This window comes from Mastigoproctus giganteus, chromosome 3, assembly GCF_048544385.1.
Source record: "Mastigoproctus giganteus isolate SK-2022 chromosome 3, ASM4854438v1, whole genome shotgun sequence".
Taxonomy (NCBI): domain Eukaryota; kingdom Metazoa; phylum Arthropoda; class Arachnida; order Uropygi; family Thelyphonidae; genus Mastigoproctus; species Mastigoproctus giganteus.
In genome coordinates, this window is record NC_143577.1 from 187,704,351 (window position 1) to 187,848,529 (window position 144,179).

The 144,179-nt window shown below is 37.3% G+C and overlaps 2 protein-coding genes across 3 annotated transcripts; both read left to right on the top strand.

The window, feature by feature from the left end:
• Positions 1-56,478: 56,478 nt before the first annotated feature.
• Positions 56,479-99,282, top strand: Dtd (D-aminoacyl-tRNA deacylase). Of its 2 annotated transcripts, XM_090370786.1 has the most exons (6): positions 56,479-56,663; positions 58,772-58,862; positions 68,393-68,495; positions 72,934-73,066; positions 83,369-83,457; positions 99,192-99,282. In XM_090370786.1, the coding sequence occupies exons 1-6, from the start codon at positions 56,621-56,623 to the stop codon at positions 99,249-99,251; spliced, it is 519 nt and encodes a 172-aa protein (XP_090226912.1). In that variant the 5' UTR covers positions 56,479-56,620; the 3' UTR covers positions 99,252-99,282. The 2 variants fall into 2 exon arrangements, with proteins under 2 accessions (XP_090226912.1, XP_090226913.1); XM_090370787.1 differs by lacking the exons at positions 68,393-68,495; positions 72,934-73,066; positions 83,369-83,457; positions 99,192-99,282 and having other exon boundaries at positions 58,772-58,866.
• A 29,171-nt stretch (positions 99,283-128,453) lies between these two features.
• Positions 128,454-128,942, top strand: LOC150088473 (protein ZBED11-like). Its single transcript, XM_090370170.1, has one exon. The coding sequence runs from the start codon at positions 128,454-128,456 to the stop codon at positions 128,940-128,942; it is 489 nt and encodes a 162-aa protein (XP_090226296.1).
• The last annotated feature ends 15,237 nt before the right edge of the window (positions 128,943-144,179 follow it).

Genomic DNA, 144,179 nt, shown 5'->3' on the forward strand with positions numbered 1-144,179 from the left:
TCCTGCGAGATGGATACAGTGCGAATCCTCTTTATGAATTCCAGAAGATGTAGCCAACACAATCCGCTTGAAGACTGCAGCAGTTCTACACCGTGCTCGCCCCGTCTCTTCTAACCTCAACCGTACACAGTTTTCTGCCCTCAAGGCATTGAAACAGGATTCGTCCATCGTCATTCTACCGGCAGACAAAGGCCGCCGTACGGTTGTAATGGATCACACTGATTACATGGCGAAAGCGCTACTACTTTTACGAGATACTACCGTATACAAACCCCTGACCATCAACCCCAACAGAGTTTTAGAACGATGGGAATCAGAGGTGAATATCCTCATCAACAGTTGGCTGAAACAAGGGAAGATCACACAGTCAACCCGTAATCACCTCCGTGCCTCCGGATGTCAGATCCCACGGTTTTACGGCCTACCGAAAGTGCACAAAGAAGACACACCACTGAGACCAATTGTATCCTGCTGTGGATCACCGACTTACGAGCTGTCTAAATTTGTCTCGAGACTTCTTTCTCCTCTAGTTGGCAAGACCACCCACACCGTCTCCAACAGTGTTGAATTCATAAAGAGGATTCGCACTGTATCCATCTCGCAGGATCAAGTTATGGCATCGTTCGACGTCATATCGCTCTTTACCTCCATCCCTGTGGAACTTGCCATTTCTTGTGCAAAACAACTCTTGGACAATGATAGAACCCTCAACGAAAGAACTGGTCTCACACCCGATGACATTTCCGCCGCCCTCAGACTGTGCTTAACAGGGGGTGCGATCATATTTAATGACTCAGTCTACCAGCAGATACATGGCACGGCCATGGGTTCCCCTGTCAGCTCAGTCACAGCAAACATCGTGATGGAGGAGTTAGAGGGACGTGCGTTTGCACACGCACCAGATCACATCGCCTTTTGGTGTCGCTATGTTGACGATGTGTTCGTGGTCATCCCTAGAGACTCAGGTCAGCGACTTCTATCATACCTCAACTCACTATCGCCCTTCATAAAATTCACGATTGAGCTGGAGTCGAACAACTCCTTACCATACTTAGACACACTTGTCCGACGTGAAGGCACATACCTGAGGACTACAGTTTATCGTAAGCCCATGTGTGCTGGCCAGTTCACCAACTTCCGGTCAGCACACGCGTGAGGCCACCTCCTCTCCACTGCCCGAACCTTGCTTACTCGCGCCTGGACACACTCCAGCTCCGCTGATGAAAGACGCAAAGAGGTTACTAGGGTCAAAGTAGACCTTACGAGGTGTGGCTACCCCATTGACGTCCTCGACAGGTGTGATCTACAGACACGTGACATCGTGACGACCAGCTACAACACCAACAGTGACGAGCCATCCACGAGGGCATTCATCCCATACTACCCCAACCTGTCACAACAGATCGGTAGAATCCTGAAAACGCACGGAATAAAGTGCATCCAACTCCCAGGCAAGAAACTGCGTTCTTTCATTTCCAACGTGAAAACACCTGTCCCCACCCTTCTGCAGAGCGGTTTGGTCTACCGCATCTCTTGCCGTGACTGCACTAGCTGCTACTTTGGAGAGACTGGACGTCGACTCGAGAAACGTCTCTCGGAGCACAAAAGAGCGATCCGTTTAGCGGATATAGAACACTCAGCTATCGCCGAACATGTCTGGACAACCCACCACGACATCGACCCACACCGCGATGTCGTGGTGGTAGACAGATCCCACCATTACCTAAAACGTACCTGGTTGGAATCGTTAAATATAAAATCTTCGGATAAATCCTTGAACAGGAACAGTGGTTGCCAAGTCAACCCGATCACAGAGTCAGTAGTTCTATCATTGGACAAGCGCTGGCCACGTCATCATGCGTCACAGCCACAGACGTCAACAAACAATTAAACCTCGCGTCTCACGCACCTGGCAGTGCACATCTTCATTCCAACTGCCATTCATGTATTTTTAATTCTGATGAAGGCTACCATATAGCCGAAAGCTCATATATTTCTTCTTTATTTGTACGCTCTGTGTGTAACTATAATAAATTTCTTATATTTAATTGTAGCCTATCGAGGCATCAATTATAAACAAGGCATCAATTACTTCAAATATTTTATATATATATGTGTTCCCTTCCAAAATTATATATCTATTAACTTGCCCTGGCTAATGTCCTTCAGCACATATCCTAAAATAACTGAGTAATTCTTATACACAGTATCTTTTAAACGTCCAGCTAATCAAATTTCGAGGTTCCTAGAGTTCTTGGTGTGTATGAGAATACTTATGTGACTAGCCACTTACTTAGTTATCTTGAGGGCTCTGCGGCATGTCCTTTATCTTTCTCGCAGTGAACAGCAGGTCAACTCCATCTGGAACGCATCTGACAAACCTTGGAGAGTTCGACAGGAGTTTTCGGGTTTGCTTCTTGGGTTTCGAGTACCTTTGCTCCTTAAAAACGATTCATTTCATCGGGTCAGCACGTTTGTTCTCCCTTCTGTCCGGCTCCGTATTCTATCGGCTTCAGTTCCATTATCTCCTGGGCATCAGACATCTTGTTTATCCTACAATGAGCTAACTTCGCCGTATTCTGCTTTCTCAACTATTTTAGCTGCCTTCCTCTCTTTACTGAACTCACTCTGAAAACTCTTTACTGAAAAAAACTCTATCTGCTACTGGCTGACGGATTGACTAACTGACTACTGCTACATCTTATCTTGATCCCCTTCTCTCCAACACTAACTTATACTTCAACTACTCAACTTACTGACACTGACTGACTATACCATCTTAAACTTTGTCAAAAACTTGCTCAACTCTGACAGAATTACTCATTTCACTAACACTAACTAAAATCTCCACTTTCTCTCTTACTAACTCATATTTCTTTAACACGACAAAAACCTCAACTTAGTGTGTTTGACTAACTCATCTTCAGAAACACCGACAAAAAACCTCAACTCTGTCTGAGTCTGCCACCCTTTCACTCCCTTTTTCCTTCATCTTACTCCCGATTTCGCCACGCCTATTCTCAGCGACTCCTTCCAATCCTCTGCTTATTTACGGATTTTTCTTGTCTCATTTGTTAGAAAACCCTATTCAGCCTGCCCAGTAGCACGTGTTCAATACACCCCTTTTTACAATTTTACTAGATCTGCTGCCATACGGTGTGCCCTTTGATGTTTGCCGATTATCCAAAAAACAACTCTCTCCTCTCATATAACGCCTTTGTCCCGGTAGCGTTCTAAAACCACGAAAATCACATCTCCTGACCACAGCACCTATATTTGGAAACTTATGTTCTGGTCAAGAAACCACTTCCTGTTTACGACCTGACTGTCCCTACTAATTCGACCCTGCATAAAGCTTAATTTGTCTGTTGTTGTTTGGACCCATGTTGCCTTACAGTAGTTTTCTACGTTTATTCCCCGCTTATAACGGAAGTTAGTCGCTAATGGCTCTGCTTTTATCTCTTACTACCCATTAAATTTATATTCAATGCTGAAAAATTCTTATTACTAAAATCAGATGATATTACTATCTTATTCACTAGCAGCAAGAATTCCTGTTTCTTAATTAATAAAAGCCAACTTATTATTATTTTTATTCTGTAAGATTTTTAATCTTACACATTAAGATAAAAGTATTTAGACAACAGACTGGCAACTGAAACATGGAAAAAGATAAATGTGTCTTCACCTGCTCAATGAGGACACATGAATGTAATGGTATATATACAATACGCATAAAGCTCATATATTGTACAAGGGGGGCTCTAATTAAAGTGGGCCGCTTTCGCTACCGATTCATGATATAGCATGAATCGCCCATAGATGAAACTTGGAATACAGTATTTAGACAGCAGATGAACCTTTTTTGCACCTCGAGTGCCAAAAATAAGCTGAAACAAAAAACTTGCCAATCAAATTTGTAGGTTAGGATAAAAAATGTAGGTTTTAATTGAGCATAAATGGGTCAGAGAATGCTTTTGAATAAAAACTTTGTTGTTGAATAATTCTGCACCCCAATAATCGGGCGAAGAATTATACAATGTCTACAAAATCAAAAAAAGGTTAAGACTACTGTATTTATGAGCGGTCGCATTGCAGAGGGGCTAATTAAAGTTCGTTGCTTTTCCATCTATAAAGTAGCATCAAACTTTAATTAAATTGGATGAAAAACCCGTTTTGAACTCAACATGAGAGTTCAAAAAAAGGCTGCCATTCCACCAATTATCTTCTACCCCAAAATGAGCTACAGCAGCTACTCGCTGCTGTAGCTCATCTTGGGGTAGAAGATATTTTCCTTATTCAAAGCGATCCTTCCAGCAGCAGTAGCAGTGATTGCAAAGATGAATCAATGTTTATTGGGAACATTCCGGTAAACAAAGTTGGAATGGATTGTTTCGATTAGTGCGAAGGCAACTGAAGCCATGGGCCAGTGTATTATCGAGTTCAAGGAGGTTTTCTGTTTACAGAATTAAAAGAAAAACTTCTCCACTTTCGCCTGACCGTAGCTAAATCAGACAACACCGAAAAAGCGTCAAATAAGTTTTCTCTGCTCCGGTGCAGAAAGGTCCAGGATTCTGGTTCAAGGAAAATATGCTTTCTTACCAAATTAAATTTTAAAAAGAAGCGGTTTTGCTTTGTTCTGTAATATGTATAATTTGGTAAGAAAGCATTTTTTTTTACATTCGGAGAAACACGTGCTCGGGGGTTATACTAATTTTGTTAATGCACAACCACACAAGCAATTCCTGGAAATTAGCGAATGGGGATAAAAGAAATTCAATGTCCGCAGGGCTTAAACATCTTGCTGCAAACTCAAAGGAGAACTTGCCACGTGTCTGGATGTCATTTTCCAGGAAAACAATTTCTGAGAGAATAAGGAATGAGGAAAAAAATCGCTGTAAAGAATGTGATGGACATGTATATTGCGATAGACGACATCTACTGTATACAAAACTCCTTCCAATATCCCGGCGAATTGCAAACGAACCGATAAACAAAACACTAATATTCGTCCAAATGGAATAGGGTTGAACCAAATGTCAATTACCTACGACCCCCCAAACAGAATAAAAAAGCTAGCAGCAGAGTAAGTTGGACATGAAATAATAAATAAATTTTCTGTTTATACTCCGGGACGACCAAACGGTCAGAGGAGTTTACAAGATACACAGAATACAAGAAACAGTACCGTATTCAGCAGTCACGGGCTTGAACCCCGGTCACTCAAGGCACGTGTACTTATGCACCCGCGCGCCTGACCACTAGGCTACGGCATTAAGATTCTTTCTTCCTATGCTATTTTAAATTCTCCCTATACTATGTTGGACATTGAGATCTTTAAGAATCATTCTGCCTATGCTATTTTATATATAAATCGCGCTATTCTTACAAAATACCTAATTTGAAACATGTTTACTATTGGTCTGAATGGTACAGATTGAAAGATAATGGTTATCTTTGCTGTATGCATTCACTAGACTGTTGGATGGAAAACCAAAAACTGCGAAAACTAATGTGAAAATAATTTTTTTGTCATTCAAAGTCAGTCTGTTCTTCCCATCGTTTTTCTTGAGACAGAAAAGGCCTCAAGCCCTTGATCTCACTCCTCGTGCACAGCGGGAAGTACAGAAAGCAAGTTCAAGAGCTTGAGGTAAAAAAGCATTTTATTTTAGATTCCGATGGCGTGTACTTCGGAGTCTAGATTCAACGGGAATTTTTTTTTTTTTTATTACGTAAAAAAAATTACCCTTTCGAGTGCCCTGAGATGAATACATTTCAGTTCTTGGAATTTTTTTTTTTTAAATGGACTGCAGGAAGGCCATCGCAGGCGATTTGTTCGAAATTACGCAGGATCCGAGCTTCCTAAGAACAGTGGTCATTGTGGATGAGTTGGGTGTTTTGCCTATGACCCCGAGACCAAGGTGGAATCATTCGAATGGCATACAAAAATGTCCCCACGGCACAAGAAGTCTCGTGGAAAAAAATCCAACGTCGAAGCCATAGTGATCGTTTTATAAGACGATAAGGGCATAGTTCACCTCGAATTTTTGGCTAGGAGGAGAAGCATTACTGCTGCTTATGTTGAGGTTTTGACACGTTTATGTGCAAATATGAGGCGAAAACTATCTCGGATGGTTGGATCCTACATCCTGACATTGCACCCAGTTACACCGTGTTGGCAGTTCTTGGCTGCGAAAAATATCACATTTACGAAGCAGCCTTCCTACTTCCGCGACCTTGCATAGCTTCAGGCTGTTTCCTAAACTAGTCTGGGAGCCATCACAGACAGAATAAATGTTACCTAAACCAAAAATGGGAGCTTTGTGGTCATCGTTTCGCTACAGTAGATGACATTAAAGAAAACCCCGAAGCAGCCTTATGTGCACTAAAAAAACACGATTTTAAAGAATGTAAGTGTACACACCATAGTGTATGTTAGTGCCTGTACTATATGTGATATATTATTTATCAGGTGGGCCAAGAACCGAATTTATTTTTAAAATAAAACATATCGGCAAATTAGTGTTTTGTACATTTTTATTTGATATTTTTTCCTGGGTCACCTCTATAGGGAGCCCACGTGCGGATATTTGGACTAGGCTTTGCAAATTTTTAAATCTGCTCCTGAGCAGCGAGAAATTTCTTGACCTTTGGATAGGATACGTGTTATTGCAAAAGCTGAAAGAGTGCTGCCATCTTCCTCTATAAACGTTACAGATTAGTACCGTTAGATGGCGGCATGTGCAAATTTCAAACGATCTGAAAAATGTTATTTAAATCAATACTGTTAAACTTCGTGTGCTTATGGACTTATATTTGAAAAGAACCGTACGCGTTCAATATAGTTAGGGAAGGACGGTACGTGGTTGTTTTCCATTAAGGTTATTATTTTAAAACCACTTTTATTCCAGGTGAAAATTAACAATATAGTTTATTAGGCTGTTCACCTACATTACTATACATTAATATGACGTTTCGGGTATCTTACCGATACCTATCATCAGACCAAGCTGTTGGGGAACAGAAAAAGTTACAAATTTGGATATTTTAGAGTATTACAATTACCAATAATCACAGATTAAATTCTTACCTGCTGACAGAGTCCTCTTGCCGATGCTCCCAGAAACCGGATGCGCAAGAATTTAATCTCTTTGTAATTATCTTAGTTTTCCTGTTTTATATTGTAACGGTAATTTAAAAAACAAAATTTAATACTTTACAACCATAATTAGTAATTGTAACTCTTTCCATTTTTCTGTTTCCCCAACAGCTTGGTCTGATGATGGGTATCGGTAAGATACCGGAAACGTCATATTAATGTATAGTAATGTAGGCGAATAGCCTAATAAAATACAGTATATTGTTTGTTGATTTTCACGTGGTATAAGAGCGACTTTAAAATAATAATAACCTTAACTGTATGTATTGTAATATTTCTATTATTTATTTTAGCGATTAGGTTAGTATTATTTTGGTTGCCATTTTATCAACTTATTTCATTTCGTTTATCAGAAAGTTTCATAATCAAAAATCAAATTGAAACTTTCTATTACGCAACTTTTGTAAGCAACGCTACGTAGCTGGGAATTAGGGATGTGGTTAAAATTACAAAACCAGTTATGTCTTTTCCTTCCCCTGTCGCCACATACACCAAATGTCAGCCGGTTCCAACTTCCCAGCTCAAATTTTTCAATTCAGGATGGAATATTTCATAGTCGCAAGCCTTTTTAAGTGAAGTTTTATGGTGGAATCCAATAAAATATCTTTCTTCAGCTTTACTGGATCTCCCATTAATTGGAGAAGTGCAGGTTAAAGTTATTCACTGTTATAGAACATCCAATATATTATGATTATAATTAAAGTGGGCCACTTTGCCATCTGTATGTGGGGAACCATGAACGTCCATAGATAAGATTTAGAATAGACAGTATCCAAACTGGGTGTCCCAGCAATTTGGCGTGCTGGGGCACCCAACACAAGTGTGTCGAAAAATTATTAAAAGCTCCACTGAATACAAAAGTTTTGGAACAACTGATGCACACGTCATAGAGGAAATGAATACAAATACAATTATAGTAACCAGGAGCTTTCGCCAGGTGGACCCTACCATCACAAATCCATCACTTCTCTTAACGGTCCCCCCGTGGAGGATGGGCTCCTTTCACAGGAGTATCCTTCTATTCCTTTAACTTCCTATTTTAAGGAGAGCGATAGGAAGGAAGTTCATCTAGAAATAGGTGTTGCCTCACAGAGTATACCTCACTGTTTTCAGGGGTAATCCCCAGTGCCGCTGGACAATAAACACTATACAATATATTATCCAGCAAAAGTGGACATGGTACTATAAATGAAAAATCCACATCGTTTGCAATGCTCTTTTACTGTCACACCACAGAACATCTTAGCTAAGTATTGGGAATGCCACTGTTTAAAAGGTTTCTTTTCTCAAAACGTAATGTGCCAAATGATGAGGATCAATGAAAACATGTGCTTAGCCTGTAACTCCCGGCAGAGGACGCCGCCCAATTGAGCCAGCTGTTGTTGACAGACCCCTGTTGCTATCCGATGGTGCTACATAAAATGCAAAGTGCTTATAGATTCCTCCAGCAGTGGTTTCCTTACAACATCAACGTCTGCACCAAATGATTCCACGTGATCCTCAACGACACACTGACTTCCCTCTACAGTTTCTGGCTAAAATGGAATGGATGACATGTGGCCTTGGAACAGGTGCTACGCTACAAACCCGTATTTGTGTCTGAAAATTGCGTGTGTTCTCTAGTCGATTTGCCTGTTTTGCTGGACGAAAAAAACTTCAGTTTCTGGGGAAAAAAACCTTGCTATCTACGCCTGAGACTGACTAACTCAGCCACGGAGTGAAAAAAGCCCATTTAAAGTTCTGGCGTCATCGACGGGCCTTTTCCAGCCGATGTGAGGAGGACGGTGACGATACCACTGTGCTACCCACGCAGACACAAATAGAGGAACATTCTTCGGATGTCTCTCTCTATACTGCTCGACAAAATTAACAGAACAAAGTGTTTTTCATATTTTATTGTAAACAGTCTCGCCGAAGGCAAATATTTAATATAATAGGCATCCTCGCATGCAAATTTCGAGTATCTAATAGAAATCGATCTACAACCTTACAGAGTTGCACATTATGCAAATTATTCATGCCTATAAAAACACAAGTTGCGACCAATTAATCATTCCCTTTTTTTCTTTTGGCTTGCTCAGTGTGATATTCACATCTCCAGAACTGAGGATGGCAAGTCATCGTCGTTTAGATGATTCTTTGAGATGGCGGGCCGTTGAAGCTGGGCAGTCGTAGGCGGAGTGGCACGTTGGCTATAGTGGGTGTGGGACTATAGTGCATGTTGCACTGACAGAACTAATAGACCCAGGCCCGGTTCCACATGCCAAGGACGAGCACAAGGTAGCATTTGCCCATGGGGTGACTGCTCCCTAGTGGCAGAGTGCCTGACATAACAACACACTAAACTTCAATAACGTACATACACCTATACATTCAGGCCGATATATTGAGATTTCTTTTTTCCCTACAGAGTACACAGGTGGAGATAGAAGAAAGTCTGGGAGCCACCCAACGACACGAATATACATACATACATGGAAACACTTTCAGGAGACAGGAACCATTAAAAGAAGAGCTGGCCAAAGTCGCCCGAGGATCAACCAGAACATACCGCTATCCGGCTCTAACAGCAAGCCGGAATCCTTTGATATTCTCTCATTAACTGTCTCTTGAGGTTGTTAGGGTTACAGATGAAAACATTTCCAATCGAACTGTGTTAAGAAGGCTCAATTCAAGTGGATTGTACACAAAGAAGCCAGTAGTTTGTATCCCATTAACCCCAAACTACCGCAGAGCTCGTCGAAACTGGTATCATGAATATGTGACTTGGAGCCCTGACAAATGGTGTACAGTTCTGTTCTCTGATGAATCCCGATTTAGCCTACAAACAGATTCTAGATGTTATTTCATCTGGAGACAACGAAGAATGCAATACTGTCCCTCCAACATCAGAAAAGGGACACTTACAGTGGAGGCGGTGTTCTCGTGTGGGGCAAAATGATGATCAAGAGCCGCAATCTTCTTTCTGTTTTTGATAGGGACACCGTAACTGCGCAGAGGTACCGAGAACAGATCCTTGAACTCTATGTGCGACTTTTTGGGGGTGCGGTTAGCACAGATTTTCTTTTCATGCACGACAACGCCACTGTACATAGAACACAAGTGGTGGAGGAACATCTTGAAACTGAAAATATTCAAAGACTGCCGTGTGGCCAGCACGATCACTAGACTTAATTCAAATCGAACAGGTGTGAGACGCCCTTGGGCATCACATTGCACGCCAACAACCAACTCCTCGGTCACTTGGTGAACTAAGTTCTACGCTGGTGGAATGATGAGATTTGTTGCTAAAGTACCTTATAGGCACCCTTATATCGATTGTGGTTCATTGCTGTCAGGCCTGTTTGAGGGGTTCATATCCGTACTGATATCATGTGACCATATTTTCGAGCATCTTGTATCGACTTCTGTAATGTGACCTTTTTGGTAATTCATATTCAACTCCTATAAATGCCACCTATACCTGTCCGAATTTTCTCGCTGTCTCTCCATTTTATCATTATTCTATTCTATGGTACACCACCATACCAAATTTTGTCCTGTTTCATCGCAAGCTGCACGCGTTACACCATGCTTTCTACGTGTTCTGTTAATTTTGTCGAGCAGTGCAGACGAGGACACCTCAAGATTTGGACTGTAGACTGACTCTGGACTTATATTTCACATCAAAATTTTACCATTGCTCTTGGATCCAGTTGGGATGTTCAAGACACACAAGATGAAATGGGCTCTCCTCTGCTCTGCAAGTTGGTGAGAAGGACATACTTGTACATCCTTTGTCGTCTTGCATACAGTACTCTTTTCTTCAGTCTATGGGATATACAAATCCACAGGAGGTATTCCATTCTAAGGCAACTGCATACTCCGAAGAGAACTGCTGTGCTGTTATCTCCTTATATCATCTACTTGTATCGGCCATTTGCTGTTGTGACCTTTGATTAATATCACACAACTATTCAGGATACTTCTACTGCCTTTTGTCAACAATTATGATATCACATTTGACTAGGCACTCAGAATCCTTGCTTCTTACGCCTGTGATTGGGCGGTTCCATTCTTCCGATCGCTCTCCACCCAAGTGAATCACTCATACGGTATCTTTATATCGTTGGACTAAACTTGGACTTGGTATCCAAGAAGAGTCTAAATGAGTAACGCATGGTCAGACTGCTCTTATTTAAATCCAGCGATAGTTACATATAATTCGATGTGCACATGCGCTGATTTACATCAGTTATTTGATCCACGTATAAAATTTCGGTTAGATTTACTATTGGTTAGTGCACAAACTCGAATATATTTTAAATGTTATGAAAACTAATAAAACTAAACGTATATATTGAATGCCGTGCCACAACTCTACCACTTGGTCCCACTGAGTCCAGCATTGTTTGGTGGGATCAGAAAAGAAGCGTAGCACTTCAATATTACGCTGATAAACCAGATAAAATTCCCCAAACAAAACAGCAGTAAAACATTATTATTAGTAATGCTTTTCATAGTGTAGCGTAAAAGATGTTCTGTGCAAAGTTTTATTTTGTACAATCCCAGAATTTTCATATCCAATGTCCTTACAAGTCCATATTATTTGCGGCATTCAACGTGATACTTATTTTTGCTAGTTTTGGATGCATTTGGATGCAGAGCAGTTCCCGCTGATTTTATATTAAACCTGATTTAGTAACTCTTTTTCACTCACCGATTTTCAATCGCAATGGTCCTTATTACTTTGGACCATGTTCTCAGTCAACATAAGAGAAACAAAACCAGAGATAATTTCCAAACAATTATCATCCATTCTTAATTCAGGCCCATTCTTTAACTATCGTAAATGAATACAGACGAACGTTGATTATACTTACGTGAATTATCTTAAAACGTCAGGTTTCTTGATCCAAGCCAATCAAAGACGCTAAATATCCGCAGTCATTGATTTCAATGACAATCTCCTAAAGTGGGATTGTCATTGAAATCAATGGAGCATTTTTCAAATTTCGACGCATAGCTGAAGTATGTCTAGTAGTAATTTTCCCCAATAAATAACAGATACAGTACACATTTTTCAGATCACTTTGCAATGAATTTTCATTGCAAAGTGATCTGAAAAATCTAATAGGTCAACTGTTGCCGTTTCCAATATATCCCAGACATTCTCAATTTTATTCAGATTTGGAGAACTAGGTGGCCAGCGTAGATGCTGGAACTCTAGGGAATGTTCCTATAACAATTCAGATACGATATTTGCCCGGTGGATGGTTGCAATTTTGTATCGAAAGGACCCATTGCGTCTGGAAAAATTAAGCATTGCAGGTCGAAGTTGGTCAGTACGATAGAAAGATATTCATTGGAGTTAGCACGACCTTCTGACGGTATGGGCGTACCCAGATCGTGCCAACATAAAACACCCCATATTATGATACAACGTCAGCCGCTTGAAAGGATACTTGACAGTCTGGATGCATTGCTTCACACCACAATTTCATTCTACCGTTGATACAAAAACGTGTAAATTGAGACTCGTCAGATCACAACCCTTTTTTCCATTATCCCACAGTTAGATCTTGGCGGTATCGTCCAAGTCGAATCTTTCAATAATTTACAGAAAGAGATGGTTTTATGATAGACACACACATCCACCAATACCCAGATTCTTCAGCTTCTGCCGCATAGTTCGGTTAGAAATGGGTCCTTCTTTGCCTAAATTAAAATTTTCAGTCTTTTGCTTCACACTGAAACTCAGTGTGAAGCAAAATCCATAATAAAGACAAACATCCCACTGTATCTTTGTCTTTATTATGGAAGGGTCCCTTAGTATTTAATTTAAACAGCTGAAGATTTTGTAATGGGCATTTGTGTACTGAAAATTCCCAACTAAGACTCTATCAATTTTCCTGCTTTAAAAAAAATAAATAAATAAAATAAAATGTGAATTAGAAGAAGCAGTATTTGTTATCCCACAGAGGTTCATAAATTATTTACTGAAGTTTTATAAATCCTCAAAAGGAGAAGAAACTAAATCCAACACTTGTAATAACATGAAATTCAATATTTTGGATACATGAGATCATTTAAGAATTTATGAAGCATAATTATTGATCTAAAATAATCTATGTAGTAAATACTGTAATGCTAAATGTTGTTTTACATACTACTGGTATACGTAGTTTTAATCTTCAATTTCGACTTGCTGTTTCCGGGACTGGATCTTCAAAACTTGTTAAGTGGTTTAGACACAGGTTTTCCTTAGATCTTACGCAATAAAGTGGAAAGTCAATGTGCAAGAGTTCTGGTCTATGACGTCAGGAGAGCAATCGCAGCTCTAAAGATGAACGGGGTCATTGGCTCAACGAAAACAAAACTTGTAGCAACATAAACAAAAACAGTGCAATCATTCTCAGGTCGTGTGACAAAGAAACATCAACCTTATACTCTGAAACTGTTTAGGATTAATAATCAATAAACCTTTAAGAATATCGATAATTTCCTACTCAACAGAAACAGAATATTACGGGAAATAAAAGCTGATGTTGAGATCTTTTAGCTCAACATCAGTAAGTAGCAATGAGTTATCACTGATAACTTCTTAAAGATGGGATCGAATTTGTTCCTCGTTCTCTCCAGATCAGAATATGTCGAGAATCAATTTCATGACTGAATCTCAGACAAATGTTTTTTATGAACTCCGTTTATGGGTGTATTATATGTGTTAAAGCACCTATTGTCTTCACCGACTCCCAGTGATGATTTTTAATAAAATTTATGTCTGGCTCTTGTAGATAGATTTATCGAGTTATTACATGTGGACGGACAGACAAAGAAATAATAATCTTGCAATTATTACTTCGTTGTCTCCTTCTGCATGTAATAATTCGACTCTCAGTGGATAGATTTTCATGAAATTTTATATTTGCCTCTTTTAGAACAATTTGTCGAGCTTTTCGAAATTTCATTAAAATTGGATCAATAAAAATCCGACAATTATTATTATTTTATACATATCACATAGGCTATCAACATACCATACATTATTAAAATACTGAATATTATGTTTGCTGCTTTGCACTGATTGAAGGAGTGAGTAAGCGGTGTGGCGGATGAGCAAAAATATATTCTCGGTTGGCACATATTACATTTCACTTGCTAGTTTTTGTTATCAGTTTACTAAATACATAAATCATGAATTATTATTATTTTCATTATATTAATCATAAGCAGAAACGTGAAATGCGTGTTATCTTTCAACTGCTATTAAATCCGGAGAGAATAAGTAAAGTATACTACGATTTGAGGTACGTGCTGCAGGTTATTTATTTAAATTACAGAAAATACGTCTTACATTCCAATTTTATTAAAAATTTAGGGAAAATAAGAGAAGTATTATAAAATGTTAAGTAAATATTAGGTTTAAATGCACCATGTAGTAGACTGAATATACTGTAACTTGTTTTAAAACGTTGTAGACTTAATATAAAGTTGGATACAGATTTACAGCTTAATTTTTAAATGCAGAATTATTCTGAAACTAATCAATGCAGTTGAACGCGCTTTATTAATAGTTATTGATGTCCTTTTACAACATTTAACAAAATGCCTGAAATTTTTAAAATAAACTCGAATGTAGCTAAACTCGTGATCAATACATGGTCTGTAAACTGTGTACAGACTATGGGATGAAGACATCGAGTTCATTAAAACTTCGTGCCATTAAAAAGAGTGACGCCAATTGGTACTTCCGCACTGTTGCAATGTCCACTTAAAAACAGCAATACTTCTTTTACGAGCACTTATAACAAATCATCACCATCTGATTCGCTACTAACAAAGCTGAGAAGAAATTTTCCTTTTTTGCATGCAAGTGGAATCATAATCAGAATACATAATTACTTGAGATAAATAAAACAGAGATTCTTGGTGATGTGTAGCTGCCATCAGAAACGAAACCAGTTTTCGGGACTTTTCCGGTTACAGGGGAAAAAAAACTAATACAGATCACGTGCTCATTACAACAGAATTAATGGTTTTAATTAATAAACTGCGCTCCAAAAACTATTTAAATACATACTTTAATTGAAATATGTAAATACATAACCATGTTTCATCCCTACATCTTTTTATTACTAGAACAAATTAGAAACAAAGCATTGTGACTTATAATTTAAAATTAATGACTTATATTTGGTTTACTAGCAGGCTCTGTCCATAAACACAGATGATTCTTGTATTGCAAACATTTACAAACAGTAAATGCACATGAATACAGCCTGTCTTGTTTTACTTTTACGGTCAATGTAGAAAGTTCAACACTAAGATACTTTTCCAAATAAAGCACTTTTCTGTTACTAGAGACATGCTTGCTTCTTGCAAAGATTTTTAACCATGACTCGCCTAATCTGCTAGCTTACCTTCGATTGCCTTTCCAACTAACAAAAGGTTTATAAAAATTTCGATTTTCCAAAAAAACAAAACTCTGCATCGGAGTTGAAATAAGCTTGATACACCACATTCCTCTTTCCCAAAATGAGAGCACAGAATTCACAACAAAGGTCTGTTTAATTTCAATCATTTCTCGTCTCGAATTTCGTTGTACGAGTCCAGCAGCTTATCACTTCTGGGCACACATCCGCATCTCGTGTGGTTTACGAACACCAACTTTTCAATTGTCTGCTCCATGGGTAAGCCGTCATCGACCACCTTGACGCTGTAGAAGTTCAAAGTCACTCGTTCCTCTTCAGCTACGACGCATCGTAGACGCTCGGTGCCACAACAGCCCGAACTGTCCCCACAACGATATAACACGGTACAATGGGGAAGATAATATTTTGTAGAATCGGGATACATCTTATGGACGTGGATGACACTCGGCTTCGGCAAACGACACGAACCCAACTCGGCGAACGCCACGCTGTGTTCAAAAGCCTTCTGGATGTCACTCTTGTCAACGTGGTCGTAAATATCGTCCGGCACTTTAAATCTGTGTCCGCGGTGCTGATCCAAGTGGCGGACGATCGATCGAGGTTCTAGGACATCGGGTAGCAGACACGACAAAATGAAGGTGATGATGGAACAGGTGCAGAATGAAGGCGTTGGGGCCATTGGTGCGGGTTGCAGCGAGTTGCAGATACACCAGTCGCACTCTGGTCAAAGGTCGTTCTTGAGATAACTCTAAAAACTTTGGACGATAACAGTATGATCGTTTCGGTTATCATTCGCCAGCGTCTAGAGCACGAGACGGACCATCCTCTTACTTGCTAGCCCCTCCACTGATTTCAAATCACGAGGTGCCCAGCATGCCTTTGAGCTGTTAAAGTGACGTTGCGCAGCGTGGAGCAAACACGATCGTTATTTCTTGGAAATCGCCGTACGTAATATTTTCGTTCCACCCCTCTTTCCCCCTTTCTCTGGAGAAAGCCCGTTGCTTGGGGAAGCTATTAATTTTGCGCTACAGCTGGAAACTAAAATGAACGGCACATTAAAGCGGAATTGCGTCAATCGAGGAGTAACAGGATATTCAAAGCTTAAGGCATGTCGTGACTGGCATAGCAATACAGAAAGAAACTGAATGGAAATTAGGGCATACAAAGAAACTGGCAAACGGACGCGTGACCAAAGCAATAGAGATCAATTGACAACGTTACTTCCTAGGTCTCGTATTTAGTCTAAAATGAGTCAACAAACGAGTTATTAAATTTTTTCGTCGCCTTGTTTAAGACGTTTTCTCTCATTGTCTTAACTTTGAACGCACAGCATAACATACATGTTCCGATGTAATCTGCCAATAAGAAATGGGGAATTCTTAAAGTGAAAAGTCCCAATCTCACCACGATTTTTGCCGACCGGGCTAGCCGAGTGGGTAAAGTACCTGCCCGGCAACCCAAAGGTCGCGGGTTCGATTCCCGCCTCGGGCTTGGATCAAAGTACTGCAAAAACCTTGGGAGGTGCAATATGGCCACAGAAGCCGATGCGCCAACAACTACCAAATCAAAAAAAAAAAAAAAAAAAAAATCACCACGATTTTTACCCAAAGATTCTCCTGACGTCAGTGGGCAAAATGAGTCATTAACTCAGCTAATAGCTGTATAATGCTGTTGCTCTTTCCTTGTGCTATGAAATTAACCTTTTTTTTTCCCACTAATTGAAAAATCTCACCACTATTCAGGATCTCGGAGATCAATCGAGAAATTAAATACACTGTCTCAAAAAAATTCATGGACATCCCTCTGATTGCAGGTAATTGCGTATTACTACAAATTATGCAAATAGTTTTGCGTATAAAGTGCTCAGAAATAATTTCAAACATGCCCGTTGAATGATGAAAACACGAAAAGAATTAATAGAGTTTCAGAAAGGAATATTTGGATGCCTTGGAGAAAATCTTAGTTCGTACTGGTGTTCAGTAATTAAATATTTCCACGTTGATAAATGAAAACATGCTAAATAAATGTGGGATCATGCTTCTTATCAAAACCAGCATGAACACGAAAAAGAGCTTTTCTGAGTCTCGAGTTACTGCCATCATAGAATCTGTGTGGTGTCAGTTAGTTGGAAGTAAAGGAATAATGAGAGTGGAAGTAATCTTGAGACCGGAAGATTGTGAAGAGTATGACGAGATTCTCTACGTGCAGATGGAATGGGCAAGCACGCAAGAATATCTTATACAGATGACTTTAATCTGCCCCAGATTTATTGGAAAAGGTGGTGAAACTCGTACAGCTTGCGATGAAGTGAAACAAACAGAACAGACCGCTATTTGGCTCTAATAGCAAGACAGAACCCTACTGTATTCTGTCATCAACTCTCTCTTGAGGTTGCTACAGCCACAAACGAAAACATTTTCAACCGGACTGTGTTAAGAAGATTCAATTCAAGCGGACTCCTGCGCAAGGAGAACTGTAGTTTGTATCCCATTAACTCCAAACCACCGTAGAACTCGTCAAAATTGGCGCCATGAACATGTGAATTGGAGCTCTGGCAAATTGGGTACTGTGGCGTTGTCGTGCACGAAAAGAAAATCTAGGCTTAAAAAGTGGCACATAGGGTTCGAGGATCTGTTCTCGGTGACTCTGCGCGTTCCAGTACCCTTATCAATGACGTGAAGAGGGACGCAGCCGTTGATCATTATTTCGCCCCACTCGAGTACCCGTTTTAGCCTACAAACAGATTCTAGATGTGGTTTTCGTCTGGGGAGAACGAGGAATGTAGTACAATCCCTCCAACATCAATGAAAGGGACACTTATATAAAGGGGTGGTGTTCTCGAGTGGGGCGGAATAATGATCAACGGTTGCCACACTTCATGTCTTTGATAAGGATACCATAACTGCACAGAGTTACCGAGACGAGATCCTTGAATCCTATGTGAGACTTTTTAGGCCCAGATTTTCTTTTCATGCACGACAACTGTACATACAGCCGAAGTGGTGGAGGAATATCTTGACACTGAAGATATCCACGACTGCCGTAGCCAGTACGATCAGCAGACTGAAATCCGATCGAACGTGTTTGCAACGCCTTTGGGTGTCACACTGAACGCCGACAGCCAACTCCTCGGTCACTTGGTGAACTAAGGTCTGTACTGGTAGAAGAGATTTGTTGCCACAGAATCTTATAGACACACTTATATCGAGCATGGTTCGCCGCTATCAGGTTACGCCGTACTGAAATCATGTAACCATATTTTCAAGCACCTTGTATCGATTTCTGTAATATCGACCTTTTGGTAATTCTTGTACAACCCCTATAAATGTCCCTTATACCTGTCCAAAGTTTCTCGCTGTCTCCTCATTTCATCGTTATTCTATGGTACTCTAGCATACCAAGTTTTGTCCTGCTTCATTACAAGTTGCGCCACGTTTTTTACGTGTTCTGTTAATTTTGTCGACCACTGTATTACTATTATTAAATAAAAGTGCAGCTGTGACACCAAGTCCAAGAAACGACCAGATAGGCATAAAATACTGACTCAGGAGCTGACACAACTTGAAACGTCTGGTTAACATAACTTCGCCATAGTCTGCGCGGTAACACAATGGAATCGACACCGTCCTTCCCACACCGGATGGAAAAGGCATTGGTTGGAATCCTGTGAATGACGCGAGGAATTTTCAGGGGCTTTTTTTCACTTCGTGGCTGAGTTAGTTGATCTCAGGCATAAATATGGTGGTCCCCTCTCCCCAGAAATTAGCGTTTTTCGTCCAGCAAAACAGGAAAATCAACCAGAAAAACACATGCAATTCATCAACACAAGCAATTTATGTTAGGCCAGCCCTAGAATTTGCCTCACTGGTCTGGTCCCCACACGCAGCTTACCAAAATTTGTAAATTGAAAATATTCAAAAAAGAGGAATACAGTACGTTTGCTTTAAAAGTAGCCTTAAATACAATGAGAAATCTTACCAAGAGTGGTGTGTATTCTTTGGACTTGAAACGCCTGGAAGAAGAGATAAAGCCGACTTACTCCTTTTTAACCAGCTGTTAAATTGTACCCTGAAATGCCCTCATCTCGTCTCACAAATAAACTTCAACGCACCGACAAGAGCTTTAAGAAACCACCCACTGCTAAAACCATCCTATGCAAGAACAAATTATGGATACTACAACTTCTATCACAGGACTGCAAGCTCAATCAACAAAGCAAATCTGGAAATATTTGACACCCCTGGACGCTTCAAGAGGCAACTGAAATTGCTAACCTCATCCGTTACCTGAACCTTAAAATCGACTCGCCTTGCAAGTTCTAAGACTGATTCTGTAATTGTGTGTGAAGAAATACAAGTGCTCAACCTTTCTCCTACCTGTTCACTTAAATCTGATTGATCCAACCTCTTTCTATTTATTTACTTTTATTTTTTATCTGTATATTTCAAGTTATGTTTTGTGTTCTCTTTATGTGCATTTCCTTTTCTCTTTACTTTACTTTGGAAATTGTGAAAGGGTGGTTTGAAGCAAATAACATCGGATCCATTGCCGTGGCCAGCAGGCAGCTCCTACTGAACACGAATGACCATCTTTGAGATGAACTGGAATACAGCATTAGGCAAGGCCAAGACCGCCGTATTCGTTAGTGGATTCAATTCACGATGTTTTGAAAGAGGAATGGAGCACAGTACCATCCACTTTCTACCAGAAATCAGTAGAAAGTTTTCCATGACTCTTTGCAGTGGTTATTACAACCAAAGGTGATAAGACAGTGTAAGCTATATCCAATACAGAGACGACCTCTGTGTCAATCTTCGCTCTTTTACAGTGGTCTGGAATTGAATTCCGTCAAATCGAAGGATCGAATCGGTGCCTGAACGCAAACTTGTAGAGAAATAACACACGATAAATCCTATAAAAAAGGAGAGCAAAAGAACTGGCGCAATATGGCCTGACAAGCAGATGCGCCATGATGATCAAGTTTCTAACAAGAACAACAATACAGAAACTTACAAACATTATCGGGCAGAGGTACACTGAGTTTTCTTTGCATTAGCAACATCTACTATCTACTCAATACCTCGTGAGGCCACCTGTTGCCCGTAATACAGCCCGCACACGTCTTGGCTTGAACTTCACAAGGTGTTTCAAAGGTGTCCCGTAGTAGCGCTAGTCATGCGTTGCAAAATGTATCCTGTAATGCCCGCACACTGTCACGTTTTGAAAAAAGCCCATAAAAATTCCTTGCACCATTGACCGGATTCGAACACAGGTCTTTTCAACCCGGTGGGGGAAGGATGATGATTATACAAACTGTGCTACCCACGAGGGCCACATTGTCAGGTGGACGGTCGTGCCTTCGAATGTCCTCTTCCAGTAGGACCCAAACATGCTTAATTGGGTTGAGATCGGTTAAGTTGGATGGCCATGAGAGGTCGGAGAATTCATTATCCTGTTTCTGAAACCAGGTAGCAACCTGCTGGGCCTTGTGGCATGACGCGTTGTATTGTTGATAGACCCTGGAGTTGCTCGGATATCCTGTCATCATGAAGAGGTGTACCTGCTCGGTGACTATAGAAAGCCGGGAGTTCCCATTGAGCCGTTGATTAACGATGTTCAGAGGATCCAGGGTATACCACGAAAACAGTCCCCAAATCATAAAACCACGCCACCCGCCTGCCGAACACCAACAGTACATCCAGGTGCCGTGGCCAGATTTTGCTTTCCCAAATGCAGATACACTCATCAGCATGATAGAGTTGGAAATGAGATTCATCTGACCAAGTGACATATTTCCGCATGTAAGCGGTCCAGCGTTGATGCTGACGTCCCCATGCAAGGCGCAGTTTCTTGGGTTTCAAAGTGAGCATGAGTACCCATGACGGCTGTCAACTAGCATAGCCTATACGAGCTAATATACGACGCTCCGTCCATGTGGATATTGGTCTTTTTATTCCTGGGTGGTTAGCTGGGCCACTCTACTGCTGTGTTATGATACGAGACACACGACGCTCACCACTGGCGCGACACACGTGACTGTGCCACGTCTGAGTTCTCCTTGGTTGATAGACCGCAGTTGAGCCAACCACGGTAGACTCGTGACACCAAGGAACGGAAGCACAACAACATCTGGCTGTTGGGGAGATAATGACACCAGGATGGCTTGTTTCCGCAATCATTCCACGTCCGACGTCGGAAAGATCTTGACAACTATCCAATCTTCCTCGCAGATACTCAAAAACAAACTGATCGCCATGTGTGCCAACTACAGTCTTACATCCGCCATTTTCAACTTTGAGCCTTCATCAGCATCAAAGACCAGTCCATTCTTGCACAAGGAAGGGGGAGGTGTTGCTAATGCAAAGACAACTCAGTATATTGTACCTTTCAAACTATTCGGGCTATAAGTCTTCTTGTCTTGAAGTGCAACTATATTTTAAAAAAATCAATAAAGAGCAGAAAAGGAAATCAACAAAAAGCAACCCACTTCAGAAATTTTCTTGGTGAAACTGTAGCTGCGTTATTTCCTTCCTGTTTAGAAAGGTCTAAGTTTGAATTCTGTCAATTACGTGAGTAACTTATACTGCAGTTAAAGATTTTATATATATGACTTAAAGTCTTTTCAAATTAGTCACAGGTAGGAGATGCAAAATGTTTCTCGAGTTTTTCATCCCGAAAATAAATGATCTTGAAATAAATGCAATTTACAAACGCAAAACAATGACTCCTAATGTCCTATATTGGCTTGGCACAAATTCAGAAATGAAAACCTACCTCGGTGAAGATCGATACTTCTGGAAATATTTTCAATGGTCATGAAGGCCATGTTACATCTACCATTCCTCCCGAATTTGTTCAGAACTCTGTACCTATTAGACTAATTGTGCAACTTCACTGTCTCTTTGAAATCGGATACCCACAAGCCTGACCTTGTGTTTAGGAAGGTTATGACGCTGGTAGATTTACATGCAGGATCTATTTCTACAGAATTGCCAAAATGAAGATGCAGAACCTCAAACCTTTAACTTCAACGAACAGGAGCAGTCACACATTATGCTATCTCCGCTACCAGATCTCATTACAGGTAATTCCTTCGGATAAATAGCGTTCTTCGGGCATTTTCCAGTTCAGAAATCCAGAATTCTTCACACCCTACCAATCTTTTTTTCAGCAATGTCCTTTGGCTTAGAATTCGATCTTCAAGTCGCAAGAGAGGATCAGAATATTCTGCAAAAGCTGAAAATGGATTCGCATACAGTCTTATGTCCTGTTAGCGCTTTCTTGTACCAGCAAATCAAAGTGAAAAACTCAAAGAAGGAATTTTTTTAAAGGACAACGATTTTTTTCTAGTTTAGCGAAATTTAAAAATGAATCAGATTATGCAAACTAGCTTATCTTCTTTAGTAATTCTTGGAAGAAATCTCTTTCAGGATGTCCAGAAGGCCATATAAAAACTATTCGCGGATCGGCCCAGCCCAGGGCGGACATTCCTCTCCTAAAAAAAAAAAAGTGTATATCGAATATACCCAAATGAATGAATTATTTCCTTCTAGCGCACTCGGATATATATAAATGCGAGGTAAACGGTTTGGTTTTATTTTTTGATTTAGTAGTAATACGTGTATTCCATCATGAGTAGATCAAGGCTGTCATACTCTATAATTTACATCTACTTGCTTATGCAACGAGAGCTTTCTTTTTAATGAAATGTCAAAACGCCCCTTGCTTTTTCGATCTCCCCGCAAGCACTAAATTACCTCGCATGAGAACCCAATGGAAAGGTTTGGAGAATGTTTTCCAACTGGTGTAGCGGAAGATAAATTCGTGGTATTTGTAGTAACCGACAGAAACGTACGTTAAAAAATGAATTCGTGGTATTTTTCGATTAACCTTGTAAGCGAAGATGTACTGGTAGGTCCTGAACACTCTATGCGGACACTGATATGTGGAAATCGATTTCTTTCCTGGTATGACAAGGTCGACAGGACAATGGTTTTAATGAAAAGATACTTCGAAACATTCAGTAATACCATAAGTCAAAGTACAGATTTTTCCTTTATTTCAAAAAGCCATAAATGCTAAAATTAAGGAAAATCCTTAATGAAAAGTATAATATACGAGCCTTCAATGTTTGCAAACATTATTAGCGGCCTGGCACTTTCAAGGTGAAGGTCAAACCAACCGCCTCCTCAACAAAACAGATAAAAGGTGCGCGCAATCGTAATAAAAGCTTAAATGGATACTGTTTTTGGTTTGTGTTTAAATTACCTGAATTTTAGTTTTAAAAACATATTTATTCACACATTATATTTATTTATTTATTTATATATTTAAAATAAATAAATAAAAACTCAGAAGTTTACAAGACAGTGATTACAATAACTGACGTATTCGTGCAATCACGTGAATTCGAACACGCGGCGTGCGTAACTGTGTTTAACATTACATGCGCCCCATTTTTCTTGCGATATTTCTCTCCACACCCAAATTTCTGTCCCCTTACTTTCCAACAGCCCTTGAAAATCGAAAAGTAATGCAGTAGTGTGCCTTAATTTATGTATTGTTTCATCGTTTTGTGACTGAATGTCTTTTCCCAAGAACATCTATTACCTTACTTTTCAAACAGCCCTCCCTCCCCCCTCTCTCTCTCTCTTTAAAATTCAAAAAAAATTTATGGCATCCATAAATGATCTCGGAACACATCTCATAAAGGATAAGAACGGAAATACAGTACATTAGATAATCTCTGAACATCCAAAAGAAACATACAAAGAGGGTAATACGCATGCAGTTCGCAGACATGTTTTATGACTGTCAGTGAAAGTCCGACCCTTCATTGCATAACAGATAAGATAACCACTTGCATCCAAATAATGCCGACCTCCTCCGATAAAAAATAAAAGAGAAAAGAATATAAGAACCCGGATCCGTTTTGGAGTTTTAGAATTTAATCCCCTAAAATATCCTCCTTATCTTGATAATCATTATAATAATTAAGTAAACCAACTACTATTTCATAAATATTAAAACCTTAGTTTTCTATCAAAGAGATGCGAGAAGTTTTATGCTTATTCTGCTTATATATCTGTTCCAAATTGACAGTCTCTATCGTATTTCATTCCTAATGCTAAATTAATGTTTTCTTGCGTCTCCAAAACTATGAATAGATTGAAAAGATTTCGAATTATATCTTGACAATTTAAAAAATGCTTCATTTACTGGTTCTAATATATTATAACCTGTAAATGGAGTCTGCACGGTGTTTAACTTAGTAATAAACAGTACTGTTTTCACTGTTGTGCCCTTTTTTCGACCCCCCCTTTTCCCCTTTATGGGCCGGCTCCTATTCGAATGTATGGTCCAAATATCATTCGTTCAAACTTTCAGCGCTGTCCGATTATCGATTAAACTACCCTCCCAAGAAGGGTGGTTTAATTATACAGTAATTATTAATTTTATTGATTGAAAGGAAAGAATAATCAAGTGCAGAATATTCAGACTAGATCACCAGTCGAAGGTGATCTAGTTTTATTGGGAGACTATTGTCAGGGAAACGGGTAACATTTTTTTAATAAAGATAGATGGTCCAGAACCAGTGGGTTTGCCAGGAGCAATAACTGATGTTACCAAGGGATTGTCAGATTTTAAGGGAGGTAAAGAGAGCATTATTATTCATGTAGAGACTAAAGAGGTTAAACGTACACGACTTGACCATCTGTTGGATAAATACAGAACTATGCTGAAAAAATGCCTGCAATCCTCCCCAGACACGATAGGAGGAATTGTATTTTGAAAGCCTTGTGGATTAACTCAAGATTTGAGGGAATTTGCAAGGCTCTAGGGGGAAATTTTTATCAGCGTGGCCCACATTCGCATGTAGAAGGAATCTATTTTGTAGCGATGGTATTCACTTAAGCAAAGGTGGTGCAAGGATTTTTGTCAGTACCATTGCTCCGCACTGCAATACACTACCTCCCCAAGAACTTGGAATCACATCTATTGGACTCACTAGAGGAATACAGGGAGCTAAAGGAATATGCCCAAAAACTATTTGGTAGGCGTAAAACACTGATAGCCATCTACAGAAGATAAAAATAAAAAAAAAATAATAAAATAAAATAAATAAATAAATAAAAAGAGACACAGAACACGCGTGGAGAGGACTCAAGGAGAACCTCCCTCAGGAACCTGCTCACTACTAATCATCTAAAACCAGCGATCGCGAGAATAACCCCATGGAGTTGCGGATCTTCCCATGATGAAGAGAACCACAGCCATTGACAACAGACTAACAACGGACCTGACCAGTGTTCATAGCTGAGGACAAATCTGGATACCAAATGCTACCAATGACAGAGAAGACCGACGAAGATAGAGAAACTCCAAGTTGCTGCCTCAACGGAGCCATATTGGCTCAAGGCTCTGCACTCTCTTGTGCAGTGCAATTCTTTTACTCCCAAACCCGGCAGGGAGGGAGGTGACGGCTTGCTGTCTCCTCTCTTCCCTGCCACACCATTCCTTCTCTCTGGTGGGGCATGGGCATGCCTCACTGAATAATTGGGGGTCACATACCCTATCGACCCTCTTCTTCCTATTTCACCCCCCAGCCTTCACTCTCCCCTCCCAGCACTTTCTCTTGCACAGTGTATAGCCCTACACGTCCAAATTTAAAATACACCAAAAAAAATTTCGCCCAACCTTTTAGCCACTTCAGAAACAGGCCTTTAGCGTCAAACCCAATATTAGCGCTTTAATGTAAGTGAACTAAAATCAACCGCGGTCGTTCCAATTTTATTTTAGGTCCTAGTCACTAAAATCCCAGGAAAGTAAGTGGCAGGACCTGCCAGAGTACAATTGACTCAATGGTAACATCCGGCTAGCCTCCACGTGGCGAGGTATGGGCAACGTCGGGTCCCATTAGGGGCCTGGCGGCCAATAAGCCGGATAAACAATGGGCACAACATATAACACTACTCATGACCCACACACTTCTAAATCTCTGGCTTTGACAGGGTACTGTCACCGATACATAGAACATTCGCGGAGATGGGAGAAATCCCAGGAGCCGCTAGACCCTAAATATACCTCATACCTCATACCATTGCTCCGCAGTTACTACTCCAATTATACAATAGATGTCTGAATGCCAGTACCTTTCCCACCTCTTGTGAGGTTGCTGGAGTTAAACTAATATTGAAAAATCCCACAAAGCCACCTATACTACCAAGTTCTTACAGACCCATCGCTCTCCTACCAGTTGCTAGTAAACTCTTCGAGAGGTTGCTGCACTCAAGAATAAGCCACCACTATCAAACAGCAAACTTGACCGCCCAAATGCAATATGGATTTAAGCCAGGATCGTCCACTACCGAAGCCCTGCGTCATCTCATCAGTTCTGCTACTGAATGCCAAGAAAAATATTTCTTAGCGATCTCTGTGGACTTTGCCGGGGCGTTTGACACCATATAGTGGCAGAGCGTCCTGGCGGGGCTCAGAAGGGCTCAGCTGCCTGGGAACTTCTTTGGTACTATTAAATCATGCCTTGGCAACAGAAGAATCCAGGTTACTGCACCATATGGTAAAATTCACCGACCTGTCCGCAGGGGATTTCCCCAGGGTTCTGTCCTGGGGCCTCTCCTGTGGATCATCCTTGGTGAATTCCTCACCCTTGTTTTGGTGAATTCCTCACCCTTGAGTTGGAGGGCGTGCCTTCCCAGGCCTTTGCGGATGACTTGATCCTGATGGTTGCTGCGAATAACAAGGCCCAGCTCAAGGTAAAAGCAAACCACGCCATGACTAAACTCCAAAACTGGGCTAGGATTCATGACTTAAAAGTATCGTCGGAAAAGACTACATCCATTCTGCTTAAGGGCAGACTTGACATCCGCAGGCCACCCCAAATTAAGATTGACACCAAGACCATTGGCTTAACCGAAGAAATGAAATACCTTGGCGTTGTTCTTGATAACAATCTTTCCTTCAAGCATCACCTATCCTACATTCGACAAAAATAAAAAGATACACTGGCCTACTAGCAAGAATCGCACGACGGGACTGGGGGTTATCAAAACATACCCTCAACCTATATTATAAAACAGTCTTCCTCCCAGCCATCATGTACGCAGCTCCAGCTTGGTACACCAAAACAGCAATAGTTGTAAATCGGAGGACCCTGGATGTAATCCAAAGAACTGTGTTGCTCACTATCACGCGAGCCTGTAGCACCATAAGAACTAACGCCTTGCAGGTTCTAGCGGGGTCCTACCCCTAGACTTGGAAATTGCAAACAGTGGAATCAAATACCATATAGTGAAGGGACTCCCCTGCACCTTCCTAGATTTCACGGTTAACAACAGCACACCATGCAAAGAGTAAAAGAATAGGCTTCAGAACCACCTCACCCGGATCTGGCAACGTCGTGGGACAGAAACCACTAAAGGCTGTATCACAAAAAAATCATCCCGGACATGTGGAAAATATTCCCGCAAACCCCTACTTGGTTGAAAACCAGGACTTCACACATCATATGTACTCACAGGCCATGGCGCCTTCAAAGAAAAGCTGGCCCAGGTGGGATTGGAAGAAGACCCGAGATGCGTGTGTGGTGAAGCGGAGAGTTGGACACACGTCATGTATAACTGCCCAAACTATGAAGACCTGCGATGTAGGTTAATGACTACAATAAAGTACTTCCCAAAAAATATGGAATCTCACTTGCTGAACTCGAGTGAATAATATGGAGCGCTAACAAACTTTGCTCAGCAGCTCTTCACCAGGCGAAGAACCCTCATCGCCTTACACAGTGTGACATAAAAATGGTGATATAGAACAACGCAACAAAATGCCTACGTTCTCACCAACCCTCCCAAGGTGAAATCAGACAGACAACAACCAGAATACTGGACTAGACAAAACGAGAAAACCACAATGACTAAATGGAAACGACAAACTGTCTCTTTCCCCGTGCACCACTTGGTGCTCCGTAGTGTGGTGATCCTGAAAGGACTACCTAAATACAAGGACTGGAACGGACATCCTCTGAACCTTGGACGGTTGCCCTGAAAGCCGAGGAAGGCCATCTATTCCAGCCTGTTTTTTCCCCTTTCCCAGACGAAGGGGGGGGGGCGACGCTTTCACTGTCTACTCCTCCTCCCACCACCCCACTTTCCCTTCTGGTGCGGCATGGGCATGCCCTACTGAAAAACGAGGGACTGCCTTCCCTATCAGTCCCTTTCTTCTACTTCTACCCCCTAGTCTTCTGCATCCCCCCAGAACTTTTCCTACACAGCGTATTACCCCACAGGTCCAAATCTAATACATCAAAATTACTGCCCGAACTATTAGACCTCTAGAAAAACTCATTCCGCGAAAACCTCACTCTATGTTTAAACAAATCGTATTATTAAGCAAAAGGCGAATAAATTTTTTTTAAGGTCCTAGCCACTGAAATCTCAGGAAAATAGGTGGCAGGACCTGTCAGAGTACAATTAGTCTTATTGGTACACCCAGCCGGCGTCCCCGTCGCTGGGTATGGTAACGTCGGGTCCCACTATGGGCCCGGCGGCTGACAGGCCGGATTAACAATGAGCACAACATACTACATGACCCACACACTGTCAAACTTCTGGCATTGACAGGGCACTGTCACTCGATACAGAGAACGTACGCGGAGATGGGAGAAATCCCAAGAGCCGTTAAACCCTCAACATACCCAATACCATTGAGGATTCCCTAAGGGTTCAAGGAAACTGCTAGTTAGGGGATGAAGGGTAATTTAGATCCGCGTTTATCAGATGATATGGGTCAAAATATTGCTTGCAGTCACCTCAAGTATCCTTGTTTGTTGCCACAAAAGCCGATGTTGATAAGACGTTCTGAGGGTAGCAACGTTCCAAATGGGGGGGGGGGGGAAGATAAAGCTTGGGATACAAACTTAAATAACTTCAAGAGGTGTGTGGTAGTAAACTATAAAAGATTACTTAGTCTTAACTGTGTCTACATTAATGTCAAGAGTGTTGTCAATAAAATGCTGAATTTGAACTCCTGGTTAAGACAACTAATGCTGATATAATAGGGCTAACAGACACGCGGTGCCACTCGGAAGCTGGAGATGACGAGTTCCACTACAGTATGTGGAATGTATTTAAGAAAGATAGGGAAGACAGAAAGGGTGGATGGGTCATACTTCTAATCAAAAGGAACCTGAGCGTGAAAAGAGCTTTTGCTGAGTCTGAAGTTACATCTGCCAGCATAGAATCAGTGTGGTGTGTTAGTTGGAAGCAACGGTATAATGAGTGAGAGTAATCTACAGACCAGAAGATTGTGAAGATATGGCGAGAGTCTTGACATGCAGAAGAAATGGGCAAGAAAGCGTGAATGTCTTATTATGGGTGACTTTAATCTGCCCCAGAGTGATTGGAATGAGTGGGAGGGAAATTCACCATGGGGAAATTTTTTTTTTAATTTCCCCATGGTGAATTTTAAACTCGACGATTATTATTTGTACCAGCATGTTAGAGAAACTGCTAGGGATGAGAATATTCTTGACCTAACCATTACTAACGAATCAGATGACATCACGGGGCTTAAAGTACAGGTACCACTGTCAGAAAGTGATCATTCAATCGTCAGTTGGAAGATGAAGAAAGACGTTACAGTAGTTAAAGGTAAAGCCACGGGTTCTAACTGCAAAAGAGTGGACTTTGACAGTTTAAGTCTATAAATAGTATCTGTGAATTGGGTGGGCTGCCGAGTGAGGGCAAATACGTCTGAATTATGGAATACTTTTAAAGCAAACATCACAGAAGCCATGGATGCGTATATACCATTAAGAAAATATTGCAGGATGAGGGTGTTGAAATGGATGACTGCGGAGCTGGCCGGTAAAATAGAGCTGAAAAAGATAGCATGGGACAGTTACAGGGCAATGAAAAGTACTGAAGTCTATAATAGATACAAGTTGATCTGTAATAGTACCACAGATAAAGTTACGAAAGGCAAAACTGCGTACGAGAAAGCATTGGCTAAAAGATCAAAGAATGGGGAGAGCGAAGTTTTCACTTATGCCAATACAACGAAGAAGAAAGCTAATCAGATCGGACTCTTGTGCACTGGGTGTGGGAAAGTGGTAGATAACCAAGCTGATGTTGCCGATGAATTGAATAGGTACTTTGCATCGGTCTTTACTGATGAGAAAGACCCTTCATGCTGAGAAGAGGCTGTGCGAGTGGAGCTGAGCCATATGCGATTAATGATTTCACAATCACAGAGACGATTCTATTATAAAAACTTTTGAGCAAGTAAGGCTCCCGGAGTTGATGGCACATATCGGGTAGTTTTAAGGGAGAGCTAGCGGTCTCCCACTACTAAAACATCGAGATTAATTATGAGGGTATCTTTGGACTCGGGGAAGATTCCTTTGAATTGGAAAAATGCCAACTTATCGCCAATACATAAAGGCAGTTCGAAGGAATCATTCGAATGTTACGAGTAAAATCGAAAGAATTATTCGAATGATATGAGTATAATCGAAAGAATCGATTATGACCTCTTGATTATGCCCATCACTGGATAGATGCACAAGACCTGAAGGGGATCAGGAAAATGAGGGTGATAATTTTCCCTAGAAGAAGAGAGCAGAACCAAGGGGTACAAATATAAATTTTCGGAGGTGTAACAGAAAGATAAATTTCATAAAGTTTAATTTCGGACAGCGTGTTGTAGGTTATTGAAATGCAACACTGATTGAGGTTGATAGTTTGGCAACGCTCAAAGAGGAATTGGATAGGCACTTTTTGACAACAGGGAAAGTACAATGGGGATTTTGGTATATTCTCTTTTATCAACTTATTAAGAGTTGTTTACAACTGCATTTTCGCTTCTTTATTTTTTAGTTTGTTTGACGTTATTACAAATGTGTTTTAAGGAAGAATCGAATAATTTATGCAGAGAGCTATGCTTTTAAATATAAAAATCCCGAGAAGTACTTTAGTTTTAGTGTTCATAGAGCTTCCGTTTCAAAAATGGATTTGAACTTTATAAAATGGTCTAAGAATAGAATTTCCTTACTCAGAGGGAGATAGCAGAACAGTGTAAAGTGATTTTGGGAGCTGTCAACAAAATAATCAAGCTGAAACATGAGACAGGTTCAATTTCACCTCAAAAGAAAGGCCGATGTGGACGGAAAAGAAAAAGCTGATGCCTATACAATCAGACAAAACAAAATGGACTCTTATTGACTCAATTCGCATTTACAAAAGGATTTGGCTGGAACTGATGTGGAAATGTATGATTCAACAGTCTGTCGCAGACACTTGGAAGTTGGTTGGAGAAGTTGTAAGCAAATCGAAAAGACTTTTGACTCAAGATGTGAAAAAAAAAAAGCGTAACCTGGGTCAACAATCAAAAGCTGGACTAAAAATGATTGGAGTGATGTTCTCTTTTCTGATGAAAGCCCAATTTGAAGTGTAGGGAATGAAACTTACACATGTAAGGAGGTCAGATGGAGAAAGAGCATTTGCTCTGCTATGCATATGCATAGCAGAGCAAATGCTATGCATATGCACCCTCTTAAATATGTTAAATACTAAACACCCTCTTAAATATGTTTTGCGGTTATTTTTAGTATCAAGGTAATGAATCACTTGTACCTATAAATTGGATGGGGAACAGTGAAAAATACTAGGAATTCCATCTTTCAACAGAATCTTGCTCTCTGCTGTTCATCCAAAAAAAGTCATGCAATTTTTTTAGAGCAAATAATATAAAGCGCTTGGACAGGAAACTCTCCTGACCTCAATCCCATTAAAAATCTAATCTATCTACTTCATTCTAACTTGCAGACCAATTGCAAATAGCACTTTTCATATCACAATTTCAGTATTAGCCACCATTTTTCTCCTTTTATGTCTATCCTACTGACCGTAAAATTCGTCAAAAATATCAAACGCCCTTCAACTGTTCCCTTCGATATAAACATTTACATCTACGCTCTCAAAATGCCTTTTTTCCTATCCTGACATCCTTCTCGTGGATTTTTCTGAAATGGACTGAATGCATCCATGCCTTCGATTTTGAATGCCTTGAAAGTTCCCAAATAATTCAAACGTAAATTGAAGACTCGAAGAATTATACATTCAAATAAGTAAAATTCGCCAATCCTTTATAAGGTAACGTATCCAGAAAATGCAATAACAGTTCAATTGAAGGCTATTGTAATACCTACAGTGAAACAAACTTTACTTTTTTTTAACTCAAACTATTCCTAATGGCACGATACAAAATTTCTGAATGTTTCTCGTTTTTTTTTTAAATTTAAGTCGTTTGCCCCGCATTGCACACTGTCCCGGATTGGATATGTAGCCTTCATACTTAATGGCAAACATAATGCAAATCATTTGCAAATGATTTGCATTATGCGAAGAATTTTATGAAAAAAAAGCAAATAATGAAGAATTATTGAGAAAAATTCACTCCGTGAAATAATATGTTTAACTATGTTATTTAATTTCTATTGTTTTTATTGTTAAAGGAAGTATGTATTTTTATTAGTCTTATTTCACAGAAATATCTATGTAATATAGGCATTTCTGTGAAATAAAACAAATATAGGTATATTTGTTTTTTTTTATTTTTGGTTTAATGAAGTGTGATATTTTATATTATAAGTTTAGTTCAAAGAAGTATATGTATTTTATTGATATTTTGTATGTGAATATTTTTTTATAAATAAAATATTTTAAAAAATATGTGTATATTGTTTTTAGAGGGGGGGATTGTAAAATCGATGTCCCGTTGGAATACTAAGTGGTCACTTTATCTAAAACCCAATAACAACATTCTAAAAATATTCTCTACCAGCCTACATAAAAAATAAATAAATAAAATAAAAAACCATTGACTCAGGTCGCTGACATACATGAATTTCATCTGGCCCATACCTTCTTTTCTATTTCAAAATGGCATTATATACGTAATTTTCGATTAGTCTGTATTCTTGATCATTTGGAGAAAAACTTGGAAGTTAAAAATCGTTTGTCATTAGTCTTATGATCTAGCTAATATGAGAATAAGGGGAAGAATGAGATTTCTCTCTGAAGATTACATGCCCGGTCTCTTAGTATTTAGTAAACGGCACTGATGACAGCTCACGTGAGCAATTTCTGTACCATCTTCATTGGTCTCCACTTTTAATAATAATAAAAAAAATAAAGTATTAACCTAATGAAAGTGTACAGTTTCACTCCACATCAGTTTGATGGAACATCTGTCCTGTTACGAGATGACCAAATAATACCTTAAAAGCACATTCTCTCCTAAAAACTTTGTCTTTGCTTTGTGAGGGTTATCTAGTCGTCCTCTCTTCAGATATAAACGATAATATTCAATAAATTTGGTATGAAACCAAAAGTATAATGAACTGAAAAACATAACGAAAACAGAAATATCTGATAAAAATTGGGAAAATGCTTAGTCGTTTTATTTATTTTTATTTTTATTTTTTTGTCGGCTGCTGTTTCTTTTTCTGCTTTTAACTGGATTCCGCAAGATCTCTAGGATACTTAACGTTCCTTCATATTTTGTGGTCTGCTAGTTCTGTTCCCAGAAATGCCAAGGCAAGGTTCAGCCCCCAATTTCATAATTAAAAAAAAAAAAAAAAAAAAAATATGAGGTAGAACACTGTGGATACAATAATTACTGTTCATGGGGAATCCAACATTATTAAATATCACCTAGAAAGTCTTGTAGTACTCCTATTAATCCGCGCGCGCGCTCACACACCTTCGTAGTTCTTGGAAACCTTCAGCAACGTCTGACAAAAAGAATGATCATACAGGCCTTAAATAATGTTCTTAACGGCACATTATCTAATTTGACTTGTTCGTAAGACAGGGAAGAGTCCTTTGCTTAATCTAATTGACATCTAGTGGTTGCATAAAAAAAAATTGGGGGGGGGGGAAAGGGAACCGGTTTGTTGTACGAAAAACAAGCTTACGGCGCTAACGTCCGTTTCCCGTTCCGACTCTTGATTCTGTCTGCGGTTATTAGTAATAATCACTGAAAAACTTTAGAAACATTTCTGCTGAAATAAGGGGTAACGAACTCTGACGGCATTTCCTCTGCACCCTTCAAATTCCTAAAGTGCCAATTGGCTCTCCTGATAGAAATGGTCATTCTCTGTTTCGCAATACTATTTTTAATCGATCTGTCACGCTATGCGATGCAGGCAGAATTTTTAATTAACCCAAAGTAACTTTAACTGTTTCTTCGCACTCAAACGATAATTAATTCCAGAAATTCTTTTGAAAGTATTTGCTATTTTAGACTCAGTGAAATGCACGTTGTCTGAAATAATATTTTAATATTAAATGATTTATTTAACAGAAGTAGTGAGATGGCGCTGTTCTGCGTGATACGGCTGCTTTCTTATAGAGAATTGAGATTTACGTACAATCCTAACATGAAACCAAAAAAAAATTAATTGTAGTCGAATTGTTAAATTTCAAGAAAAATAAAATAATTTTAATAAATGGAATACGTTGTTCTATAAATGTATTTAGTATAGAATATTAGTTTTGGAAATAATTACGATAACCACAGTGAGATAACTAGGTGCAATAAAAATTCATTATGATGATGGTGGGTATTTTACCAGAAGGCAAGTCCGTGATCCTGGGGATTTTATACAGGATAAAGTCAGGATTTCCCATTACTTTCCGTGCCTGCGAGTTCGGATCTCTTTGCCAATTTGTGAGAGGGAAGGAATCTTGCGATAACTCCCGAGGAAAAAACCCAGCATCTACTGTTATAGCGTTAATTCCGCCTTCCCTTTTTTTTCTAATTACAGTTAAGTAATGACTGAAATTACCATACCCTTGCAACCCTAGATACCTTTCAAAATTTCAATTTGCCAATAACCTAGAGTTTCACCTAAGGAGTAAAAACGGATTAAATGTCATTGAGAAAAGGGCGTGTGTTTTTGTAAAGAAGATGGCGAAATTATTCGCTATAACTGTGCAATACAGATGTGTTTTAAAAGCCTACAGTTGTTAGCCAGCCACAGTTATTTCGGCTCGGCACTTACAGGTTCAAAGGGTTAGATTCTATAAACACCGGAAGGATCCACTCAGTATGAAAGTGTCTGTAAGCATGATGATGAAATAGTTTCTTTCTAGTTCATAGAACTTATATTTTAAGTGTAAAACACATAGGTTTGTCTATAGATTACTTGAATATTTTGGCAAGCATGAAGTGTCATATTGTGTCTATATTAATGGAAAGAGTGAAGTGTGTATGTTCTTTCTTGTAATAAATCATATTATGTTTTGTGTTATAAATGTTTCTCTTTTCTCTGCCAAAACTTCTCACTCAACCAGAGAGCAATAGAGTTAAGTGTTAAAGTATGATTAAAAGTTTATTGCGGCGTCGAGTAAATTATTTGCATAATTGCTGGATGTTAATCACCAGACTAAAATCCAAACTGCGAGATGAAGAAGGGAAGGGGACTCTCCTTCTCTATTCTGAGGGTATACGAGATTTTGTCCTATAATACCACTAGACGCAAACAGAAGAATGGAAGTTGGCACCAGACAATACCATTAGGCGAACATGTTAAGTTAAAATAAGATAGTCAAAAACGTCTTAACTACACTAAGAACAAAAAAGTATTAGTTACGCCTAGTCCGGCTATAGCTATGTGGCCAAACCCTAGAGCCCACACGAACGGTAGAGGAGAACGTGGCGGGCACTACCCTTGAGAACGGCTAATTCAACCCATGTGAAAAGGCAATAAAAATTTTTTCTAGCTGCTTTTTGAAACAGACAACGAGTCATTTTTAATTTTAAAAAAGGGGGGAAGGGAGTCTTTTTAAAATTATGGTAACAAACAGGTGTAAAGTTTGTTGGAATTAAATTTTAATTCCAACAAAGTGGTTGAAGTTGGAAATCTGTACTTACTAATCTATGAAATTGACTATTTTAAAATAAGTCCTGTGGTTTATTTAGACATTTTTTATCTTAAAAGTAGGTTGGGGGTTGTAGATGTTATTTAAATAAAGAACAAATAAATTTTCTGTTTATATTCCGGGAAAACTACATAAGGTTACAGTAGTTTACAAGAAAGAAAACATTGCCGTGTTTGGTAGTAACGCGGGACTGAACCATGGTTACTCTCTCTCTCTCTCTCTCTATCTATCTATCTATCTCTCAGGGTAATTCAGGTTTTTTTTTTTTTTTTTTTTCATTGGTGCAGCATAAGCCCCAGGCTTTCTTGACCATATATCTAATAATAATAACTAGGGGCCTTTGCCCACCACCACGCACACGTTTTTACATAAAATGTAGAGATATACATAGTAAGTAAAATCTTTTCTACATAAAAGCACCTGTCAGTACGCACTGATCGATGTCTAATCAGGAAATGACCTATGTAATTTTTTACCTGTGCATTTGTAGTGCTCGGCATTCTCAAGGTCGAATAAATACCATTATGTAATTATCCACCTGCGTTTACATAGGTCACTTAGGAAAAGGCCTTTTGATTCGGGTTCCAGTATTTACAAATACTGTATACATTATTCATTAATATACAAAAAGCTTTACAATGGAATATCAAATGTAAACAGGTTGTTGTTGTTGTTATTTGGTTTTTAGGAGCATTAGCAACTAAGACCATTCCGGGTATATGAAGTGGTCATTCCCTGACCTTTCGCATCCTCCGTACTTGGTGGTCACGGGCTCGAATCCCGGTCTAATCAAGAAGCGTGTGCTACGCACTGCTGCTCCTGGCTACGGAGGCGCCTATGTAAACAGGGAAGCACGAGGTTGGTAAACGTTATAGAGGCAGTTGTCAATAATTAATTGCATTGTAGTGACGTAATTGTCTAGCCCTCTTCTCCCATTGGCTCTGATAAATATCACTAGGAGGAAAACTTTTTTAATGTATAGAGAGATAATAATTGTTGTTGGGTTTTAGGAGCATCGACAACTAAGGCCATGTTGCTCCGTGTACGTTGTTTATAAATGGCGCATGTTCTGAGGTAGATTTTCTGTTTGCTGGACGAAAAACTGTTTCCGGGGGAAAAAAAACCACCCTACTTCGCCTGAGACCGACTAACTCAGCCACGTTGTGAAAAATCCCCCTAAAAATTCCCCCCGTCATCGACCGGACTCGAAATCAGGTCTTTTCCACCAGGTTTAGGGATGATGACGAGCCTACCAACTGTGCCACCCACAAGGGAATTCTAGAGTTATGCACTATAGTGGAATATCCAACAGGCAAATATTGGATATATTCATATTTACACTTTTTGCCACTTCGTGTTAATGTTAGGTGTATACGCCTAAATACAATGCTCAAAAAGCAATTCGTAAATACAGACTGGCCACAAGATTTGATAAAACGGCATTCAAATCAAAATGAACAAAAGTTTATTAGAAAAGCCGAGACCACATGACTCACTAAAATAGGTTTTATGATGAAAACTAGCTGCACTCATGTAAACAATGGCTGATTTTCATATGTCTGAACATCTTCCTCAATGTTATCATATGGATTATATTTCCTCCTATACTGTGCCTAAAAAAAAAAAAAAAAAAAAAGCGCTGCTGCTGATGGTGTACCAGTGAATGCGTTGTTGCCAGAACATTTTAACCGATTATACTAAAGGTGGGAAGTTTCTTTTCATACTGGATCAAGTTTTTTATATTTATTTATTTATTTTTAATCTTCACAGTAAAGATGGAAATGGAATATACCCGAGTTTACAAATACATATATAGTTATAGTTATTACCCAGTTTATTAACAAAAACAAATTATAATAAAATATAATAAGATAAAAACCAGTAGCTTTCGGGACGCGTGTCCCTTTGTCAACTGACAAGTTAATACAAATTTTGAATACAATACAACGAGCAAAGTGACACGTTAATCATGCGTCATTGTTGTTGCACGGACGTGTGCTGCTTCTACGCCACTGATCATCCAGCAATAAAACGGTAGTTTCCAGGATGGGATGTAGACGCATGCCTTTCTGGCGATTTAATGCCTTAGGATTGCTTATTATGTTGAGTGACTCTAGCCATAGGCGTTGGCGAAAGTGTCGTGAGTGGTCCACTATCTCGAAGTCGCGTTTGGGGTCAAGATCGTGGTTGGTGGCCCAAAAATGTTCTGCGACTGCGGACTGGTCAGTTTCGGCAAGCCGGATTGCTCTGTCGTGTTCCGTGAGGCGATCTTGGAGACGTCTTGATGTCTCCCCTATGTAGCAACTGTTACAGTCTCTGCAGGTGATACGATACACCCCATTGCTGCGTAAGACAGGTGTGACAAGGGTCTTCACGTTGGAGACAAGTGACCGTAGGTTCCTGCAGGGTAATTGCACACATTTGATGTTGTAGCTTCTAAGGACCTTCGAGATGCGTCCTGACACTCCTGGATAATACGGAATGTAGGCGGACGATATACCGACCTGCTTCGGAGGTCTTGGGTTGGATGTGAGTTCTTCTGCCTGTAACAGGCATCTGCTTAGTACATGGGGTGGATAACCGCATTTGGTTAGGTCCGTCTTCACACGGGAGATCTCGTTACGTCTAATTGTGTCGTTGCTGGAATGGCTCCAAGCCCTGGAGAATAGGGTCCGTTTGTTACCATACCCGAGTTTGCTTGAAGTATTAGAAGTAACCGTACACATTCTACCGGTGGATGAAGCACATCGTTTTACCCTATCAAGTAGAGGAGTTATGCGGCTAAGGGACAAAATGCAAAATTTTATTGAAAATTGGACAAGATGGTCATGGTATATTTCTAAAAATGTCTTCCATAACTTCTGCACATGAATGTAATTTTATCATAGCTTTATTTTTAATGTTCAGTTCTATAAGTTGGCTGGTTGGTTTTTTTTTTTTTGTAGAGTTTTAGGAGCATCAGCAATTTAGGCCATATTGCGCCGTATATTATATAATATAATGTCTGCAAACTGCGCGTGTTCTGTGCGATTTGCTGTTCTCTGGACGAAAAAGCAGGGTTTGCGGGAGAAAAAACCATGTAACCATCGTCTGAGATTGACTAATTGAGCCACGTTGTGAAAAAGACCCATAAAAATTTCCACGTGCCATTGACGGGATTCTCACTCAGGTTTGTTCCATCCGGTGTGGGAAGGTGACTGTGCTACCCACGATAGCTGTTTTACAACTACATTAAATGTGCAGTTAGCTTTTATAATTGTGACTCATTCAGAAAGTTCTTATATATATATATATATATATATATATATATATATATATATATATATATATATATATATACACGAAGAGTGAGAAAAGTAAGTCGGGCAGTTTTTTTTTTTTTTTTTTTTTTGATTTGGTAGTTGTTGGCGCATCGGCTTCTGTGGCCATATTGCACCTCCCAAGGTTTTTGCAGTACTTTGATCCAAGCCCGAGGCGGGAATCGAACCCGCGACCTTTGGGTTGCCGGGAAGGTACTTTACCCACTCGACTAGCCCGGTCGGCCTAGTCGGACAGTGCAGAAATATATGGAGTGCAAAAAGGGCCCTAGACAGTAAGGGGGAAAATAGTTAAGAGTAGAAAAGTAACGGGAAGGCTAAGGATGATAAGCAAAAATGTTATGAAAGACAGTTAAGTGAACCAGGAAAGGTAACAACCCCTTGGAGAAAGGTACATCTGAATGATCCGTAGTAAAGGATGAGTTATGTGTTCAAAGCAGGAGAAAGGACGCCAGACCCATGCAGCCAAGAGTTCTGGAAAATTATCTGAAGCAGATTCAGGAGAAAGCAGATGAAGGAGATCCTCAGAAGGTAGCCTGAGAGCCTAAAATGGAAGCTTGAAACCTCCCTGGAGAAGAAGAGAAAAATATAGAAGTAGGTGAGCAATATATTAAGTACTGTAAGTAAACAAGAAGGACTGTTAGTGAAATAGTAGGGTAATTAATGAAGAGGGGGTAGCCCTAGAAAGTAAAGTGAAAGATAAACTATCTCTGAGGTACATATACTAACAGAGTTTATTATGTTAAAAAAGGTTAGTGTATAATGCAAGGGAAACTAAGGAATGAGTAATAGATGAAATTGGTACAAATAGCTATAATGTGTTAGAAGGGTAGTAAAGCGTATAAAGAAGGATTCTGAATATGTTTTAAATGATAGATAATTAAGTTACATGAGCAACTCAGAATATAGTGTTTTTACTGATGAAGATTTGTTGGTTTATCTAAATGACTAGTAACAAGTACAGTACAGACTTTAGGAAAGTGAAGATTGGTCTACATGTGTATTGTAACAGAGTGGTGAGAACACAGAGCATAATGATGAAAGTAGCATATTTGATTATTAATATATGAAACATAATTGTATCCAGGAGTAAATGAAATAAGTATACTGAATGTACAAGTGTTAGGAGTTAGTTAGGGCAAGAAGAATGAATCAGGTGCTTTCACATAATGGTCAACTCAAATTAGCTAGTGAATGGAAACTAATTAGAATGATATATGCAAGATATCTCTGAGTCAACTACGTACATTAAGACCATATGCTTTCTAATTCAATTGTATATAGGGTGTCTCAAAAATATTGGTACAAACGTTTAGGGGAGGTAGGTAACATCTAAAGGAATGTGAATCGCATAGGAACCCATAACCGGAAACGTCACGGGAAAGTAGTAGCAGAGGCACAAGAAGCAGAAATGACACAAGACAGTAATTAGTGGCAAACATTTATTTGACATAATATTAACAATGGAGTACGAGATGGATGCATTTCATGATGTTACAACAAATGCTCGAAGGTTCCACCATGAGACGCGATGCATGCGTGACACCGACGCAGCATGGATTGGCGGACACGGTCGAACACACCTGGAGTTTCTTTGACAGCAGCAGCAGCGCAGACGAATTTCGCCACGAGATCCATTTCCGTCTCCACAGGCGATTCATACACGATAGATTTGAGGGCCCCCCACAGAAAGAAATCAAGGCTCAATAAATCAGGTGAGCGTGGGGGCCAGGCAACGGGTCCACCACGGCCAATCCATCGATGCCCAAAACGCCTGTTCAAATGGTCACGAACACACCTTCCATAATGGGCAGGCGCCCCATCATGTTGAAGCCAAATGTTGCGTCTCACATTTGCTGGAACATCGTCAAGTAACCCTGGTAGAACAGTGTTCAAGAAAGATCCAATATTTAGCGGAGTTCATGCGGGATGGTAACAGGTATGGGCCGACTAAGCAGTCATCGACCATACGTGCCCACACATTTATTGTGAAGCGATGTTGTGCCGCATGGGGACTCACACCGTGTGGGTTGTCGTGAGCCCACACATGAGCATTGTGCTGATTGAATAAGCTTTCCCGAGTAAAATAAGCCTCATCCGTGACCAAAACATAGGCTGGAAAATTCAAGTCTTGAACACTTTCTTGGAGAAACCACTGCGCAAAAGCCACACGTGAAGGATGGTCTTGGGGGAGCAGTAACTGAACCCTTTGGAGATGAAAGGGGTGTAAGGAATCATCGTGCCAGACACGCTGTACACTGCAACGAGACACTCCTAAGGCAGAGGCAACGGCACGTGTGCTGGTAGTAGGATTATTCTGAACGGCATTCAACACACTTTCTTCCATGGCGGGAGTTCGCGTCGAACGTGGTCTGCCCGCACTACTCCTGTTACCTCTAAATGACTCATAATCGCACAAATTTTGGTGCACACGGGCAAACAAACTGTGGTCCGGTACATGTCTGTCTGGGAAGCGTTCTCCATAAATTCGTTGAGCGACTCGTCCATTTCCCTCTGCTAATCCATGCACTAGGTGCATGTCTGCCAGCTCACAGTTCGTATATCGATGCATGCCTTTCGTGCGGCGACTACTGCATGAATGAGTAAACCAGAAATTTTCCCTCTCGCGAACTGATGAACAGCGCCGTGTACCGACTTACGGTGACGTTTCCGGTTATGGGTTCCTATTGATACAAACATAAATACAAACATGAATTTCATGTTTTGTTTTCACTTTGAGTCTTGTTATTCTAAATAACACACGCCTTTCTTGCCTAGTTAAGTGTTTGCTCTCCCACAATTTGGCGAGAGAATCCTGGACATATATTAAGTACTATATTAAGGGGAAACATTACTGATTAAGGGGAAACAAAAGAAATTACCCTCAGGATCCTCAGAATCTTCTGTGATATATACAGAGTATAGCAGTCAGGTGGTAAAAGGTGGAGCCTTGTAGGTGTGAGGGCATCTAAGAAAAAAAATCTAAATAAAAGGTAGAAATCTTGTGGTAGATAAAATATAATAAGATAAAAGATAACATTTAAATAATCCCCCCCCCCCCCACAATGCAGAAACTCAGCTTATAAGCAGGGTGAGAGCAGGCAAATGCTTTTCATTGCATTTCGATGAGATAACCGATATCGCCAATTTAGCAAATTTTTGACTTCTGAAAGATACTGTATGTACGAGTATTTGAAGGGAGTGTTAAAGAAGATTTTGTTCTTTTGCAAGTCATTGCCCTTAAGGAATATGCGAAAGATATTTCTGCTCCTCTCGACTAGTACGTAGCATAAAATAAAACTGACTGGAATCAATGCATTGGTGTTTGTTCTGTTGGTCCCAGAGTAATGATGGTAAAACATATTGGTGGCATAGCTCAAAATCCGTTTTTATACAACTTTAACGCAGAACGTTTGCCCAAAAAATTACATATGGACTACACTGAACTTTCTACAGATTTTTTTTAAATAAAAAATGTTAAAATGCCTAAAATTTGCCTTCCTTCAACATTACCCAAACTTTTTGCTATAAAGTGGTCCGCGGTAAGTAAAGGAATCAATAAAGTGGTCCACTGGTGACAAAAGATTGAGAACCACTGGCATAGGGAATTTATTTAACGATTAAATGTACTAAGAACTGTTATTTTATGTGCATTTAATCTAAGGCAGTCCTGTCTTTTCTTAGAAATTATGTACACTTTAAACATTCCACATAATTGCAGTAATTACAAAGGTTAACGCCCGAACTGTGTGTAGCATCTAACGATTTATTTATTATCCCGGATATGATTCTAGTCAGAAAATATAAAAGTTTTGCGTGAAACGCTAGTCAAAATACTCGTTTAGTTTTTATAGCTTTCTTTTGGTGGGTACCAGCAACCGGGTGTGGTCATATTACGGTTTAATTTTAAGTGCAACAATATTCTGTTAGGCTTATTGAAGTAGACCTTGAAGGCCATTTGAGGTTTTGTTGGAGGCAACGAAAATTTAAAAACCTGGAAGCGTTCATAAAACGTTGTTCAAATACATAAATTGTTAAATATTACTATTTGCTTATGTTAATCATAGCAGAAATGTAAAATATGAGTTATCTTTCAAATGTCATTAAAGTCCAAGAGAAGATAAGTAAAGTATATTACAAAAATGGTGACATCATACTACTAAATCACAGAGCGTGAAATACATGCTGCATTTCCCATTAATTGGCGACAACTGGTTATTTACTTTCCAATTCTATTAATCACAAAAAGAGAAAAAATTTTTTTTTGAAGAAATAAAAATCGAATGCACCTGAAATATAACGTAACTGAGTGTATTACCTAACTTGTTTTATACACTCTATGGGCACTGCAGCCAAAGGAAGAGCATCTTTCGCGGTACCCATACGGATTCGATCTCGTAATCTACGTGCGAGTACGTTATCTCAGGACCACGGCCATCTACAAAAAAGACGAAATTTTAAATTGTACTAGCCGTAGATAGACATATATAGGAAAAATCAGGATGTATGATAACCCTGTGATTACAGCGACTTTCAGAATTATTTAAATTAATGAAATAGGTTACTTCGATCGTTTAACTAATTATCGAAAAAATAATTTCGATGTTTTTCTTCGATTGGTATTGGCTTTCATATGAATAGTTCTTGCTAATTCGATTAATTTTTCATAAGTTTTAGTTTCCAAACTTTTATTGATGATTTCCCTTCAGCAGATATCTGGGGAATACATCAATTCGATAAACTGCGATGGAAGTTATGGGTTGCTATCACGTAGCTTTGTTTATTGGTAATTTTTTTTCTCCACTATCGTAGAGTTGCAGACTAACGGGACGATTTTATTATATTATTATTAGCTATATGGCGCAAGGAAGCCTAAGGCTTATGCTGCACCAGCCAAAAAAAAATTCCCGAGTTACCCTGAGAGAGAGAGAGAGAGAGAGAGAGAGAGAGAGAGAGAGAGAGAGAGAAGTACAAGGAATCACCAAGAAAGAGAAGAATGATGATATCCAGCTCAGGACCCTGGGTGTGCCAAGCCCATACTCACCAGATCTGAGCCCCTGGGGATACTTATCGGCTTTGAACTGGGTCTTCAAACGATGGTGAGACCGCATCTAGAATACTGTATCCAGGTTGGGTTTTTTTGTTTGTATTTTTAAGATGGTTAGTTTCGTTGTTGAAGGATTTCAGACTTTTCAACTAAGGCCATATTGCGTCGTATTATATCTATAAATTGGTTTTTCTGTGGTCGATTTGCTGTTTTTCTGGACGATAAACTCGAGTTTTCGGGAGAAGACCGATAAACTCAATCACGTTGTGAAAAAAACCCATAAAAATTCCTCCTGACATTGACGGAACCAACTGTACTACCAATGAGGCATTTTTAATGAAAATACCCACACAAAAAATATTACAACCTGTAGTGCCGTGTGTGGGTTGCAGGTTGAGATGAAATATATAATCTTTATTTCCATCACGGCAACCTTCCATGGGTTAATGAAGATACTTGTTGACATTTGACTTAAATTACTGTAGGATATAATTTTCAGGAAATAAGTGTGAAGGGAGGTTTTTCCAGAAAACAGAAGTCGAAGAAATAAATGAGGAAGAAGAAAAGTTTGTTCTGTAAGTTTGAAGTAGGACAGTAAATGGACATTGATTGGTTTCGGCGCGTGTTCGGATTGGTTTGGAAGGGAGAGCAAGAATTACAGAAGCCAACTCACAAGAACAGCGACCATGGAAGAATCTATAGAAATGGTATGCAGCAGAAACATAAGGTCTATGAGACAGGGAATGAAGAGACAGATCATTAATTAACCTTACCGTTCTTTCTTCAATGGAATCTAGAAGCCTGAAAGAAGTTATGGTGCACTGACCAAGATGCGAGAACGCTATTCAATGGTAGGGAGAATCTGAGATTTGTACAGAGTGAGTAACTGGTTAGAAGAAAAGTAAAGCCGAGAAAGAAATAGAAAATCCAGTTTTTTATATGCAGAAGAAGCAATATTTGTGATGTGCTTATGCCAAGAAAGATTAGAAGTCAGGGTAATTCCTAATAGAGACATGCGATCTTGTCTAGAAATCTGAGCGTTATCTTCGATAACGCTCAGAAGATAGGAGCAGAAAAATCCTCTTTCTGAGAAATAAGATAGGGTTGAATTTTATAAAGATTCAAATTAACTGAGTTTCTTTTCCACACTGGTAATTCTCCAGTGTGGTAACTGAGTTTCTTTTCCACACTGGAGAATTACCTGGAAGTCAGCATTTAATGAATCTGTAGGGGCCATTCGAGAACCTGAAGCTATTTGTGCTAGGCAAGGTTTCACAAACTGGAAGGTAGAATACAATGTGGTATCATCTACAGAACTACTGATAGAATTTCCATTCAATAAAAGGTCATTAATATACCAGAGGAAAAGAGTTGGAGAAAGAGCTGAACCCTGGAGAACACCAGCATTAGTGGAGAAGTTAGAAGACAGAGAGCCATATACAATCACCTGCAGTGAGCGGTTAGAGAGAGAACCTGGATGCCGAGTTACAAAAAAAAAAAAAGTTGGAAAGCCATAAGACTTATTTAGGAGAACTTTATGACAAACACGATCAAAAACCTTTGTAATGTCAAGAGCAACTGCTTGAGTTTCATCAGTCTTTTCCATTTAATTTGTTGATAGATTGGTAACGTAAATCAGTATATCATCAGTGAACCAACACTGACAGAATCCATGGCGATCATTGATCAGATGAAAGGTTTCAAGATCGTTTAGAAGTTGGCAATTAATGGATTTCTCCATTAGTTTAGAAAAAGTAGAAGTAAGTGCAAGGAGAAGATAATTGGATGGGGGGGGGGATTTGTCACACTTGTAAAGAACTAGCTAGATATGAACAAATTTCCAAGCAGAAGAAAAAAAACACTAGTGGAATAAGAAAGCGCAAAAAAGGCGACTCAAAACAGAAGTAAGCTCAGGATCACAGGTTTTGAGAACAAGTTGAGAAGCACCATCAGGACCTGTGGCTTCTTGGCGTCAAGACTGTTTAAAATTCTTCTGACATCCTTTTGATGGAAGATCACAGGAGGCATTGAATAGAATGTACCGGGAACGGTAGAAGGTGGTATACCAAGATCGTCAGTACAAGAGTTTGACTAAAAATAGGATGCTATCAGGTGGTCGGTCTCATCTTTTGCTGAGGAAGAAATAGACCCGATAGACTCACCAAGTTTTAACAGAGGTGGGAGTACAGATAGGCAAAGTTGTGGTCGATAACTTTAGCAAAAGACCAGAATACTCGACTACCATTTGGACAAGAAGCAAGTTTTCCACTCTGTTCAAAATCTAGCTTGGACTGCGTAGTAACTGCTTCAAAATTGTTACTCTTGTGTGGGCAGCATATGTACTTGGAGATTTGGATGCAAACCAATTGTGACATGCAACGTTCTTATCTTGAACATTCTTAACACATTTATTGTAAAGTTAAGGTTTAGATAAAGTTTAAGATTTTAAAGTGGGTGGTGGAATGAACGATTTCATCCCTACAAGAATAAAATAATAAATATCACACTATGGTCACCCAGAAAATTAGATCAACTACCCAATTTGTATTATGTTCGTGAATTGTGTGTGTTCTCTAGTCGATTTTAAAAGGGGGAAGGGGCGAAACCTTACTATCTACGCCTGAAACCGACTAACTCAGCCACGGAGTGTAAAACGCCCATAAAATGTCTTGGTTCCATTGAATATTTGAACCTGGGCCTTTTTCGCCCGGTGTGGGGAGGACGGTGACGATGCTATTGCGCTACACGCGCAGACTCCCAAAAAGAATGAAATCACTGACACGATCTGAGCAAAAAATTGAAGTCAGAAGATTTAATCCAAGTATGGAAAAGACGAATAGAAATCTCGAAGATCATCCCTTTTTGCTTTCATGTAATGCCAAACAGTCGAGGCTGAAAATAGCCACCATAGAAAAGCTCAATTGGAGAAGACACCGTCAAAAAATTGTGATCTGAAGTGCCTAGAGCTCACCACGAACGTGTACTTGGAAGGATTGTTTGTGAGAAAAAGATCAAGAGTGCTGGCTGTGTGGTAAGGATGGTTTTGTATTCTGGTAAGTAAATTAAAAATCTGTGTGAAGCCGCTAGTAATTACAAAATCCCCAGAATTTAGAAGGTAATTTTCCTTAGGGAAAATTAGCTGATTGTTATGAAAGTTGGACTGGAGAAAGCTGAATTAAAAAGAAAGAGCGTCAAAGAGTTCCCAGTGATTAATGGAATTGAGAGATCAATAGAGGTTCTAGATTATTTTGAAAGATAGGAGTAGAGAGAATTTAATCCAGAGAAGATTGAAAAGAGGAGATTCAAAGTTGCTAAATCTCTGACAGGGTATGTCGAGCGGACATATGTACAAGCGCTATGTTTGACGCGAAACGAATCGTACAGCGAATAGTTAGGAAAACTGAGACGTCGATAGTTGAATTAACCTATAACTGTGGCCTTCTGTCAGAAAAAGTAAGCGAAGCATTGCAGACTAAGTAGAAATGAGCATTACTGCTTGGAATTGAGACGCACCTATATTTTTGAATTGGAAGAGGAAGTGTTTGGGAAGTTTAGATCTTTTCACAGATAAATTTGTCCTATTAGTTTTACTATTCGTTATGTACTCAGCAGTAAAGAAAATGTGGGAGAATATGAATGAAATGATTAGATATGGCGTACACACAGCAAGAATTTGTAGAAGAATAAGAGAAATTTACCTCAATATGATACGTAGAACACTTCCCAATAATACTCTCAAAACTCATTTGGAGAGTATCATTCGGAAGTGTTCTACGTATCATATTGAGGAAAATTTCTCTTATTCTTCTACAAATATTGATATCGACGTAGAACGTATTGAGCATCATAGCTCTGTTATACACTATTAAACACAGCAAGAATATACTCAGTTTCTTGACAACGCCCTGCACATACACTACTCAGACTCCCTCCAGTCACTATCTGGCAGAGTAGAGGCAGCGAGATTTAACACTAACTGATCCAGATGTCTCCTACAGAGTTACTAACAGGTTAAGTCCGGCGGACTATCTAGGACTATTTAAATCGCACCATCTAAAATGGTGTTCGCAGGCCGTCACGAGAACATCGTTTTAGAGACGTACCCTCGAGATGTAATGGACGATTGCATTTCGCCACTCTGCCCATCACATAACCTCAAAAGATATCCATCAAACTGCATGAAGGAAGAGATAGGGGGTTGCCGAAGCTTTGCTCCGGAGGCGAAACGTAGGATTTACCACCTCAAGACTCCAATAAGCAAAGTAGTGGTATTTCATCAGTTGATGAAAGTCATCTACCACCTAGTATTGCCAAGTAACCTAGAGGGGTGGCATACTTCTGTGTGGCATGGACACCATCCTCAACCCTTGCATATGTTAGTTCCAAGTATGGCGGCCACATCGTGAAAAGATTTAGAATACCTATAAAAGGAACAAAGAAGGGCAACTAGATTAATAAAGCATTATTCCTATGAAGAACAGCTCATCAAAAACATACCTTAGGAGGGATTTAGCTGAAGTGTAAAAGGCCATAAGAGGAGCTAGTGAAATGATCTTACCGGTGAGTGTGACAAGAACCAGGGGGAACAACCATAAAATCGTAGGGAGAAACAACAGATTAGAACTTATGAAATTTACCTTAGAGAAGAATGCTGCCTGAAGTTACGCTTCGCTTTTCTTCCAAACAGCTGTTCACTCTGTACAAATCGCAAATCCACATATTGTTCCCACATATGGAGCAGTACCTTCAAAACCTCTCTCAGGCTTCTAGATTCCATTCAGAAGAGGGCAGTCAGGTTAATTAATGACTCATCTCTAATTGAGTCTCTCCACTCGCTGTCTCACAGACGTTCTGTTTCTGCAGCATGCCTTTTCTATAGATACTTCCATGGGCACTGTTCTTCTGTGACTTTTATAATTCTCGCTCTCTCTTTCAAAACAGTCCGAACACGTGCCGCCACCAGCCAACGCCCATTTACTGTCCAACTTCAAGCTCACAGAACCTACTTTTTATCTTCTTCGTTTATTCATTCAACTGCCGTTTTCTGGAACAACCTTCCTTCATACATACATATTTCCTGAAAATTCCAGTCTACAGAAGTTCAAGTCTAATATCAACAAATATCTTCTTTCTTCTTCTCAACCTCCAACCCATGCACGGTACTAAGTACTACAGGTTCTAATACCTCTCGTGTTTGGAGTTTTCATAAAAAAAAATTCTGTGGCAGCAAATCCCATTCTTCCACCAGCTCAGACAACCAACTGCTAGCCCACCAAGTGGGCAAGCAGTTGGTTGTCGGTCGGCGTGTAATGTGAAATGTGATACCCCACACGTATATTCCATCGGATTTAAGCCTGTGATCGTGCTGGGCACGGCAGTCGTCGCATATATTCAGTTTCAAGATATTACTCCACCAGTCCAGCTTATGTGCAGTAGAATTGTCGTGCATGGATAGAAAATTTGGGCCTATCGTATCCCTAAAGTGTCGCACATAGAGTTCGCAGATCTGCTCTGGGTACCTCTGCGCAGTTACGGTACCCCTATCGAAAACATGAAGATTGGTGTGGCCATTGATCGTAAAACACCGCCTCCACCGTAAGTGGTCCTTTCTCTGTTGTTAGAGGGATGGTACCGCATTCCTCGTAGTCTTCAGATGAAATAACGTCTAGAATCTGTTTGTAGGCGAAATCGGGATTCATCAAAGAACAGAACTGTATCCCATTTGTCAAGGATCCAAATCATACGTTCATGGCACCAGTTTCGACGAGCTCTGTGGTGGTTTGGTGTTAATGCGATACAAACCACTTCAATTGAGCCTTCTTAACACAGTCCAGTTGGAAATGTTTTCATCCGTGGCCCTAACAACTTCACGAGACAATTAATGAGAGGATATCGTAGGGTTCTGTCTTGCTTCTCCAAGCCAGATAGCGGTCTATTCTATTTTGACTTAGCCCTCAGGAGACCTTGGCCAGCTCTTCTTGTAATGGATCTTCTCTCCCGAAACTGCTTCCATAGTGCCGAGACGACAGTGCGTAACACATTATGCAATGTACCACCTCTCTCTGAGATTGCCCAGCTTAAAGTCGTCCAGAGGCCGACTTAAAGAATCTCAAAGAATCATCTAAACGACGATGACGTCTGTGCGGTAGCATAGTGATGTCGTCACCGTCCTCCCCCACAGTGGGTGGAAAAGGCCCGGGTTGAATCCCGTCGATGAAGCGAGGAACCTTTATCATCTTTTTCACTCCGTGGCTGAGTTAGTCGATCTCAGGCGTAGATAGCAAGGTTTTTACCGCCGAATCCCGGGGTTTTCCGTCCAGCAAAGCAGGCAAATCGACCGGAGAACACACGCAATTCACAGACACAATATACACGGGTAGTTGAATTAACAATAATAAATAGTTTAAACGACGATGACTTGCCATCCCGAATCCTGGAGATGCGGTTATCCCACTGAGCAAGCCAAAAAACGGGAATGAAGTGATGTGGTCGCAACCAGTGTTTTTATAGGCATGAATAATTTGTGCTCTGTAGTGTGGTAGATCGATTTCTATTGGATAATAGGCATTTGCATGCCAGGGTGTCAATTAAAACAAATATTCGCCTTAGGCGACACTGTTCGCAATAAAATCTTTAAAAATTATATATTTTTTTTTTCTGTTAATTTTGTCGAGCAGTGTATAAAATATTCTTTATTGAAGAGACAATATGCACACCTGCAATATTCCATTCTTAGCTAGCTTGGCAAAGGGTTTCAGGGATTAAGCATTGATTATAAATAGGTACATACACTGAGTGATCACTGAATTATGATTACTAACTAATACCGTGTTGGACCACCGTTCGTTGAGGCATATGATGCAAGAAAGAAAGCTTATAGAGCATCAGCCAAAAAAAAAAAGAAAAAAACTTCCCATTTCACCCATTCGGTCACTCCAAATGTTTGTCTAGTTCAGCCTTAAATTTATTTAAGCTATCAACTTCCACAACAACGTTCGCGCGGATAATCGCCGCCATTCGCCTAAGCATTTACTCTACTAGATGTTTGAAGACGTCTTTAGGGATCTGCAGCCATGTTGCCTGCAAGGCTTTCCACAGTGTCGGAAGGGTTTACGCCTGCGTCGCAATAAGCCTCACTTCCCGTTCCAAAACATCCACAAGTGTTCTATTAGATTGAGATCAGCAGGGGAACCTGGAGGCCAATCTACCGGCGCCTCTGTAGCCAGGTGGAAAGAAGCAGCAGTGCGTTGCACCCGCTTCTTGATTAGACCGGGGTTCAAGCCCGTCACCACCAAATACGGAGGATGCGGAAAGGTCAGGGAATGACCACTTCATTTCCCGGAGCAATATGGCCTTAGTTGCTAATGCTCCTAAAAACCAAATAACAACAACGAGGCCAATCAAGGTGCGTGGTATCTTTACTGTGCTCTTAGACTGTGCACCACTTGTGCATATTGCAGGGCAACGACACAGCACATTATCTTCTTGGATGATCGCGTTTCTGTCCGGGAAAAAATGCAACATGGTAGGTTGCACTTCGCTTCCTGTAGACCTCACCAGTGTCTGCGTGCACAATAGTAACGATGCACAATATCTGAGCCAACGACTTTTCCTCACTGGGTGAAAAAGGCCTGGGTTAGAATTCCATCAAATATACGAGCAACTGTTATGGGCGTTTTCACTTCCTGGCTGAGTTAGTAGGTCTCAGGAGTAGATAGCAAGGTTTTTTCCCTCGAAAACTAGTTTTTCGTCCAGAAAACAGGAAAATTGACAAGAGAACAGACGCAATTCACAAACATAATACGCTTGGGCAGATGAATGAATAGTCCGGGTGACCATGCTGTGATATTTATTTTATTTTTAGGCCTCACAAGTAAAATTTGGCCCATATGCACCAGGGGCCCTAGTTATTGCCAGAAAAACGTGCCCCATACTAAGCAACCACTGCCTTCTGCCTGGATAGCGGGCACCATGCACGATGAATCCAGGCACTTCTGTTGCTTGCATTGCACATGAAGGCGCCTGTCGGCGTGTTGCACCAGGTATTTGATCTTATTCTATCAGCAGAAAGTCGTTTCCAGTCCTCCAGTACCCAAACAGCATGTTGTTGACATCACATTGAAAATGAAAATGATCAGCAATTCACATTGAAAATGATCAGCAGTGAGGACAGTGTCTCTTTGGTTGTCTGCTGTTAACCCCTTACACCTGAGTTTGCGGCGCATCGTCCATTGTGATATTTTCTTGCCTACCCCGTATTGTATTGCGAAGTCAATCGTCGCACACTGACCTTCTTTTGAGCCTGTACGATGCGCCGCACTCTTCGATCACCACAACCTTGAGAAATCCTTTACGGTTCTACTGCACTTTGTCTGTGTATGGCCCAAGAGAACGTGGATCATATGTTATTTGATTGTCGCTACTATTTTGACTATAGACAAAACTTCAACTTATTGTAGGACACTTCACTAGTTAAAATTAACCTTTATTTGTTCGATCTCATGTATTTAATGCTCTTAATACATTTGCTACACGTGTCTTCAAAAGGAGAGATGAACTTCGATCAGACTCCGATAGACTGTTATTCTTGTGACTCTTTGTACTTCAAGGTAGGTATTATTGTTTAAATTAGAACTACTGTATTTCTACTATCTCTGAAGATTCTTCTTTTTGATCCTTGGAAATGCTACTCCAGTGGATTATCCATTTGGACCTGTATTGTGTAGTGAACTGAGTATAAAAGCGGCTAAGGAAGAAACCCTGGGGTCCGCAACAACTACACTTAAATACTTATTTCTGCAAGCGGGAATTGGTTTGACCGTTCGACACCATTCTTTGTACACCTTAGCTGCAGCTGGCTATGAGCAACCGACAATATGTCCCGTTTCCGATATGGAAGCACCCGATCCAAGAGCTCTCAAAATCATGCCCTTTTGGAACGCCATGATATCTCTATCACTTTGACTTCACGACCAGATGCACATTACCGCTACCACTACCCTAGCGTACTAAGCTGTTCTGCTTTTCATACTGCGAGTTATGCGGTATACTCTATTACTAATGCGATGGTCATAATTTAGTAATCACTGAGTGTCAGCTAGCTCTATAAAACATCATCGAAAAGCGCTAGTCTCATTATACTTATTTCTTCAAAGATGGCTGGCAGAAATGATGAGGAAGATAAGAGTGGGAGCCCGGATATTCCAATTTAAGCAACGTTTATTTTTCTGACCATGCGAGGTGTAGCAATAAAGTTCCTGGCCTGATGCTGTTGTGGCCACATTCGATGAATTTAAAAATAAACAGAAATGGTATGCTGCCGGTAAAACTTCCTGCAACAGCTGGAGGTAGAGAGATTGTACAATAGACTGACAGGTCTCAAGACAATCCTAATTTCCTCGACTGTAATATCACTGGCGATTTGTTTTGAAGTGATATTACTCAACTGTAACATCACTTCAAAACCATCGCCAAGCCCAAAAGGTTTCGTTTACTGAATTCCAAAATCAGGATGATCATCATGTTTTTTTGACAAACACGGTTTGATTTGCTAGAAATTTTACCAGATTGGGGCGGGATTCAGTGCTGCGTTCTACTTACAGGTGCTTCAAAGACTATTGAAGTGCATTTCCTGAGTGAGACCACAATTTCGAGAGAAAGGCAGTTGGTTATCCTTGCATGACAATGTTCCTGCCTGTTCTGCACTTGTTGTGAAGACATTTATGACAAAACAACGCATTTGTACAGATCAACCATCCACCCTATTTCCCGATCTAGAACCAGCGGACTTCTTCCTCTTTCCCACGGTGAAAATTCCCCTCTGAAATTCGATTTCAGGATGTTGAGGACAAATAAAAACGTAACCGCAGAACTGAACATCATCTCATTGGATACCTTCACCAACTCTTTTCAGAAACTTTTACAACGGTGTAATAAGAGCATTTATTCAGGTGGTGATCACTTTGTATAAAAATGTAAAACCATTTTTGAGCTCTTCCACTGTATTCATTGCACCAGTCCAGGAACTTCATTACTACAAGTTGTATTACGTGACTTTCGTTCAACCCCCCCCCCCTCCACTATAATGTAATATTTTGACCAATTCCATATCCCCTGTGCGTCACATAATCTGTGGACAGCCCTATACATACTGGTGTGCAAAATTTAAGGACCAGTCAGATTTTTACTGTAGCTTCTCATAGGGGTGGCCTGGATATGGGAAAAGCATACCGAAGGAACCTCGTGAGGTACAGAAATGATGAAGGAAACAACACCTACACAACAACGGAAATAAAACGATACAGAGGGACTTGATTCAAAAATGGCAACATAGCACTTGCTGCCATGATACAGATGCATCACTGCCAAAGATGGAACAAAAGGAAGAGGTGGTCTTCAGTAGGAGATATGACTATCTCTAATGTCGATGCAGGCTTTGCACTGCCTGTCCATACTTAGAACAATGTTGTTGATAAGTTCTTGCGGTAATATCGTCCATTCCTCTGTCAGCGCCATCTTCAACTGATGAACATTTTCGGGTGGGTGTGGACGTTCCGATAGGCGTCTCCCCAAAGCGTCCCATATGTGTTCGATGGGATTTAGATTGGTTGAATGGGCAGGCCAATCCATGCAAAAATGTCCTCACTTTCCAAAAGCATATCGACAGCTGCAGTGTGATGAGGTATTCCGATATTATCCATAAACACGAACTCGGAGCCAATGGCACCTAGGAACAATCGCACATGGGGAAGGATTACCTCAGTACAGTAGCGTGCACCGGCTACAGTACTGCCTTCCATCATCTGGAGTTGTGTACGTCCAGCAAGGTAACGCCCCCTTGGTAGAGGTGTTCTCGTCTTGGGGGGGCTAGACGAGAACACCTCGACCGCCATATCGATCCCTTTCGGTGATGTTTGCGGGGTCATACCGTCTGCCAACCTCTCACCAGATTAGCTGCTGAGACTGAATCTACTCTCATCAGTAAAGAGTACCTTAAGTAAAGATTTTGTGGTTGTAACCTTTAGAAATAGTGCTGGTCCTTAAGTTTTGCACACCAGTGTATGAAGTTAATATATTTTTATAGCCTTCAAATGCTTTTTTGCATGTGAAGTCCTGGTGCACAATGAAGGTATAATCATTGTCTAAAAAATAATCTTTACTGTGATGAATTTTAGATATACTGTGCAGTAGTAATTTTCGGGAAAGTTGTGAAATATGTGCAATATAATATTCAGTATTTGTTCAAAATCGCTGTTCTACAGCTGGGAGTAACACCAGTAATATAACGAGAAATATACAGTCACAAAAATTTGAAGGCAATACATTTTTATATTATTAAAAATGTTATTAAATATTATTAGATATTTAATAATATTTAATAACATTTTATTAAATATTATTTAATAAAATAATAAAAAAACAAATGTTTCATTAAAAATGACGATTTATAATTTTACAAATGCAATTTATAATCATATAATTATTCCAAAATGTAGAGGGCGTAGTACTTCACTGACGCGAGGCTGTAGAAAACCATTGTATTTTGTTGACTTTTAAAAACGTGCTGGTTGTTGTTTAAAAGTCGTGGAAGTCTCGTTTATGATTAAAACAGCATTTATTATTTCGCACCAGTTCAAGTTCTCTTTTAAAACTATACAGATATTTATTTTTAGAAAATACCACAATTTTTACTCGGATTTTTTTAGTACAAAACAATTATTATGAGAGCCGTTATTCAAAGAGTTAAGAAGGCAAGCGTTGCAGGTTAGTTATATGCGCCGAAACGTTCAGCTCGCTTTCTTGTAATTCCAGTTTTGTAAAGACAATTAAAAATCAAAATGTTTTGTTGTTTGTATCTTTGGTGGCAAAGGATTACCCTTTCTTTAAGGCCTCAATAACGAACTGCAGAGTTTTGCATTCAACATTATATAGTTCTCCGAGCCACCTTGGTATTGTACGTCTGATCAAACTAGGCTATATAACTTTAGCAATTTTATAATAATAATTATTAATTATTATATTAGTCAATTGGTGCAAGGAAACCTGAAGCTTTTGCTGTACCAACAAAAAAAAAAAAAAAAAAAAAAATTCTGAGTTACCCAGAAATAGAGGGGGGGGGGGGAAACAAGTGTCAGAAGTAGCAGAGAATCACCAAGGAAGAGAAGAATGATGATATCCAGCTCAGGACCCTGGGTGTGCCAAGCCCATACTCACCAAATGTGAGCCCCTGATTTTCGTATTATGACTTCTACATTAAGCATTCAGCGATTTATGCAGTTAAGATTGATTAAATAAAGGAAATGAGTAAAAATAAAGGGCAAATCGAATATCGATGGCGATTTTTTTTTTTTTTTTTTTTTTTTTTGGTGAAAAGTTTTAGTTGATTGGAAGATAAAATAGATTTAAAATTAAATATAGTAAAACAAAGTTAATAACTGCTGAGTTATCACAAATTGTTCAAACTAATCCCATTCCAAAAATTGACTTTGTGGAGAAATTTATTTATTAGTATTAGTAATGGCCACATGGTGCAAGGAAGCCTATGGCTTATGCTGCACCAGCCAATCTAAGCCTATCAAAGATTAGTGTTCTGAGCTAATCTAAGCCTATCCAAGATTACTGTTCACAAATAAGGGAAGCAATCAAGAGAAGGGCTAAATGGGTTACACAGTGATAGTCCAACTACTAAAAATTTGGAAAGACAGAGGAACAGTAATTAAGACAAAAACTAATCTTGTGCCAGCCCTTGTTTCCTCAACATCCTTATATGGGGGAAGGGGCTAAGACTGACTCCCACTGAGGTAGATAAAGCAAGAATAAACATCTTAGAAGTTTTGGGAATTAGACTGAATAAGTGAAAACTACCATATAGTTTAAATTTTGGGATTTTATTACCACACTACTTCTGGTGAATGCTAAATATTTATCATATTTAAATAAATATAATATAAACTAACATTTGACAAATAACATTCAATGTTCTCTACCAGAGGCGGATTTAACGCCGGGCGTGCACCCTAGATCCCGACTTCGAAGGGCCCACCCAAAACCCCAACAAATTAGTTGAACATATTAGTTCAAAACTTTATGATTATTATTATGCTATTATTAATTATATTATACATATATTATATTCAAATTTTATTGGAAATAAAACATTAATAGTACATAATATTTTTTATTTATTTAAAAAATTGGTTAATATGTATTTTTATTTTCCCTGTCTCTCTCTGTTTTTTTAAGGGGCCCAATATTTTCTTCTGCGCCCGGGGCCTCAACCGATCTTAATCCGCTCCTGTTCTCTACTTGTCATCTATCAGTATTATCTACTATTCCATGTTTATTTACTTATGCTTTCATAACATAAATTTAGTATTACTGAGAAGCAGTGCAGTAATGATATCCAATTAATGTGTTGATAACCTGAAACTAATGCTGTATATTCATAACAGTTCTACTTATTCATATTGCATGTTGGAGTTTAATTTAAAATTTATTTTCACTGCAAAGCAGGTGTGAAGCATTGACAAATTATTAGGAAAGGCATTTCAACAATTATGCTTATCAGAGAAGAAGTTGCAAGTTGTAGGAATGTATTATATATATATGATCATTATTACTTCATTTTATTATATAAATATATATATCTCCTATTTTTGAATAATCTTTATATAAGCATTTAAAGATCATAATAATTAAAAATGAATATGTAAAAAAATTAAATGCATATTAGGCTTAAAATTTTAGGTATTTATTTAACTTGTCTGTGCTTGTTTATGTTAAATCTGTGAAAAAGTTTTGTTTGTCATGTTCCTCACACATTGTGTTTTGTTATGTGTCATCACAAATTGACTGAACTTTTTTTCTTTTAGTGGATGATGATATTATCAGTTCTATAGGAAGGGGAATTTGTGTTCTGATAGGAATATCCCGTAATGACACTAAGAAAGATATTGAATATATGTAAGTAATTGAGTTAGTATCAAGTGTTTTTTTTTTTTTTTTTTCTAGTCAAGTAACTTTGGATATTTGATTGTAAGTGAACAAGGGTATTCTAAAGGTAACAAGGAAGGAATTTGTGGTGGTATCCACTAAGAATAAGTAACACTAATAAAAAAACTAGTCTTCTCCTTTAAGTGAAGTGTTACTTATTCAAAGTAGTGCAATATCATGGCAACTCGTGAAGGTATTCACAATATGAGATATAACTTAAAACGATGCCGCCTTTGCAAATATTTTGCTAATTTAGAATTGGTTGAGTATTAATGATGCATTTGTACTTAACTTATACATAGGAAGAAATTTATATATTGTAGTGTTTAATTTCTTGCCAATAGAGTCAATATTTAGGTAATGCCAATCTCTAAGTAGGTATGAATACAGAATTTTGATGAAATGAGTTAGATAACTGTAACTATATCCTCTGCTTACACTTAACAGTGACTAGCCATATAGTATTCTTAAGTACAAGAGACAACCAGAGCACACTACATTCCCAGAAGTATCTGGACACTACTATACTTGCTAAGATGTTGAGAATTTTAGAGATTGGGAAAAGTGAACCATACCCACCATCTACATGGCAGGAATGGTAAGTAAAAGAGACTGCATTCATGCTGGACATAAGCAAATCAATGAAATACAGTATAGGAGTTTGTTTAGCTTAGCAATTTTCAGTAGGTAGTAATTAATAGGATGTTATTTTAGCAATCTAACTGTTCGTGCTGTTGCAGCAAAACTGCAGCACTCTATATGCTGATATAACCACAAAATGGAAACATCATAGTGCTAGTATATCAGGGATAATCAGAGGCATGCAGAAGATACTGACAGAAAGAAACTGGCAGGCACTCAGAAGAATGGCATGTAGCCATTAGTCCTCAGTTCCTGTTCTTAAAAATAATTTATGAAGTATAATGAAGAAAACCTATATCTCCCTACACTGTACACCATTTTGGGTATCTGTGTCAAGCAATGGTAAATCATAAAGTATTAATTACCCTTTACTTTATAACTTCAGTGTTAGTGGTAAATGGTGCAAGAAAGCCCTTATAGAGCATTAGCAAAAAAAAAAAAAAAAAAACTACCCACCTCAGCAATCCATCCATTTCAAGGATTTGTCTAAACCTTCCTTGAATTTATTCAAACTACCCACATCCACAACGTAGTTGGAAGTTTGTTTCACCAATCAGCTACCCACTGGCTGAAGGCAAACTTCCACACATCTATCCTGCAACCATCCTTCCTCAATTTGAATTTATGCTCTCTTGTGTGTAGTCTCAGCAAGGGGAGGAAGGCCATTAGTATTGAGCTTGCTCAATCCATTTAAACCTTAAACATCTCAATCAGATCACCTCACAGATGCCATAGTCTCCAGACACTGCAATTTGCAGAACTGAAGCCTCTCTTGGTAAGACCACCCTTTTGTTCCCTTCACCAATCTCATTTCACTTCTCTGCACCCATTTCAGCACACTACGTCCTTTCTAAAATTAGGCCTCCAGACCTGTATACAATACACAAGATGTAGCCTAACCATATCCTTATACAAAGGGATAATCACCTCCTTATCCCAGCCTCAATAAAGAAAACCCTGTTAGCTGCATTCTTGAAGCTGAAGAAAATTGTAGCCAAACAGAGGTTATAAATAATAATAATCCTGAAAATGACCTGGAAACAGAGTAAGAGTCCCCTCAGATTGTAAAAAATGAAAATAATAATAATCATATCATGCTGAACTTAATCCTGCATCTTGGCCATCGAATATTTCTGACAAAATAAGATGCTTTTTAATAGAAAATGAACGGATCAAGGCAAAGATGAGGATGGATGTCGATTTTCTGTTGAGTGGTTTGAAAAAAAAAAAAATACTTGCTAATAGTGAATTTTAGACAGAAATTGGCTGATTTACTCCAAATAAAATACTAAATCTTTGTATTGTTTTCCATGCATTTTATTTGGAACTAATAAAAATACTGGCCTTTTCCTCTTGGAAACATATCTATGCATTCCAAATGACAAAAATTTGTTAAAACACCATGAACACTTTCTAAAATTGAAATCATAGGAAAAGAGTCTAAAAAATTCTGGACTTATTGATGATGCGTTACAAAAAACAAATTTTTTAACAGAGAAAGAAAAATGGAGAATTTTAAAAATTATTCTGGACTCAATATTATTTTGTGAAAAAAATAGTCTTGTATTAAGAGGTTCAAATGAGATAGGAATCCAAAAGCTAGATTATTATTGAACTTATAAGTCATAATATAGAACTAGCAGAACAAATTTCAAATCATCGAAAAGGAACAGTGAGCTATTTATTACATAAAATTCAAGACGAATTTATATATTTAATTGGAAATGAAAATTCAGGCCAGTATTATTTTAAAAATTAAAAAACTAAGTACAGGCAACCCCCGTATAACATAGTACTTCTACAACATGGTTTCACTCTAACATGGTTTGAGAATTGCGGCAATCCTTGCACAGCACGATACTTAAATAACATGGTTTTACTCTAACATGGTTTGAGAGCTGCAGGAAATCTTGCATAACACGGTATTGTTGAGCTTTTGTGCTGGGAAAACCCTGATATTATGTTTGATGTAATTTTCAATGATGTTTTCATTCCTTTTTGTGAATCCCACTGTCAACTCACTAGTTGTTATCGCCTTCATGGTATTTTTCTAAAGCACATTTCTAGATGTCACTACCATAAAACAATAAAAACAATTTGCACTTTCCGGTTTATTGGTTGGTATTTTCTGTTAGTGTAATCAATTATAAACAGGTAGTAAACTCAATCTTATTACATTTGTGATAGTACCCATATCTGGAATTGTGGGTTTTCACGTTATTATGGTGAAATGTGTTTCCCCTTCCTTGAAATATTCAATCATATAAAAAAAAAACATAAATAAATGTTCAGAAACTCATTACTCCATATCTCACTTGTGCGTATCATGTTTGCCACTTGTGTGTGCTGTTCTTTGTTAATTGCTTATCATTTTTACTGTTTTAAATTTTACAACCAAAAAAAGTGTCAATGAACAGAAATGTCAATTAGTATGTACATATTACAGTATGTATTAAGCTATGTATGTAAGCATAAATTTATTTTTATTTTGCTAACTGGAAAATATTCTTTCGATTTTCACATATCATTTAAGGGGGTCACTGTATTTTGTTGGGAGATCCCTGGGTTGAGTTCTGTGCTATTAAACTTGTGCTTGTTTGTGAACATAAAGAATTGTGACTTCAAAACATGCAGTTCATAACTTTTAAAGAGAGCAGAAGGTACCCAAAATCTAGATGCTGTAGAAGAGATTGTGCTTAGCAGGGATTAAGAGGAAGAAAATTGAATGAACGTACATTATCTCACATATAAGTATCACAGTTTGTAGGGTAAGACGTTTGTTCGGTTATTATTATTTAAGTTACTACTATTATAAAAATAAAGTTAAAATATTAAGTTATTACTACTATAAAAATTAAATTTCCAATAGTTATAAAAAAAATGACGTATTTTTGTTAGCTTTTGGAACGTAACCTCCCTTTTTGTACTGGTTCTTAGTCCCGTGTAACATGGTTTTGCATTTCATGAGATTTTGTAGGAACCAAACTACAGCAGGCCCCCGTTATAACGCGGTTCGCTTTACGCTGATTCGCTATAACGCTGTTCTTATATTATAACCCGTATCTGACTATAACGCTGTCACAGATCACTATAACGCTCTTTTACAGATTACATTTTTGACATATTAACGAAATTGTTTCATTTGATGGAGTCGATGGCTTGAAAATGAATAGCAAAACAGCATTAAAACGTTTCCCACGCCGACTTGAGAAATTTTCCCACGCTCAGTAAAATTTTCTCGCACGCTAATTTAGTTTCAGTACAGTGACTTGTAACGTAGTTCCGCGATCAACATTTTAAAAAATGATCAAGTATATTGCTTGTAATATTTGCGTTATATGCATTTATCCGAAGTCTAGTCATCACTCAGTACAGTACTGTATTAGACATCGTGCGTAACGGAAAGTTTACTTGAACATTGTATCGTAATTAATTCAACCAACGCAGTTACATTTTCGAAGAGCTAATAATGACTGATAGGAATGAAAAAGCAACAACGTCTGGGCGCAGTACGAAGACTATAAATGTAAGAAAAAGACTGAATTTGAAAAGTAAATTAGACGTTTTGAAGCGAATCGATTCCGGTCAACGACAAACGGATGTGTGCCATAATTTAGGACTTGCAACTTTAACTGTAAGAACAATTATAAAAAAATAAAGAATTAATTTTTGCAGCGGGAAAGATAGCTGTTCCACTGCAAGCAACTAGGACTAGGCCGGCTATTAGGATTGAAATGGAAAGACTTTAATTTTATTGAAGATAATATTCCAATGCAGAATTCAGTTAAGTTAAATATTAAAAAGAGAGAGAAAGAGATTAGCCAATATGATGATCTGAAGAAAACTCGCCTAAAAAAAAAAAAAAAAAAGTGGAACCATTTAAAACTGGTAAGGGCTAGTTGAATAGATTTAAAATCCAGGGAGAAGCCGCAAGTGCAGATCAAGGAGCCGAAACTTTCAAAAAAGAACTTTTGTTAAAATTATTGAAGAGGGGTATTATATGTGTTATACTTCTCAACAAGTTTTTAACATAGCTGAAGCAGGACTTTTGTGGAAACGAATGCCTAAAAGAAGTTTCATATTGAAAGAAGAAAAAAACATGCCAGGTTTCAAAGCGGTGAAGGATCGGTTGACTTTATTGTTGGTTTTAACGCTGCGGGGGATTTAAAATTAATACCCCTTTTAGTTTATTTGGAAGAGGGCCAAAGTTCAACTCAAAATCCACACATTTTTCATGATTAAATTCATCAATTAAATTAAATTCATTATTTTAATTGGAATTTTAAATTTACTTTTGATACGCAAGTAGTTACCACATAATTATACGTATGCAATGCAGAATATTTTATATGTGCAAATATTTGAATATTAAATATTTTGACCAACATTTGTGCATCTTTTCATTACTGTTTATTATTCATTAGGAAATATCCTATGGCACTGACCGCAGCTCATAAATACATATGTTACCTTATGGGAAAGCGGCGCTCGCTTAGCGCGGATTCACTTAGCGCTCTGTTTTTCCGGAACGAATGATCAGCGTTAAGCGGGGGTCACCTGTACTGTGTTATATGAGGATTACCTGTACTGTACTTCTTGTTAATTGATTGCACACCCGATTTATCACATCATGAACAAATGTCCCAAATAATTAGACATGTGCAAATTATTGACAGAAAAATATCAATAGAAGAGAGTTTCATTGATTTTATAGAAAATAAAGAAAGGGCTGCCATTGAATTGGTGACAGAAATTCTTACCAAATTACAAAAGGATGGACTTGACATTAAAAATGTAAGGGGACAGGGATACGATAATGGGGCCAGTATGGAGGTAAAATATAAGGGCGTACAGGCAATAATTAAAAAAAAGAATTTGTCATGTTTGTACCATGTTCAGCACATGGTCTTAATTTAGCTGGTGTACATGCAGTGTTAATAACACCTAGGATGATAAGTTTTTTTGGCGTTGTTCAAAAAACATTACCTTTTTTCTGGTTCCACTAGTCGCTGGGAAATTTTAATGAATACTTTGAAGATTTCACTTAAAGGACATACAGAGACAAGATGGTCATCCAAAGAACAAGCTATAAAATCTTTATTCTTACAAATAACAAAAGTTCATTTAGTCTTAATTAATAGTGAAGATACGTCTGCAAATGCAGAACTATCAGTATTGCTTAAAGTCTGCTTTTACAAATAAACTATCCATTTTTATGAAGATTGACTATATGGAATAAAATTCTTCATAATATTGACTGCGTAAATAAAGCAATGCAAGCTACAAAGCTTTGCATACACAACTCTTCCAAATTAATAGGTGGATTGATAAAAAATCTCCAAGAAATACAGGAAAGTGAATTTCGAGATATTTTCAGATATGCTGCTAGAAGTAAAAGAAATGGATATACCAGCTACATTTCCAGATGAAAGAAGAAGAAAGAAAAAAAGAATGACACTTTACAAACCTTCATATAATTTAAATTTATCTGCCAAACAACAATTTTGTATTGAAATTAAATATGTTTTGGATGTTCTTATGAATGGCTTAAGCACTAGATATCAAAAACTCAATACTATTTCTTCAGATTTTAATTTTATATTTGGAATTTCATTTGCATTAATTAATAAATTCAACTTGCAGAAGGCTGCTTCCGACCTTGCATTCAAATACAGCAAAGATTTAAATGCATCAGATATTTCAACAAATATTTGAAAAATATGATTTTTTCACAACAAGCTACTGTAACAGTAGCTTCATAAGGTCCTTCAAAGTGAGAAAAATTCAATTAAAATAATACACCTTCATCACACATTTTTAGTTTATGTTATCGTGTTGAAAGTACTATATTTCACAATATTTTGTTTGTATGATTTTATGTTAGATAAACATAAACTGTCTGGTTTTTAATTTCTTTGTTTATATAGAAATAAATTCTGTGTAGACATAAACAAATATTTGTAGGGTTTTTTTTCTTTGATTTTTTTTTGTTATATTTATTGTATTATTTAAATTATTTTATTAATAAATATATGCAAATTGTATACCGTTGCAATAGTAATTTTTATAAATTCATAAAGGTTGACTACCTGCATATAATGTGGGCGTACTTATAACACTTATTATTACATAGGATTGCCTAGTTCCGGCTCTGGTCTATTGAATGCTGTTTAGCCAAACTCTCACGTAGAGATAGATTGCAATGTGGCAGAAAGCCATGCATGAAATAATCATTCAAGGTGATCCCCAATGTGATGAAGCTATCACAGTGTATAGCATTAGCATTAGTAGAGGCATACAATGCAAGAAAGCAAGCTTATGCAGCATCAGCCAAAAAAAAAAAAAAAACGACCTCCAATTTCACCCATCCATTCATTCCAAATGGCTCTCCAGCTCAGCCTTAAATTTATTTCAGCTATTAGCTTCCACAACAAAAGATGGAAGCCTGTTCCACCAATCAACTACCCGCTGGCTAAAGGCAAATTTTCGCACATCTATTCTACAACTGTCTTTCATCAATTTGAAACTGTGCCCCCTCAGGTTCTTAGTCTGAGGAAGAGGAAGAATCCCATCAGCATTCAGCTTGCTCAATCCATTCAAGGCCTTATACACCTCAGTCAGATCACCTCGCAGGTGTCTACTCTCTGGGCGTTGCAATTTGCAAGAACTTAAGCCTTTCTTGTTGCCCTTCTTTGTACTCGTTCTAGCAACTCTACATCCTTCCTAAAATGAAGGATGTAGAGTTGCTAGAGGTCGAAGGCCTCATTGTAAAATGAGGCCTCCAGATCTGTACACAGTAATCTAGGTGTGGCTTGACCATTGCCTTGATAAACGGGATAATCACCTCCCTGTCTCTGCTAGCAAAATTCCTATATATCATTGACAAGCCTCCATGACCTGCCTTGCAGCCTGTCTGCACTGTCATCCAACTTCATATTTGACTGCACAATTACCCCCAGGTCTTTTTCACCTTCCACTTCCCTGAGTGTAGTACCACAGAGTTGGTACGTTTCTCTTCGGTTATTACTACTCATATGCAGTACTTTGCATTTGTCAATGTTAAATTTCAGTTGCCACTTCTCAGCCCATTTGCCCAACTTATCTAGATCCAGTTGAAGTAGCATATTGTCTTTACTGTTGTTAACAACCCTGCCAACCTTTGTATCGTCTGCAGACTTGGACATTAAACCTGATATACCTTCATCAATATCATTGATAAATATACAAAACAACAATAGGCCCAACACCGAACCCTGGGGAACTCCACTAATAACATTTGTCCACGAAGAGCAGTGTCCATTGATTACCACTTTCTGTTATCTCCCACTCAACCATCCCTTTATCCATTGTAGCAACTTACCCTTAATGCCATACCTCTCCAATTTGTACAACAGTCTTCCATGTGCAACAGTATCGAAAGCTTTCCTGAAATCCACGCATATGATATCAAAATTATTTTTGGCATTCAGTTCCTTTGTGACCACATCATAGTATCCAATCAAATTGGTCAGACAAGACCTCCCTTTAACAAACCCACGCTGTATATTAACTATTACTGCAGTCTTGTCTAGATGATCCTGCAATGCTTAACCAGTGATTCCATTATTTTCCCTGGAACACAAGTTAAACTAACAGGTCTGTAGTTACTTGTGTCACCTTTTGAACCCCCTTTGTGAATCGATGATACATTTGCACACCTCCAGTCCATGAGGACCTCTCCTGAGTCTAAGGAAGCTCTCATAATTATGGCTAAGGGTTTGCTTACTTCCTTTGCTGCCTCCTTTAATATAACTGGATAGATCCCGTCCACCCCAGGTGCCTTCCTTATGTTTAACTTCAACAATTTCTCCTCCACTTTGCTCTCAGTTATTACAAAAATCACTTAGCTGCCTATTAGCGTTTGATAAACTTCTGGCACTCCCCTCATTGAATGACTCCTTATGTGTGAATGTAGATGCAAAATACTCATTCAGTTTATCAGCTACCTGAGCATGATCATCAATAGTCAACCCATCTATGTTAAGTGGTCCAATCTGATTCATTCCTTTTCCTTCTAGAGTTTACATAAGTAAAGAACTTTTTGCTATTTTTCTTTTCATCCTTTGCCAAATATTTTTTGTAATCTGCCTTCGCCTGCCTAACCTCCTTTGTGACTTGATTACAGATAAGTTTATACCTGCCATAGACTTCTGTGTCACCCGATACTTTATATGCATCCCATACATTCTTCTTCTCTGCCACGAGCCTCATTAATTCATCTGACATCCATTTAGGCCTAAACGTTGAACAGTATTTCTTAGTTGGAATGAAAAGCCTAGTATCCTCCAAAATTAAGTCTCTGAAGGCTTCCCATTTAAACTTCAACATTGGTAACATCATCAGTTGATCCCACTGTACAGAATTTAAAAACTGTGAGACCTCTGTAGTCACTTTTACGAAAGCAAAAGCCCTTCCCTTTAACTTTGATGGTAGTTACATCTTTAAGTAATTCCCACATAAATCATTGTGATCACTGTCACCCAGTGGTTCCTTTATCTGCAAATTCTTAATGCATGAATAATCACTGCTGATAATCAGATTAAGAGTATTACTCCCTCTGGTTGCTTCTCAAACATGTTGCTGTAGAAAACAGTCATCCAACAAATCCACAAAAGTCTTGCTAGTCAATATCTGCAAAGTTAAAATCCCCCATTATAAGACATTCTGATTTACTGGCCCACTATTTCTCTGCACAATTGCTCATTATACTCATCAGATTCATTAGGCCTATAGCATGATTAATATTGCATTGTAAGAATGGGCATCTGATATATCATAAATATTTTACTGAAAATTTTCTTTGTTATAAAATTCTTTAGGGTTAGAAAACTGCTTTCCCTGAGAATATTTGAAGATGAAAATGGAAAAAGGTGGAATCAAAGTGTAAAGGATAAGCAGTATGAAATTCTATGTGTAAGCCAGGTAAGAAGTTATACACCTTTCAGAGATCTGTAAACGTAATGTTAAATATCCATTTAGAATCTTTCTTTCAGATGTGTTGTACTTGTGTTGAAGGAGCTAAGTTTCATATTTGTTTTAAGGATAAATGAATTTACACCAATTTAAGCTGGGAACTATATATATTTCTGCTGCTCACCTGTAATTGTAATCTTTGCTGCTCACCTGTAATCTCTCTTACAGTAAAGACCTGTCTCTACTCTAAATGAATAGATACATATATAACAAATGACTAATGCCATGAAATTTCCATTGGCTTGATCACAGAAAATTTGAAGCACTGATCAATGCCTTAATCTGAAAAGAATGAACAACTTATCTGATAAAGCTGCACCTGAACTAGAAAATCTTGAAATTGTTTCAGTTTTTGAGAGATGTGTTATACATCCTTTCCAGTAACATGTATGTGGCTATATATCTGAAGGCTAGCCCTACTACAAGATGGCTCCTGCTTCTAAATTAAATTCTTCTGAGGGTATCTACAACTTTGAACCATGAGGTAATCAAATTGCAGGAAGTTATAATGACAACTAAAACTCCTACAGTCAAAATGCCAAATGGATCAAAGTAGTGGCAGTAATGGTATATGATGCAAGAAAGCAAGCTTATATAGCATCAGCGAAAAAAAAAAAAAAAAACACACAGTTTATCCATCAGTACCCTCCAAGAATTTGTCTAGTTCTCCCTTTAATTTATTCAACACATCCACTTCCACAACTTGAATTTATGCTCCCTCGTGTGTAGTCTCAGCAAGTGGAAGAATACCATTGACATTCAGCTTACTCAATTCAAGGCTTTAAACATCCCGATCAGATCTCCCCACAGGTGCCTAGTCTTGAGATGCTGAAATTTGCAAATCTGCATCCTTCCTAAAGTGAAGCCTCCAGATCTGTATACAGTACTCAAGATGCAGCCTAACCATGACCTTATACAAAGGGATAATTACCTCCTTATCCCTGCTAGTAAAGCTTCTGTATATCTTTGACAAAACCCCAGGAGCAGTCCTGGCAGCATGTCTGCACTGCTCACAGAATTCAGTGTCTGATTGCACAATTACTTGCAGGTCTTTTTCATTCTCTACTACCCTGAGTGTAGTACCACATAGTTGATAAGTTACTCTGGGATTACTGCTGCCCATGTGCACTACCTTGCATTTGTCAATGTTAAACTTCAACTGCCATTTCTCAGCCCATGTACCCAATTTTCCTAGATCTTGTTGCAGTAGCTCACTGTGATGACTGTGGTTAACCACCCTGCCAACCTTTGTATCATCTTCAAATTTAGACGTATACCCTCATCAATATCATTGATAAATATTGAAAACAACAATGGGCCCAGCACTGAACTCTGGGGAACTCCACTAATAACATTAGTCCACGAAAAGCAGTGTCCATTGATAAATCCACTCTGTCTTCTTCCACTTAACCATCCCTTTATCCATAGTAACAACTTGCCATTAATACCTCATTACTCCAGTTTGTGCAGCAGTCTTTTATTCGCAACAGTATCAAAAGCCTTCCTGAAATCCAAATATATAATGTCAGAATCATTTTTTGCATGCTTTTCCTTGGCCACTTTTTTTTTTTTTTTTTTTTTTTTTTAATGAAAACCCCAAACACGAAAGGTATCAAAACCTATAGTACTTAGTACTGTGCATGGGTCGAAGGAGAAGTATGGGGGGTAGGGGGATGCCGGAAACTTTGCTCTAGAGACTAAACATGGATTTCACCACTTCAAGCCTCCAATAAGCAAAGCTGCATCATAGTAACCTATCAGATTGTTAGACAAGACCAACCCTTAACAAATTCATGCTGTGATTGCAGTATATTTGCATTCCTGCCCAGGTCCTGCATTACTTCTTTAACCAGTGATTCCATTATTTTCCCTGGAACAGACATTAAGCTAATGTCTGTAATTACTTATGTCACCTTTTGATCCTCCTTTATGAATTGGGGATATATTTGAACATCTCCAATTCATGGAGAACTCACCTGAATCCAAGGATGCTCTCATAATTAAGCTAAGGATTTGCTGCTTCCCTTAATATAATTGGATATATCCCAGGCACCTTTTTTTATATTTAGCAATTAACAACAATTTCTCTTTCACTTTCCTTTCAGTTGTCACAAAATCATTTAGCTCTCTGTTAAGAGTATGATAAAACTTCTGGCATCCCCTTCCCTAAGGAATTTCTCATGTGTGAATGTAGATGCAGAATACGTATTCAGTTTTTCAGCAATTGAGCAGGGTCCTCAACAGTCAAATTACTGATTATCAAGTGGCCCAGTGTGATTTAACTTCTTCCTTCTACTGTTAATATAAGCCTTTGTTGCTGTTCTGTGCATTCTTTGCCAGAGACTTCTCATAATGTGCCTTGGCTTGCCTAATCTTCTTTGTGACTTGATTACAGACTAATTTATATGCATCTTATGTGCTTTTCTTCTCTGCCACAAATCTAGCTTCTTTGATTACTTCCCTGAATACTGAAAACTAGCTTCTTTGATTACTTCCCTGGATACTTCTCATTTAGAATTAGCTGTTAGTAACATCATCAGTTGGTCCCACTGCACACAGAGTACTAACATGGGTGCCTCCGTAGCCAGGTGGGAAGGAGCAGCAGTGCATAGCAAAACATCAAACCTCTGTCACCATCTAAACAGTAACACCTAAAATATGAAAAGTATTAAAATGCACCCATTTCAAAATGCCAACATATTCAAAATACTGACTGGCTATATGCCACAGGAAATGTTAACAATCTATAGTATGGATAAAATGCCAGTCAGTCAGTTCAGTAATCTTTTAGTTTGTTTAAACTTATGAATGAATCCAATAGTTATTATCCTTTGGTGCCATTGCATCATAGCTCTGAACTCAGAGGGTACGATTACCCACTATGAAAAGAGAAAAATGAGAATAGCATAAAAATTACCTTACATTAGGAGCCAAGCTCATGGTAATCCACTACTGAATAAAGCTCTTGCAGAAGTCTAGACACCTTCCCCTCCCCCCCTGCCATCTTCTGCAGAAAAGGAATCATAAAGACTTGAATTGAAAACTAACTGAATATTAACTTATCAGATTGGTTAGATACATAATAAAGAATGTGTTATTTATTATGTGTCTATCTGTTATGTAAAAACCATAACAGAGCACATTTGAATGGTTTTATTATAGTTTGCATGGTGCAATTACCTTCACTGCTAGACAACTATAATTACCTCTTCAAAACAATAAATAGTTTCTTAAAATCCCAGGGCTTTCTTGATTGGGAATGAGTGGAAGATAAAGAAAAGTTGGATGATGAGAAATGACTTGTTGGCTTAAGCTGATTGCAGATGTCTGTGATATCCTTCTCTTTGGCAACCATAAAAAAAAAGCCAACATGAAATTAAACTATCTGATTTGGGATAAACTCTCTCTGAAGTGGAGTCAGTGATTATATTTCCACTGAAAGGCAAGATGAGGTGAATCCCACAGTAGCGGTTTCATGGGTGGGGGGACTGTAATAATGCAACAATGAATTTTCCAATTGCTATCCTAGAGTCTCTTTTACTAATGGTTTCTTTTGGGTTTTTCAAGGATCATATCATTTATAAATTGTAGATATTACATAACTGTTTAATTCTTTTTAGTATAAGGATTTCATTTTAAAGATGTAAAAAGCTTCATGAAATCCTCACTCCATAAATAAAATAAAAAATAAAAAATTTTAATTGCCCACAAATGAAATATTAGGAATGGAAACAAAAAAGAGCAAAAACTGATTAACTCCATTAAAACTATGTGGAGTTGTTTGGGAAAGAATATCATATAATGTGTGTGTTTCACTGCAGATTCATATCTAAGCATGTTAAATGATTTTATCTATTCATGACTTAGGAAATGCTTGTTGCATGCATGATAGTGCCTCTCATTAATCATTTGCTGTATGATAGTGTCTGAATTGAAAAAGTTCTTGGTAATTGGATAGGCCTACTGAACATTTTCTGAGGTCCCCAGATTTAATGTATACAGATATTTTCTGCAGAGGTTACCTTACTTAAAAGATGAAGCATATTGTCATAAACCTGCTACAAACAGTAATTATCAAAGTGTGTTTAAAAGTTAATCTATTTCTCTGTATTGAGTTTGTCAGAAACTTAGCCAAAAAAAAAAAAAAACCTTGCTTTGTATTGAGGCTAATGCCTGAAATGTTGTATTGACTCACCATTTGAAGCATTAATCAGTATATTAACTTTAGATTACTTTAAAATTTTAATATAAATGCTTTATCTTACTGTCATAGTTATTTTATCTGTTCAACTGAGTTTCTGCTTACACATTAAAGAAAAAAATGCCTCATAACCTGTGCTATAAAATGTTAAGTTCACTTAATTGTCTTTTATTTCGTTTTTTCTAGTTTACTTTGTATTGCACATTAAAGGGTAATAAACCAGATTTTCATCTCTCCATGGGGTTAGACCAATCAAAAAGGTTTTATGAGGAATTTATTCAACATTTGAGAAACTCATATAATCCAGAATACGTAAAAGGTATCTATTTTATACTGTTTTTATTTTGCACTTGAATTATTCAGTATTAGAATTATTAGTCTCAACTAGTTTTTATGCATTATTCTTAATGAAAATGACAGACTTATTCATACTTTCCAGTTTAATTATGCTTGGTCAGTGAATTTATTAACACAGAGAACAAGGTTCACTTTTCTTAGTCAGGTTGCTGTGTTATGCAAATAAAAGTAATAGTCACTGCAAGAGGTAAATAAAAGACTTCTTAAGATTTGTTATATCTGAATTTAAGAACACATCAAATTAAAGCCACAGACCTACATACATGATATTCAGATGAAGAAATTTTACTATCAAGTCAGCTACAAGAAAAGAATGTCACTGGTAACAATTCGAAAAATGGATGAGATTAAAAGACAGTTATTTACACAGAATATATTCAATTATTGGGAGTATAATGTGGTGCAAGTTTTAGCATGATTATGCAAGTTGTTTAAAAATTTCAGACTTGACAAAAGTGGCAGGATGATCTGTTTCACTCATAAATCATACAGTACTTCCACTAAATGGAATCTTGTTATTGTGATTATTTTAGCCAAAGTATAGTATAGTTTGTTATATTCCACAGAATGTAATTTAAAAAAAAAAAAAACACAGAGGCCGTTTTAAACTGAATGTAGGAGAGCAAGATCACAATTTTTTTTTTTTTTTATGAAAACCCCAAACACGAAGGTATCAAAACCTATAGTACTTAGTACCATGCATGGGTTGAAGGAGCAGTATGGGGGGAGGGGGATGCCGGAAACCTTGCTCTAGAGACTAAACATGGGTTTCCCCACTTCAAGCCTCCAATAAGCAAAGTGGTGGTATTTCACCGATTGATGAAAGTCATCTTATTTGTGACAGAGTGCAGTTTCTGAAACTTTCAGTAAATTTGAATAATGATGATAAAAACAAAACAGGAACAGTGAGAGAGAAATGAAACCTTAATTCAGCTTTTAGACAACATGCTGTAAATTTAAATCTTTAACCTGTTAAGTAATAAAAATTAAAAGAAATTGAAAAATTGTAAATTAGATAATTTATACATAGAAAAATCAGGAGTTTACTGTAGCAATAACTAGGAAGTAAAGCCATAAGCAGATTGAGAGTTGGAAGTAACTTTTTTATATGTTACATAATTATTAACTGTGGATAAAAGGAAAAGTGTATCTGATGGTGCCTCTGGTAAAAAGAAAAGAAAAGTGATAACATTAGATCAAAAAATTGAAGTCATAAAAAGATTTGAAGATGGTGATAGTAAAATACAAATTTCTTGACATCTTGGAATGCCTGAATCAACAATTTGGACAATTTCAAGTAAAGCCAGTGCATGTAAGGAAAAAGGTAAGCTTGCTTCATCATCAGCATGCACATGAACCACAAGAAATAAAGTGTTACGATGATCGAGATGGAACTTCTTTTAGCCATTTGGATAGAAGACTACAATTAAAAAAGAATTCCAATCTGCACAATGACCATAAAAACAAAAGCCTTGAGTATTTTTGCAATGTTAAAGGAAAAGTCAACAATAGAAAACTTGGGTAGAGCGGTAACTGAATAAAATGTTCAAGCAAGTTCTTCAAAAGAAAAAGTGATTGAAACGGAAGAAAATTTCACTGCCAGTAAAGGCTAGTTTGAACGTTTAAGAAAAGAACAGGACTGTGTAACGTTGCATTGACTGGAGAAGCAGCAAGTGCAGATAAAGATGCTGCCACGAAATATCCCAAAATTTTAAAGAAAATTTTTGATGATGGTGGCTACGATCAACAAATATATTTAATGTTGATGAAACAGGCCTTTTTTGGAAACAAATGCCAAAAAAAAAACCTTTCTAGCAAAAAAAGAAAAGGCTCAACTAGGCTATAAAGTTTCCAAAGATAGAATAACACTTTTATTGGGAGGCAATGCAGAAGGCGATTTGAAATTAAAACCCATGGTTATCTATAGAAATGAAACTCCCAGATCTTTCGGTAAGGGTTTTAATAAAGCAAGCCTACCTGTTGTTTGGTACTCTAATAGAAAAGCTTAGGATCACGAAAGCTTTATTTGAAGAGTGGTTCACTAGCAATTTTTGTCCGAAAGTTAAGGCCTACTGTGAAGAAACTAATCTTGCATTCAAAATTTTAATAATTTTAGACAATGCGCCCCAGGCCATCCACAAGCACTTTCCAATTTGTGTGAAAACGTGAAAGTTATTTTTTTACCTCCAAATACGACAAGTCTTTTACAGCTTATGGATCAAGGCATAATCGCTACTTTTAAGGCCTATTATTTAGGCAGAACATTTACACAAGCAATTGAAGCAACAACTGGAGATGGTGCAGTTTCTTTAGTTGAATTGTGGAGAAATTACAACATCAGGAAAGCAATAGACAATATTCATGAGTCATGGTCTGAAGTAACATCCAGCAATATGAGAGCAGTTTGGAAGCATATTTTGCCACATTGCACAAATGATTGCTGTAGTTTCACTCATGTCAACACTGTTATCGATGAAATAGCAAATATTGGAAGAGATCTAGGCTTTGATGAAATCGACAACAGTGATGTTCTCAAATTGCTGGACAGAACAATTAAGTGATTCTGACCTCCTTAATATTGATGAACAGCGAGCATATGATGAGGTGTAAATTTGCGAGGAAGAAAATGTTCAAGAAAAGAAGTTGACATTAAAAGAACTTGAAGGAATATTTCACACAGCTGAAAATTTATGATGAAAGGAAGAAAGAAAAGTCTGTGCAAACCAGCCTTTTGAAATATTTTGCAAAGAAATAAAGTGAGTTATATATTGTAATTTTTTAATTTCAATAAACTTTTGATTACTGTACTGCAAATATTTATAATTATCCTTTGCTTTTATACTGCTGTAAATTAAATTGCCATAAAAAAAACGTATTTTTAAAAATATTGATTGGTATATTGTAGATCTTGGAATGAATTTGGCTATTTTGTATTGATTATAAACTTCGATTAGTTCGATTTCGCATAGCGTGCCATTTTTGCTGAACCAATTAATCGCGCTAATCGAGGGATTCCTGTACAACTTTATGAACACTTTCCACTCTGCATCAATAAACAATACTGAACAGCTCCATTCTTGTTTCATTGGTTACTGTTATCAATTAAGCTATGCCCTAAATGATTAATAAGCAGCATCTACTGTATATGAAGCATTTGTGTTATCAATTGTTTAATAAGCTTCAGTTTCAGAAGTTTCTTTATTTTATTAAATAAGTGTTTCAGTTTATATTAATCTTAATCAGCATGACTACAGAATACTGGTTAGGCTCTTGACTGAAATCTCAAAAACATATTGCCCATAGTGTGTAACAGCGATAAGAACCAGGCATAGATAATAAGAGAAAAAGTACAGTGAGCAAATAATGAAGAGTTTGCAGAAACATAACATTTTATTAGTATAATTTCACATTTATCATGAGTATGAAAACTGTGAGCTCCACAGAAATTAAAGGAATTTAAGTTACTTGTGTGAGGATAAAATGGCAGAATTTTGTTTTATTTGTTAAAAATTTGATTGTATTTAAATTAATGCCCAGACTACCAGAAAAAAAAAAAATGGACACCAGAATAATTATGGAATTTAAAATGCTGGTAGAGCTCATCTTAGCACCCAATATGTGGGACAGGTGTGGTTGCAGATACCCTCTCCCCCAGGAAGGAGTAATCTACAAAAAGAATTAGGCAGATGTGTTTCACCATCCAACCTGTTCTGGAAAATCCAGGATTTTGATACAGATTTTGTAAAGTTCATTACCAAAAGCCTAGAGGTGACAACTTGCCAACTTGAAAGCTGCCTTATGTACTATAAGGCCATTGGATACTAATGTGCAAAATTGTTATATGTTACTGTAAAAGCCCAAAATATGGTAAATCCTAGGATTTATAAGCACGTGCATACCACATTCTCTTCTCCTTGCAGCTGAAAAAGATTGCATCCTTCCAGTATTTAATCTTTACACATTATCAATAAGCTGTATTGTTAGGCTAACTTTTTGCAACATGCCATCTAACACACACCGCTTTTTATTTTCTGTGGCTTTTTTTTTTTTTTTTTTTTTTGAGAGGAGGGACTGCAACTTCCTGCCTGATAGCAGCAAGCACTTTATCCTGTGGGCCTTTAAGATTTTAGAGAGCTGTTGTGAGCGCCCGGGTAGTAGGGGATAAAGGCGACATCATCACTATGGGGGCCCTAGGGTGTGCGGTTCAGTGTACTGCATATCCTGCCATGAGTGCACTAGCAACTATGTTGAAGAATCTGGCAGAAATCTCCAAGATCAAATCTCCGAACACGAGAGAGCACTCTGTTACGCAGATTCAGAACACTCACTGATTGCGGAGCACTTCTGGTCTTTCCAGCACAACCTCGATCTATTCTGCGATGTTGAAATTATTGGCTAATCCCGATGACACTACACTCATTGCATCTGGTTGGAATTGCTACACATTTCCTGTTGTCGAGGTGCCTTTAACCAAAATAAAGGAAAATGCATCCATCCCATCATGGAAGCAGTTATCCTCCAGAATGATAAGCGTTGGCACATGCTTCATACTCAAACACTACATTTACAACCACAAGCCCCTATTTTCAACAACTAATTGTTAACTAACTGCACCCATGTCACACATTTCACCTTGCAATGACAACCATGTCTTACACCTGGTATTCTGGTTTTATAATAATGCTCAATCCTTAACTGAAGAAGGACTGCGCAAGTCCGAAAGCTTTTGGTAGATGTATTTATTTTATTTTTTGTTTGCTTAACTTGTCTTTAACTAATATTAAAGGATTTTTGCTCAAACCTTGTTTTTTTATCTGTTTCTCTGTTACGACTGAAGTATATATATTTAAAATGAATCACGGGGACAGAGGCCCTTTCCATTTCAATCCTCCTCAGGTTGCTGACAAACTAAATGAATATTTTGCATTTACATTTACATGTGAGGAATTCTTTAGAGAAGGGGATGTTAGAAGTTTATCAAGCTGTAATAGGAACTAAAATGATTTTGTAATAACTGAGTAAAACTAGAAGAGAAATTGTTGAAGTTAAAGATAAGAAAGGCACCATCTGAGGTGGTTAGATCTCTCCAATTATATTAAGGGAGGCAGCAAACCCTTAGCCATAATTATAAGAGCATCCTTGGACTCTGAGAAGGTCCCTGCAGACTGGAGTTGTGTGAAAGTATTCCCAGTTCAAAAGGAGGGATCAAAGGCTGACATGAGTAATTACACACCTGTTAGTTTAACTTCTGTTCCAGTGAAAATTATTATTATCATCATCATCTGTTTATTAACCTTAGGTTCACTAATAATGGAGTCACTAGTAAAAGAAGTAATGCAGGACCATCTAGACAAGGTCATTTCAAATATAATTATACTTCAAACTCAGCATGGGTTTATTAAGGGTAAATCTTGTTTGGCCACAAAGGAACTAGATGCAAAAAAATAATTTTGATATCATATAATTGGATTTTAGGAAAGCTTTTGATACTGTTGCACATAAAACATTGCTGTACAGATTGGAGCAGTATGGCATTAAGGGCAAGTTGCTGTTATGTATAAAGGGACAGTTGAGTGGGAGAAGACAGAGAGTGGTAATCAGTGGACATTGTGCTTCATGGACTAATGTTATTAGTGGAGTCCCCCAGGGTTCAGTGTTAGGCCCATTGTTGTGTTCTATATTTATTGATGATATTGATGAAGGCATATTAGGCTTAATGTCCAAGTTTGCAGATGATACAAAGATCAGCAGCTTGGTTAATGAACAAGAATGACAATATGCTACTGCAACAGCATCTAGAAAAATTAGGCAGATGGGCTGAGAAATGGCAATTTTAGTTTAACACTGGTAAACGCAAAGTGCTGCATATGAGTATCACAGTAACCCCAGAGTAACGTACCAGCAGTGTGGTAGTACACTCATGGTAGTGGGAAATGAAAAAGAGACCTGGGGATAATTGAGCAGTCAGATATGGAATACTCTGAGCAATGCAGACAGGCTGTCAGGACAGCGAATGGCATTTTGTCAATGATATACAGGAATTTTGCTAGCAGGGATAAGGAGATGATTATCCGATTGTATAAGCCAATGGTCAACCTACATCTTGATTATACAGGTCTGGAAGCCTTATTGTAGGAAGGATGTGGAGCTCCTGGAATGAATACAGAGAAGAGCAACGAGATTGGTGAGCAGAACAAAGGGGTGCTCTTACCAAGAAAGGCTTCAGTTCTGTAAATTGCAGCATTTGGAGACTAGGCACCTACAAGGTGATCTGATTGAGTTGTTTAAGGCTTTGAATTGATTGAGCAAACTCAGTGCTGATGGGATTCTTCCTCTTTCTCTGACCACACACAAAGGGGGAAGCAAATTCAAATTGAGGAAGGGTGGTTGTAGAATAGATGTACAGAAGTTTGCCTTTAGACAATGGATAGTTGATTGTTGGAACACATTTCCATCTGTTGTTGTGGAAGTTGATTATTTAAATAAATTCAAGGCAGAACTAGACAAACTATTGGAGGGAATGAATAGGTGAAATGGGAAGTTTTTTTTTTTTTTTTTTGTACACTTCTCTAATTTTTCCTGCACATAAGATAAAAAAAATTGAATAAATAATTCTATTTACATGTTCGTCAAACATTTCTTTTTTGCTTCAATCGAATTCAGCACACACAGTTGCGAGTGCTGCATAAGCATTTAGGGAAATTCTGACATGTAAAATTCGACTTGCGTCGAGTTCTGCGGAATACAACCCTTATGTAAGTTGGGGAGTGGCTGTATATACCTACGTATTATTTGTATAAACTACAATACACTTAATATTAAACACGATTTATTTCTCCATAATTAAAAACAATACTAATTAATAATAAACACGATTTCCTGTTTTGTCAGCATTGTACATGTCTTCGTCATTGAAATCAGGAAAGAATAAACTAACTCATCCATTCATTTGCCATTATTGGATCTACAGATCGAGATTCTCCACTAATTTTCACGTAAACGATGTTATGTCAGTTTTTAAATCAAACCAGCCAACTGTTGTTACATAAAAATCTTTGCGTTCAAATTGTTTAGCAAATTTTTCCACTTGAGCCTTCAAGATCAGACAATCTATTCAAAATCCAGCACTTCTTTGTGTAGTGAACCATTGAAGCAGTGCTTCATTGACATTTGTAACCTTGCACTTTCAAATATTTTTTTCCAGTGCTGATATCGTAAACATGTTTATTCTTCCACAATGTTGATACTGTTGAAGAGGACAAAAAACATTTTTTTCACCACTTTCTAACACACGAATAATTTCGACTTTTTCGGGAATTGAGAGGCACTCTCTTTTGTTAGTAGATATGTTTCCAATGGAAGGGTTTGTTTCTAAAGGATTTTACTTTAAAATGACAGTAAAGTGATCTGCATACAAACAATTATCATTCCCACAATTCTTAGAGGTCCCAAAAAAAATTTATGACAGTTCAGTGAATACAAGACAATCTGTAAATAGGGTAGTGCAACCATAGAAATTACAAGTGGAACAGCAGTACACTACTGTATATCCCCCCATTCCCCAAAGGACCAGGTTAAATCATAAATGCCCCTAGAAAAGAAATGCACACTGGCACAAGAAATTCTCACCAGTGAGATATAGGATAAATTTTATAAATCAGTCAATTATGTATGCGGTATAAATAATTCAGTTATGTATGCAATGCAAACTATGTGAGGAACCAACCGTTTTTAAGGTAGTTTCCGTAAGTGTTTCCACGAGTGTGCTTATTTTACATTTACGAAAGGCTCTATAATTAGTATTAGTAATAGCCGCATGGTGCAAGAAAGCCTATGGCTTATGCTCCACCAGCCAAAAAAAAAAAAAAACACGAATAAAACAATGATAAAAAAAATTAAAAATGAATTAATAATAATAATTAATAAAAGAAAAGGAAATTAAACCTATCATCCTATGCACTTCCCTTACCTGAAGGTACTACCAGATGACCTTTGAATTTCCCCAAACTGTCAGCCTCTACCACCCATTCCAGTAATTTATAACTCGCTGGCTAAAATAAAACTTCCTGCAGTCCAATCTAAACATTTTCCCCCGTAACTTGAATTTATGTCCCCTAGTTCTAGCATCATTTATAATCTTGAAAATTTCGTCCTCATTCATTTTACTGATGCCCCTCAGAGCCTTAAACACCTCAATCAAATCTCCTCTAAGGTGTCTAGTTCCCAAACTCTGCAACCCACATATTCGAAGTCTTTCTTTATAAGGATGCCCTTTTGCCAATCTCACCAGGCGAGTTACCCGTTTTTTCACCCTTTCAAGAAGCTCGATGTCTTTCTTTAGGTGCAGTCTCCATACTTGAACACAGTATTCCAAGTGTGGTCTAACAAAAGCCTTATGTAATGGGATTATCACGTCCCTATCTCTACTTGCAAAAGTTCTATAGGACACCATGGGCCTTCCTTGCAACCTGTTTACAAACCTCAGAGAATTTCATGTCTGACCGTATCGTAACACCCAAGTCCCTTTCCTCCAGTACTGGGTTTAGTTGAACTCCACCAAGTGAATAAGTTATTTTGGGATTACTGTTTCCCAGGTGTAATACCTTACACTTTGTTGGATTAAAGCATAGCTGCCATTTTTCTGACCATTCCGGAAGTCTATCTAGGTCTCTCTGAAGAAGCTCAGCTTGACAGTGATCATTAACTACTCTACTAATTTTAACATCATCTGCAAATTTAGACATCATGCCCTCTATCCCTTCATCGATGTCGTTTATGAAAATTAAAAACAATAGCGGTCCTAATACTGATCTTTGGGGAACCCCACTTCTTATATCAACCCAATCTGAGGAATAGCCATATATCACAACCCTCTGCCTCCTGCCCTGAAGCCATCCTGCTATCCATCTAAGGATTTTCCCAGTGATTCCAACCTGTTCCAGCTTATAAAGCAACCGCTCATGTGGGACTGAGTCAAAAGCTTTGCTGAAATCTAAATAAACAATGTCGAAATTATTCCCTAAATCCAGCTCGTGAGTGACCCTTTCAAAATAGTGAACCAGATTTGTTAAAAATGATTTTCCCTTTACAAAACCATGCTGAATAGCCTTGAGAATTTCAATTCTATCCAAATGATCCTGAATTCCACCCTTGCTCATTGCCTCCATGATTTTCCCTACCACTGAAGTCAGACTGACAGGTCGATAATTTCCCACTTCACTCTTAGAGCCACCCTTATGTATGGGAGATACATTGGCACTTTTCCAATCCAACAGAATCTCCCCAGAGTCTAGTGATGTTCGCATAATTAGCCTCAATGGTCAATGCACTCACTTGCCGCCTCCCTTAAGATTATAGGGTATATTCCATCAACTCCAGGAGCCTTACTGGCCTGTAGGCTCGAAAGTTTTTTCATTAAATAATCTTGCGAAATTTCAGTATCATTAATTACATATTTTTCAACTTTGCTCCTACAATTTCCCATTGCCACAAAAGGTTTTTCATTTGTAAATATCGATGCAAAATAACTGTTGAGTTCATCTGCAACAGCAGCTGGTGTATTCAATATTATCCCCTTTCCCTTACGTAAAGGTCCGATCCGGTTTGTTCTGCTCTTCTTGGCATTTATATATGTGAAGAATTCCTTATCCCCCTTCTTTGCTCTGTTTGCTAGTGATTTCTCATAAACTGCCTTTGCCTGTCAAACCTTTTCTGTGGCTGTATTACAGATCATCTTGTAGCTGTTATAGGCTGCAGTACTTTTTATTGATCTGTAATGGTTACAATGAGTATTGATTTTAATGAACATTTTTCATCACTACCTTGGGCTTTCTTATAACTGAGTTCAACTCTGTTTAGTAGATGGCGGCTCAAAGGTTTCTGAATTTGAGATATATAGGCTGTCATTCCTCCTATTATGGTTATATCTTGTACAGCTTTTAATTAGGCAACCACTAGATTTGCCTACCTGTTTAACCGCCCATAATCCTTATATATAGCAAAAAGATTGTTACGATTCCATATACCATTAACTGAAAAATAAACTAACTCACTGAATTTCACCTACTCAGTGTTATAGGATAACATTGTAAAAGTTGTGTAAAAATGTAAATGAATAAATGTAAAAGTTGTGAATAACTGCTTTTCTTGTCATCTAAGGATATTTGATTTTATTAAGGATCTTGAGTTGCTCTTTAATGATTACTATAATTATGATAATGTTATTAATTAAATAAAGTTATTCAAATTTATATGTTTGTTTAAGATGGCAAATTTGGAGCTTATATGCAAGTCCATATTCAAAATGATGGTCCCGTAACAATAGATCTTGAATCAAGTCTTCAGCATTCAAAGGTTGGTAGATGGAACATTAACTGTGTAGTTCTTAAATAGTGGTGTATATTTTGTTGCAGTTCATGTTAAGATAAAAATTTTTATATTGAATGCCATATTTACTTGCAGATTTTTTCCCATAATGTTCAAATCCCATTTTAGGAAAATTAAGGGAACATTTTCTATGTAATATTTGTTCATTTTTGTCCAGATAACTTCCTTTTTTTTTATTTATTTATTATTATTTTTTAATTCTTTGAGGTATATAAATGAAAAATGTTAAACAATTATAACAATAACATAACTGATAAGGGCATATTGAAAATGTTGATTTGGGCCAATAATAAAAAATGTTATTTGCCCACATCAGCAAGGTGATCATAATTGTGATAATGATAATAAATATCATATGGAGCTGTTCTACCATACATAGTGAGGCAGCAAACTTTTTATGCCTTTGTGGAATTAATTTCAACTCATGAAAGTGAAATTACTATAACTGACAACTTACAGTTTCCTGTGTGGCAAGAGTGCCCCTTTCCTTCAAGGATTATTTGCCCACCCAGAATAAGTAACCCATTTTATAACCTTAAAAATTAGCAAAATTGATAATTCAAAATTGCTTAATTTTTTTTAATGACATTTTATTTTTAATCCATTATGAACACAACTCTGAAAAATCCACAAAACATATTTTTAATTAATGTTTTTAATGGCAGGTGCACCTGTTCCCTACAAGGATTACTTGTGTACTCAGAAAAAGTAATCCATTTTATAACCTCAAATTCACAAAAAAATAATTCAAAATTGTTCACTCGTTGATGACACTTTATTTTAAATCTATTGGGCTCACACCGAAAACAAATTTTCAGTGTGAACCCAACTGTGAAAAATCTGTTTTTTTTTTTATATTAAAAAAATATTTTTAAAATTTTACCTGCCCCATCCTGATGCTTTAGACATGAGCCCTGTCTGTTGTTTTCTGCTGCCTGTATTTGGGCATTATGTGTGCTTTGGCTATGTCTGGTTGTTGCTGAAAACAAATCATGCACACAAAAGCCTGTGGTCGCCAACAGTTGGATTCTAATCAAAAGCTACAATTAAGTTTAAAGCCAGTGCACATAAACAGTTGAGAGACACTGGAATAATGTCTATAACTAGTTCATGTAAACAGTTGGAAGATATATCCACAATACATGAGTTGCAACCATTGCATTTCAATAATTGGATGCAAAAGAGGCTGCTAATTTTAAGTTTTTTTTTTCAGTAATTAATAATAAATAAAATAAGATGCTTAAGAAAGCAGCTTGTTATGTATTATTTTTTTAAGGCCACTCATAGTTTTCAGTAATAAAACAATTGTTGACTATGATGTAGATTAAAAGTCATACAAACAAATGAAGGAAAACTAAATTGACTTGATGTTCTTATAGGCTTTTTTTTTTTTTTTTTTTTTTTTTTAAATTAAATAACTGGCATATGCTATCTCCAGGTGCACCCATCACTGAATTAAAATTATGCCAAAGCTTTTCCACAAATTTTCAAGAAAAGAGACTCTTCTATGCATAGAAAAATACCCAAATATGATTATGTTCATGCGTTCTCCCTATAAACATTGGATTTAATTTCTTATATTTTGATATAATTCAGATTTATTAGTGAAAGTCTAATAAATCACCTTTATTAGCATCATAGAGCTATATTTCAATTATTCCTGTTGAGCAATTTTATGTCAAAATTTTCTCGAAAAATATGGCCCTCTACTAATTTCACTGTTTGTCATACCATTACCTTTTTTGTTGCATTCTTAAAGCTTTGGTACTGATAATCTATTTCGTCATTATTTGTGATGATAGATTACTGCAATTTTAAACCTTTCTTCAACAAACAATTCTTTCTCTATTTAAAAATACAGTCAAAGACTGATTAGATTACCATTCATAGTAAGTCTATCCAGAACATGTCAATTTATTTTTTGCCTGATGTGTTCTGGTAAATAGTACCATCTTGGTTCTGTGCATCACATTTCCAGTCCTAATATACTTTTTATTCTGTTTTTTTTTTTTTTTTTTTTATTGCATGCATATACCTTTGTAAATAATATTTAAACAGTATATTACTAATAATCTCAAAAGAAGTTTCTCTAATTAATTTCTTAAAATTGTCTGGCACTGTTAATTTAATTCTTGCAAATGTAGGAATAATAGTTCTTAAATGCTGTATTGCTTAAGAAAGGATACATGTAGAATGGGTGCTGTTACCCTGATCAAGAAACTGTTGAGGGGTTTGTTATAAACACAAAAATCAGTATGATGAGAGCTCAGTGAATAGATTTTTACATTCCTTATCTTTTGCAATGTCTTGATTCATAATAATTCATATCCATGAGACATCAATTCCTCAGCACTGAACTATTAATATAACTCAAATATAAACACTCTTCTCCAAACTCACCACATCAATTCTGCAATGTAGATGCCGAGTTTCGACTTTGATTGGAATCTCAGTGGGCAGGTAGGCATTGTGAAGACATGAACAACCCAGTGATAAGGTCAAAGTAGAAACCCAGGTTTCAAACAAGTAGTGGTGCATACACCAAATAAAAAATAATAGTTTTCCATTTATGCGCTAAGTAGCAAACTTAATTTTTGCTCACATCTATGTACACAAACAGATTATGCCGACAGGTACATTGACTTTTTATAGCTTGGGGCTTTTGCCCTGAATTTAATCAGGTCTACTTTTCTTATTGCACCATCTCACATATCGTGGATATATCTCATTACTATATTGTTTGGTTATTCACAGTACCTACCTCTCCATTAGTGACTCCAATCTGGGTTGAAACCTGGTTTGGGTAGTGGCATATAGTTTTAATTAAAAGCAGTGTACTTCTCTCCATTGAAGTAGTGTTTTTTTTATTTAGAGTAGTGCAGTACCAAGAAGACTTACAGAAAAGTGCCTCTACAATATGAGATTAATACATAAATAGCACTGTTTTCTCTCACAATTATGTACAGAAAGAGGCTGTGCCCAAAATGTACGGTAACATTTTTATAGCTTTCTTGGCTTGAGGCTTTTGCCCTGAACTTAAATTGTATCTACATTACTGGAGGGATGTATTTGTCTGATCTCTCCAAATAAATTTTCCTGGACAGGCCTTTGTACAAAAGTAATGCCACCAAAGGATGCTTGATAGAGTCATTTTACTCTACCAAAACACAGCACTTAGCAGTTGGAAACAGTTGGCACTGTCATTTGCATGTATCATTCCTAGACTTTTTGTTTGCCTTTGACTCCAGCTAGATTACACTTGTACTAGATCTGTTAAAGTTTTTCAGTATTGTTGGCCAGTATTATAACTTTCTAAAGCAATTTTAAATATACATTTCAACAACAGAATAAAATAAGAAAAATTAATTACCTCTATGGGAATTTCAGAAGCAGATATCTTTCAAAACTACTTTTTGCTGTATGTTTTACCCCTTCGATAAATTTCTATGTTTCACACTTAACATCATCTGTGCAGTGCCACTGAATCATTTCAAAGAATATACAAAACACTGAGTCTTCAGTGGACTGTGCAAAGTCAAATATGTACTTATTTGCTCCTGGCTGTTGCACCCATCCAGATATCTCACAACTGGTAGATACCCCATACACTTCACATCCTCCAAATTTTCTATTTTCTACGAAAATTTATTTTGTTTCTCAGAGCAAACTAAACATAATTACAATTAATAAGTTTTTGGCTGGAAGCAGCCTTCTTCAGATTGAATACATGAATGGCAGTTGGAATAGAGATGTGCACTGCCAGGATGGTGCGTGAGGCGCGTGGTTAATTGTTTGTTGACGTTTGTGGCTGTGACATATGGTGGTGACGTGGCCAGCGTTTGTCTATGGATAGAATTACTGCCTCTGTGATGGGGTTAACTTGGCAACCACTGTTCCTGTTCAAAGAGGCATCAAATCTAAAATGCTTGGATGCCTCTTTGAACAGGAACAGTGGTTGCCAAGTTAACCCCATCACAGAGGCAGTAATTCTATCCATAGACAAACGCTGGCCACGTCACCACCATATGTCACAGCCACAAACGTCAACAAACAATTAACCACGCGCCTCACGCACCATCCTGGCAGTGCACATCTCTATTCCAACTGCCATTCATGTATTCAATCTGAAGAAGGCTGCCTCCCAGCCGAAAGCTTATTAATTGTAATTATGTTTAGTTTGCTCTGAGAAACAAAATAAATTTTCGTAATGAATCCAGAGCACGTAGGCCTTTTTTACTATGTTTCTATTTTCTGTGCTAAGCTGTCTTGCAAATCTGATTAAAGCCTTTGGCATTAAAAATAGATCTAACTGTTACTCATAATTGTAAGACAGTAGTGTTGCATGTATACCTCGGTGTATAATCTCTCTTGTGTTGTACTATAGAAATGAGTTATGGCCATTCCTTGCTATCTAAGAAAAATAACAGGCTTCAAGTTCTGACTGTTAAAATGCACCAGTAACTTTATATGCCATTTTCATAAAGGCCTCAGTAAGTAACATGTTTAACTCCCCCACCCTTCTTGCTTGGAGAGACTAACTAAAATAAGCTAGTTAATTTAGGTTCACAAGTGTGCAACCATCTGAAATTGTGGGAGAAAAATTGGTTGGAGAATTTCAATCTCCAACTCCATTTTTCCTCCTACATTAAATCTGCAACAGTTGTAAACAGCTTACTGCTAAATTTAAACTTGAGTTTTATGATACTAAGAGTAGGAAACTTTCTTTTTGTCCAACTGGTAGTCAAGCATTCTGGTCCCTTTCCAAAATTATTGGCTGCAACTTCTGTTCATCTACTTTCACCTCTGTTACATCCTGAAGGTTTTGTTATCAACCTTGAACTAAAGATTAAAATTCTAACTAATAAAATTCTAAGTGCTAAGGTGTCTTTCACATGAAAAGGAATGAGGCCATAAACATTATTTGTCATGGTCAGGGTTGTAACTGTACTTGATAATAAATAAAAATCTTACCAATCTTTATTTATTACCCAATACATTATACATAGTACTCTATAAACTACAATTACAACCAATTTCAGTGTCAAAATTTAAAAAATATATATATTTTTTTAAATGCAAATTTAAAAAAGAAACAGTGATTACAAAAACACATTATAAATATACAGATTATTTTAAAAATTTCTCTAATGTTTGTTGGTTTAAATCCTTAGCAGTTAAATTTTCAATACATTATTGTAACCCATGCAATAATTTGTAGTCTTCAATTTTTCCCTTCCTTAAATTCTAATGCACTTAGTAAGTAACACTTCAAGATTTCCTAATTTCTCTGCCATGACCCTCTGTTATGCCATTCACCGATATCTTTGTTATCAAAATTTATTTTCCTCAGTGTCAGGTTTATCCGGTATAATTCCATTGGCTATATCCTTTACTGACGGATCATCTGTTGTCAGAAGATGTTCATCAATTTTTACCCATGTGTCAAAATTTTGGATAATATTAAATGAATTACTGGTATACTCTGTTGGCACTGCACTACTTTCTTCATTATTTGTCACAATGCCTGGCTGAATAAATCCAGCTTTATGAAAACAGTTTTTGATTGTTTGTTTGTAAATTAATTCCCAAGCACTAGTCATCATATGCACTGTGTCTAATAAGTTAATTATTTTTGCTCTGTCCTTAACATGGACATATAAATTATCAAGCGACTCAGAAGCTTATGGCAGATATAAGTTAATCTGTAATCAGGTCACAAAGGAGGTTCGGCAGGCGAAAGCAGATTACGAGAAATCCTTGGCAAAAGATGCTAAGGAAAACAGCAAGGATTTCTTTACTTATATAAACTCTAAAAGGAAGGGGATGAATCTGATTGGTCCACTTGACATCGATGGTTCGACTGTTGATGATCCTGCTTAGATAGCAAACAAACTGAATGAGTATTTTGCATCTACATTGACACGTGAGTAATTATTAAGGTTTGAAAATAGCAGAAGGTTATCAAATTGTAGCAAGATACTTAATGATTTTGTAATAACCGAGAGCAAAGTGGAAGAGAAATTGTTGAAGTTAAACGTAAGAAAAGCACCTGGGGTGGATGGGATCTATCCAGTTATATTAAAGGAGGCGGCAAAGCAACTAAGCAAACCCTCAGCCATAATTATGAGAGCATCCTTGGACTCAGGGGAGGTTCCCACAGACTGGAGATGTGCAAATGTATCCCCAATTCACAAAGGGGGATCGAAGGGTGACACGAGTAATTACAGACCAGTTAGTTTAACTTCTGTTCCGGGTAAAATAATGGAGTCGCTGGTTAAAGATGCATTGCAGGATCATCTAGACAAGACTGCAGCAATAATTCAGACACAGCATGGGTTTGTTAAGGGAAAGTCTTGTCTGACAAATTTGATAGGATATTATGATGTGGTTACAAAGGAACTGGATGCGAAAAATAATTTTGATATCATATATTTGGATTTCAGGAAAGCTTTTGACACTGTTGCGCATGGAAGACTATTGTACAAATTGGAGCAGAATGGTATTAAGGGTAAGTTGCTACAATGGATAAAAGGATGGTTAAGTGCTAGAAGACAGAGGGTGGTAATCAATGGGTACTGCTCTTCTTGGACTAATGTTATTAGTGGAGTCCCACAGCGTTCGGTGTTAGGTCCACTGTTGTTTTGTATATTTATCAATGATATTGATGAAGGTATATCAGGCTTAATGTCGAAGTTTGCAGATGATACAAAGGTTGGCAGGGTTGTTAATGACAGTAATGGCAGTGTGCTACTGCAACAGGATCTAGATAATTTGGGCAGATGGGCTAAGAAGTGGCAACTGAAGTTTAACCTTGACAAATGCAAAGTACTACATATGGGTAGAAGTAACCCCAGAGAAACGTACCAACTGTGTGGTACTACACTTAAGGTGGTAGAAAATGAAAAAGACCTGGGAGTAATTGTGCAGGCAGATATGAAGTTTTCTGAGCAATGCAGACAGGCTGCCAGGGCAGGTCATGGGGTTTTGTCAATGATATATAGGAATTTTGCTAGCAGGGAAAAGGAGGTGATTATCCCTCTGTATAAGGCAATGGTCAGGCCACGGCTTGAGTACTGCGTACAGGTCTGGAGGCCTCATTTTAGGAAGTATGTAGATTTACTTGAGCGTGTACAGAGAAGGGCAACAAGATTGGTGAGGGGAATGAAGGGATCCTCTTACCAAGAGAGGCTTAAGTTCTGCAAATTGCAGTGGCTGGAGACTAGGCACCTGCACGGTGATCTGATTGAGGTATATAAGGCCTTGAATGGGTTGAGCACGCTGAATTCTGATGGGATCCTTCCACTTGTTCAGATTACGAATCTAAGGGGGCATAAATAAAATTAAGAAAAGACAGATGTAGAATAGATGTGCGGAAATTTTCCTTTAGCCAGCGGGTGGTTAATTGCTGGAACAAACTTCCATCTGTCGTTGTGGAAGTTGATAGGTTGAATAAATGTAAGGAGGAACTGGGCAGGCATTTGGAGGGAATGGTGTGATTTTTTTTTTTTTTTTTTGGCTGATGCTGCATAAGCTCATACATTTGCTTTCTTGCATCACATGCCACTACTACTACCGTTGAATGGAAAGATGGCGGACAGGCCGACGCATTCCAACTTCATAAATGTTGAATGTTAGTGTCACGAATTATTAAAAATAGTATTGTTGTTGGTGCTTGTGAGTTTTATTGTGGATATTAGTAAAATATTTCAACCCCAAAATTGACCTCAAAACGTAAAAACCTTGTCACTTTCTTCAATTTTTGCAATAATTTTTTGTTGCATCGCACTCCTGTACAATGTTTTGTAAACCTTTATGATTCCTTGATCCAGAGAATTCACTATGAACGTTGTATTCACTGGAAGAAATAATAATTTTGTTGTTCAACTGCACGTTTAGATGGGCTGTACAGATATCTAAGGTAAGCCCAATATTTTTACTGACTTGCAAATATTCTCTGTCCCATTCTTTCAGAAAGTCAACGAAAGTTGGAGCATCATCCAATGCATTTGCTCTTGTATTCGACTAGTAGGTTTTTTTGACCTTCTGAAGACGTGGATCTTTCCCAATTAAAAAAGTTATTTTTTTTTTATTGTGTAACTCTTTTTTTTTCGCCTTTTTTTTCAACTGTCAGATGTTTATTTCTGAATAATAAAGTATGTTCAGGCATTGTCTAAAAATAAGTGCAGGTTTCAGTGTTGAAAATAGTCAGGACTAAATTCTTCCAATAAATTAGGTAAGACATTTATTTCCTACTCATTTTTGTGCTGAATCTGGATCAAAGTCAGATTTTTCTCCATGAAGTTTTTGTACACAATGTTCTCTCTCCTTCCACCTACTTAGCCACCCATCTGTAGGCTTAAAATAGTGTACAGAGATTTCATTTGCAAATTTCTTTGCCTTTTTTCCTTGGATCTTTTCTACTGATAGGAGCATTTTTTAATGTTGCATTTGTGACCATCTCAGAAGCACTTTTCCCACAAGTTCATTCTTTCCACATCTATTTTTTTTTTTTTTTTTCCTGTTCACATTTTCATTATCAGGCGTACATAATTTATGCAATTTTCTGTTCTTTAAAACTTTACATAAAAAGAGGCTGTGAAACATTGAGTTTTAATGCAGCTTCTTTCTGACTACATTTAGGTAAAGTATCATAAACGCTTAAAATTTTGTTTTTCACTCAAACTTCAAGCGGCAGAATATATATACGTTATAATATAAATGGTTTTGGATTTTCATTTGATTATAATAACCAGCATTCACTGTATCTGCTTTTCTTTAACTCTTGCATTGATGATTAAGTCTCCTATATCACAAGAAATGTATTCCATTAAACACCACCTTCAATTTTATGAACAGAAAACCATTATACGAATTCGAAAAAGCTGGATGCAAAGTAGAGTCCAGGTCTTAATAGCATTTCTCAACTTGTTTTTAAAACCTATGCCACCAAGTTAACTCTGTTTTGCATTACCAGCATTTTGCTTTCCAACATTATGCAGAACTGTGCTCCCAGCCTTTTCTTCTAACTTAAAGCATATTGTCACGAATGCACTACACTATGTTATAAAGGTCTTTCCTTCATTTAATTATTTTTACTTTCCCTCTGCCACTCTCTTCAATTTCATATTATTGGCTAATGCTATATATTTATGACCTATTTGAAACATAGTGCAGTGTGCCAACTTATTCAAATTGGCAGTTATTGTATCGAGTTCAGCTTTCCAGATTACATTTCATTTATTAAAAGGACTTTTTGACAGACTGGACATCACATTGAGATTGCATGAACTAATTTCTCACCAGCTACTTTTCATGGCAGGGACTTGCATTCACATTACACAAACTACAAAACTTTAATGTCTTATAATGAAGCAGGTATTAATTAGTGGCTGTAAGTCTGTAATTATCCATACAGTATTGTAAATAGGTGGGGCAGGGTTGCCAGGAAAGCTGGTTACAACCGCCTAATATAATAAATTAAAAAAAAAAAAAGAAAAAAGACCATAGGTTTGCTGATTACAGTGCAGCTTCTAAATTGCTGAGTGATGCTCTACACTAGGGTTTCTCAACCTTTGGGTCGCGTTAAATTTTTAATAGGTTGCGAAATGATAGCTGCTACCTTGTGCTGAAGCGAGAAGCCCAGAGCACATGATACAAATTGTATCATGCCAGAGCATCATCCTTTCGCTTCATCCATTGATATTCAATCTTATGAAGGAAAGACAAATTAATTTTCTAACCTAAAAGTTTAAAACTGAAGTGAAATGGTCTCAGCGTGAAACAAACGACATGATCACGACCAGTTCAAAGGTAAGAATTATTTTTTATGTATGTGTTTATTTATTTTACCATCCTGTTATGTAGTTATTGTGATACACTGCCCGCGGTCCATTGCAATATGCGTTCAATGATATTAGCTTATTTTGTATTTCGCTGAGATTTGGTAATATTAAATTTCTTGTTTTTCGTTTTTCAAATTTTCATTTAGCTCTTAAATTAATATTTTTATTTCGTTGTATGTGATTAATTCATCACAATGAAAACTTTTAGTAAATTTTCAATAGGAAACAATTTAAAATTCTTTTTAAGTTTTGTCTTTTTTTTCCCTTAGATTATATCCCTTGTTTAATAATGAGTAAAAAAATCAAATTATTATTATTATTTTTTTTTTTTTTTTTGGAATAAAAGAAAAAGAAAATTCTCAAGAAACTAATTCGGGTAATAAAAATGCAGAAATGTCTAGTACTTCAAGCGAACCAGTAACAAAAAAAGCAAAACAAGACAAGAGTTTTATTTATAATTGGCAAGAGAAATATATTAATCATGGTTTCACCTTCATAAAAGAAAATGGAATAGATTTACCACAATGTGTTATCTGTGGAAATGTATTGGCCAACTCTTCATTCAAAATTAATAAACTATTAAGACAATTGGAAACAAATCATAGCCAATATAAAGATAAACCTACGGATTTCTTTTTAAGAAAACATGATGAATTAAAAAGAACTAATCCAATTTGACAAAATTTGTTTCTACAGACAAAAAATTCTTAAAATGTTCTTATTTGGCAGCCTTACATATTGCTAAATGCAAGAAAGCATATAACATTGGAGAAGTGTTATTAAAGCATTGCATGAAAGACATTTGTAGTGAATTATTTGGCAAAGAATATGAAGCAAAAATAAATTGTATTCCCATGTCAAACAACACTATAAGTCGACAGATAAGCGATTTGTCTTATGACCTTGTAATTCAAGGTCATAAGACAAATCGCTTATCTGTCGACTTATAGTGTTGGCGGAAAAAATACAAAAATCCCAGTATTATGCAATAATATTGGTTTACACCAAATATATTGATTTTACATGTAAAGATATATAGGAAGAATTACTATGTTCTTTGAAATTAGTCTTCAGCAACGTCAGAAGAAATTTTTAAAAACATCAATTCATATTTCCAAACAAAAAACATTTCTTGGAATAATTGTATAGGGATTTGTACTGATGGGGCTGCAGCAATGACAGGAAAGCATAGGGGGTTTAGAATCACGCATAAAGAAAATTGCTCATCCAGATTTAATAACAACAACTCACTGTTTTCTTCATCGGAAACAATTATTTACAAAAGATATGAGTGAAGATTTACATGACATTTTAAATCAGTGTGTACAAATAGTTAACCAAATTTGAAAGAGTGCAGTAAACAGCTGTAACTTTAATATAATGTGTGAAGAAATGGGTTCAGCCCATAAACAGGTATTGTTACATTCTCATATAAGATGGCTTTCAAGCCATCTTATATGAGAATTTCAGAACATTTCCTCTTGAAAGAGGAAAAGTTCTGAAACGATTATTCGAACTTCGAGTAGAATTTGAAATATTTTTAAATGACCAGAAGTCAACATTAAGTGAATATTTTAAAAAAGTAATTTGTGGCTTGCTAAAGTTGCCTATCTAGCTGACATATTTTCGTTAATGAACGATTTAAATTTGTCAGTGAAAGGAAATCAGACCAATCTTTTTATTTGTTATAATAAAATAGAAGCTTTTGTTAAAAAAACTTGACCTCTGGTTAAACAAAGTTAAAAATTATTGTTTTGATATGTTTCCATCATTCTGACAAATGGTTGAAGACAACATGATAACTCAGAAGGAAATTTTGGATATACATCAAGTTATACAAAATCATTTATTAAAATTAAAAGAAAAGTTCATTCAATATTTCCCACCTACAGGAGATATTCATTTGGGCAATATGTGGGTAATAAATCTTTTTCAACAATGTGAATCAAATAATTTATCTCTATCAGAAGAAGAAAATTTAATTGAATTATAAACAGACAAGAGTTTGAAAATAAAATTTAAAGAAAACCAGAATAATTTACCTAAATTTTGGTTACAAATTGAAGAAGAATATCGGACTCTGAGTGAAAAGGCAATAAAATTGTTGTTACTTCCATTTGCAACAACTTATTTGGCTTAAAGTGGATTTTCAACAATGGTTGTTACGAAAAATAAGTTCAGAAACTGACTCGACATAAGTTCAACAATGAGAATAGCATTAACTAATTCTACTGAAGTAAGAATTAATAAATTAATTGAGGATAAACAACAACAAAGTCATTAAATATTCTCTTGTATTATTTACGTAAGAGTTTTTAATAAATATAATTCAAACTATTTTAGTGATTTTAAAATTTTGAAACAGCCTGTTTTATTTAAAATCATTAATCTTACATTTTTCCATAGTTGAATTTAAATAATAAAAAATGAAATTGAAGTATTCATTATAAATCGAAATTCGTCTGAATCACTCTCAGTAGAAATGTACTGAATGTTACTTTTCACATGTAGGAGTTATTGTGAAATATGCATAATTTTATTTATTTATGTAATATACAGTGATTCCAGTCTACCAGGTTTTTAAAAATTTTATATTATAAACATTTGGGTCGCGGTACAATTACAAACAAATATGTTGGGTGATGCGGCAAAAAGGTTGAGAAACGCTGCTGTACACAAAGAGCTACAACTTCTGTACAACCAGTTCCTTAAATGCTGATTTTTCAGGTAATTTAAGTGGAGAGAAGACAACATGATTAACTTTAATCTTTCTTAAACTCAGTCCTCTTTTTTTTTTTTTTTTATGTAAGAAATACTTAATTTGAATTAAGTATTTCTTAATTCAAGTTGAGTATTTCTTACATCAAAAAAAAAAAAAAAACCTGCTGCTCTTGTCTCCAACAATTCCAATTTCTATACAACTCACATACCTTTAATGGAGAATATATCCTTAATGAAGCATCTGTAATCCCTCTTTCCTCCCCTCCTTTTCTAATCTTCCTTGACAAAAGTTTGTTACAAATATTTCTACCATGGAATATTGTTCCCACATCTGTGGTGAACTCCTCCCCTCCCCCTAAAAAAACCTCCCAATCTCAGACTGTGTAAAAGAGGGCAGTGAAGTTAACGATTCCTCACAAACTCACTCCACTCGTAATCAAACAGACATTCAATTTCTGTTGCATTTCTTTTCTATGAAAATATTTCCATGGACACTGTTCTTCTGAATTAGAATTAAATCAGTAAAAACGTGTCCCAGCTAATCAACATTCATTCACATTAAGTCCAAACACACCTAACTAACTGTGCCTCATTTATCCTTCCTGCTTCTGTTCTTTGGGACAACCTTCCATTATGTGTGTATTTCTTGAAAATGACAATCCAATCTGTAGAAATTCAAATGCAGTAGAAACATATATCGTGTCTTCTCAAACTTAAGCCCACACAGTACTAGTATTTTAGTGTTCAGGACCACCATATAAAATATAATGGGGGAAAAAAAGTAAACTGATTATCTTTAAGTATCCCTTTGATGACAATTCTTTACCAAGTGGAATGCCTTTCATCAAGTTTTGACCTATATATCTCTGATCATGATTACTGCAAAATGCTCAGAGACAAGACAGTATGTCTAGTATGTCTTGCTCAGAGACAAGACATACTAGACAGTTGTACAGGCCTACTTTTTCAAGTTATCACTGCTAATAGTATAGTGATGGCGAACTAATTAGCACAGGCTACAAGGGAACAAACTGCCACTTGTAGTGGCAAAGTATATTTTTATTTGAAGAAAAACTGCCACTTGTAGGGCAAAGAACTATTTTTATTTGAAGAAAAATTATTTTATGGTCTATTATACCATAAAACAAATTTTCCATAATCTAGCAATGGTATGGCATGCAAAAATTGTTATTTTTGTTGCATCTTATTTTTGGCGTGCAGGCTGGGAAAGGTTTGCTATCACTGTTGTATACAGTAAAACCTTAAATCCAGAATTCTCAAAAATCTTGAACTTTTTGTAAATTTTAGTAATAAAAAATACTAATCTAGAAATCACTATCTTCTTTCAAGTGCCATTGCTTCAATTATTGTGAATTTCATAAGACTGCACCTTAGCTTCTGATGTAACACATTTTTGTAGTGAATCAAACTCCATCTTTTAGGTTTCTCTTTGGTTGTTCTGGCTACTGTTATTCAAATGTGTCATATAAATTTTAAAAATGAGTGGGTTAATGTAAGTTTTGTTATTATTTTTATGTGATAGTGGATAAATGACTTTTTTAATTGGTTTCTCAATTGTGGGCAATTTCATGTATTATGCACCTTGAGAAGGCTTCTCACAGCTGCTGAAGAAGGAACTGAAAGAAAATTTCATGAGCATCACAATTGCATTCTAAGCCTTAAGTTGACACACAAAAAATTAAATAAATAAAAAAAAAAAGGATTGGGTTTAAAATTTTATATGATGTACAGTTAGAATAACATTAGTTTTGAAGAGCAAGCAATGGGAAATATGGAGTTTGCTTGATGACAGGAAACATGCTACTGAGGGAAGTAGTGTAAAAGTTTATTACAGTTGTATTTCACTACTGTGTTAATTATTATTAATAAAATTAATTGTTTTAACACAATTTCCACTCTGACAGTTTTTTTTTTTAACATAAGGTTTAAAATATGAAGATCAGGAAAGCAAAAGATATGCTATAATTGCCATAGCAGTTTCAGCACTATATCAAAACATTGCCTCATCTTACACTAGGTTTCATTTACACTTGACCACCAGTATAATTGCTATTATGTTTCCAGGTTTCAAAAATCTGGTATTGAGTTAAGTCCCAGTTCTGCAGAAAATTTAGACTTAAGCATAGACACATAAGAATACTGTTGAGCAGAAGATAGATAGATATTTAGCAGCATGTACTAAATATCTTGCCATATGAGAGATATTTGATTAAGAGCAAGCAATGGGAAATATGATGGGGGAGTCTGACATAAAAATTTGCCTGTGAGATTTTTCAATGATGCAAACCAGGAAATGTTGCTGCAGCAAGGTAGACAAATTATACATCTCGTTGGAAAAAAATGGCAATTAATTGTAAAGTTCCATATCTGGGTGACAGTAATTCCAAGTTAAATTATCAGCTGAGCTAGAGTCCACCCAATGCTGAAGATGAAAGGACTTTTGGTTAATAAGAGTCCATCATGAAATTCTCTTAACAACATAAGCAAGACTGCTGAAGACAGCATGCACAAAGAGAATCAATGATCTTAGAAAAGATATTGGCTTGCTTTAAAGAGTATAAAGAAAAGCAACAGGACTAGCTGATTCAAAGAAATATTTATACAAGAAGACTCCAGTTCTGCAAGCTGCAAAGTTTAGAAACCAGGCATCTCCATAATGATCCGAATTAGGTGTTTAAGACCTTAGAAAGGTTGAGAAAACTTAATGATGGAACACATTTTCTTTTCTAGGAAGATCAAAATAAGGGGAATGATATAAATTAAGGAAACATAATGGTAAACTGGGCATAAGAAAGTTTTCCTTTATTCAAAGGAATAATCTGCTGTTGGGTTAAGTTATCACCTAGTCTTATATATATTTAAAAAGCAATTAGATAAATATTTAGAAGTAGACAAGATATAAAACCAAGGAGACGTTTTATTTTCTCACCTTATTTTATTATTATTATTTGCCCCTTTGCTATCAGCTTAGTGCCATAAAATGTTCTAGTTCACAGTTTATAAACATAGAAGTACTTTCTTGTATGCATATTTTTTGGATGTCTATTTAAAATTAATATAATGAGAGGTATAAATATTAATACATTATTAAATGAAATAATGATTTTAAATTTTCAGAAACCATCTGAGGGTGACATGACTGAGCTTTGTGGAAGTGAAGAAGAAACAAAATCATAAAGTGTTAAAATTATTAGTAGTGTGAGACTTTGATGTACATATAAAAAAGTTAAATAAGTTATTATGTAGTATGTTCTGTGTCATGTTTCTTTTTTAATAACTTAGCAACAAACGGGTGCCTTGTATAAATTATGACATTGTTATACTCAAATATACACTATCGTTGAACATGTATTGAGACACTAAATGAAGAACATCTAGTTAGGGATAAAAAAGGAATTTTAATATTGAGTATGATCCTGCTGGGCTTTAGTGGTATCAGTGACCCTCTGTGGAGCAGTAGAATATGTTCTACACATTCTGAGTGTACGGACTGGAGTCTTGCTTCACTCCTCTCACAAGGCTGCTTCTAGTTCTACAACTAGATTTGCTCTTAGATTTACAACTGAGCCCTGGGCTGGAAATGGCAGAATCAACACCACTGTTTTATTTCTCCTTGGACACTGAATGTTGTTATATTGATACAAATACAGCCCCTTCTCCAAAGAACTGCCACAATGCAATTAAGGCAATATTGTTAAAAATGTCATAGCAAACCACCTGCTTTCGTGATTTCACTGGTGACAAACAGTGGATCAGTCCAAACCAGGTAGAACAGGCTCATACTATCAGACCCAGAATTGAACATAATTCAGTACAGTCCTGGTGAAACAGTGTAGCATGATTTGTCACCATTTTTCATGTTCTGCCACTGCTGTAACACCAGTGCTTCTGTTCTCTTCACCAGGATAATCAATGACATGCTTTTCTGGGAGACAGTTTCATCTTATGAACAGCTGCACCATCATGGTAGCCCATTCTAAGATGTGTTTTACTGATGATCCTACACTCATCAGATATCTCATTAATACAGTAAAGATTTCTTAGCAATTTCATCTCTCTATCTGTTTGAACTGTGAACATGCTCTTTAGGTTAATAAACTTTTGTCTGCCTTGGCTTGGAATGAATGGTCATGTTATTTTTGTCTTCTTATTGGCATACAGTACAGTAATACCCCGAAGTTACGCGATAGGTGGGTCCGACGAAAATCGCGTAAGTCGAATTCGCGTAAGTCGGGGTACAACTTTGCATATAAATACATATAAATTTTGCTTAATTGGGACCAAGGACTAACAAAAACACTAGTTTAGAAGAAAAATATTAATAAAATTGCAGTTCTTTATACATATTAATACAAAATATGTATTAAAAAAAACAAATGACTTACGTAAAAAAGTTATTTCGATGTCGATGGCTTCATAAAATCTAACAAATTCGTCTGACGACACAGCGCGTTCTTTTTTTCACGCAGAATTTCTTCGTAGCAAGCTAATAATTTTTTTTATTCCTTGCTTTGTAGCTATAACGCGTTCTTCGTTGGAGTCTGTTTTCTAAAATTTTTAAGCCCTTTACAATTGAGCCCTTTTCAATTTTCAACCTGTCAAGTTTGCAATTGTCATGTGCTTTTCGCCGTTGCTTCATTTAGGCCTGTAGCACGTGCAATATCACATGGTCTTTCATTTCGCTCAAAGCGTTTCACAATTTCATATTTTTTCTCTATCGACAGAGATGGACTGGCCATAAGCCTTACCGGGGAAACCCCGGTGGGCCAGTGTGATTTTGGCCATAAACCATAGTATGAGGCCACTATAAATTTTCCCGGGTAAGAATTTTTGACCCAGTCCGCCTCTGTTTATCGATAATTGCTTTTCTTTTTCTCTCTGAATCTGCAGTGTCTTCACCAGGACGCTTCCTTTTCACACCTTTTAATTAAGTATTTTACTCATTTTTAGGGAATAAAGCACAATTACAAAACGAGGAGGCACGCTTGATACGCATAAACAAAGCTGCGCGCATGTAGCAACTGAATAAACAACACCATAAAGGCAGAGATACACTATTAACACCTCACATTTCTAGGGGTTACTACCATAAAACAATAAAAATCCAGTTGCGTTTCTGCTAGTGAAATCTGTTATAAACTGGTAGTAAACTCGATCTAATTGCATTTACGATTATACCGATAGCTGGAATTATGTTGGTTTTTACGTTATTATGGTGAAATGTGTTTCCCCTTCACTGATATAAAAAACATAAAAGCAACAAAGTTGAATTTTGTTCATCTTTCGCTCTCATTCTCCGCCGTCGCACCGTATATCGATAACATATGAAAAACGACCTTGAAGATAGTGGGCGGCAGCATTGCCAAACGAAAAAAAATCAAGAACCGCGTAACTCCGAGTTCGCGTAAGTCGGGGTATTACTGTACTTAATAGCTGATCTTGACTGTCCTACCAAGGATACGTCCATTTGCTATCTGGCAAATGGACATACCTGCTATGTGGTAACCTACTACCACCCACATGTAACAGGATCTAGGTCTTTTCTCATCCTGTTTTGTGCATCTACCTGTCATTGAACGTGCATACTTTTTATGTCCTGCTTTTAACTAGTACTATCATCTACTTATCATGTGGCTTCTAGGATTAACCATTACCTCCCAGGCATAAGGTGTCCTAATACATATTGGAGGAGAGTGTATATGGCAATACACAATTACATTATATAGCTCAAAGTATGTACAAGATATTTTAAAATTCAAAAATGAGCTTCTGCAGGTATAATCTTTATAGTTAAAGAAGGGTGGAGACATTTTCTGACTGGAGTAGTTCTTAATGAGATAAATATGTTACAAATTTTATTGCATAGTTTCCATATTGCAAGGACTAATTAAAAAGGGCTTGATGGTTTACTCATGTACAGTAAACAATGCCTAATAAAGAAAAAGGAAGGCATTTTGTAAATTTTATGAACAAAATTCTCTGCACATCATCTAATATCTTGCAAATTTATTTTCAAGTTAAGAGTAGACACTTAAGCAAATTCTTTGTGTTGATATTGTTTAAAATTATCCAATTTAAAGTAACATAAATTTCAAGATCATTTATTTACAGTGCTTGTTTCAAACATTCACCTTTGTATGTTATGTACTGAAAATAAATTATGAAATGATTCATATATAGTAAGAAATTAATCTTGTGATTCAAAACAAAAAACAATTAAAATCAACCTTGCCAGAACCTTTTGCATTCCTAGCATGAAGAAGAGCATTCATGAAGAATAGGTTAGGTGAGCTAGTATTTGTGGAGCAAAAACAATTTTTGAAATATAATTTTAGAATAGTGTTTATTGTTCCTCATTCATCCTCACAGTGGTGTGCCTCCGTAGCCAGGTGGGAAGGAGCAGTAGTGCGTATCACATGCTTCTTGATTAGACCGGGGTTCGAGCCCGTCACCACCAAATACAGAGGATGCAGAAAGGTCAGGGAATGACCACCGCATATCCCGGAGCAATATGGCCTTAGTTGCTAATGCTCCTAAAAACCAAAACAACAACAACAACAAACAACATCATCCTCACAGTAATTATGCAGAATTGAAAATGCTTTTAATCTTACCAAAAGGGAATAGAATAGAACATATAATAGAATAAAAGAGAATAGAGAAAGAACAGAATCATTTTAATTCTGCATTAAAAGTTAATTTAATTCTAAATTAATTTTGACCAACTTCCTGATTTCAGACCTTTCAAACACCTTGTACAGAAAATTAAAAACAACTGACTGGGGGAGGGAGGATTTAAAAATATACATAATGAAGCAAATGACTTAATTACATTGTACAATAACACAATTTTCCCATTGCACTAATTGTATTAATTTGGAAGAAATATTCTGATATATTCCCAATAGAACAGCAGATCTGTATTAAAAGCTTTACAAATTTAGATTTCTAAAAGTTAGGAGGTATGCATTTTTCTCAATAGGAAATAATTTAGTCATAAAATATCTCTAGACTATATGGCTTATTTTATTGTAAATATATGCCACACATACATAGAGCAAATGAAAAGGTATACAACATATGCATAGTGGTTTTTGCTAAGTGATTTCAAGTTTGAGAATGTGGTAACATGCACATTCACAAAGGATGTCCAAGTCATCTTTGATCATCTTCTGTATAGAAGAATTCCACTTTATTCATCATGTTTAAAGAATCATGATGATAGGCTATATCATTTTTGTCTTAAATGCACACCTTGGTAATCTGTCAGGAGCAGTGGCAGCTCGTCCATAGGTACTGCAGCACCCCCAGCTATTTAAATCTAGATATGCAGTGAATGGAGTTATATGAAATTTTGTGAAGAACAATGGAACGCAATGAATATTTTTATTAACAGGACCCCCATATAGTATGCACATCCTCTATTTGCAGTAATCATTTCAATAATAAATGAATAAAAACACGAAATCGTTTCCAACTTTGAAATTTAATTAACCGTAGGCCTCATCGTGCACCAAGCAGTGACACATTTTGCATTCCAGTGAATATCTGGTAGTTGGTTGCTATTGGCAACTTGCCGATATACATTTTTTATAGTGAAACGAATCAAAGTCACTGTAAAGCAGGCAGTGTAGATTTCATCGTTGACCATGATGGATGTGTAGCCACAATGTCTTTTAGTTATTCACCCGAATTCCCATTAAGTAACTAAATAATTATCAGTGTTAAGTCAATACTCAACATTCAACAGTGCAATTATGTGATTACAGCTCAATTGCAAATTGAGCTTGAACTTGGTAAGTTGAAGTTATATTATGAGGTTATGTGCAAGTAAAATGTTATTTCTACGACACACGATTTTGTGAAATTTGATTCGATCATGGCCTCCATGCTTCCCCGTGAAGTAGATCGTGTGACTGTGAATAAACTTCAGCAATTTAGTTTTTCACAATTATCTCTCCAAAAAAAAAAAATGCGATTAAAAAAGAAGGCTGCCCCACGCCAAAGATTCAAATTTCTCAGCGGGCAATAAGGAATAATAAAAAATATATTCGCAGTTTTAAAACTGAATGGTACCAAAGGAAAAGTTGGCTTTGTAGTTGTGAAGTTAAAAATGCATTGTTTTGTTTTGTTTTCCATGTTTACTGTTTGGAGGTGACAATGTGGACAAAAAGTGGCTTTACAAACATAAACAGAATGAAAGGAAAAACTCTAAAACATGAAGGTTCGAAGAAACATATTGATAATGTGATTTCACTATCGTTTTTAGGAAGCGTAAATATTAAAGAACAGCTTAGTGAGGCCTACAGACTTTCAATCTGCAAACATAACAGAAAGTTACCAAGAATCGTGAGGTATTATCTAAAATAAATAGACTGCATTAAATTTTGTGGACGGTTTGAAATTACTTTATGTGGACATGACGAAAAAGACGATTCTAAAAATCCAGGAGTATTCAGATGATTAATAAATTTTGCCCGTACATTAGATTCCAATTTAAAGAACCATTTAGAAAGTAATGCAGCATTTAAAAGGCATTTCAAAAATTATTTAGAATGATATTCTGGACTGTTTGCTGCAGATATGCCAGGATGAAATAAAAAGAGAAATTAAAGAAACTTCATTCGTAGCTGTCATGGCTGATGACACAACAGATGTTTCAGAACATATACAAATAGTAATTGTTCTGAGATATGAACTGAATGGAGGCATTTTTGAGTGTTTTTTACTCCTGAAAACAAAACAGCAGATCGAATATCGAAGTGCATTCTGGATCAGTTAGACATAATCCTCAAAAGGAAATATTCAAAAACTGGTTGCTCAGACATTTGATGGCACAAGTGTGATGAAAGGCAAGAAAGGGGGATTTCAGGCTAAAATAAAAGAGGTGCACAAAAATGAACGTTTTATTCACTGCTATGCACACCAACTGAATCTGATTATGAGAAATGCAGCAAGTAGTACCCGAGATTCAAGAATATTCTTTTCGAATCTCATGTCGATACCTACATTTTTCTCAAGATCACCACAGCATCTCTCTGTTCTCAGAAAGCATATGGACAGCTGTGTTGCCCAACCTTCCCCTACAAAATGGAACTTCAATATACGCATGCACCGTGAACAGCATTTATGAAAATTTTGGATCCTTAAAAAAGTGCATGGAGGAACTACAAGCAACAGCAAATGCAGATAAGACAATTTCAGAAGCAACTGGAATTTTCACATCTTGAATAATGAAAAATACGGAAGACTACTGAGGCATATCCCATGATTGAAAGAGAAAAACTTCTTACAAGATTACAAGTTTTCTATAGCAGACATCTACACAATTATTGCAAATTAACACTGGCTTGCTGAGATTTATCTCAGAAAATAATCTAGCTGAAGTTCTTGATGAACTTACAAAACTCATAAAAGTTCTTTTGGCCATTCTGATGACTACTTCAGAGCCTAAATGCTGCCATTCGACATTAAAAAGAATAAAAACATTTTTAAGGAGCACTATGAATCAGGAAAGGCTAAATGCTCAAGCAATGCTTTCAATAGAGAAAAGCTTGGTCAACAGTGCACCAAACTTGCATGAAAAAGTTAATCTATTTTCAACAAAAAAACTGAAGAATGGATTTTGTTTTTAAATAAAAGTTAAGTCTGTTAATAGTAAATGTCTAATTAATGTTTTGTAGTATTTTTAACTTGCTTATTATTATTATTGTGTATGTCTACATGTCTTATAACCAAGGCAATTTAATGTAACTTTAAGATGCAGCAACCCCAAACATCAGTCACGAGCTGCCACTGGTCAGGAGTGTTCTAATTTACAGTGGTTATACACATTGCTTTAAATATCCCCAAAGGAAAATAAATCGATAAAGATAAGTCTGGAATTTTTGTTAGCTATAGATTCTTTTAAATTAGGTGGTGGCCAATAAAATATTTCAACGTTGTCACTGTTGTAATAATATTTGAATGGCACATTGTACAGGCTATATTTATCTAAATACTTGAAATGAAAGCACTGCACATGTGTAAAGTTTAGAATGTATTTATTACTAATAGTCTAAAAATCTGACATTCCACAGATGTTTTCTCCTCTGTTTCTTCAGTGACTTCTATCAAAAATAAGATGATTTACCTATTGATTATCATTATATTTTTACTTAAATTATTAATTGTTTGGACAAAAATTAAAGAATTTTATTTTAAACAAAGTTCTCAATTACCTTAATTTCTAATCTTTAATTTAATGTAATCCAAATGAAGTTGTCAAAAATATTTAATACAGGCACTCCTCTACTTATGTACAAACAACTTATGTACAACTCAACTCGCAGATACATACAAAGCTGTTGTTTGATTATGTGAATCAGTTTTGAATGCCTTTGTGATATTTTTCTAAAGCAGATTTCTGGAGTCACTATCATAAAACAATAAAAACAATTAGCAGTTTCAAAAATACTGATGGCTGGAATTCTGTGGAATTTTACGTTATTATGGTGAAATGTGCTTTCCCTTCACTGAAATCTTCAAATCATATAAAAAACATAAAATTACATTTTCAGAACCTTCTATTCATTCCTATTTTTTGAGTTTCCTAAAGTTGTTACTCCATATCTTACTGCCACGTATCGTGTTGCAATTTGTGCATGCTGTGTTCTTTGTTATTGATTGCTTTTTTTCTTGCTGTTTTAAATTTTACGACAAAAAAAAAAAGGCAGTGAACAGAAATATCAGTTACACTATTAATTAAGCTATGTATGTAAAGTGATTTGATCGTAGATTAAATCAAATTACTTAATCGTATTTAGATTAAATTAGTTTTGCATAAATACTTTACTCTAAATTATTATTCATTGTATATTTTTTCAGCCTCATTTAACTCAGTTACAAATCGTAAAATGCTGTATGTGATGAAGTTTGTTGGGGGTTATAATCTCAGTGCATTGTACCATACATGTATTTTGTATCTACAAGACCGAAGTTGGATTTAACAAATCGGACTTATGCACATGAAAAAACAACCGATTAAGTACATGAGTCAAGGAGTGTCTGTATAGTTATTTTAATATTATATGGCTGTGCATTCTGGACAAATAACAGTGACAACACCATTGTTATCACTGTTATTTGACTTGCTGGAATTCAGTAGGGGTTAGTTAGTTATTTGGTTTTTAGGAGCATTAGCAACTAAGGCCATATTGCTCCGGGGATATGCGGTGGTCATTCCCTGACCTTTCCGCATCCTCCATATATTTGGTGGGCTCGTACCCCGGTGTAATCAAGAAGCATGTGCTACGCACTGCTGCTCCTTGCTATTGAGGCGCCCCCTAAGTAGGGGTGGAATTAAGTAAAGATCTCCAGATTCCAAGGTTAGACCCTAGTTTGACACAAGGATGGTATTTGGGGCTTCCTCCTGTTACTGTTATTAACTGGGCATTAACTGTCTGTAGTACTCTATCTGCTGGGTTTCTTTTTTAATTGGTTCAGGACTTCATTTGTGAATGTGGATCTGGTTCTTATCTATATGTATCTCTTTTTTGCTTATGTTTTCTTCTGTCCCAATTATAAATGCTTCTTTAAATAATCTCCTATTATTGAAACCATCTGTTTTTAAAACTGATGCTTGGAAAAACTTTCAGCTATGTTCCCCTATCCAGAAGCAGTAGGTGGGATGCGATTTTGTTATTCTGATATGGTCTCATTCAGATTTGTGTTCTTTAGCTCTCACAATTAACCTCCTTTTACCCTGTTCAAGTGCAATAATTATTAAACTCCTACTACCATAGTTTGTAAATGGGAGCTTTGGTTGCAAGAGTCCTAGATTTGGCAGAAGTATGAAGGGTAGTTAAGAGGTTTTCATGTTTAGTTTCCTAGACATTGGTTATTATGCTGTGCTTTCTAGTAATTTTTGCTATTTGCTCACTTATTGAGAGTACATAAGGAATATAAATAAATTGGATGCTGTTCTTATGATACTGAGGGGATTTCTGAAATTTTCTTCTGTATTTTTGGTGGTTCTGTTTATGACACTGATGTGATAACCATTATTCCTGAAAGTGTAACAGATATTTCATTCTGGAGTGCCTGACTGACCCTCTACATAGGTGACAGGCTTTCACAGTGAATCCTTTTAAATACCAATTTTGGTTCCACATATGTGATTGGAGTGTAATGTAGAACTTTACATGTGTCCTGCTGGTTTTCTGTATGACTTAGTAAGGAATCTTGTCTTATATTGACAAATTTTTATCTGAAAAAGCAAAGTTTTTCTGTTTAATTTCAATTTAAGATTTTTTGGGGATGTATTAAAATTATGGAGTACTAGTCAAACCTCATTCACATTGTCAACATACCAGCCCTAACATAATGGTTTGAAGGGTTTGTCAACCTTGTACAATTCTTCAGAAATCCTCAGCACAGAATTTCCCCCAATCTCTAGAACAGCATTTCTCAAACTGTGTTCCGTGAGATGTAAACAAGTGTTCCGCGAAAAATTGTAATTAATAATTTAAAAAATAAAATAAAATTTTGCATATTTTTTAGCATACACCACTTTTGTATCATTATAATATTTAACATAATTTTTTTTGTTATTAATATACTGGCATAGACTAATAATCAAATAGACCACGGAACACTTTATTTTGGTGGGCTTTGCATAGAGAAGTATGCGTAGAGGTAATGACACCTACGAAAAAGTAGTAATGTGGTGATCTAGCATGCCATTCATATGTGATTTAGCCTGGAGTACACGGGTTGAAGGAGAGGAGGAAGCAAACCGACATCATAATTAAACTCACTTACCTGTATATATATATATATATTTTTTTTTTTTTTTTTGATAATTATTAGTATTTCGAAATATTACTAAAATATGTGACCATGGATTTGTGGTTGAAAAAAGGAACTTTAAAATGAGAAGCAAGTGCTCCTAGTAGTGCAACTGTGGTCAATGAAAATGAACACAATATTGTCACACTTCAAAGTGAGGGTGAACAATTGCAGCCTTTTGTTCCCTGAAAATGCGAAGTGAAAAAACAGAACCAACTAATGAAAGATCAAAATGAAAGTATAATGACAGTTATTTGAATTTTGGCTTTACATGTGTTAGAAATAAAGATGCACCTGATGCACAGTGCGCCATATGTAATAAAATATTAGCAACAGTTCTTTGGCTCTCGCTAAACTTGTGTTTCGTAAGTGTTCCATGAATATATTGTGAGATGAAAAGTGTTCCGTGACTAAAAAAGTTTGGGAAACACTGCTCTAAAAACAGACATAATGGACTTTATAGGTCTGACTGCTAAGGCCATTTCAAACTTCTCAAAGACATGTACATATAAATTTCAGAATTGAGAATGGAAAACCCAAATTTCTCCCTTCCATCCTCTTGGCTGACATATTTATAACAACCTTAGAAGAACAAGCTTTAGATGTGATTGAAATTTGACCACATGGGTAAAAAGGACTAGGTAATTTTCATGCATTCATTAATAGCCTCAACCCAAAAATCTTCATAATTGAAAAGCTGATAGCTTAAATAAATTCAAGGAAGAACTGGACAAACTTTTGGAGTGAATGGATGTTTTTTTTTAGCTGATGCTGTATAAGATTGCTTTCTTGCATCATATACCTCTACTAATGCTAAAAGAATAGAAACCTTGTCTTTTCAGATTTAAGTTTATTAATTCAAGACAATTACCAGGACTTCTTACCATTATATACAGAAAACTATTACACCTCTAAGGTATTCCTTGAACGGCATGACACGTATGTAAACTGTCTGAAGATAAAGCACTCAAAACCTACAGGGTGTCCGAAAAGTCTGGAGCCAATGGTCCGAAAAGTCTGGAGGAATTTACCATTAGAATGGTAATGGTAATTACCATTGGTTCCAGACTTTTCGGACACCCTGTACTTTGGTATTATTATGTTTATTTCAAAACTGGAAATATGTACATAATGGGGGCAAGTGTTTTGTAGTATTTTCTTACCACCTCTTTAGTGACTGCAAAGACATTATTATGGAATTCTTAAAAAAGTTTTAGTAAATCAAACTAAGATCTAGTTCAAAGAATTTACTTTAAGGTTAATTTTTATATGGTAAATAATGATACGTAAATGCTTAACCGCTGTCTTTGCAAATGACTGTCACAAAAGATCACTTCAGTCACAAGAACTTGATTTGTTTATAGGTGAAACAAATATATACTGTGGTTTTTATAATCCCATTGCCAGGTGGTTTTGTGGAAAAGAGTCCAAGGGATTATCTTTTATAGTCTTGATCCCAGGGCTTGTTCCCCGAGGATATCATTATTGCAGGTATTGGCTTAATGGGTAATGGGGATGTTGATACACATTTAATGATTTGTGATAAAAATTAAATAGAAACAAAAGTTTACATTAAAATAGAGCAGAATAAAACAAAATTAAATAAATGAACTAAATTATATAATCTAAATAATATTGTTGGAAAACTTTACCAATTAAAATCTGTTTTAGGATGGTTGGTAGGAATTGATCTAGATCGTAGTCTACTTCTTAGTTAGGGGGCAGTTATTTTGGTGGAAGGTTGGTTGTGGTTAAGGTTTAAACTTATTTTTAATTTGGGATAGGACTATATTATTAAAGGGGTGTGTGTGTGTGTTTTCAATCTGAATTTCCTTGTTGTGGTTAATGTTATCTATGGCTCCTATTAAAAAGGCTTCTTTGTAGATTCTACAGTTATGGTATCTGTCTGTGGCCAGTACTGATGTTTTTTCAGTGTTTCAGAAAAATGACCATTTGTTGTTGTCGTAACAAATCAGACCCAGCATTCCATGTATGGAATGCTGGGTCTGATTTGTTACTCTGTCTTTTACAATGCCTTTGTGTGCTTTTACTTTATGAGTTTTCTCTTGCTTTGTCCTATATAGGCTTTAGGGCAATCTCTACATTCTAGCTGGTATATAGGGTTTTAGTTGTGGGGGTCTTGGAGAGGGGGAGGTAAATGTGGGGGTTTTAATGTCTTTTATTGTTGTTTTACTATACCTGATAAAAATGTTTTTGAGCTATTCTGTGCCAATACATGGTGCATAGTGGGTGGTGGTGAATTGTTTATCCTCTTTAGGAATATTGTTGGAGAATTTTCCTATTGTGTTTTTTTTTTATTGTTTTTGATAAGAGTTTATGTGGATAACCACAGTTACTGAAGATGTGTTGTGTTGTTTGGAAGATTTTATCCTTGAGAGCCTGGCCTTTGCAGAGGTGATAGGCCCTCAGGACACCTATTTTTTGTTTAAGGGATGGTTAGATGAGAAACTGAGGATCCAGTGTCAGTAGGTTTTCTATAAATTTGTGCTGTAATGGTGTTGGTTCTGCTTAATAGTAGGTCAAGAAATGGTAGTTTATCCTTCTCTAATTTGATTTTGAATGGGATGTAGACTTGATATGTAAATGAAAGTTGAGTTCTCAATGCCATGTGGCCAAATGATAAGGAAATCATCTAGATATCTAATCCATACTTTGGGTTTTAAGGTAGCTTTTTCTATGGCCTTGTTTTCAAAGGAATTCATAAAAATCTCTGCCAGTAGGGGGAGAGTGGATCGCCCTTGCTTAGATTTTGTTTTTCTTTAAAGAGGACTATTTTTGAAGCTGAAGTAAAACTTCCTCCTATTGACAAATCTGTTAAGTCGAGAATGTCTGAAATATCTAGGGGTTGGTGGTTGGGTATCTGGTTACCTTGGATTTGGTGGAGGATGGTCTTAGTCTCTTCTAATGGGGCATTAGTGAACATGTTATCAACTTCAAAGGGGAGACTAGGTCTTTGTTACTGATGTTAGTGTTTTCTGGCTGGTTGAGTAAATGTGAATTTATTATTTACCATTAACTATGGGTCTGATAGGAAGGTTAGCTTTGTGTGCTTTGATATTTCTGAACAACGTTCAGGGCTCAGGATGGATTATGTTCTTCCAATGGGATGTGGCATACTACAAGGCCAGAATTTTATGGAACTGGTTCCAGGAATTAGAGTAAATTCAGCATACTGGGTTAACTCAGTACCTATGGGATGAGATGGAACAAGCTCTGCCACATGGGTCAGCACCCCTGTGACACACTTGTCACCTTGTTGAGGCCATGCCGCTACGAATCCAGGATGTTTTTAAACTAACGGGGATCCACTTGCTATTATGTAGGTATATCTATAAAGTGGCCACTGAATTTTTCAAACAGCAGATCAGTTAGTAATCTGATTGCTGCAGTTAATATTTTGAGGCAGAGTTGATGACAATTTATTTATTTATTATGAACAAAAGGAGTTTATCACATTAACATTGTATGAAAGAAAGTAAGCTGGAACTGTTAAATCCAAGTAGTATAAGTGTTGAGAAAAGTAAAATATATTTAATACGAGAAAACTTATAGCAATAAGTGTTTGTTGCCAGTCTCATTAATATGAATAACATGTGAAAAAAAAAAAAAAATGATATATTCTCGCCATTCGTTTAATAAGTTTTGGGTTTTTTTTTTTTTTTTTCCTTCAATAGACTAGTATTTTGATAACAAATATTCTGTACAATCGTACGCCGTTGAAATGTAAAGGAGAAACGCCGTTCCTGGTGGATGGGAGTGGTCCATTCATAAAATGTTTTCAATGCCTGCATAAGCGTCACCAAAATTTTCCTGTGGGGGAGTCTATACAGTATGATAGCTAGCGTCTGTCTAGTGAAAGGTTTAAGTAATCCAAACTGTCATTCGCCTCTGCATACTTGACAGAGTTTACAACCTATACCTCCCCCCCCCCAATTCCTGCTGCTTGCGGAGTTGATTTTCCATGTCACGTTATACGTGTGTAGTTTCAATCAACGCCTCTCTGACAGAATACTATCTAAAGAAAGAACAGCGTAGCTAATGCTTCTGAGACACCTATACTCTTCTGCACTGATTTCTGTCTCTAAGTGGGGCTGGGGCAAACACAAACATTCATAAACACGTGTCTAAATTGGCCCACCAGGAAATTTCCCAGTGAATGGGTCCCAAGCATAAGACCCACTGAAGATATAATCGCACAAATTTTAAAACAGTTTCACATGTTTCTTGTTTCAGGAATTTTTGGCGTATCAATTGTTTAGGTTACAGTGCGCTGGGTTTTCACTTCCGTATTATGGAGGATGAAAAACTCGAAGTCACTCTAAAGAAATTAAAAAGGAGAGAGAAGCAGCTTTAATCACGTAATTCTAGAAGCTGATTTCTAGCTTCACTGCATCTACTTCCTTTGCATGTGGCTCAATCAATAAATTACCCTTATCTTTTAGCAGATCAAGCCACAATGATCTTTTTGGATTACTGCAAATTAAACACTCATTTTATGCGTATAGTTTACATGTTTATAATTTACATTCCTAATTTTTTTCTATTGTTCCAATTCGCCTGGGACGTCACTCTCATCTTTTTAGAAGTTTTTATCGATTTCTAACCCGAGAGAGGAGCAGGGAGAGATACCTGCTGCTAAAAAAAAAAAAACCGAACGAGGCCCCCTCCCCTCTCAGTCAAGAAATTTCTCGGGTACCCTTGTTATTTACCAATCCACTTCTGGTTTATGTAACCCCAGTGGAGAAAAACACGAATGGTCCCATCTTTTAACAATTATGATAATCTAACTCTAAATATTGAACAAAAATACTGTTTGCGAAACATAATACTTCCTGGGATAGAAATACAAATTGCCATTTTAATCCACAAAGAGGAATAGGAAAGAAAAATATCACAAATTGACCGTCCCAGATTTAATAGAGATCAACATTAGAAAGAGAGAAAATGTAAACTTCATCGCCTCTCCTAATTTTACTATTTTGTCCATATCAAAATAATTATTTTCATTATGATAGTACTTATGCAAGTAATATTTAATTATACTAATTGATATTACTTGCCCTCTCTCAGTGGCGTATCATCACAAGCTCGGGTCGTGGTGAAACGTAATTTAATGTAACTCTCCCATTATCCTTTGCCCTCCTCCCACTCCTGAGCTTAGAGCCCTGCTACAGCTGCATCACAGGATGATACTCCACTGTCCTTTGCAGTCTCTTCTGCCTGTACACGAACTGAAGCGAATACAAAGAAGGGTACCATGATGATGTTGCACAATGGAGGGCGTAAAATGGTTTCGTGTTTCCTTACTGTGCACTCATTCATGTAACAGTAACCCAGTAAACTCCTTCTAAGGGAGATTTAATACACATGTTCATAAACAAAAATTTATTGGAACTTAAGTAATACAAACTACAAAAAGGATGAACTAGATAATCTAACCCAAAAGTAGATATTTCTAATTCACTTTGGAATTAGTCTAAGAGCTGAGCGTGTCAGAATTTCTGCCTGCTGACCAATAAATCTCACACACCTGAAGATTTTTACGATAATGTCCAATTTCTTTTCCCCTTTTTTTGTTTTTTTTAAAGGAATATCCATAAATTTATGGACGGTTGGCGCTGTGCTCTTCATTCATCTTTAAAATACAGTATAACTTATTCCAAAGTAACTAATGAATTGGCATCACAAAACTGCTGTACATTCGTGTAATTATTTGTTCTGAGTAAGAAACCGAAATAAAAACCAGGGGCGGGGTCGGGAGAAATAGACACATGCAGGATAAAACAAATTCAAAACCTTCCATACTAACTGTTTTATTTTCAGTTTAAATCAAAAAGTAAAATCGTTTTTGTACTGTTACCAGCATGCCTGTGAGATAAAATAAACTTACTGCATGCTATATTAAATGATGCTATTTAATGTTCTCAAAATGGTATGAGGATGTTCTAGACAACGTGATTATATCTGAGGAAATGATCTTAAAGCACTGAACAAGTTTTTCTGTATATACCACATACTTGAACATGAATACTTAAAAGCAAAAAAATATTTGATTTCTAGATGTAGGCCATTATCTTTCTGTCTGAAAATATGGTACTTATGGATTTGGTCATGATTAAAAAAAAAAGAGAGGGGGAGAAGCGGCTGGGAATCATGTGCTTGTAGCATTCATTTAAATGAGCCTACATTATCAACTAACTAATCGTCCTTAAGTCCAATTTTTTTTTTTTTTTTTTTTTTTCGAACTGAGGGAACGCCCTACGATATCCTCGCAAGAAACGGACGGCACTAGGGAATCATTTATTTCGCACCGACATACCACGGTCGATCACATCAAGGTTTTCATTTTGACGACACCCTTCTCTTATAAAAATTTTACGCACAATCTTACCTTATTAGACCGTCACTTTTAACCTTTGTTTTTTTCCCTCCATTCACAGGTATCATCACTTCTTGTACATTAAGTTTACTTTATTTTCCAAAAAAAAAAAAAAAAAAAAATTGCAATTGTATTGATTCCGAAGTGCACCGAAAAGTTGGAAAGAATTTCTGCTCTTTCAAAATTAATATCATTTTATTCCCAGGCGAACCACGCTATAAGAGAGAAAAAAAAAAAGAAAGACACGCTTCATGCTTCTCCCTACCCAAGCTTTATAAATGCACCTCTTCCACCTCCGAGGCAGGAGCAAGTCAACTGTATCCGAATGGTCAGTTTGAACGTACAGAGTCCCTTATGCCACGTGTTCGAATCCACATATTATCGAAAAATACAATATTCTAGTACTTTATTGTGTATTTTACATAAAACACGATGTAGAGTAAAAAAATATTCTGCATTCTTCTTTGGCTCTGTTAAATTGATAATCGAGATCGTTATGTCAATAGCAAATAAAAAAATCAGTGCTGAATCCAGATAGAGTGAAGAAATTAAAGTGGAAAAAAAAAAAAAAGTCTGTCCATTTAAATAAAAGCACTTTCTTCCTTTTTCAGGATATTTAAATAATTCCCACAAGAGGCTATAAACGTCCTCGGTGAAGTGGTTCTGGATTAGATACTCCTGGATAATACATAACATTCATCGTCTAAATGGCTTTCGTATAAACAAAAGCTCGCTGTTTCACCTTATCATTTATTCAAAACATTATAAAAAATTCAGCGAGGGTAGGTACTTCAAAAATTCACTAACAGATGGCTCTGCTCTACGCCTCTACATTTCATAAATGGTGGCAGAATAAAGAGTGGAATCACCGCTGGGAGTAAAAGAGATGTCATTGAGAAATCAAGTTTCAGTTTTCATTCGATTAAAATAGCATATTTCTAACCCTTCCGAACTTCTCGTCCGCATTGTGCGAAATGTCACGCACGCCATGTAAAACGCGGCGATTTCGCACAAATACGTACAGCCGTCAGATCTGAAAAGGAAATTTATGATTTTTCTTTTTTCTTCCCCATTAACGCATATTTACTCGCGTGTATCATCCCCATCAGTTATGTGATACACGCGCCTCTGCAGCTACCTGACTTCGCTGTCCTTTTGGCGGTTGCTTGACATCTTCTCGAAGTAAAGTACGTTGCCTAGCAACTGAGAGTAATGTGTGCAACGCCATTAATTTTGACTCTCATCCCCTGCCTTCTTCCCGGCCGTACAGATGGAGCGGCAATATCGATTTTCATTCCTTGGTGTTACCTTCTCCACCTCCCTATCCTCTTTCCCTCCCACCCACCCTCACTTCTGTCTGAACTTCCTTTTCTGTCGAACAAAGGAACTTCCATTGTCGCCCTGAACTTACCAATGTAACACATTGATGTTTCGAGAGAGGTGAATAATATCGTTAGCTAAATATAAAACCACTTACGTTGACTACCAATGTTTTGAAAGTCCAGCAAAGAGGAGAAAAAAGTTGAAGTAGCCTTTATCTAAATCAATACCCTGCCGTTCTCCTCCCCCACTCTTCCTACCCTCTCCTTGCATGTAGACAGGTAATTTTCAGTAGAGTACAGCAATTTGCTAATCCAAAAGACATTCTGCTGTTGAAGTAAAAATAAACAGTATAATTCGCTGCATTTATTCCTAGGACAATATCGATATTTTCTGTTTCTGTATGCTGCTCACACGTATTCTGTTGCCAAATGGCCTGGAATTCTTCCAGTTCGTTTGTATGTATGAACTTCACGTTCATTGGCTACAAGAACACAACATAAAACGCACACATACAGATATGTTTTTGTTATGCATTTCTATTAAGCCGTGTGTGCTTTTATTGAGAGCGAGGAACGTGGCGTCCAGGCTATTGAAAGAAACAGGAGAGTATAGGGAATGATGAAAAAGAGGGATGGGGAAATGTGTAGAGATGTAAAGGGAATGAAAATGCAAAATTAGAAATGTCACAGCATCATAGTTATCCTATATTTAAGTTGTTGTTGTTGTTATTTGGTTTTTAGGAGCATTAGCAACTAAGGCCATATTGCTCCAGTATATTTAAGTGCTTACCCTCTATACTGGACTCTGCTAGTGCAAAGAGAATCATGATATTGTTTTCATTTCCAAAAAGAATGTTTTGAATGCTTCATAAGAGGGTTCAGCCCATCTCTGCACTTTTTTGTTTCTTGTGCAGCTGCTAATACTTAATTTCGACTGACTGCTTTTGTACGCATTGTTTGTTTGTTTGTTATTTGGTTTTTAGGAGCATTAGCAACTAGGGCCATATTGCTCCGGGATATGCGGTGGTCATTCCCTGACCTTTCCGCATCCTCCGTATTTGGTGGTGAGGGGCTCGAACCCCGGTCTAATCAAGAAGCCTGTGCTACGCACTGCTGCTCCTTCCCACCTGGCTATGGAGGCGCCTTTGTACGCATTTCATCTTCTGTTCTGTTGTTAGGTTTTAGGTGCATCAGCGACTAAGACAATATTGAGCCATTGTGTGTTGTTGAGTTTTTAGTGTGTTGTTATGTTTTTAGGAGCATCGGCGACAAAGGCCACGTTTCTCCGTTGTATATTGTCTGTAAATTCGTGCGTTCTGAGGTCGATTTTCTGTTTGCTAGACGAAAAACCCGAATTTCCGGGAGGTAAAACCATGCTACTCTCGCCTGAGACCGACTAACTCAGCCACATTGTGAAAAAGACCCATAAAAATTCCTCCGTTATCGACGGGATTCGAACTCAAGTCTTTCTCACCCGGTGCGGGGGAGGACAGTGATTATGCCAACTCTGCTACCCACGAGGGCCTCAATATTGTGCTTAAACTTGAAATCCGTTGTTGGAGGCTATTTATCTTTCGAAAAAATTAATAATAACGATAAAAATTTCAAAGTAAAGGAATTAATAAATATTAAAATATGTTTAAAAACGTGATCTTCCATTTTCAGTTCACTCTTGGAGTTTGTTACTAGGGTTGTAAACTTTTGAAAAATATAATACAGAAAAATTTCGGTTAGTGATCCGGAAGTCAGGGTGTTTCACCCTTACACTACAGCTCACTTGTATGGGGGAGGATAAAGCGCTTATCATTCTCCTTCCCCCAGAATTAAATTATGCAATTTGCATCATTTTTTAAATCCGTTTCTAAACACAATAGAAGTCCATTTGCTTAGTGTGACTAAACTGGCATATAATGAAAGCACTGACTGCAAAGTGGAAAAGTTTATATTTATCTACAAACATTCGCCACTGGTTGTATTTGTAACAGCCTTTGAAGGTACACATTGCTTAGTATAGAGTCCACAACTGCTGTTGCCATTTTGAATACCAAAGAGAGGACTCAAAAGTAAAGAACGAACAGTCAAAGAAATGTTCAATATCACCAAATTTCTAATGATCAGAGTTGCAATTCTCCCCGTGGTAACAGCCCATCCAAAAATACCATCAATAAGAAAATGATAAATAAATAATTCTATATAAACAGATAAAAACAAGTTGATAAACAATGACTACATATTGGAAATTACTTAATACAATACCAAAACTGTATTAGAAAGGAACTTAGTATTCATACAATTAAGTTGAAAAATGGGAGACAGTAGCATAGCACAAGCTATTTATCGAAATATATTTGGACACAATGCTCACACCCACTGCTCAAGCATTCCGTGCATGAGTTTTGAAGCGAGAAATTCTCAGGAGATGAATATACGAATACTTGGGCGGATTGCAAAAGGACTACACGCGGTTCTTGTCTATCCCCCCCACCCATACGCCAACCATCATGCATATAAATATGGGTGTGTGTGTTTCGCAGACCATTTTCTAGAATGACACGAAGGTATGGAACAAGTACGTTTCCACACAGTTGATCTAAACATGTCCCAAAACGTTAATCTAACCTAACCAAACCCTCTTCGCGCATTTGCTGTACAGAGGTTAAAATTCAATAAATAATAATAATCTCACTAACTTTTATCTTTTAATTCACATAGCGTCAACGGGTAGGTTTGATGAGATTGGTTAGGACAAAGAAGCACGTTTAATTAGCATGCTGATCAAAAATTCATATAGAAAATCTCTGCTTCCAGCAGTTCGTCCAACTGACTTGCAAGAGAAATTCTATATAGTACATACATTTAAGATCCTATGACACGAAAGTAAGTTAGATCCCTCTGCTCTAAAAACCATGCCATCTTGTGCCTTACCAGCCGTGAAGTCCCTATCCCCTGCAGTTGGGAACTAGCGGCATAGTAATTATTTATTTATGTATTCTGTCTAAAGTAACAATTTCACCCCGGTTCTTCAGGTCTTCTTGGCACACAGTTGCTCGAAATCTACGCCCAGCCGGTTCACAAGATTTACCTTACTGGACAGGAACATCCGCTGTAGGCCTCTTGAACTGGTCATAGTTTGAGGGAAGGGGCATCGCCTCGGTTCTGCGTGCCATCCTTTGGCTGCCAGGAAGAGAAATATTTCAGACAGGTTTGTTGCGTCTATTCTGAATGTAAGCAGTTTTTTCAAGGGTATGACGTTGGTCCTGATTAATTTCCAGGGGTGCAGTTAAATGTGGTATAAAGGATGCTTCTTGTGATTGTAAAAAGTTTTTCGAATGACCTGTTTAGCCACCTCAGGACCCAATATTCTATACTAAGAACGCTCTTGAGTCGAGTAGACGATGCAGAGGACTAAGAAAGCTCTTAAATCCGGTAAATAAGTAAATAAATTCTGTTTTATACTAGGGGACGAACACACGGTCAGAGGAGTTAACAAGATAGACAGAATAGAAAAATAGCACCGTATTTAGCAGTCATGAGCTTCAATTCCAGTCACTCAAAGCACGTGTACTTATAGAAGATGCAGAGGACCAAACAACAAACGCATAGAGTGCAACCGGAGAGACATTTCAGGGCATATTGCATTATGAGGCTCAAATAATAAACACTGCTGAGGTCTTGCTTTGCTCTCCAGAGGGCTGCAAGGGTCTTTTTCTTGGCGTTTGCAAAAGTTCTGCAAAAAGGCGGGTTGTTCGTCCCAGATAACTCCAAAATATGTGTAATGCGAAAATCTGTTTATGGGGAGACCACCTAGTAGGACTGTGATGTTATTTTTATTCTTTTTGTTTGAAAAAGTGATATGGGCGGACTTGCCAAGTTTTAACTCTAAGCCAATAGATTTGAGGTAGATTATAAGATCCGAAATCTGGAACTTTGCAGCCTGCGTGATATGTACAGCATCTTGGGTCTCCTGTGAGGAGACAAACATCTTGAAATAGTTTGCATACCAAATAAAGTTCTCATGTAGCATGAAGGGGTTAAAGGCTGCGGAAAAAAGAGATCACTACAATACTTAAAAGGAACTCAATGAGTTTTCTCATGCGGTTGGTAGCCATTATCCCAGCAAGCATTGCAGTGTGCAATGTGCGTGTTGTGGCTGTGGGACACCAAATCCCCAGGGACTATAAAGAGACTTTTCAGTAGGAATTCCAGAAAGGTCCATGTACGGAACAATCAGTGAGGCGATGGATGAAACAATTTCAAGAAACTGGCAGTATGCTGCACCTGAAAGGAGCAGGTAGGCCTAGTGTACCTGTAGATAAAGTTTCGGAAATTCAGGCAGTGTTTGCCTGAAGTCCTATAAAATTTATCCTTCAGGCAACCTGCAGTTGCATATGCCGCGAGCAGCACTGCACAGAGTAGTTTGCAAGACATCGAAACTTTATTCTTACAAAGTGCTACTCGTCCAGGAAATTAAGCCTCGCGGCAAACCACAACGAGGAGTTCACTGTTCATATTCTCAACCGCATAGACGAAGATGAGACACTTTCTGCAAAATGTCGTTTTCAGTGATGAAGCGATATTCTGCCTGTCTGGAAAGTTAACAGACACAATCGCTGCATACAGGGATCTGAAAATCCCCAGTCAGTTCGTGAATATGAGCTTGTTATCCCAAAGTAGACGTGTAGTGCGCACTACCTTTCAGCCAGGTGATTGGGCCATTTTTCTTCCACAAAACCACTGTGAACTCCGCAAATTACCTAGACATGCTCGAATTGTATGCTGCACCTCAGTTGAAGATATGCAGCCACACGTGTTCTATCAGCAAGACGAGGCACCACCACACTGCAGCTTGCATTGCGCAATTTCCCCATAAAAAATTTCCTAACCAATGAATTGGCCGAGATGGTCCCATTCCATGGCTCCCTCATTTCCTGGATATCACACCTCTGTATTTCTTTGTATGAGGCTATATAAAGGCAAGGAGTACGCAAAAAAAAAAAAAAAACTAACAACGTTTCAGACTTAAAATACCGATTGAACAGACAGTGACTTCCATTCCTCAAGAGATGCTTCAAAACACTTGGAACGAAATCGGCTACTCTTGAAATTCTACGTGCTGTCAAAAGGGCCCCATGGGGTTTACTGAAATGCGGTTGTGTGATAAGAAATTGTGATAATAAATTTATTGAGGTGCTTTATTAAGTGTAGACAGGGGCGTTCCTAGGGTATGTTGGCGCTCGGGTGCCAATTGAAATTTGGCAGTACCCCCTTTAAAATTTTCTTCATATGTGTATGTAAGTTTCAGATTTTCAGGCGCCCCTTGAGTGTTGGTACCCTGGGGCAGTGCACTCGTTTCACTCTTTGGACGATCTGCCCCTGAGTATAGCAACCGTTTTACGATACCTATTACAATAAAATTTTAATCGAGATTCATAATAAGGTGAATAATTTATAGACACCCTGTATACATAAACTAATAACAATAATTATAATTAAAAGAAAATGTAGTTTTGCTTATAGGCAGTACCTTTCTTATGTCCAATGTCATTCTGGTAGGTGCTAGGAAGGAGTGTGTACATTCGAACAGAACCTCGGACTGGTAGACTTTTTTCTCTACAAAACCAATCACAGTTTATGTCCAGAGTTAGGACTATTCCAGCAATGTTGGAAGGGAACATCTCATCAAGGATCTTTATCCTGTTCGATAAAGATCCTTGACTCGATATTTGAAGCCTCCTTTTCTTCGTATTTGGGGTTTAAGTTCTTGGTGCGCACCTTTCTCATGCTGAGATGTTCAGCTACGAACAACCTAACAATTAATTTTTGTTTGCTTCCACTCAGTGGTTATCATTTTAATTGTCAATTTTGTCAAAAAACGGGATTTTGCTGGCCTCTACACCTTTGTGTTGAGGCGGATCAACTTGTTGTTACCACTGGTTTGGCACCAATGTACGGTATGTTGCCCCTTGGATATGCATTGCAGACATCCCCCACATACACACGGGCAGAAGGACAAGTCCTACTATGTTGTATACGTACTGCCATAAATGGATTTAATTCCACCACACACACACACACGCGCGCGCACAGAAGGACAAGTCCTGCTGTGTATGTGTGGGGGGAAATTAAGTCCATTTAGGGCAGTACGTGTATATAGATGTGGTCCGCCTCGTCAGGGCGTGGACGAGTACCGAGAAGCAGCGTTCCAGATGATCGTTGCTTCCTGGTAGCTAAGTGGCCAGAAACAACAAGACACCATACAAACAAAGCGCTACACAAATTTCTGGCCTTTTTACAGAGTTCTGTATCATAGAGTGCCAAAGTGGAGATGAACTAACGTTTAGGAGTTCCTTTACACAAACGTAATCACATTTCAAATCTGACAGAATGAATCAACTAGCTCAGGGTTCGGTGTTGGGGCCATGTTATTTTCTATATTTATCAATGATATTGATGAAGATGTATTAGGCTTAATGTTCAAGTTTGCAGATGATACAAAGGTTGGAAAATTTGTTAATGCCGGTACGCTGCTCTAACAGGATCTAGAAAAGTTGGGCAGATGGGCTGAGAGGTGGCAACTGAACTTTTAACATTGACAAATGCAAAATACTGCATATGGGTAGCAGTAATCACAGAGTAATGTACCAATTGTGAGCTGCTACACTCAGGGTAATAGAGAATGAAAGGTACCTGGGGTAACTGTGCAGTCAGATATGAAGTTTTCAGAGCAGTGCAGACAGGCTGCAAGAGAGGCTCATCGGGTCTTGTCAATGATGTACAGGAACTCTGCTAGCAGGGATAAGGAGGTGATTATCCCTTTCTATAAGGAAATGGTCAGACGACATTTTGAGTACAGGTCTGGAGGCTTCATTTTAGGAAGGATGTCGAGCTGCTGGAACGAGTACAGAGAAGTGCAACGAGACTGTTCAGGGGAACAAAGGGGTGCTCTTACCAAGAAAGGCATAAGTTCTGCAAATTGCGGCGTCTGAAGACTAGGCACCTGCGAGGTGATCTGATTGAGGTGTATAAGGCCTTGAATGGTTTGAGCAGACTCCTCAATGTTCATGGGATTCTTCCTCCTGCTCAGATTAGGCACCTTGAGGGGGGATAAATTCAAATTGAGGAAAGACAATTGCAGAATAGATGTGCGAAAATTTTCCTTTAGCCAGCGAGTGCTGGTTGATTGCTGGAACAAACATCCATCTGTCGGTGTGGAAGGTTGATAAATTCAAGGAAGAACTGGACAAACTTTTGGAGCGAAAGGATAGAAAATGGGAAGGGTTTTTTTTTTTTTTTTGGTTAATGTTGTATAAGCTTGCTTTCTTGAATTATATGCCACTCCTAATGCTAATCTCACGGGCAGTTTTAACCAGCTTTTATACGTACGACATAGACAGTTACCTTAAACCTTAATATCATAAAGCAGACAGTGTTTGTTATAATTTACTCAGGCTCTGGGGGGATGGAATGATTGTCCCTCCCGGATCCCCTATTGCAACGAAGATTCCTTCGGCGGTTCCACCAGAAAGCGTACTACAGTTCCTTTCCACAAATTTTTCTTTCGCTTTCAAAACGGGATTGCAATACAGTACTTTTTCGCAAAATACTACCGATTTTCACTACACAGTACTGACAAGAACTGTACTGGATATAATCGCCATAGAAAACAGAAACAAGACCAACGTTGCCACTTGTAGGGATAAAAAAAAAAAAAAATCAATCCTGAAATTTTGTCTGAACTCGAATACCAAAAATTACCTTCAGTATTCAATTTCACATATTCATGCTCGCATAGTTTCTATGGTTACCTCGATCAGATTTTATGCGATTTACTACTTTTAGTCCATTCTATTCAATATCCATTTACAAAATTGGAACACACACACAGAATTAAGCTGATGTCAAGTTCGAATATCTAAATTTAATTAATAAATTCATTACTGAAGCAGAGGGAATTGATCTTGTAAAAATATCGGTTATCTATGTTCGTTTAAGGTAGTCTGCGTAAAACGTGCATAAAATATATCAGATGTCTTTAATCATTTTCACAGTTACTGACAAATTAAAATGCAGCAAGAATAAATAAACTTTTTTTCAATAATTTTAATGCATTAATAAATAGATCGAAACGTTGTGCATTGGCAGACTAAGATGCGGTTCTCAATGAAAATCGATTAATCTTTTCTTGGATTTCTTGCATTTAAAAGATATAATTGCTGCGGATATCGGAAAGTAAATTAAAAACACTGCAATGCGAACTCCGAGGACAATGGTTGCTGTGAAAACGAGTGATGTATTTTCAAGAGAAAAAGAAGCCAAACTCAATATGTGCGCATATTGTAATCTCTTTTTAAATGATGTAGTGCGCCAATAACTGTCAAAAATTCTTTCGCCTGCAATAAACCATCAACCAAACGAGGCCAAAGCTGTTCAGAAAAATTGTGGAAACATATTTTGGTCTCTTTTTTTTAATCCAAAATGCTTACAGCAAATAATGATTCTCAGAAGGGGAAAATGATACAAATATTTTCTAAAAGTTAACAATGACAGGTGTTTTATTCAGCTTTATGCAAGCTGTGAAAAAAGCTACAATTTTTCAAAAATATAAATAAATAATCAAAACAGAACTGTCTCTATTTGACATTGGTGTATATCCCTACCAACGCTGACTGGCTTATAAAATCTTCTCTATTTCATGTTCTGATTCCCCGGTTTTCATCAACGAATACTTGCTGGCGCTGCATTTCCTTGGCTTTCAGCGAGATAGGGGGCCGGCTTTGACTAGGGACGATATCCGCAACTCATTTTAAAAATTAAAATTTTTATGCTTTTCGACGGTCCAGAAACTGTGGGGTTTACAACTTTATGGCAAAGGCCATAAAGTAGAAAAGCGCTGGAATTAACCATGGACCGTTATTTGTTCGAGACAGCGTAAGGATTATGGGTTTGTTTTTTTTAATCCGAGAAAATATTTCTGATTAATTTAATTACGAATGTTAAGACTAAATTTAAAATTAACAAAAATGACTGAATGGAGTTAAAGTTTCAGCTAAAATCACTGGTCCTCTCCTCCCAATCCATCGAGGAGGAAACATGACATCGAACAAATGCCGCACTCCAATTGCCATTTTTACCATTGGTTCCAGACATTTTTTCGGATACCCTATATTATTGTTCTTGAAAGGCCAAGGGCGAAAACATGACACCAACAAAAATTTCGGGGATACTGGGATAAAAAATGTATACGCGTATCGTTTCTCCCAACTCACATTAGGAAATTATTCGATAAATATTCTTTATTTTATTTTTTTTAACAAATGAACAAATTTGGAGTACTGTAATATCATATAAGTTTGAATTTCGGATCACAGAAAAATTGATTTATGTATATTATTTTAATACTGATCATAATCAATATTTTTCTGATTGGTTAATACAAAACTTGAAGTAAGGTCCAAAATTATTATATAATTAGAAAGTCATTAGCTGAATGAACACAGAAATAAGAAAGCTAATTTAAGAAAGTCACCTAATCATATTATTCAGATTAAGGATTTATTACCATTCATCACAGTAATTAGTACCGTTCACTTACACTGAGAAGCCAGAGAGTATTTGTTGACTTGAATTTCTGTAGATGGTATTTTCAGGAAATACGTGTAAAAGGAGGTTGTTCCAGAAAACGGAAGTTGAAGGAATAAATGAGAAAGAAAAGATGGTTCAGTGAGTTTGAAGTTGGAGTTGACTGGTTACAGTACGTGTTCGGACTGGTTTGAAAGAAAGAGGGGCAATTATAGAAGTCAATTCAGAAGAACAGTACTCAAGGAAGTATCTCTAGAAAAAGCATGCAGCAGAAACTGAACGTCTATGAGACAAAGAGTGGAGACACTCTGTAAGAGATGGGTCATTGATTAACCTGACTGTCCTCTTTTAAATGAAGTCTAGAAGCCTGAGAGGATGAGATTTGTATCGAGTAAGTAGCTGTTTAGAAGAAAATTAAAGCCGACAGCAAAAGAGAAAACCCAGTTTTTTAGATGCAGAGGAAGCGATATTTGTGATGCACTTATGCCAAAAGAGATTAGAAGTCAGAGTAAGCCTTAACAGAGACATGTGATCTTGTCTGGAAATCTGATGTCCAAAATAGGCATAGTAACAGAAGAATCCATTTTGAGAGATGTGAGGACTGAGTTCTAGAACGGTTGAAATTAACGAAGTTATCTTTGCCTCGTTGGAGAATCACCTGGAAATTAGCATTTAAAGAAGTAGTGGATTCGATCAGGAGCATAATTTATCTTGCAGAATGAAGTGGAGGGAGAGTTTCATGTGGCCCCTTTCTCAAGGTAGCTTGAGAAAGGGGCCACATGAAATTTTGAAGGGGGAGGAATAAAGCTTCAGTTTCTTAAGAAAATGTCTTTAATTACGCAGGTTAATTCAAGAAAGAAAGAGAAAAATTCACGTTGTTAGTAAATCCATACCGCTCTAAACTTCATAAGTAATAGCAATTACTTCACTTCATTAAAATCGGCCCAAATTGGATGCAGGCCACAGCAAATAAATAAGTGAGTATTTATCTCTCGATAGCTAAAGCTCAAGCATACATTGATATGTCCACTCAATTGGGTTCCCCTCCATTTCCCAACCTTCGACGAGGTTTTTCACCTGCTGGGACTTTACGATGACTAGACCTGATAGTCACGCATGATGGATCCAAAAAACAACCGTTTCAATACTACTAGGAGAGGTGTCTAAGCGCAGGGCGCCGTTGTTAAAAATACGAAAGCTTGATTCTCTTTATATGAATTAATAAACACGTATAAGAAGAAATATTTTAATATTAAGAAAGTATTTATATGTCATGAATGAAAAATCTATTTTGCACACCATTTCTGAAAACAAATTCGCGCACACACACCCCTTATAAGCGTTTTTTTATATATACAAACGAACAACACCCTAATTTTAATGTTTCTAAACCTGACAAATAGTTATGTAAGTCTAGTCTGCTTAGATATATTCTCGTTTTTCTATTATTAAAGTTTTATGACATAATATATAGGACGACTCTTGCGATTTTTTTAAAATGTAGAATTGTAAAAGATAGGAAGAAAATCTTAGTATAGTAATTGCGATATGTATAGTTCTCTGACAACAAAACTTACGAAAAGCGTGGTGTACTCAAAATATTTATTAATAAATCAGCCGCAGAACTAACAGTCACATATCAAAAGTAACAAGACAAGAAAATAAAGTTAGTTAATGTACATTATGCGTTACATTTCAGGGCGTTAGCAAACAGTAATAATTAATGTTTTATAACAAAAAAAAAAAGCACTTCCTTATAAAGCAACTACTTTTATGTGCGAACAGAAAGAATTTCGTTTTTTGCGCATCCATCACATTGACCAGTCATTGGTCCAACCATCGCATGGCAACGAACAATATCCAGTGCTTCAGCTACAACACACGGTATACGAATAGCCTATGTGATATGTATGAAACAAAATAATAATTTCCGAATTTCTGTTGGTCTGATTTTAATGATTCTTTCTCATAGATCTAAATTAAAAAAAAAATAAAATAATAATAAAAAAGAATGAAAATCCGTCTACTGGAAGTCGAATTATTACATATGGACAGTCATATATCTATTAGTCCAATTTTAATGAAACGTTGAATGGTTCGACAAACCTTTTTAAAAGCCCAAATATAAAATTTCATGAAAATCCGTCCATTGGGAATCGAGTTGTTACATGTGGACGGACGGTTGTTGAAGTAGGGTTTTAGGAGCATCAACGACTAAGGTCATATTGCTCTATGTATATTCTCATTATGATGACAAATGAATCAAGTGTAGTTGGCACTAGTTCTGGTAGGATAACACATAGTGCAGTTAGTATTAGTTCTAAAACCGTCGCGCGCCAGTATAATGAAGGCTATTTGTCTTTCGGATTCTTTTCATCTGGAGAAGAGCAGCCACGTCCTAAGTGTGTTGTTTGTGGTGAGAAACTGGCAAACCAAGCTATGGTTCCAAGTAATCTGAAAAGACACCTTCACAAAAAGCACTCACATTTATGCGAGAAACCAATTGGATATTTTAAAAGGCTTATAGCTGATCAAACACGCCAGGCTGCACAATGGACCAAAATCACAACTATTTCTGACAAAGCTCAAGAAGCAAGCTGTGCCGTTGTCGAAATCGTGGCAAAAAAGATGAAATCGCATACAATTGCTGAGTCAGTAATTTTACCAGCATGCTGTAAAATTGTAAATATTATGTTTGGCGAGGAATATGAAAAAGAGATTTTGAAAATCCCGGTCTGATAACACTGTTAGTCTGGCGTATACAAGACATGTCTCAAGACCATCCAGTTGGACAAGTCAACCGACATCACTGGAAAAGCTCAACTGCTAGCATTCAGCAGGTTTGTTTGTAATGGAGACATCATTGAACAATTTTTATTTTGCAAACTACTTCCAGAAACAACAAAAGGTCAAGACACCCTTGATGTTGTCCACAATTATTTCAGTTCTCACGATTTGTCATGGAAATCATGCATCAGCATCTGCACCGATGGTGCTCCCTCTATATCGGGAAGCCTGAAAGGATTCGTTGCACTGGCCAAGTAAAAGAACCCTGGCATTGTTTCTACACGCTGTTCCCCGCACAGAGAGGCCCTCATTTCAAAATCAGTAGTACCCGAGCTCCAAAAAGTATTGGATGAGGCGATCAAAATGGTTAACTACATCAAGAGTAGACCATTAAAATCGAGGTTGTTTTCAGCACTGTGTTCTGCCATGGAAGCTGCTCACACACAACTCCTACTGCACACGGAAGTGAGGTGGCTATCTCGAGGACGGGTACTTTCAAGGTTCTATGAACTGAGGGAAGAGCTTATAATTTTTTTTACGTCTGAAGAGTCTGAACTGACTGACCTGCTTAGTGATGAGACGGTGCAACAAAGTTGCTTTCCTAGCTGACATTTCTCAAGACTTGAACACTCTTAACAAGAGTATACAGGGAAAGAATGAAAATATTCTTATTTGTACTGACAAAATTAACTCTTTTAAGGAAAAATTAACATTGTGGGGAGCCAGAATCAAAAAAGAGAACAAAGTTGAATTGTTTGAGCTGACAAAAAGTTGCAGACTGGACAAAAATCTTGTCGATTTAATTCTACAAAGTTTGTCACTGCTCGGTAAAAACATAAGTGTTTCCCGTCACTTTATGTATCTTCCTTGGACTGGTTGAGAGATCCGTTTGTGTTAAGTACGTTGGAATCAGCAGAATTAACGGTTGCAGAAGAAGATGGGCTGACAGAAATAAGAAACAACAGAGGACTGTTGTTTCTCTCATAAACAAATTTGCCCTCAATCTGGTTGTCTCTCCGACAGGAGTACCCCATTATCACAAAGAAGGCGATTGAAGCACTCCTTCCTTTCACTACATCGTATCTGTGTGTGGCTGGCTTTTCTGCTATGAATTCGATGAAGAGCAAGAACAGGTCGCGGCTTCAAACATTGGAGGAGGACTTGAGGGTATGCTTATCAACCATCCGACCTCGGACAAGAGACATCACCAAGCACAGGTTTCCCACTGATATATATATTTTTTATAAATAGCATCTTTTTCAATGATATCTTATTTCAATAATTGGAATAATAACAAATATGAACATAAATTTTAAAAAATAAATCTTTTGAAATCCAGATCAATATTATTTAAAAAAATAACACAATGATTAGAATTTTAGCTATTGAACTTTTAAACACAATCTTAATACGAGTTTTTTTTTTTTTTTTTAATGATAACATCTCTCCTTAAAAAACTGATGTGCCTTGACAATTTTAGCACCTTGACCAGCGATTAGCCAATGGATTCAGCCGAATCCATTGGCTAATCGCTGGGTTAGCCAATGGATTCGGCTGCAAGAAAACGAGAACAAGAAATGTGCCTAAATCGCTAAATGATTCACTCATTTTAAGTTTAAAGAAGCAACTAATTTGAAGTATAAAATACTGAAACTCATTTAATGTCAAGTGTCCAACACTAACATGTCGAAAGCGGTTGTGTATCTCTCTCCAAAAAGGAAAGTACAAAAATAACGAGTTTTAAACAGAATTTCTAAGGAATTGCATGCTATGGGAAACCAAAGTTGATATGGAAGATTATGCCAAAGACCTTAAATGGTATCTGATCTGTAGGCAGCGTGGATGCAACAATAAACGAAACTTTAATGAGAGACTGTTAACTCTAAATTACCGTAATTCTAAACGCGTAGATATTTTGAAATTAACATGGGTATAGCAGTTATTTCACTCCCTATCACACAAACTACGTCTGTATGATAGGGAGTTTCTTCAAAATTAAAACCTGAAGATATCCAAGTCCGAATTCAACAAGTTTCTTCGGGATTCTTACTCCAGCTATGGCCCTAGAGCCTTTCAACCTTTCACATTCGGCGCCCCACAAAAAAAAGAAAAAGTTAATAGTGATAATTATGTAAAACGTTGACAAATACACAAAAGTGTGGTGTAATTTTATGATATTATTCTTATGAAATGTCACTAAAATCTGTTTTATGTCAGAGGACTGTGGAATGAGTCTTAAAGTGTGCCCAATCTGTAGCCAGGCTTAAAACGTTTCAAACCGCAGCCATCTTATTGTTAGACATACCTCATTAGCGAAAATTTCTCCACAGACACAAAATATATCAGACTGGTTTCAGACTTACGCCATAACCTTGAGAGTTTGTGAGCTTGTTAAAAGATACTCCTATTTATATTCAACTAAGCGTCTAACAACTTTAATTTATTGCTTCGCAATGATAACTCACAAGCACTGACAAACTTGTACGCTTGTTAGTTTTATTTTTCTGGTGAGGGAAAATTCCATTTTTTTGATTTCTTTTCGGGCATCTTTCGAGAAAGCAAACCATCACTGTAAAGGCTGAAAAACCGAAGAAACGCAAGATTATGCGCAGATGAGAGGGCTACAAGAAAACGAGCACTAGAAGTGTGCCTAAAAATGCAAGAAAAAGATGAAACGTTATCTCTAAAAACCACCACAAATTATATGTACTAACAATTCCACCACAACATATTACTTATGAACCATGAACAATTCAACCACAACAAATTACTTAAACTCAATCGGATCGGAAATGTATTTGAAAGACTGGGATAGAACAGAGGTTCCATGGAAACATCTTAGGAGACAAATTCAGTACAAAGATCTGTCCCTTCAAACTTTAACAGCAGAGCCCGTTTCCCCTGACGCTGCTGTCAAGTGTCACGCGTCAAAAACATTTCGATTGAACAACCCTCGTATTATCTGCTGAGTTTTTGGGAGAGAAAACAAAACGTGCAAACCTCACTCAAAGCAGGCTAACCCGGCCATGGTGTTAAAGTCCATAAACATTCAAACAAGGCGGGAACTATTTCGCAACTTCAGCCAATAAGGGAATCGAATCTGGGCGTTTTTCTCATAATATGTAAAAATGCTTAACTCATATTCGTTTCGCTTACATTAAGTCATTTACAATTCTAAATGCAGTAACTAGAAAAGCTTTAAACTGGAGGTTCTCAATCTTTCAGGTAGGCAACATTACTCTCACGTGTAGTACAGTGGATATCATCGTTCTCCACACACCAGTGGAAAATAAACGAGTTCAATCCGTCAATGGTGCGAGGAATTTATGGCCTTCTTCACAACATGGTTGGATTAGTCGGTCTCAGACGAAAGTTGCATGGTTTTCCTTCGGGAAACTGGAGAAAAAACCGTGCAACCATGTGGTTTTTCATCCAATAAACAGTAAAATCGGCCATAGAACACACATTTTACAGACACAATGTAATTTTAAAATTCTCAGCTGAGGAATCGATCATTTCTGCAGTGCGGATACTTGGAAAGAGAACTATCTATCGTTATGAAGAACAGATAGTTCCCTCCCCAAGAACTATCTATACGTGATCTATCCTTATGAAGCAAATCACAGGTTAATATTTTCCAACTGTTTTCAAAACGGTTTCAGCACCAATAAATACCAAAGATGGCAAACAGTTTGGTGTTTTGCCATTTCAGTGATTTCATTTTCCATCTACAAGTTCAACCACACCCTTGCCTTTTTCATTCATGAATTGATAAGTGAATTCCCCTTCCCAAAAATAGGGTACATGATATAGCTAACCGCTCCCTAGCTAAAACTAAATTAAGGGCTCCTGGGTCGCCTGTTTTTGTGACCATCATTGACAGCACTGCTCAGTAAAATCAAATTGATACAATTGGCGGACAGACATTCGTCCCGTAATTTACAAATAGAACCGTATCTTAGGAGCCATCCTAACTGTAAGTTACTCATATCTTAAAGGGGCTACATGAAGAGGTGCCGAGGGCTGTACCTCGCCTGTAGGTTGAGGACCCCTGCCATAATACCAATCAACATCCTTTTACTGTCCAACTTCAAACTCACAAAATTAACTTTTCTTCTTCTTCCTCATTTATTCCTTCAACTTCCACTTTTTGGAACAATCTTCCTTCCAGATATATCCTCAAAATTGCAACCTACAGAAATTCAAGTCTAATGTCAACAAGTGTCTTCTTTCATCTTCTTAGCCTTCAACCCATGCACATGATACTAAGTATAGGTTCTAATTCCTCTCTTGCTTGGGGTCTTCATAAAAAAAAAACCTCTCCTAACAACGTTTCAACTTATCTATTTTCTTTTTAAATTTTACATTCGCACTATCCGGGTACCCTTGAAAACCTGACTTCTTAACTTCATCTGTCTCTTTGTCTGTCTGTGTTTACCAATTACTGTTCAATGTCCTAAATACTAAGTGTTACTGTTAGACTATTGTGTCTAGCTACGGATCAGCAACGCATAAGAGCAAGCAACCTATAGAGATTAGAAGAGATTGCTTTAGTACGGCTCCTATTGTCCGTGGCTGTTCGTGCTTTTGATAAGTTCAAGTGGAAGGATAATGGTAGACCTTATTAATCGGGGTAGTTTCGTTTTTCCCAACGATTCATAACTTATAAAACACCGCTCACTGACAATGCCCTCTTGAGAGATAATCCTCTGATCGTTTTATCAGAGCTATTTGACAGGAATGTTTTTCTAACAAGCTTAGACTAACCGATTAACATCACGTGATTATTTCTCTAACGACCATCTTTCCTGGTTAAGAAAATAGAGTAGTAGATAGCAGACGCTACAAAAACCAATCAATATGTTTCTTTCTTCTCAGTAACGGAAAATAAGACCGATTTGGGTTACAGAGATAAGGGGAAATGTTTCTCGATAAACGACAGAATGCACATATCTATACTGAGGAGGTCATTAAGAGTTTTTTGTTTGTGTACCGCGGGCATCAGCAGGACAAACCCCATCTGCAATCATCGTTCTGTTTTTCCGCACAAAAAACACGGACTTGGACAATCAGCTTTTCTTGGTATCATAGACGGATGCACTGTCTCCAAATCTTCCTGAGAGGTGTTGAATCCAGGTTTTCAATGAAGGGCATTTATAACCGCTGGGAAGAGAAGAAACCAGTATTTTTCTAACGTGCAAATGTAGGAATGCATTTATTGCACTTTGGTATATTCTCTTATCTCGGTGTCTTCGGGCTTTTACGTGACAATATCAAGTTAGTCAATTAGAGACATAACGGTGTCACATTATCCTTATTTTGTGGACGGAAATTCCTTTGCCCACTAAACAAATAAACCGATTTAAAATACATGTAAACGGACAGTACCAAAACATAACTAGTCAGGGAGTTAGTAGTATTCTACAATTATCTATAGCTGACATCTAGGAAAACATCCGGTTGTAAAAATCTTCTAGTCATCAACGTACGACGCCAAAGCAGTCTGGGAAGGAACTGCAGAAAAGAAAATGCACGCAAGAGGTACATTAAAAGCAAAGTAGAGTTCCTGCCTCCTTCGAGGCAGCAGTTTCTTAGAAGATACATCGTCTGTTTATGCCTAGGTTCAAGATAAGGTGATCAAACTAACGCCTAGACTGCCTTTAACTCCCCCAGAGGGTACCAATTTCGCAAGGAGACGAATCGTGCAACCAGCACATGACACACGAATCTTCATCTAAGATGAGCTGACAGACTAGTCTGCAGAAAAAGAAAGATATACAGGAAGGGTTATAACAATTGGAGATTCTTGCACCCTACACCTAACGAGGTGTGGGGCGCGCTAGAAGTTCTCTTCTCTAGTGCGATTAACACACACATGCACAAAAAAAATTACATATAAACACAACACCTTAATTTTATTCCTCTCCACCGGAAGTTTACAGATCCTCTCCATCAGGCTAATAACCATTCATACGCTAGAGGTGATATTTAGAATCAAGTGACGAAATGCGCTGGCAAGAAAGATGTCTGAGTTGTATATTTTCGTGTACAGATTACTCATAACCAGAGTCTTGCTAAAAGGAAATGCGCTGGTTGCTACTCACCTTGGTCCCGACGCAGGAAGCCCAAAGGATTTCTTAAATGGTATACCAGCTATAACAAAAGAAAGGGCCCCTAAAGCCAACCATGCACCCGAGCCCCCGGATACCATTGTATGGCTTATATCTATAAATTTTTCTCACTGGGAAATTTATAGATAGACAGAATTTATACAGAGACAGAAACCAAGAATTTATTTAAAATATCTCCCAAGTTTTTTTAGACAACTTCTAAAGTTCCTAAGTAATGTCCTTTAATAACTACTTTTACCGTTTTCATAGTGATCAAATAGGAAAAAAGTTATTCGAACCTATATAGAGTTTTATATATTTCTTCGGAAACCAGGCGAAAATTATTGACATTCACTTGAATTTCTGTAGGGTGGCAATTTCCAGAAAACAAAAATAGAGGGAATAAATTAGGAATTGTTGGTTCAGAAAGTCTGGAATTTGACTGTGAATTGATATTCAGGTTGGTGGAAGGAAGAGGACCAACTCCTTATAAATCTAGATGTATAATGTTTTTCCATGCAAATCCCAAATCTCCAAATACCAATTCGAAGAGTGTCCATGGAAAGATCCGTACAAAATGTCGAAGGAATCGAAATTCGTGTGATGGAGTGAGATACAAGAAGCGAATCAATTACTCTGACTGATCTCTCTTGGAGCAGCCAGGTTTTTCGCTTTTTCCTCTGTTCTGTTATCCAATTATGCACTTTCTTTTTCTCTACATGAACTGCTTCTTTCTTCTGATATTAAACGTGGATAAAAGACCTTTATGTTTAACTAAGTAATTGTAATATTTCATCAAAAGATGAATGTATCATCTTTAGATGAAAAAGAATTATCTGAATAAAGTTTTTTTTGTTAAATATTTAGCATAACATGGATCAGACAGTTGCATGAAGTTTTGGACAGCCCTCTCTTATTGATTTCTTCTTGGTTTCTATCTCTCTGGCCATCATTTCCGGTGGAATTTTTAAATAACGAAAAACGTACGTTTCTTGAGCAATAAGCATACACATACTAAGTAGAGGGTGATTCTTATGTAAATAAATTTGTCTGGAGATGACCTGAGAGGAGAAATCAAAGTCGAAAGTGTTTAATCAACACGGTTATCGAATACACCGGTTTTGTGCAACAGCCGTACGAAGTTTTTAGTCCGTGTAATCGGAATGATTGCGACTGCTGTTTATATTCGTTGCCATCCCGTTGTAATAACTAGTTCCACTTATTCTGTTGTGTACTGCAGATCTTCAGAAATAAATGGCGATCCATAAAATGTACGCATTCCAACGGTACGCTGTCATGCACCTGGTCCTCAAGGATAACATGGAAACGTGACAGAAACCGGGTTAACAAATATGTACACAGATATCCCAACAGCGTGCACATTTCTCAGTAAGGATCCTTGAATATGTTAAAGTGAGAACTCATTCCTGACACTAAAATATCGTAAATTATTCAAGCGCTTGCATCCGAGCTTTGTTTGTAACCATCAGTATATTATGGTCTGTAAATCTCAAGTATGCTATTTGGTTTTCCTGTTGATTGGATTAATAAAAAAAATTATCAGGCAGAATTGAATAAACGTGCAGTTCTTGCCGAGACAGAATAACTCCACCACAGAAGGTTGTTCCACCCCAAGGAGAAATAATTAAAATTTTAGCAGAGATAGGAAGCGAACCCAGGCCTTTTCCCAAATGGTATGAGAACGAAAATGCTATCCTTTGCACTACTTGGGAAGCGCTCATTCCAGCCACGATCGATGTCAATGTTTTTAAAATTCGACAGACAACGGAGGATCGGAAAGGGTTCAACAACGTACCAGCAACGTTAAGTTGACAATGCCTCACGAACGACTGCCCTACAAAAAAAAAAAAAAAAAAAAAATATATATATATTTGTTTTAAAAGCATTGCTAGTAACTTAATAATCCTCCACTTTTGCCAGTGGTCCTTCACTTGTGCCAATAACCTAAGTTTCTGGCTGGGTTGCTGCTCATGGGGGAACGAGAATGCCTCCTGAGTTGGCATAAGGAAAACCTCACCCATGACCACAAAATATGCATGGAAGATTTCCTCTACAAGGTTAAGAGACCAATAGCAAACATCCTATCAAAATGTGAGTACCTGATCAGTTCTTTAAGATGACTATCTGTCTCTACAGATGAAAACTGGTATCTTAACAGAAGAATAGATGACCGTACTTCAAAATGGTGCACCAACAACCGAGGCTGGTATTTCCTTCATATAAAAGCATGCAATAAACGTAAGATATTCACCTTAACCTTAATTGATACATTACCTAAAATGAGATACTCTATAAAGACCTGCTCTGCGTATGCTAATAGAAACAAAACTTGAAATGGTAATGTTCCCAATATTAATATTTATTTTATTTTTCGCAATGATATATTTGTTTTCTTTTGAACGTAATTAGATAATGTCTTCATTGATCAACCCACACTGCGCAACTACATGAAAACAAACCAGAAAGATTGACAATTTGTGAGAATATATGCACGCATTAGAGCCAAGAAGAAGGAACAAAAATGAATGAACTGATTTGCCTATCACGAATGATAACAAACCTTATTTCTAACACAGTCCTTGTTATTAATAAATAATTTAAAAGAAACAAATACTGGTTTAGTGACTTAAATTTACTGAAATATGTGCAGGAAGGAAGTTCAAAACAAATTATATATTAGAAGCAAAATAAGATAATGAAATTAGCTGTTGGGTTAACGAAATCAAACTAATCAGAAACGTCATAATGAAATTAAATAATTTGCAACATGAGGAAGAAAAGTGGAGTTAAATGGCTGTTTATCTTCATACAGTTCAGCAGACAAGAGACTACAATGGAGCTCAGGACCGACAGGCTACTAGTATGACTTAGTGACGCAGTTGATGCTCGTAATTCACTCAAGGGCTCACCAACAGCTCGTAATTCACTCAAGGGCTCACCAACAGCTCGTAATTCACTCAAGGGCTCACCTGATGAGATATACCTGTGGTTAAGCCAATGGCACTCTCTCTCTTAAGGTTTTGTGTCATTCTAGGCTACAAATGATTTTCCACCACCCATGCTTTAATTCCTAGAACTTTTAGTACGAACCAGTACTGTGAGATATAAGAACCTGTTGTATTCGTGTGGATGTGTGTGTGTGTGTGTGTGTGTGTGTGCTTTTGTTTGCCATGACTAACAAACGAAGCCATAAGTTCTCCAGACTCATTTTGTGCGCCATGTAAACAACCTTTTAGTGTTATGCGTCCTGATAATTTAAAAGTAGCATGTCACAAATATAGCTTAACAATGACTTTGAAAATATCCGTTTTTACTAAGAGGATGTTTTGGTAAACGTCCTCCATATTTCAAAGCAGCGACCAGTTCAGTTCTGCTTTATGGGCGGTCTCTCTTCACATGCACCCAACGATCTAATCCATCCCTAAGATTCTCTACAGCAGGTTCTCAAAGTGTTGTCTGCGGACCCCTGTGGTCCCCGAGACCCTTTCAGGGGGTCTGCGAGGTCAAAACTATTTTCATAATACAGTAATACTAAGACATTATACTAAGACTTTGGGGTCCTCAATTTTTTAGAGCATAAAGGAGTCCTGAAACAAAAACGTTTGAGAACTGCTGCACTATAGGATTGAGGTCAGGGTTCTGGGCTAGCCGATCCAACTTTTCGACATTCATGTTCTGAAACTAGTCCGTCACAATGCTAGCAGAATGGCATGGAGCGAAGACCTGCTGATTTAAGTCTTCTTCGAGGAGTTGTCAGAACGTAGGTAAAGCATTCTTGTCCAGGACGTCTAGACAGACCTCGCTATTCATGGTTTGTCCAAAACAACAAATAGTCCCAGGAAAAACCATGAAAAACGGCCTCTTCCCAACAACACTGATGGGACAATACCAGCAAGTAGGTTTCCCCCGCATAGTCTACAAACTGGTAGACTATTTTCCATCACTCGTCTTCCGAAGCACAGCTTTCCATTGGTTCAAGAATGGCGGGCCTCACACCAAGCTAGGCGGCGTCTGGCATTGGTTGAAGTGATTAATGGCTTGCAGAGACGGCTGCAGGACCGTGATAACTCATATTATGAAGCGTCCTACGCAATGTATTGGTGCTGATATGTGTCCCAATCGTCTCATTGACGGCTAATGTGGCTCTAAAAGTGAAGTGGGAAATTATCGACCTGTCAGTCTGACTTCAGTAGTAGGGAAAATCATGGAGGCAATGATCAAGGGTGGAATTCAGGATCATTTGGATCGAATTGAAATTCTCAAGGATACTCAGCATGGTTTTGTAAAGGGAAAATCATGTTTAACAAATCTGGTTCGCTATTTCGAAAGGGTCACTCACGAGCTGGATTTAGGGAATAATTTCGACATTGTTTATTTAGATTTCAGCAAAGCTTTTGACTCAGTCCCACATGAGCGGTTGCTTTATAAGCTGGAACAGGTTGGAATCACTGGGAAAATCCTTAGATGGATAGAAGGATGGCTTCAGGGCAGGAGGCAGAGGGTTGTGATAAATGGCTATTCCTCAGATTGGGTTGATGTAAGAAGTGGGGTTCCCCAAGGATCAGTATTAGGACCACTGTTGTTTTTAATTTTCATAAACGACATTGATGAAGGGATAGAGGGCGTGATGTCTAAATTTGCAGATGATGTTAAAATTGGTAGAGTAGTTAATGATCACTGTCAAGCTGAGCTTCTTCAGAGAGACCTTGATAGACTTCGAGAATGGTCAGAAAAATGGCAGCTGTGCTTTAATCCAACAAAGTGTAAGGTATTACACCTGGGAAACAGTAATCCCAAAATAACTTATTAACTTGGTGGAGTTCAACTAAACCCAGTACTGGAGGAAAGGGACTTGGGTGTTACGATACGGTCAGACATGAAATTCTCTGAGCATTGTAAACAGGTTGCAAGGAAGGCCCATGGTGTCCTATCGATGATCTATCGAACGTTTGCAAGTAGAGATAGGGACGTGATAATCCCATTATATAAGGCTTATGTTAGACCACACTTGGAATACTGTGTTCAAGTATGGAGACCGCACCTAAAGAAAGACATCGAGCTTCTTGAAAGGGGTGCAAAGACGGGTAACTCGTCTGGTGAGATCGGCAAAAGGGCGTCCTTATGAAGAAAGACTTCGAATATGTGGGTTGCAGAGTTTGGAAACTAGACACCTTAGAGGAGATTTGATTGAGGTGTTTAAGGCTCTGAGAGGCATCAGTAAAATGAATGAGGACGAAATTTTCAAGATTATAAATGATGCTAGAACTAGGGGACATAAATTCAAGTTACGGGGGGGAAATGTTTAGATTGGACTGCAGGAAGTTTTATTTTAGCCAGCGAGTTATAAATTACTGGAATAAGTTGCCTTCATGGGTGGTAGAGGCCGACAGTTTGGGGAAATTCAAAGGTCATCTGGATAGTATTTTCGGGTAAGGGAAGTGCATAGGATGATAGGTTTAATTTCCTTTTTATTTATTTTTTATTTTATTTTTTTTATTTATTAATTATTATTATTTAGTTATTTATTTTATTTATTTATTTATTTTTTGTTTTTATCATTGTTTTGTTCGGATTTTTTTTTTTTTTTTGGCTGGTGCAGCATAAGCCATAGGCTTTCTTGCACCATACGGCCGTTACTAATACTAATGTGTTCTGCGACAATGTCATTCTGCATTCTGAGCGGACGATTCTTTGCAAGGCTCCTTTGTCAAGTTCCGTCAGATTCAGACGTTTCCGTGACGGTTTCAGCATGAGTTCACTTCCATTTGCCAATCACATCAATCGTCGACCTGGGAATTTTCAATGCCTTTGAAATGTCACGTACAGACCAATTACTTATGTGACACCCCATTATAATTATACGCTGAAAGTCGTAACCCCATCGATCGTGGCATCTTGAATTTACAATTCTACTACTGTATCCTCAAAGGATTACGTGCATACTTATTGTTTTCTGACACGTGGCCCTTTGTTAGGACGTGACCAACTATCAACGGAAGGGTGTCCATCGTATCCAAAGCAAGTGAAGCATAACATCATTAGTGGCATCAAGTTTTGCAGTGCATGTAAAGCCTATTTTGCAATACCCATGGATGATCAGGGAGATCAACATCAGAGGGATGGTTTCTTGATAGTAAGTGCATGCCTTCTGCTATAACTCGAATATTGAGAGCGCCCACAAACCATCATAAGGCCTGCTACTTTTTTTTATAATGGTTATCATCCTCCAGTACTCCGGTACCACAACAAAGATGTTGTTCCAGCCACTATACTATCTGTACCAATGAATTCCTTAATGAAGTGTTTCCGAATAGGTGAACAGAAGAGGACCGATTAATTTGCTGGCATCAATTTATGGTAGTCCTCATCTGTATTCATGTCTGTAGGGATTATTAGAGAAGTTGCCAAACAACGTTATGGGACCACAGACGAATCGAAGGGTACTGGTAAAAGTGCTTTTAGAAAATGGTGCAATTTCCAACTGTATTTTAGAAAATCTGGTGCAATATCCAACTGTCTATATTTGAATAAATATGTCTTACTGAACTAGTTACATTTCATTTTTATAAGGAAGGAAAGATTCCTGGAATACTATCTAGTGCGGGTGACCCACCATAAATTAAAAACATGAAGTCCAACAAACCAAGGTTGAGAAACACTAATCTAGAGAATAGATTTTAAAAAAAAAGGTTTTTCAGCATATAACCAAAGGGCATTTCTAAACAGGTACCGCCCTCACCGTATCTGACGGTGCTCGCAAATCGACACAAATCTGGTTACCCCTCTTCCGTCCCCTCCAATTTCGTGTGAGCTATGAAACTTCAATGAGCGCAGCTGTGTACCACAAGACCGATAGCTTCGGCTAGCGTTCATCGGGCACTCGCCTGGCTGTACGATGTGCCACGCTCACCATATCACTTTTGGTGGGTGATTCACGACTCTTTGACAGTTTTTCCGAAATGTGACTTATCAGCGAGTAAATGTGATTACCGGTGAGTAAATGGACCCGACGCTGCGAGAGCTCGAATAAAAATAGCCAATGACGCAGGTGGTGATACCTACGTGAGAAGAATAAAGCGAGCATTTTGCTACAAATTTCACTTTGTAGCCAAGTTGGTTGCAGTGTGGGGGTGTACGTGGGCGATCCCAGGGTTTCAAGGGAAGGGAGGAAAAATTCGGTGTTTCCATCTAACTACCACACGGTACTCAAATCCGTTTCCATCTACTGTATAAGAAAAGCTTTTGGCGCTTTCAAAGGTAAAATCGGGTTCTAGTTCAGACGTTCCCTCCTGAGGATCAATGCTTCTAAGTAGCACTTGGTAACTGTGTTATCTTAACTCTTCAGCAAAATATTCTTTATTTGAAGCAATGTAGCGAATGAAAGCAATGTAGTGAATTATTTTAATGAAATTATACTTCCTTAATTAATCAAAAATCCGTGATGGGTGGATGAAAAATGTCAAATTGTACCTGATTACGCGGAAACAACGATGTTTCAGAGTAATTAGTAAACATGGCTTGCTTTTTTTGCACTGTATTAGTAGGTACTAGATGGGCATTAGCCTCAACCAAAGTTGTTCATCTGTTTAGGACAATATACTGAAAGTTTTAAGGCACGGCTTTAATATTTTCAACTAATCAGAACGCTAGACTCCTGCAGTCTGATAAATCTTTTTTTAGTTTACAGTTGTGATATACTCCACAAACAACTTCTCAGTCTGCATATATCCAGGCCGATGTTCTTTGTTATAACACTCTCTGATCCATGGTTAATCTCACACACACACATCAAAACAATACTCGAACTCTTGACACACTTTGACCAATGTTTTAGCTTCAACGAGCGCTAGACTTTACGAATGTTGTTTTTGAGGTCGTCATGATTTGCAGGCAGAAATAGGACATAAACCCGATCTTTGACATAACTTCGCAGGAAAAAAAAGTTCGTATTAATAAGGTCAGAAGATCTCGGAAGGCCATGGCTTCGGATCTCCAATGTCAGCACACCCATTTATTTTATTTTTTTTTATTTATTATCAATGTATGCGTTTCATTATATTTATTTACTTTTTACGAGCTTATATTAACGAAAAGGAAATACGTTTATTTAACATACATCTGAATTCACAAAAGGTGCCAAAAAATAACTTTGTTTTATAGTTCTGTTACATTTATACTTGAAATAATTTTAATGTTTCATACATTCAAACTTCGTTTTAATGTGTGGAAGGGTTGTCAAAATCATCTCTCTCTGTGAGCCGTTCCAGAAGAAAATTTGGAGATACTTAATTCAGGCAATCACGATGACCAGAAGTACTTTAAGTTGTGCTTACACTATGAAATTCTCTCAAAATGACTGTGAGTACTGACATTAATAAGAGCTCCTGTCTTTTGAAACCAGCAATACTGCTAATAGTTCTTCAGCTATTATTTGAATGAAAAGCAAATTCCAGATATGCACTAACTGAAGTTCACTAACAAAACACCGATTTTTAAAAATGTCAGAGTACTGTGGATATTCTATGGATTTGCACAACTCCATAACCTGGTGTTCTGACTCTTAACACAACCACTGAAGCGGAACTACACCTCATCTGTAAAAAAATACCGTATTCAGTACACGCACGCCTCTTGCAGATAAAATTACAGAACCACCAGAAGTAACTGCTTCTCCTTATCAGATACCAAACGTTGCGCGCAAGTTGAATGTGGTGGAGTTTTAATTCTCATCGAGTTTTTGTATATTTCCGCAGACATCTAGATTATTGGCAGAATTTTCTTTAGAAACCCATGAAGAAGCTAATACGTGTTTTCTCGTCTCATCTATTAGCAGAGAAGGGTTGCCAGAAGAAACTGCTGTTGCTGATAATGACTGCAACATGAAAACATTTAATAAGTGTGGATACTGTAGGTTTTTCATCCCGATACACAACGTTCCTTCCTCACAGCGTGTAATTTAACAAGCAAAACATTCTAAAGCTCATGAACACTACTTATCTATAGCTAATGAAAATAATTTCTTTGGTACTGCACACACGCACAAATACATCGATGTGGT

Coding starts and splice junctions, on each gene's coding strand:
- Dtd (XM_090370786.1), top strand. CDS start 56,621: ATGAGAGCCGTTATTCAAAGAGTTAAGAAGGCAAGCGTTGCAG. Junction 58,863..68,392: donor AAGAAAGATATTGAATATAT/GTAAGTAATTGA, acceptor AAAATTCTTTAG/GGTTAGAAAACTGCTTTCCC. Junction 73,067..83,368: donor TAATCCAGAATACGTAAAAG/GTATCTATTTTA, acceptor TGTTTGTTTAAG/ATGGCAAATTTGGAGCTTAT.
- LOC150088473 (XM_090370170.1), top strand. CDS start 128,454: ATGACAAATGAATCAAGTGTAGTTGGCACTAGTTCTGGTAGGATAACA.